General features: G+C 43.2%; 2 long non-coding RNA genes across 2 annotated transcripts in view; both read right to left on the bottom strand.

The window, feature by feature from the left end:
- Window positions 1-45,483, bottom strand: part of LOC306797982 — a 58,111-nt gene extending 12,628 nt beyond the window's left edge. The window contains exon 1 of the long non-coding RNA XR_013773253.1: window positions 45,408-45,483. This is a non-coding gene — a long non-coding RNA (uncharacterized lncRNA). The remainder of the gene's footprint in view (window positions 1-45,407) is intronic.
- A 28,179-nt stretch (window positions 45,484-73,662) lies between these two features.
- Window positions 73,663-143,887, bottom strand: LOC306797983. Its single transcript, XR_013773254.1, has 3 exons — window positions 143,802-143,887; window positions 106,612-106,772; window positions 73,663-73,843 (listed from the first exon to the last, which is right to left on the bottom strand). It is a non-coding gene; the product is annotated as an uncharacterized lncRNA (long non-coding RNA).
- Between the last annotated feature and the right edge of the window lie 292 nt (window positions 143,888-144,179).

The raw sequence follows: 144,179 nt of genomic DNA, 5'->3' as shown, positions 1-144,179 counted from the left end.
CAAGATCCTTCACTGAAGAAAGCAGATTTTGGGACACAGGTTTCCATGAGAGTGGCAGGAATCACTGTTTTAAGCACATTGTCCCAAACCCGCTGCCAGCAGCAGTCTCCAGCACTGAGGACACAGGTTCTGGGATGGCTGGTGGAGTCACCTGGCCCAGGCAGGTGTCTGCCTGGAGGCCAAGGTGCCTCCTGTGCCTTCCCTGAACCCTGAGGCCTGGGATGAGCAGGGTATGCCCAGCTCTGACTCGTCCTGAGCCCGCTGATGTTTGTGTGAGGAGCGGCCCCGCCGTGCTCACGGAAATGATGCAGCCAGAACCCACAAAGCCAAGCCTAGCCAGAATTAATATTCAGCTCAATCCCTGGGAGCTTCCCTTGGACATCAGCATTCCAGCACATCTAATAGGATGAAAACAAATTTCATGCCATGAAAGCAGAAAACTGGGTGAGGTCTGGGAGCATAGTTAGGATGTGGTTTTCATAAGCTCTCAGTGCTGGCTTAACTGCTCTGATTACAGTCCGGGGTAAGACAGTCCCACTGACTTCAACAGGAGAAGATTTAGGGCAGAACCAAGTGGTTTTGAAAAATCCCACCCTTAGATTTATATAATGTAGAAAATAGGAATCACATGCCAGCCTTCAGAGGGGAAACTGGTCCCTTTAAAATCTGTTAAAATGTGTATCATTATTTTAGCCACCATTTTTAATTAGAGGATTTGTGGCACTGATAGATGCAGCCTGATGGTGGCTGGGGAATGGCCTCTGGCTGGGGAGAGCCAAATTTCACTGGGGAGACTCACAAGGATCTAACAAGGCAGTGTTGATGATTTCCTTTATTAAAAAATAGTATTTTTAAAACTCCAAACATTTGTAGAGAGAAAAAACTTCCACTGAAAGGAAAACAAAATCTCCTATGCCCATCTAACAGCCCATTTCCATGTTTTTGTGTTCTTCCTGATTTATGATAAAAACATCTCTGGAAACCAAACATCTTCATTCCATGTTGCCTTTGGAATGAACTCCACAAAAACTGTAGTGAAAAATAAAGGCTAAAGCCTTTGTCACCAGTACCTTTGATAGGGAGGTGCCAGTGTCCCTGCTGGCCACTGTGGTCCTGCTGGGATAGAGACAGCAGGTAGGACATGGTGTTATGCACAGCTGAAGGGGCAGGACTCTCTGCTCCAATCTGGAATACGTTATTTACCCTCCCATATTGCAGGAGAAAAGGAAGAGTAAGACAAAAACGTTACTTAAAGGCTGAAAACCCCAAACTGGTCCCTGAAGCAGGGCTTTGGAGCACATCACCATTTCCTCAGGAAATGTTGGGAAGCAGTGGGAAGCAGGGGGAAGCAGGGGGAAGCAGAGAGTGAGGTGGTTTCCAAAGGGTCTGGCCAATGCTGAGAGTCACACAAACACAGTGGTTTTGTCCCCAGGTGTGTGGGGACCTGGTGTGCCCTTGATGTGACCATGAGTCAGGAATGACTCACAAAGAGGACAGGCTTGGGGAAGCTCAGAGAGAGGAAGAGGACAACCAGGATGGCATCTTAGCTCTGCAAGAGGAGATGCTCCTGAGCATATTCACCAGCACAGCAAAAAGCAGGGGCAGTGCATTATTTCAAGGATTTGCATACCAGGGATAGAGGGAAATGGCCACTGACCTGCTCCTTTCTCACCTCAAGTGCTCCAGCTGGATGTGGGACCTCCCCATGTGTCTTGACTGGAAAGTGCTGTCACCTTAATCCCAACGCTGTCAGCAGAGCACTTACCAAGCTGATGAATCAGGCTGGCTAAAACAGTGCTCTGGAGCACTGCAGTTAAGTCCTCCCATCCCTCCCAACTCCCTGCCAGTCCCTCTCTGCCCTGCCCTGCTCCCAGACACGCTGATTGTGCTTTGCTGGTGCCCTAGCATCTGCTGGGCTCACTGCTGCAGCCTCCTGTCTCCTAAACCCTCACCCACACTCTCCACACAGGGTCCTTGTCAGCAGAAACAATCCATGGGTCAGGCTCAGCTGGTGACAGCTCTGTCAAACCAGGTTTGGTCTCCGCTCCCACCACTGCACAGGCGTTGAGTGGGAAAGAGTCACTGTGATGGAGCCATTAACAGTGCTGGGTGCAGAGACTGGAACCCCAGGGCAGATGTTACCACCCTGCCCAGGTTTAGGCTCCTCACTCACCTCCAAGGGCACAGTGGAGGCTTCTCAGCTCTGTTCTGAGGCTCCTGGCACCCAGATCCAGCCAGGATCTTCATCTGCCACATGAGATGCCACCACAGAGGCTTTAGGGGAAAGGATGCTTTTATCAAACATTTTTGCCTTAGCAGACATAGGGAGCTCTTGGCTGGGTCCCTCCACTCTTTCCCCTGCTTTATTTGCACAGATGTTTTTGCCAAGGCTTGTCATCAGTCTGGGTTGGGGGCAGTTAAAAAAAAATAAAAATAATAAAAATGACCGAACAAGTTGAAGAAATTGCAAACAGTAAATCTGGTGCTCACTAGGCTGAGCCCAATAAGTTGCTGAGGTTGTACTTTTCAGATTTAGTTTTAGGCTCTTGTAAATTTTCAGTTATTTTTAACCCACCTTTCTGAGCGAGCCTAGGAATGAGAAAGTAATTGTTTCATCAACTCGGGCTATATAAATCTCCTTGGGGTTTATTATTTGCTGTTTCATTTTACTGGCACAAGAGCTCCTAGGAAAGTACAATAACCCACTCCTTGATTTACAGCTTGGAAGCAGGCACACGCTGAAAACCCGAGCACGCAGCACCTGAAGAAAAGTGCTCCAAGTTAATTGAAAAGCTTCAGGAAACTGGAATTCCTTGCAGTGATACTGTCACATGCGTCAGCCACCAGATGTAACTCCAATTTTCTGCTTTCATAATAAGAATCCAATTGATATCCCCAGAAATAAAAACCTGCAGCCAGAATAACAGCACATTTATCACGGGCAGGTTTGAACCCTAAACCCTACAGGAGAGCTGCCCTCAGCACAGGGGTTAGGAAGTGCTGGGGGTGCTTTTTCTTGTAAAACAGCTTTTTGTGCACATACCTGTGCATACAGATACAAAGGTACCTGGATCTCCAAGGGCAGCCTAGGATGAGAAAAAGGATGTTGCCTCTGGAGAGGAAAGACAGGGAATGGCATTTTTATGGGGCCAGATGTAGAAGTTTCCAGCTTAGGCAGGTTTCACACTACCTTTAGTGAGGTTTGTATTTTGTTGGGATGGGGTTTGTTGTGTGGTGTTTAAACTGCAAAACCACCCACCTGCCTGCCTGAGATTTCCCTGGCATGCCAAGATGTAGCATCCCTGAAAACAAAACCACTTTGCTCCCCATCCTTAAGAAGCAGGCTCTGCACCATGCTCTGATGAGAACTCACCTCAGCTGAGAGGCTCAGGGGTATCCAACATCCCCAAAGGGATTTAGGTGTCCACATGAAGCTGGCAGGCACTTGCCTAATGCAAGCATTCCAATGGAGATTTTGCATACATTAGGGTGAAAAAGCCCCCTTGGTTGTTTTCTGACCAGTTCTAGGCAATGCCTCACTGTACTCAGACCAGATGCAGTTGGTTTAAGGATCTTTGTTTCCAAAAGGACAGCTCTGCCTCTGGATGAAACACAAGTGTCCTTTTGCCCCATTCTGAAATGTATTTCAGACAGAAACCACAAAATGCAATGAAATTAGTGACCCTACTGGAATTTAAACTCTTTCATATACTTCCACAGTCAATAATCTTAATATATTGCACCCACATGTGTGCACAAAAGTATATATGTAATATACTATATATGTAATAAATAAGTGTTATAATAGTAGTCACCTAAGCAGTATGTTTGCAATGCCAGTCCCACATCAGAGCAGATTGTTCTGCTGCTTCACCCTCCTCCCTGCATCTTCTCCAAGACTGTTGTATGCTGAGATTTTTTTAAAAAACCCCTAAACGGCCAAAATTGTATCAGTTCAATTAAATCAGCTAACTTTTGTCCTGTCAACTTATTTAACAGTCTCATCTTCATTAGCAGCACACACATTGTGCTCAGGAGTAATTCAGCTCAGATATAAAAGGCCAAATCACTTCTCAAGTTGATTTCTCCTAGCAGACCTGCTCCAAAACCACTTATGGTAATCCTACTGGCACAAAACATTGCCTTGGAAATTGGCCCCCTCTCAGCCCTGCCAGAGGAAGGCCAGGACAGGCTGCAAGCCTCCCTCCTGGTCATGAGGGCTTGGTGAGAAGCATCACCCTCCTGCTGGCTGTAGGGAGTTGAGAATGTCACTTCTTACAGCTCCTGGGTAACTAAATCCAACTTTGCAATACCAGGGGATAAGGTGCTTTTCAGTACTTGATGCAAAGTGTCCTTCTGCCGTCTGAGACCCTCTCGGTTCATTTTTTGATCAATTGCCCAAATCTCACCAATGCCTGTCTTTCCATGAAATTTGGAAGGATGGATGTGGTAGCAACAACTCATCTCCAGAGCAGACTAATGAGGCAATTCCATGGAGGAGTGGAGAGCACCCACAATGCTTTGCCCTCTCCAAGAAGAGCCATTCCAAGGAGTCAGTCCAAAGTACTCTCATATTAACCTGCCTCTGAAGTTTAGGTAAACTTCCTGATCACTTAGACTTTCAATTTATTTTTAGGGAACTATTTCCAGTAAGTGGTTCAAGATGGATTACAGTTTAACTGGAATCTTGGGAATAAAAAGATAGTCACAGAAAAGCTGGGTTCAATTCTTGCCTCTGCCACAGACTTCCTGTATAAACCTGGACGTGCTGCTCTGGGGGGAACTAACCCACCTAACTCAAAACATGGAATTTCAATGGCTCCATTAAAGAGCTCAGGCTTCCATTAGAGCCACAGGAGTGAGATGGGCTGGGGGGATCCAGAGCACCTCCAGGAGAGCTGCACTCCCCATCTGGATAGAGGCTCCCAGTAAATCACCTCTGCCCTCCTGAAGTCCTTGGGCTCAGTTTCTCACCCGAGAAATATTTTCTGGATTAGTGACAGGAAGAAAGTTGTACCCAAATCCAGTTTGAGCTCAGGACATATGTGGGAGATGCACCAGGCAAGACCAAAGTTTGGATTTAAAATTTTGTATTGGTGTCTGCGATTTAGTAAATTTCAGATATTATAAAAAAATTTATAAAATGAAAATACTTTAAGTATCTTTTTAAAAATTGGCTTTCTCCCCCCACTTTTTCTTCCTCTCCTAATGGTTAGCCCAGGGATCTTAAGAAACACAGCATCACTGCAAAAGTACTTCTGATGACACTGGTGAAAATACTGTCACAAAACTTCAGAGCTTCATGAGTAGGCCCCCAAAACCAAACATCTTTCCTGTCAGAGTTTTTGAAATGAAAAAAAAAAAAAATAGACTGTGTATGCTACTGAAGTAAATTCAAATTCTTCCATGCTTGTTCTTCCCAGACATAAGTTGTAAGGATGTTTTTTGTTCACCTTTAGTTCAGAATGACTGAGATCACTGGTCCTTACATCTCTAGAATGAAATTGAGAACACTGAAATGCCCATGAAAAGAGAGCAACACCATGGACCAGCATCCAATATTGGGTAAGGAATTTTAAAATGAGGCTTCACATGTATCAGGTTCAGCTCTTAACAATAAACACCTTGAACATTCCTGGGGCATTTTTTTTCCTGGGGATTGGTTTTGGTTTAGTTTTTTTGGTTTTTTTTTTTAGGACTGTAAGTAAACTCTGCCTTCATAAAATGTCCCATTTGGGATTAATGCTATATCAGTATCTGAAAATTGTGCTACTGAGCAGCTACTCAGAGTCCTGCTGGTGATAAATTAAACCAGAGGAAACGGATCATTTCTACTATCAGGGTCACCGTTGTCAACTCCTAACAGGGCAATTGACTTGTCAAGTTGTCTCTGAAAGCCTGAGCTCAGATTTCATTGCCTTTCACATTTTTTTTTTCAGAATTGTATACAAGGGGTCTCTGAGCCTGCCTTTCACCCGGCACTTTGGGAAATTCCAGGCACCAATCCTGCTCATAAATTGCAGAGGAACAGTCTCAGCATGAGACTCTCCTACTGGAGCAGCTCTGTGGAATTAAGTACAAGAAAAGATCCAGTAGGGATGGGCATGGGAACAGATGGGGATTTGCTTGTGTGTCATTATCAGACACGAGCAAGAAGTTAAATGGTGAAAGGTCACTTGGAAAAGCCACAGGACACCTCCAGCAGCATGAAGAGAAGGAAAAGAAAGCAGTGGCATGGAAGCTCACTGTGTTATTATGAATAACAACCAAATCCACCTGCTAGAGACCCACCAATAACATTTCCTAGTTACATTTTTATAACTTATGTAACAAACTTATAAGTAACTATGGTAGTTAAAAACCAAAACCAGACCAGCTCTGTACCACATTCATTCAGGAGGAAAGAAATCCTGTTTTGACCAAATTCCAGCCTAAAGAAATAGGTACAGCACGAAAAGCATCCTGTTTCATCATCACAGAGAACAATGTGAGAAAGCAGAGGCAAAGCCATTTCAAGTGCTTTGCCATAATGTTTGGGTCATGCTGCTACCCAAATTAGAGTTTCAGTTTTCCAATAATGCTCTGGGGTAATGCAGAAACTCAAGTGATTACTTAAGGAAAATATCACTATTATAAAAAATGCTCATGTTCCAAACCCAAAATTGGTCAGTGGTCAACTAAAAAATTTCTTTTGTTGTTAGATTTCTTTTGGTGGTGGTAATGCTGCTACTGCAATTAAATTGAAAGGGTTCTATTATGATGATTAACATCCTTGGTCTTATTACTGATTAAATAAATGGTTCAACTCTTTTTTTTCTCCCCAGACCTAAGCCACATCAATTTTTCCATGGAAGACCTCAGTTTCAATGCAAACCATTCCTGGAGGAAAAATCTTCTGTTGAAAAATAGTGACCAACTCTCATAATTATGGTTGAAAATGCAAACACACCCAGAGGTACCATAAACCCTTGTTGTCTTTGGGATGCCCGAGTTTCTCTGGCATCTTCATACACAGCCATGGCACCTCAAACAGAGGAGGTGAAGCAAGAATATGTGTAGGGGGTTTCTCTGTGAGAATTCCTGTTCCCTGCAGCCCCAAAAAGCCTCTTTCCCTCCCAATTCTTTGCTCTTTACCACCTCACCCCCAGTTTACCCTCTTGTCATTTCCTCTTGCCCTCTTCCCGCTGTATCACATTTCCAGTTCAGAATCTGTAGATCCACAATTGTTTAAAAAGCAGCTCAAACTTCCAACTTATAAACATCACTTCCTCTGTCTCCTGAATTTATTTTAATAGCTGATATTTGAGCCCAGGGGATTGTTTTAACTAACACTGTATAGTCAGAAGGAATCACTTTCCTCCAGGCTACCTCTGGGTCAACAGCATAAGGCAAGACCCCCTCACATTTCATTACCCAGGGATCAGATCCCCTTTCCCAATCCATCACTCTGAAGCTCATTCCTCCTATTCCTCTCAGATTTGCCTGCATGATTCATGCGGTGCCAAATCAACAGTATATTTGCTTTTTTCTCAGTTCATTGTTTTTATTTGCTTACATGTTCCCTGTCATAGTTCAACTCATAAATCAAGGCTGGTTTATTTTTTACAAACCCGTTGAAAGTTTGAGCCAGTTTCCACTGTTATGAAAGACTCCCAATACTACACGTCCTCTAACAGGTGGAAAATGTCTGTGGAGGTTGTTTGGATGGGAATGATTTTCTAACTTAAAGACAAAGTGGTGTTTATTTATGGCTTAATCTCATTCCAAAACAAAGCAACAGTTCCCTGCACCAAATTATCTCCTCGTGATGTTATCCCACTCCCATATGGCTTTATTATTTAAATAAAAAGTGTAATATTGAAACAACTCCTAGCTATTGAACTCGTGTAACTGATGACAGCAAAACAGTGCTCTTGAGATACTTTACAGACCATTTTCCCTTAAGACAAGCACTAAGTGTCCTAACTAAATCTGGCATTAAAAAAGCAAGCAAATATCCCAAACACACACTTCCCTTCCAATGCTTTTATTTAACCTTTACTTTTTTAGGTTCAGATCAAGAGCTGTAGATTTACCAGGTTATCAGTGGAACACAAACACCCCTGTACTGCTGATCTAGACAGGGAGAAAAAGAGACTGCAAAGAACCCCCCAAAGCTGAGTTTTGTGCACCTTTAGGCAGCTCCCACCAGGTACAACAGAGAGGAATTGCCTCTGAAGGTCCATCCTGCCTCAATCCCACTCACCACTTTGGAAGGTAATTGGCTGCTGGGAGTGACAGTTCCACCCCCACCTTAGCAATTTAGTGTGATGTGGAAGTTTGAGAAATAATTCAGAATAATTGAAATGTTTCACTTCTGTAACATTTATCTCAGATTTGAACACACAACCATTTCCCAATATTTTTATTACATTAGAATGAATTTTTTATACACCATATTGTTTTAGACAGGAAAGCCACAATATTTATCTAAAAATACAAGAAAATTTTGTTTGACAACTATGAGCTTTGCTACCTTGCTTTTTCTTTGGATGAAAAATTGACTGAAATTGACCTTTTTCCTGTAAGATACTTCAGATTTGACACATCAGCATTTTCCAACCACAACACACTCTGAAAAAAACTCACCCAACTTGGACAATCCCTGTGAACTTGTACTCTCTGCTTTCTCCCTTCCAGCTCTGAGATCACTAGGGATGGATTCAATACTAGATTTCCATATGCCAAGTATCCCTTTGTCCCACACATGAGCTGCCATCTCACAGAAAAAACACTTCCAATTCTCCTACTTGGTGCAGTCAGCAGCCTGTCCTTCAGGTCTGCAAAAATCCTGAATTAATCTGCTGTAGACCCATTAGAGATAGTTCCTTCTTCCTAAGCACTGATACTGTTTTTAATCAAGATCAGCTCTAAGTTCAGGTCAGGTGTTTTTGAAGCCACGTTAAGTTTATGCCATTTGATAAAAATCACAAGAAACATATAGGAAAATTAAGAAAGCAGGTAAGATTTCAGAAACCTATTTCCTCCCCCCAAAAAAGCAGCACACACATTTTGTGGGAAGTTTTCATGGGTTCACTTCCCCAGCTGAAGATGGCATTGCACTAATCCTTGGCTGTGGGATGGGGGAGAGGCAATGTTTGGAGTGGAGCCCAGAGATGGGGATATTTAGTGATGAGAACAAACAGCCAATGGCCAAAGATTCCCTGCCACAGGCTGATAAATTCCCATCTGGAAGCAAGACCAGGGAGGTGATTTCTGGATGGGGCTCCACAGTCAAACAACACCTAACCAAATTCTGTAGGCCAGGAATATGGATGGTCCAACTAAGTATTTCCTAATGTTTTAAGAATGTATTATTTGCTCTTTCTTTCTGTTTGCCAGAGCAAGAAGGTAACTCTGCCCACAAACCTTAATTAGATGAACTATTATGGCTGGAAGAAATAATCCCATTTTCAGGCACACAAACCTTTTCTGTGTGGGTCTGTGTGCCCAAAACTGTTCCAGCTGTCCCTAACAAAGAAGATTACCTGTACCTGGGAGCCTTGTCTGCCTTATGTCCACAGACAGTCCAGGCTCCTGCAGCACCACTGCTTTAACTGTACTTTTCAACATTCCTGGCACAGCGAGACTTTAAGCTTGGGTTTTACCTCTGGAAGTAACAACATACTGGAGGCAATTAAAAATATTTTTAAAAAAGGGTGTTTGGCTTCTATTTGTCCCTTTCAAAACCTCCCCCACTGAAACTAAAATTATATAAATCCAATTAGGAAGGGAACTAAAAAGGTTTGGATTTTTTTACACTCCTCTAAAAGACTGGATTAGTTGCTGCAGCCCCAGTGACACACAGCAGGATGCCACTGGTGGACATGGACCCGGCTTGGAGAATTCCTGCTTGCTGCCATGAAAACAACAGGGTTGTTGCAATACACACACACTCATTATTAATAATCTCCTCCAGCTTCTGGGCAATTTCTGAATTGTTCCTCAATTTTTTAAAAGTGATTGGGTTCTAGGGAGAGAAAAAAACAGGGGTTTTGCAAATAGCCCCTCCTTTTCATTCCATTTGAAGGCATTAATTGCTCATTGTAATTAGAAACAAAGTGCATTCCTACTCGGATCACAGGCAGACAGCTGCCCTGATGTGACTCCATGTACAATGAACCTCCAGCATGGTTCTACAGACTTCCTTGCATTAAAGGCAGCATGCATAGATTTGAAATACATGGAATCATGTCTAAAGGGCACCTCTGGATGAAGACATCATTAACATTGTTGCTTTGAGAACATTCCTCTACTTTGGAAGTGTGCAGATTAAGGCAGTGACCTAAGATATCATAAGCATTCCCAACACCTTCTCCTTTTAGTCTAAATTCAGTCTTGGGTAGGATTTTGCCTTTTCTATATCAAGGCAGGCCCCATAAAATTCCCTTAGGAAAAGAGACATAAATGGTTGTTTCTAAAACACAGTTTTCCATTTCTCTGGATTTATCTCTGTTTCTAAGCCTGGTAAATGCAAAAAGGTGAAATGCAACCACATGATTTTATTGGCTTGACAGCCAATTTCCCAGGCTATAACTTGCCTTCAGGAAATGTGGCTGGGAAAGCCAGTCCATTAACTTCCTTGTTGCTGTGAGCAAGCAGGAGAGTGATGGTTTCCACAGGCAGAAGGGAATGGAATGATTCCCCACTCCACACCTCACTTCAGTTTTAAGGAGACTCCCATTGGACTGAACATCTTGTACAGTGGGAACTATTTATAAAGTCACAGCTAAACCAAACTTTTCCTGTAGTTTCTGAGGAAGTCAAATAAAAACAAGTTATTTTGAGTCAACCTTTCTGGTGAAAAGTAGGAAAAGAGGAGGCTCCACAACAAGGGTCGATGACAGGAACTGAATGCCTGGAAGGATCCTGGGATACTTGGAAAGCCTCTTCACACAGGGGGAGTCATTCACAAGTCTGCAAACCACCTTTGTTTGCCACCCAAGTTAAGCTTGAGGACTTTGCCTGAAGCAGCACAGGGAAAACACATCTCATGTATTCTGTGAGCAGCTCTGTGGCATTGCAAAGCTCTGGTGTCAGCCAGTCTGGAAAAGGAAGAGCTGCTGGGCACCCAAGGGCAGCAGGTGACAGAGAAAACTGAGACCCTGAAATCCTGACTCTGGGCCAGGCGTGGTGACCCACCAGATGTGCCACAGCCATGAGAATATGAAATAGTTAAAATTCCTAGGGACAGTTGTGTTTATTTAAAAGCTCACAGCAGCCCTTTAAATGAAGAAATAAAAACCTTCACCTCCAACTGCAGATAGACCTAAGCATGAAAGTGTTGTGGGGAAACTTGTTATTAAAATACAGACCACACAGTAAAGGCTGAAACAACTGAAAAGGTATTTTTGCTTCCAATGCTAAATTCACTAGAGATATTTGTTTCACTTATAGGAACATCACTCTTGCTAGGCACTGTTTAGAAACTCAGCACCAGGCAGCCCCTCCTGAGCCCCTCAACCATCCATACATGAAACATCTTCTAAAAACCAATCCTCCTTTAAAAAAAAAACCCAAATTAATTTATGCTTCATATCACATCCTGATTATTGCAGATTTAGACAGATTTTTTTTTTGTTTAAAAAGTAAACAAAAACTGGCATGCTGCAAGAAAAGCTATTGCCTCAATAGAGAAATGCCCATTTATGTCATCCCACAATTATTTTGAGCACTATAGTTGAGGTTAGTCCCTCCAAGGCATGTACAAATTGCAAATACACACAAATAATAATGCTCATACTTTTGGAAAATGTGAAACCCTTTGTTTTGGAAAGGTTGTTCCTATTATTTGTGGCTTGCAACTGTCATCATTATTCAAGCCTTGTCTTCTTTCATGATTGTTCTGCAGCTACTGGGTGCTTGAGAACTTCCCCAAAATTAATATACTTCAAAGAACCAGACATTTTGTATATAGCTTAATTACAGCCTATATAATTAAGTTTTAAAATGATAAAAAACTCTTCTGTGCCATAAGTGTACTCAGACTTCTGCTCACAGGCAAGCCACTACATATCATCCGACTGAGCAAAGGGCCAAGAAATTCCATTTCATTAATTGTTTCCTCCAAATCCAAAATGTAATTACATATTTTCCAGGGACCTTTGACATTTTCACACTGTGGCTTGGAATCTGATCATACCCTGAAGTAAACTGCCTGGCTGGTCACAGACTTCACAAAAATAATATGGTTAGAGAGGTAGACTTGGCCTTTTGCAGACTGTGAGAGGAGGGAGCTGCACAGCTTCGGGTCAGGTTTTGTTACCAGAACCTTGCAAGGAATGAGGAAGAGATAATGAGCTGAGCTGTTGCATCAAGTAATCACTTTCAGAGGATCAGAAAAGGCTCTGGGACAGAGGAGAGTTTTTCTTTGCCACAGCCACGGCTGGGTCACACAGAAGTCAGAAGGGATTTTTGAACTTTGCCTTTCCCTGAGTTTTGGCCCTGCTGTGTTTCTGGACTCTCTTTTTGAGCACCAAAGCCAGCCTGGGGTGAGCAGACCAATCTGATCCATGTGGATGCAATGCTCCAACACTTGATGCCTCCAAGACACAGTCCCCAGGTAAGTGCTGCCAGGAGCTGGCACCATGCAGCACTGCTGCCATCCTCATTCCCAGGGGCAGGCCCTGGGCTCTATCAGAGGTGCAGTGATTTTATTGATGAATAACTTCTTACTAATGAATAAACCATGAATGAACTCGCTGGCTGAGAACTCCCTGAGTCCCATCAGAGGTCCCAGCCCTCTGTTAGGGTCAGATCAGTGTCCTGTGTGTACACACATGTCCCAAATACTTGGTTCATCTACTTTCATTTAGAGCACATTAGACCTCAGTGCAATCAGCCCTAAACTTCTGCAAATGCTAAATTCACATTAAAATTCCACTTTTAACATAACACCACATGGGGTTTTTTAATCTCAAAATGCTTTTCTTGTGTTTCTTTGGATACCTCAGCTCCTAGACAAAACATATTTATTCAAAATGTCTCTCTGTTTCCCCTCAGTTTCATGTACCCGAGAACAGCACCTTATTAGAAACAAAATCAATGGGTCTCCATGAATCATTACGTGGAGCTTGGAAAGGAAAAAAGAAATTTGGCAAGCCTTTAGTCAGTAATATGTGCTTCTAAAACCTACTCTTTGAAAGGGCCAAGTTATTACATTGTGAAAAGTAGTTACTCAGCACGTGCTGTAACTTTTCATAGGGATTTTTAGGCCAAATTTAAAGAGTGCTAATGATTTTGAATGCCAGACTTGAGACCCTACAGCAGGATGAGGTTTGAGCAAAACTTGAACAACTGCCTTCCCTCCCCCAGGTCATGCCTCTTTAAAGAGCTGGATTTTTGGTGCCTTAAAATTAAAGCACCCCACTTCTCCAGGCATGGAAAGTCTTCATATCCCTTTCCATACATTGAGAGTAAACTCCCACTCAAGGCAATGGGAAAGCTCCCAGCATCCACCAAAATATGCTGGCACTCTGGGAATGTCATTTATGATTAGAAATGAGGAGAAACCACAACTGGAAGTGCCTTGTTCAGCAATGTGAGCAGTGACAGGGCCCATCAGTTCCTTTCAGACTGCTTGTTTCTGATACTGGGAGCAATCTTGCCATGGAAACTTGGAGCTAATTTATCCTGCTTCTCCATTGCTTCCCTGAGCTCACCTATCTCTCCAGGGAAGCCTGGCAAGGGTTCCCTGACAGAGGCTTGTACTGAATGTTTCAGAAGATGGCATAACCCGAGGGTGATGTGGGGTGAGGGCCAGCACCTGCTACTTACTTATTCCTTTTGTTCATTTGTTTTAACAAATAAATAAAAACACTTGCAAAGGCAGACTAGAGATAACACAAAATGAATTAGATCACAATTCTTGGAGCCTACTGAACATCACAGACAGGTGCTGTTGTGGGGAGAGCAAGGGAGTTGAACCTGACTCCTCTACTTCCAGAGCTCTGGCTCAGGGGAGGCCTGCAAAGCTGGAGCCCTGCAGTGAAGTGGGCAGGCAAGAAATCCAAATTTTATGAAGCCCAGTGCACTTCCAGCCAGGCACCAGCTTTGAGCACCTGAATTGCCTCCAGGTCCCCCATCCACCATCTGGTTCCCCGTGATGATGCAGCTCAACTGCAATCTGAACCCTTCTTTAACATTTCCCAAAGAAAGGAGAGACGAAAACAAAAGGATCATTTACTTCCTCTAATTGAGAAACAAGATAGGAAGACAGATAAGCCAAGGCAAATTGGCACAATTCCACAGACTTCAACTGATCCTAGAGAGCAGGGTGATGAGTGTGGCATAAAGAAGAGAGCTTGCTACTCTTACTGCCCTGTGATAGCAATACCAGGCTGTCATCTTACACATCTCATCAGGGCACAGAAAACCTCTTTATAAGGGAGGTCACTACTACCAAAATGAAGTCCCCTTCATTTACCCAGAATGGGCTGCCCCAACACTTTTTCCCTTGTCATTCACAATCTGATTCTTTCCTTGCTAGGACAAAAATAATACAGTGCTAGTTGTTGCCAAATATCCACTTTTGAAACTCAGGCCCAGTCATTTTTAGCAAAGCAAACTTGGCACAAGATGAGTGTTGCCTATGGACAGAGTTTATAACGTGGGAAGTTTGCCAGGATCCTATTGCAGCCTACTTTGAGGTCTGGTGCTTCACCTTCTCACCCTACAACAAAGATTAAATAGTCCTCTAACAAGGGAAAAAAAAAAAAAAGAACACCTGATACTATTTTTCTTTTCCCTCCCTAGGAATTACAGTCCACAGGAGATGAATTTCAACAATGCCATGAGCAAAAACATGACTTTGCCTGAAGCCAGCAGAACCTCTCCAGGCTGGGATTATTTATGTGTAACACACATGTAAACACACAGGCACACACAGCCAGCTTTAACAGGAGCCTGGGAGAAGAACTCTGCTCTCACTGGGCTAAGGACACAAAGAAAAAGATGCTGTTTAAAAGATAAATAACTGCTGTGAAATAAGTCAAAGCCACAGGAACCCTCCTTTAGAAAGATACTGGACAGCCTCAGGGTGCTGCACAGGAAGGTGTGTAACACAGCAGAGCTCACACATCACCTTACAGGGCAGAATGGATCCCCAAAACTGCTCCTGAGGAGCAGACCTGACAAAGACCTTGGGCATTGTTTAGATCTCTTTGCTGACAAGGAAGATGGAAGATGCAGCACCATCTTCCCCACCTCTTCTCGCTTGCAGCATCAGCAATTCTTCAACAAATTCCCTGCTTTCCTCTCTGCAGAGGGAAACTGGAAAGGACCAAAACCAGCTGTGACATCCCACCAGGAGGGAGAGTCTGCAGTCTGTTAGAGCCTGTGCACAGCTCTCACCTCAACAACCTCAGGGAAGCATTTGGCATTTTCTGGGTGTGACACAGGAGACAGAAAAAGAGCAGCATGGGGATGTTCCCTGGACCAACTCTGCTTCACCTCTCTGAAAGAACAGCTGAGACAAGAGGAGAGGGTGTGGGTGGGAGGGAGCCACGGAAAGATTGATGCAAATTCATTTTTGAAAGCCAAACAGATGAAAATAATTTTCACAGCCCCACAGCTGTTCTGTGGATTTCTTTCAGACCAAGCCTGCAGTGCAGATAACAGCAAAACTTGGGGCAGATCAGGGCTGTGGAATCAAGGGCCCTCTGCTCTTGCTGGCAGAGTGTGCTCTGGAAGAGATGAGCCTCTCTCCTCTTTCAGAGTCCTTTTCCCTCACCTGACACAGCCACTCTCAGCACACTGCCCTTTGCCCATCTCTCTCCCCTGCCCACCTGCTCCCCAGGTGTGCTGGAGAGCATGGGCAGCCCTTCCCAGGCCTCCTCAGCTCCCTGTCAGCACCTCTCAGCACAAGACAGGGGGAGAAAACCCAAGCCAGGGAACAGACTCCAGCCCTGACACTGCACTTCAGGGCAATGCTGCCAAGCCTCGGACCACAGGACTGACAGACAGACTCACAGCTGCACTTATCCTGGTTATTTTCCTATAAACCAGCCCTGCCAACAGCCAGCCAGAGCTTTCTGCAGCTTCCACTGCACTTTGTGGAGCAAGATCTTACACTGGTTTTTAAAGGCTACAAAAATCTCTCTGTTTTGGAGCCAGACAACACATGTTCAGGAACTTACTGTTGTGCTCCACGTCCTGGTGCCTGCTAGGAGGCAGAAGTGCCTTTTCCAACACAGGGAAAGCAGCAGGGCCCCTGGGCACATCAGCTCCCTGTGGGCTCCTTCTGGCCAAAGACAAGGCCCAGTACAAAGTGCTGGTGTTGCTCTGCAGTGGTCCCAAGGATTTTCCCCCTGAAGTCAGACTGAGCCCGTCCCTCATCCTCCCTGGGCTCTGGGAATGGCCTCAAAGAGATGATGGAGAATAGAAAAAACTGCAATGCTTCCAGGAGTCCAAGCTGGCACCTTTGTCTGCCTAGAGGTTCCTAAGTGGAATTGAAAACCTTGCTCTGAATGTTTTCTCTGGGACTGCTTCATTAAATGGAAGTGCTCAAAACTGTTTTTATAAAAATTGCTGAGCAGGGCCACTGGACAGCAAGCACTGAAGGTGACACCAAACAGGACTGAGCACAGCTGCTAAGCCTGGAGGCAAGCTCAGGGCACCTGGGCCCAGCAGCTCCCCTTGCTCAGCACATTTAACCCCAAAACACACCTGGAAGGGAATCTTGTCCTCGGGGTGCTCCCCCCTCAGCATGGCCCCCCCAGCCCAGGGCTATCACATTGCATGTTGTTTATACATAATGGCACAATATAAAATCCATTTGGAACCTGGGCTCACTCACTGCTATTAAAGAATCCATCAGTGAATTTCATTTTTTATTGGTTCACTTACAAAACTCACAGTGGTGTGTTGTGTTTATTTTTCCAAAGCACCAATAAAAATCTTTTTGATTAAAAAAAAAAAAAAAAAAAAAAAGAAAAAAGGAAAGGGAAAGAGAGAAAGAAAGAAAAAGAAAGAAATGAAAAGCTGACCTGGTATAACCCAGGCGAGTGCTGAACCTCACCAGTGCTGGATAAAATGAGCTGAGAGGCTGCAGAGCCAATTGCTGAGCAAATGCTTGACTGTGGCTGGAACCAGCAAGAATTGAAACCTGTTTATGGTAGGATTTTTGCTTTATAAAAACAAGCACAATCAAGCCCTGCTGTACTAAAGCAGGTTCTCTCATGGAATAATCACTGAAGGGAGGGCAGAGCACAGCCCCAGAATCAAATACTCAGGCACAATCCTGATGGACACGGTGTGGTAAATACTCCAGGTATTTGTGGTACTCCATTGCCATATTGCTCCAGAAACAGCAAATATTCTATGCTTGGTGCTTCTTTAAGCATTTTCCCTTTCTTTTCTCACTTACAGGCATGACTATATCTCAAACCCAGCATCCTTTAGCTTGTGTGAACTACTTGGCCTTTGTTCAATCCTGCTACTGCTGCCTGCAGCTGAACTGGAAACTGCATGTGAGGTGAAAACCACCATTAAATCCCCTAATGACAATGGTCCCAGTTATATTAAAGTCACCCAGGATCAGACTGTGCCTGTGTGGGTACAGATAATTGTGGGTATGGCCTAAGCCAGGGCCACCAAGTCCTGCACAGGGAGGTGACAGCCTGGCTGCACTGCAGGTGTGGCCCAGCCTTCCAAAATTATGTTCATGAAGAGCAAATGTAATATTAAGTTATTCAGTCATAGGATTTTAACTTCCAGGGATATGAACTGGAGGTTGCCACCCTACATAACTGCAAACATATTGTAACTATGTTATTATGAAAGAGTAAGAAATGAAATTCATATTTTTAAGGCAAAAATATATTTAAACATAATTTCCTAAACATATAATATCAATTCTATACCTAAGACAGTCCTTTAAAATCAGGTTAATTCTGCCCTTTTTCACATATTATTTCTCAAAATATAAACTTTTGAAAAGCAAGCCAATGAAGAAAACAACTTGCTTAAAACAGACATGGTTTCCCACCCATTTATTTAAGAGAATATTCAAAATATCAGCTAAAAGCTATATATGGTTCAAACATGTCACAAAAATGCAAGTAAAGAGAGGAGTGAAGTTGAGTATTTTAGGTGCTTCATTTATCTTCTTATTTTCTTAACTCATCTTAGAAAAAGTAAGAGAATAAGTTCTATTTTATTCACAAGTTTATCAGCCATTTCACCTATTACACTTTATGGGATGTTAGTGAACTGCTTACTTTGGCTATTCATTATTAGTTAGTAATTCTTGGCTGGCCAGCATAGGAATCAGCCTCACAGTACCACAGACATGGGATTTGGGTGGGAATTCCATGGACTGTCATGAACCAATGCACAGATGCACAACTAGAACAGCTGTCCAGGACTGGAAAGAATATTTGCACTCACTTTGTCATCTCTGGTTATCTTTGCAGGTGCTCTTTAGAGGACCACAAACCTTGCTGAAAATCAGCTCACATTGCTAAATCCCTCAGAGGCTTTCATAAGTCCTCTGAGGCTTGTGTACCTTGGAAAACAAATCAGGCCAGTTATCATGGGACAGGTACTTACCAAAACCTGCCCGGGTGGACACTGCTAGTGCCTTTATCCACTTGGGGAACAAGGCATTAAATAACCCACAGAAGGCAGCTGAGCAGGAGCATCCACTCTGGGCAGTGCTGGGAATTGCATTCACCTGCCAGCTCCTTCTCCTGCCACCCAAGTGCAGATAAGGGGCTGTCAGCTGAGCAGGAAGTTTGTCCCATCAAAATCTCCAAACTCTTGGGAAAAGCCAAACTCTGTAAGAGCTAGAGCCTGTGGTTTTTTTGCCTCCTTCTTCTGGGTGGGGAAAAATGCAGCCTACACAAATAAGACAGTGCAGGAAGCCTTTGGGGATTAAAACATGATACACCATATTTCAGCAGGGATTTGGACAGGCTGGCAGGAGGAGGAATTCCTCATGGAAGGAGGAATGCCTCCCTCACCATCTCTAAATTACCTCAGTGCTTCTTTTGCTTTCTTCTTTCACCAGCAACTTTCACCTGGAGAGAAATCATTTGCCACTGGGATGTGTGTGGAGAGAGCAGCAAAATCAAACCACTATTTTTGCAGAGGCCTTTTCCTTTCTGCCCCGTGGGCAGAACAAATCTTACACAGACACAAGAAAACTATTATGTTGCCAGGACAGGCAAAGTCCTCTCCCATCCTCATTAACATTGCACAAAGCATCTCAGGCTTGCAGTGCTACAGGAGAGGCTTGACAGACATGGCTGTTGACCCGAAATGTGAGCGAGCCCTGGAAAACACCCGGCTGAGGCTCTGAGCACGACCATCAGCGTGACTGCCAAAGAAAGCACCAGCACCCGTTACTTCATGAACCAACATGTGATCTGCAGGAACATTCACAGGGCTTAAAAAGGCTAAATCCTGCTTTCAAAGGAGCTTAGTCACTGCAAAGTGATTTTGGTATCTTGGTACATTCAGGGGCTGGCCCTTGGAAGTGCAGCTTTCCGTGGAAATGAGTGGGTGATGAATTCCACAGAGGGGAATTCCTGCTGCACAGATACTGCAGGAGCACTAAAGCTCCTGTGAAATCCATGTCCTCCAGCACAAATTCTATACCTCCACTCCTAGGCAGAGTGGGCTGAAACAGCAGCAGCTGAGCCTGATAACAATTACTAAGGTAGGAACGTGGAGATCTCAAATGAGATTGGGATAATGGGATGGAGTGTTCACATCAGGATCAGTAACTTACTGCACGTGCACAAAATAATCAACACACAATTCTCTGCCCATGAAGACACTAAAAAAATCACTGTTTGTGTGTTGAACTTGCACACAAAACTCAGAAAGAAGTTGGACATTCACATAATACAAAAAAATTTTTGATTTAATTCAACAACCAGTCCTAGACAGAGCGAGATACTTTAAAATTGGTTAAACAAGATCAGACTTTCCTTGCATTTTGTACAAGCCATTCAACAGCTTGAGACCTGCCCTGGGAGACTGCTGTTCTAATATGGCATCCACACAATGTTTTAAAGCAACTGTTTTCAGAAAGGCTTTTGTTACAGCTAAAACTCCAACCATGTACAAAGAGACTCTTTCCTGAGCCCCTATCATCTTCCAATTCCTTGCTATTGTAACTCAGAGCAATGAACTGCTGAAATCCCTCACCAGGAATACGAAGAGCTGCTATGCCAACATCCTAGGAAAAATCAGCATAGCTTACACCCTGGCAGAAAAGATAACAAACCCCAATCAGTGCCATAAGTAACAGAAATGAAGCAGAATTCGTCCTTTTCCTAAAGGACTTAACATATTACTCAGGAGCATGGGCAGGTAGAAAAATGGAAAAGGCAAACCCAAAAAATTTGAATTCTGAAGTTTGAAACAGCTCTGAAAGGGAAAGGGCCATGTAAAGTCACTAAAAACCACAAATCAAGCTCCATGCCAAACCCTTTGCCTTTTAAAAGCCTTAGATCAGTGCTGGAGTGGCATTATTTGAATTTAATGGGCACACAGTAAAGGGCTGTTTAATTAAGCATTGAAAACTTGACATGACTGTTTAAAATACCCTTCAATCTGCCATTAGCTTTAACGTATATTAATAGCTAGAGCTTGCTGGAAATACTCCACTGGGAGAAATTTTGGAGTGAGGAAAGCTCCAAAAATTTCTCCATGAAAATTTCCGCTTTGTTAACTCTAAAAATCATGGAAAAACACCTTAAAGCAAGATATTTCATTTTGAATCAGCTCGATAGTAATGGAAAAACCCCACATAAGCATGTTCACCTCTCATGACATGCTGCCTGATGCAAATCTAAGTTTTGATCACTAAAATCTTGAATTTATTTTTTTCTCTTTTTTTATGAGCTGGGCTCCTGGCTTGCACTACTCAGAACACCAAAATCCTACTGCCTTGAGCTGTTTGGAAGATAAATGAAGGATGTGCCTCTTGTCTGGTGGTTGCTTCTCTTTATCACTCATACCTGAACAAATCCCCACCAAAACAAGTGGAAAAAACCCCAGAGAACTCTAAGAGGTGGCAATGAACAACTTCAAATGCTAATGGAAATATACTATGAGACAACCAGAATAGCTGAAAGAATTTTTTTTCCATTTACAATAGAAACAGTGGGTCTGAAAATCAGCTTGATGGTCTACCTAGGGACACCCATGGCACAGGTTTGTCCAAATGAGCACTGTGGTTTCCTAGTCCAAGGAAAAGAGCTGTTTCCAGAATGTGAGAGCATTGTCCTCACCTATAACACCAGCTGAACAGGCTGGTGAACTCACTCCTGCTTACCAACACCTTCTTATTTGGTTTTCCACTGTGAGATTAGATCATACAGGAAAAGTTCACCAAACACTACTGTGAAAAGAGATGAACTCACACAAGATTTTGTTGGTCACTGAGAAAAAAAAAAAAAAAAGTGCCTTCTGTCAAACTACTGGAAATTAATTAACTTTGAATACTCAAATACATAAACATTTCTGCAAAAACACTTTGGGATGAAAAAATTATTTACTGTGCCCTCCAGGGAAATGTACCTTGTCAATCCCTTGTCACTAAATCACTTGCTAACAGTTATGGTGTGAGGTAAATCACTGTTTAACCCTGATGAGTTTAAAGGCCTTGAAGCCTAATGAATTCTCTCATTCATTCTGGAGGTTACATCTGCTCTCCAGCTCTCTTTTAACAACCTGGTGCTGAAAAGATGTGATGTAATTTTGCTGTTTACTAAACAGGTGTCAGTAATCCTATCCAGTGATGTCAGGCCACTTGCTTGGAATTCATTTAAGACAACTATTTGAGCTGGTGCTTTGAGATCATAAAAAGGCTCTTCCCTGGGGAGCTACAGTCTCCAAGTGAACCAGGCTGAGACAGTGAGGTGTGGTTAATGCCACCATGGGCAGCAGGAAGGAGCAGGGATATTTTATGGACTGATGGGGTTAGTTCTGCAAACCCTGATAATCAGGTCACCTCTTGGTTTGCTCCCTAGGAGGGCCCTGCTCATAGGACTGAGTGTCCCAGCAAGTGGCCCTGGGTGTTCCCTTTCCCCTGAACACTGGGCTCCCAGCCAGGGAGGTGGTGCAGCCCTGGGGCAGAGCACATGGGCTCAAGAGGGAACATAAGAGGTGCCAGAGGGGCAGTGCTGTCCCAGGGCTCCCTGGATCATTCCTGAGATAGCTCCCACATAACCCAGAGGCTGAGGGTGGCCCTGTGCCCCCTCTTCCAGCAAGGCTGACACAGAGCACAGGGCTGGGCTGCTGCTCCAATAGACTCCATGGGGAGCTGCAGAATATCCCACATGGATATGGATGGAGCTCCCCATCTCCCACAGCCCAAGGAACAGAGGGCACAGCACTGATGCCACTGTGCTACCCTCTGGAACACCTACCCCAGCCCACACTGCTGGAAGGGCACTGATCATGCCCCAGGCAACATCCAGCATGCAGAAAAGAATGTCTTGGGCAGTCAGGGTTGGACTCCAGGAATGTCTTAATTTCATTGAGAAATGGTATTTGGTGTTAACAACGTGGTATTTTAATTGTTTAATGCTCACTTACTCACACAGCATTGGGCTGTTGGGGCTTTCCAAGGATTTTGGCTATGTAATACTGCTCCCTTGGCAGGAGGGGAATTCAAGCAAAAAAAGAAAAAAAAAAATTAAAAAATTTTTAAAAGGCAAGAATGCTGGATTTGGGTGAGCAGTGATGCTTGGCCCCCATGTAACATGAGGTTCCTTAGCCCACCTAGCTTATTACCTCCATAAACTGAATAATCCTAATTAGGCTATCAAATATTTCTGGGTTTAGACAGAAAGTGTCTGGTTTAACTAAATGAAACCTTTCACAGAAAATGCAAAAAGGAAACATTTACAGCACAAAAACTGAAAACTTTCCCATTTTAGCCCCACACTGAAAGTATTCCAGGTTAGACTAAAAATGTTTAGTCTTTAATGACTGTGTTAAATATTCCATGAGAAAAAAAAAAAAAAAAAAGTGTTGCTTATTAACATATCTATGAAACAAGCTGTGTTCCTCACTGCTGGAAACATGTCCCTCTGACCATATAATTTTGGGCTCTAATTTAGCATTCATATACCTGGAGTTTTAATGGGAGATGGTTTAGTTTCATCAGACCAGTAAAACAGCATCAAAACTCAATACAGGAATTTGTTCAGCTGAACTTGTAAATTAAAGGCAACATGAAGGGACATTTGAACTCAAGTCCAAGAAAACTTGCTACTTGTTATCAGACCTCCATGTGGAATGTCTTACTTGGCCCTAGGAAATGCTGGCATTTGGTTTAAGAGCTTCTCTAGAGCTCATTACATTAAATCAAACACTTCAGACCCAAGGAGCTCATAAGCCTGGGAGTTTATGTCTATTTTTTTCCCCAGCTACACCGATGCATTTCACAAAACACATCACCAAAGAGCACATCTTGCTGCAGAAAGTGAGCACTGATTTAATTTTTTCTTTGGAGAACCAGGTTCCTGACCATTTTTTATCATGGCAATGGATGTAAAACAGTAAATTTCAGTGTTTTGTTTGCTTAAATAGAACATTTTCTGCTCTGCACAAACTAATTTTCCAGGCCTGAGCCTACGTGTTTTTTAGATTTTTTCCCCTTTCAGCTTCTTTACTGGGTATTTAGCTCTTCCTTCCTTAATGGGAATTTAATAAGACACAGCTGACAAGTGCTCAGAGAAGTGACCAAGCAGCACCTGAAGGAGATGGGATGTGAGATCCATATAAAATGCTTGAGTACAATCATTGTTATTAAAAGGACAACCAAATGAATTCATAATGATGGGACACTCATTTTGAAGTGTTTCCATAGCTGTTACACATCAGGAAAAATACAGAAGTTACCTCATTTTCTCCAATCCTAAATAACCTTATAAACTCACCAAAGAAATTAATTAGCCAATATTTCTTGAAAATTCATAACAAAGTTTCCATTTTTCCGTCAGATAATTCCTTAGTGCATTCTGGTTTTTAACTTCCTTCGAGTCTGGATCATTTTGATGTGTGAACAGACATTTTGTGTTTCCATGGGTTATTTCCACAGGTTCAAATATCTTCTGTAATTGACATTTTCCTGCTTACAAAAGTTGTCAAACTTGAAAGTAGCAGTTGATTGATAAAACATGGGTTTTGTCTGTAACTTAAATTCATTGTTGGGGCTTACTGCTCAAGCACTGAATAACTTCTCTTCAAAGTGACCTGCACTGAGAGTTTTTGGGTTTTTATAAACATCTATGTTTTAAGCTACTTTTATAAAATAGTAAGCAGCAGCTACTTTTCCCCTTTTCCTACAGGTAAATCTATTCAACAATTTGCTTCCACTTTAGAATTACTACTCTCTAAATAAAGGAGTGTAACTTGACTTTTTAAATAAAGTCTTCCAAAGTCAACTTCATAATCATTCAGTAGCATTTATCCTTTCCAAGCCTGACCATAAAAGAAAAGGAGAAAAAGCAGAAAGCACTGAGGAAAGCTCTGACATTTACAGCATCACAGAGGATGGCAGCTACACAGGCCATAAAGCAGCACCACAGATATTTAATACTAAAAAACTCCACAACAACCTTAATATTAAAAAACCCACACACAATAACTACAGGAGGAGCATTTCTTCTAGTGATGAGGAATGCACAAAAGCATGATGTGGAGCAGAGCAGGTTCTTTTTGCCAGCTTTAGTGGATTCTTGTTTGTAATAAGGACACAAATAAATCACAGTGCTGAAGTGTTGGTGCAGATGAGGATGCCTTTGCCTCTGCACAGGTCATCACCAATACAGCACTTAGTGTGTTCAGCTTCTCACTATTTCCACCTGGATGTCACTGAATTACAACACTCTCAGCATCACCATAAGGGCACCTCATCCTTCTTCTCTGTGCCAGGGTCACACCAACCTTCTGATCACCCCAAGTTCTTCCTGCATCTCACAGAATCATGTAATGGTTTGGACCTGGTTCCAACCCCTGCCATGGGCAGGGACACCTTCCACTGCTCAGGGCTCCATCCAGCCTGGCCTTGGACACTTCCAGGGATGGAGCAACCACAGTTTCTCTGGGCAACCTGTTCCAGGGCCTCACCACATCCACCATAAAGAATTCCTAATATCTAATCTAAACATACTCTCTTCCAGTTTGAAACTACTCCCCACCTTGGCCTGTCACTCCAGGCCCTTGTAAAAAGTCTCTCTCCATCTCTCTTGTTGGCAATCTCAGGTACTGCAAGACCATAAATAGGTCATGCAAAGCCTTTTCCTTTCCAGGATGAATAATCCCAATTCCCTCAGCCTTCCCTCAGAGCAGGGGGGTGTTCCATCCCATGATTAACCTGCTGTGCCTCCTTTGGGCTTAGCTCCAGCAGGTCTCTGTCCTTGCTCTGCTGGAGAGCCCAGAGCTGGGTCCAGCACTCAGGAGTGCCATGCCCTGGTTTAATTCCATCAGGGCAGGACCTGGGTGCAGGCAGTGAGCAACACAAGATTGCATAAAGCTCAGAGTGTGAGGGAGCTGAGAGGCTGAGCTCTGCCAGGCACAGCTGTCCCACAGAGATCAACCTCTCTGCTCCCCAAAAGAAGCCCCTCTGCTCAGACATGGCCCATTGGCACTGTGCCAGTCTGTGCTTTAACTTGGCCCCATTGTAAATAGTGCAGTCTCAGAATTAAATTCAACTGTCCTGGTTAGGGATGGATTAAAGCAAGAGGCAATGTTTTTTCCTTTTGGAGTCCCAGCCCAGACACAGTAGTTTCACATGCCTTTGGCACAAAACTGTTATTGCTTTCTGAAGCAGTTGTTGTTTCAGTGACATGACTTCCTGCAGGGGCATTTTAATTATGGTTGGTGTATCACCCAACTTTGTTATGTATTGCTTTGAAGTTGTCCTTTGTATCTGACAGCAAGAGGATGGAAAACAAACATGACTGTTTATTCCCTTCCCCTTGCCCTGCATTGGCTTGGTGCAGCCTTAGCTTTGGATTACACAAACATGGAGAGATGGAAAAGGAGATCCCAAAGAGGCCAGACAAAGTGCATGTACCTTTGGGCTGGCAGGTGTTTTCTCTTAATCTGCCCTTATGAAGAGTCAAGCAGACATATAAACCCACCAAATGGCAGGTCAGGCCCTGAAGACAGAAAATTGCTGAAAACTGCTTAATTATTATTTCCAGCTGAGAAAAAAAAAAAAAAAAAAACAAACTAAAACCAAAAACCAACAACATAAAAAACCCAAACCAAACCAAAACTCACAGTTCCTGAACTGAGCACATCAGTGCTGTATGGGAGATGTTTCACTATAGCAGAGAGGTGATATTTGCAAGCATTTTCACATAATTGCATGAAGTGATATCCCAGCCACTTGCAAAAGAGAGGCAAGGAATGCTTCCTGGTTGACTGCCAAGGGAGGAAGGATTCCACACTAGCCAGATGGCAGCAGAGTATGCACAGCCTCCAGTGGGCTGCCAGAGTACACCCCAGCCTCAGTGTCCTGCACTTTTCTAATGAATTTAGGTACCCAGAGCTGGGGGATGACACTCAACTCATCATCTTCAAACACAATCCACATCCATCCATATGTATATATAGGTGTGCATATTTAATAAATTAAATTAATTTTCAAAAACAGCAAAAGAAGAAAATAAGATGGTTCCTAAAAGCCACCGTGCCAGCAACCACAGAAAGCATTTCATACCATCTTCTGCAAAGCACATGCCCAATGAAACTGCCAACTGGGATATTCATTTTGGAAGAACCCCCTTTCCTTCTCTTGAATGAATTTCAGTAGCTTCAAATACAGACAGGAGAGATCTTGTAGCTCAGCAGAATCTTCCTTCTCCCTATCAAACACACCAGGAGAATGCACCACAAGAACAGCTTCTAGCAGGGTCAATTATTATTAATGGTTTCTTCATTAACAGAGAAACTTCATTCACATTCTGCCTCTCTTATGGAGGACAGAAGTTCTCATCTTTCAAAAGCAATCTGAGCAAGCCATGTGGAGATTTTGCCATTTGTGGCTTGGGAAAGTGGAGATGAAAGACTTCCAAGACCTTTAACTTGGGTTTGTTTTCTACTCTGGGATGATGATGACATTACTCACCACATGTATCATCTTCCAGCCCCAGGAGACCATCCTGGGGAGACCCAGTGGGCTACAGAAATCACTTCTTATTTTAGGGCTTTGGTTTCCCTGTGGTTTCTATCACCACCACAACCGAGATCCCACCCTGAAAGTTTAGAAGTTGCATACTTGAGATGACATTTACATTGAAATTTCAAAGAAGGGTCACAATGCTGCTTCAGGGCTACATGCAGTCAGAAATTCTCTGTTCCTATTAAACTGGTTTTAAAGGGTTTTTTTTTCTTTGCTTTTTGCCTTGAACGTTGCACTGCGCTGAGGAAATACCTTAAAACGAAGACGCACAACAGCTTGGTGACTGGAACTCTGCTCATGGGAAACAGAAGTCCAAACATACAGACAAATCCTCCAGCCAGCTCTCCACTCCCCTTTCCCAACCCTGCACACCTGGTGCTTAACATGCCCAGAGGAGCCTCTCACCTTCTCCCACAACCCAAAGTCTGGACCTGAGCACTAAAGCTGAGCAGGATGCAAACCTGGCACATCCTCTGCTTGCTGGTCCCTCTCCCTCCTTGTTTTTTGCTGAGGCTTCTTTCCAGGTTCAAAGCCTTTCCACAGTGCCCCAGTGAATAAACCTCATTAAAGAGGAGGAGAAGAGTCAACTCCTGATGCTGAAACCCCTCAGCTCACACACCACAGTCACACCAGCTGCCCACGCTCACAGCCACAACATGAAAAACCATCCTGAAATCCTATTGCTTCAGAATCTTTGAACCCTGACAGATGTTCAGGGATGAAAGGGGACATGAAGCTGCCGAGTTCCTTCCCTGCATGACAGAAGTGTACACACAAGTCGACTACTTCCTATGGCCAGCCCCACCCTCTGAAATTCTGAGAAAAAAGGGAAAAAAAAAGCTCAGCTAATGAGAATTGCAGCACTGTTCACACCACAGTAGTTAAGGTTGTATTCGTTATAAATCCCCTTTTCAAGGTTTCTGTCACTTTGCCATAAAAATCATTCTGGGTTGAAATTTAGCATCCAAGCTTTCTGCCCAAGGACAATATTTTTGACAGAATCTGGAAACAATTGGTTTGGCAAAGCGCAGCTGAAGTTTTAAAGAGTGTAAAAGAGAATAGTGGTTAGTGGTGTCAGATATTATTATTTTATGCTCTCATAACTTAAAAACAACTAATTTAGGTTCTGTGGTTGTTATTACTCCATAATTTCCCTTGAAATTTTTGGCTCACTCCTAATAACAAGCTCCTGCAAACTGCTAGCACTTCTGTAAATAGAGAAATAATAGTATTCCTGGGCCAAATCTAGGGCTGACATAAATTAGTTGAGAGTCACTGCTGCCCATTTATATCAGCTGAGGGCTTGGCCCCAGGTGCTCAGCAAAACTCATTTTTGGTGTGTGCATGGTCTGGTTGGTTCCATTAGCCCTGAGCTGGGCAGTTCCCAGGAATTCAGAAAGCAGATGGTTAGGTAATGTCCTCAGGATCTGACAGAAGGGATGGTGCTCTCATCAAAGGCTGTTGCTAAACCCAGCTTGACTTCATGCTCTGCAATCAGCACCTCCACCTAGAATACGTCAGGATTTCTTGGGAAGCAGGGGAAGCCACGCCAGCCATGTCCAAGCCCAAGCTGAACCAGGCTCCCTCCCTGCAGTGAAGCACTCATGTTCAATTTCTCTGCCTTTGCTCTGGAGAACCCAGTGCTGAGCTTCTCCTGAGTACATCCTACACAGGACCATTCTGGATGCTTTGCTTCCCCAGGCACAGGAACTCAGGGGTGTTACTGGTCAGAAGATGCTTCTGCAGTGCCTTGGCAACTCAGGTACTTGCTTTTGAGCTCAGGCAGCACTGGGGCTTTTTTTCAGTGGACTACAAGTAGAACTTGGGTATTTTCAGAGACCCATCACAATAACCACCTGTGCCCTCTTCCTTGAACCCATATAAATGATGTTTTCATATCGAAAAAAGATAAATTACTACTCCTACAAGATACTTTTGTGCTGTCAAAGTTGCTTATTCACACATCTCACCAGGGTATTTGGGAACTTGCAAATCTTTTGTGCATATACCAGAGAAAGTGTGATTTTCCTTCCTTTTCTTCTTGTTCATAACCTAATAGATTTTATCTAGCCCTGAACCCTTAAAATTCACCTATTCCTTCTGTATTTCCCTCAAGTTTAATATCCACATTTAAAATAAGCACTGCTCAGAGGAATGGAATCAAAGAGCAGCAATGGTAAAAATTAGCCAAGTACCAGGTACAAGACACTTGGGTCCTCATCCAAAATTCACACTACTTATGCAACTGAATCCTGATCTAAAATTCCCTGTCCTGCCAGGTCCCCTTTGACAATCCACAGCTGTGTACATAGTGATGGGATGCTGAAGTTGGCATATTCAGCATGAAAATCAACAGCCAGAGATGGGCTGAGTCCTCATGTCAGCATATGAGAATTTTCAGGTGATCTGACACCTCTCAATTCCTCTATGTCCATAACCTCCCAAACTCAAAATGCCATAAGTTTGCAAAACAACATTCCCCCTTAAAGGCTGCTCATTTAGACACAAAAGAGCTCAACAAGGAGGCTCCAACCAATTAGATTATTAAATAGAGTAATTTTTCTCCTTATCTTTGAAGCAGGAGGTCAAGGCCCTCAAGCAGAGGAGAGATGGCTCATGGGCAGCTGAAACTTCTGTCCAGAGAGGGAGGGAAGGAGCAGCAGTGGGTGCTGGGCAGGGGGGATTAGAACACCCATCACCAGTGCAGTAGAGACCAGCATTGGTCACCAGAGACAAACCTACTCACCTGACAAGAGTAGTAAATTGCACAGTGTCAGATGTCAAGAGACCTTCCCAAACACTGTTTGGAAAGTCCAGGGACTGTTTATTTTGGGGTGGGGGAAAAAGTATTCATTCCCCCTTGCAATGGGTTAAGCAGCTCTTACCCTTAAGATAAGCTACTTGTGCTAAAATGTCAACAACTGACCTAATTTATTTTAGATATGGAGCAAAAGTGGCCTTTGCTATTAAAGTTTCAGTGGACAGCTTAGAGGAGGATAAAAACCAGAAGAAAATGGATCCCTTTTCACAAAAAGGCACTACAGTATCCTGTCAGTCAATGAGGTTTTTCTGCTTGAGCAACTCCATCTTCCTAAATGATACCAAAGAAGTCCTCTTGGTTTTGAAAGTGACAATCTGAAAGCAGTGTAGAAAGCAAGCCCTTCCTGAGAACTGGTTAAAAATTCAGGGATAAAAATAGCAGCTTTCAGCTTTGACACAGCAGCTATAGCTTGTTCCTGTCAAGGTGGTTTTAAAATAGTATTTCGGGTCACAGCCAGAGAAAGCCCCTCTCAGCTACCATTTCAGAACTCTGCTTGGCTGCTTCCTAATCCCTGTAGCAACAAGAGCAGGCTCCTAAAAATACCCAGCAAAAAATACAGGAGCTCAATCAATCCATTACTTTCAGAATAATATTTGTAGATTCCTCATTTCCCTCTGCGATACCATCACATTTCATCATGAAAGTCAGGTTAAGGTTTTACTTGGCATCTGCACCTCTTGTGGTGAAGGGAATAGAAATTTTGGGCTTCTAACAGCTGTGGAGAAGGGCCTTGAATATTACATCATTTATCAGCAGTGTTTCCAGAAAAAAAGGAAACATTCCATGAAAAGATAATTTACTTGTCTTAATAATGTAAGCAGGAATTAAAGTGGAGAAATCCCTTCTGGCAGGATTTTTGACAGTTACCTTCATTTTCATCCTTGCTGACTGCACACATCCACTTTGAAAATGAATACAGTTTCCACTTCAAAAGGAAAAGAAAACAGGAAAAGAGTGAGAGAGGGAGCCTGTGATGTAAAACTCATCGACTACAATATTTTCTGAGAAGTTTACCTGCTCTAAAGTCCTCAGAGACACCTTGGAGAATATTAGGGAAATGTTTAAGCAGATTCAGTAGGAACACATGTCAGGGTTTGGCTTGAAATAAAATGTGCATTTAGGCAAAGAGAAGTGATGGATCCAAAACTGTAAGAATAGATACACATTAATGACTTTTTCCTAATCAGAAGAATTGGAAATAGTTCAGGAGAAGAGGAAATGGTGACTTGTCAGTTCCCATGTTATCATTACTGCTGCTGTCAGTGGCAGGACCAGTTTTCTCTGCTCCCATGGGATCCCTTCTGTGCCAGGTTCTGTGTGAGCACAGAAACCCAGAGGCAAATTACCAGCAAGTCAAAAGGCATTTTTGGATGGGAGGCCCCTTCTTGCACCAGGAGAACCAAAGGCCAGGGAGGCTAAACCTCATTCTCCAGCCTAACGAGGACCAGACTAAATCTTGCAGGGAAAATGTCCACAAGCAAGTGGGATAAAACAGGTTCCAGGCTGGATATAACTCAACACAGCACAAGTCAGCTGGTGATTCCTGAATAAGTAACAGTGAAGCAGGTCCCACTGGGGACTGACCCTGGCTACCTTCATTGATGCTCCTGCCCATCTGAGTCTTCAACTTTTTGGGTAGAGTGAGAACTTAGGGCATGATTTCTCAGCTGTTTTTCAATTTCCAGTAAATCCAAGGTGCTTATATGGTTTAAAATTTATAATTTGGTAATTTCCAATATTGGTTAGAATGAGAGATTTCCATCCATCATTTCCACCCACAAACTTGTTCATGAATGCATCTCAAAAAGAGAAAAAAATGTCCTCAAGTCATACTGAAACCAACTGCTACTGAGTAAAGGTGGCTGGGGTAGAAAGCCTGCCATGTAACACACTTAAATAAAACAATGATGTCTGCACAGTGTTTTTAATTATTTTTTAAAATCCAAATATTTTTTGCAGACCTGCATGTTAACTCAATCACTCAGGGTGAGCTGGTACAAACTTATCCCTGAAACTATTATAAGGTATGCCAGAACGACACATTCAAAAATCCTTGCTTGGCCGCTGAGGGATGAGATTGCCTTACCAATTGCAAATTTGAAATAAAATAGATTTATGCTTTGCTGGTCTCTCCAGTGCATGTTTTCAAACCTTTCTGTGCAACCACAAGGAACAGAACCCCAAATATAGAAGCACCATTAGACAGATCAATTTATCAGGATCCTGAACTGATTTTGTCAGACACAGAGCTTGGCTTCCTACCCAGGGCACTGCCAAGCTCTAAAACAAGTTTCTGACAGCTCCTCAGAGGTGGTGGAGAAGAGAGGGTGTTTCTGACCCCAGAAACACTGTGTTACCTCAAAGCCACAAGGGCCCAAATAGGGAGCAAGAGCCCTGGGAGAGAGAAGAGAGGGGCAGGGAGATGAAGGCACAGGGACCTCCCCAATCACAGTTTCCAGGCGAGCTAGGAAGCTGTACTGGACTATTTTAATCCCCTCTTAAAGTGGAGGCTGCAAAATATAAGATCCTTTAACAGAGACAGCTGATGTAACACAGGACTGGAGTCCCTGGGTTCACTTAGAGCACCAGATATTGAGCTCAGAACACAGCAGACATGTCACAGCCTGAGGAGCCACAGGCAGGAGGTGGACACCTCCACAGGCTGTCTGGAGTCCAGGCCCACAGGGCTAGAGGGATAAAGATCTTTTCCCCAGTCTGGATGGCTCTCCCTATTTGAGCAGCCTCATCCAGCTCCCCAGTGAGACCCCACAGCCCCAGCACAGTCAGCAGCAGCAGCATCACTCCCCTCCCCTGGGAGTGGGGCTGGAACGGAAACCCTACGGGCTCCTCCCAGGTTTGGGATGAGGAAGGGTGACCAGCTCTGTGTAGTTTAACCAATGCACAATCCCCTGCACAGAAGCCCTTTATGTGCAATCAATGAACCACTGGTTGTTTCAAATCTCAAACAAAATAGAGGAGAGTTTTGATTGTGGTTTCAAAAGAAAACTGGAAGAAACATTGGAAGGGGAGCAGATCTCACCCAAGGAGATCCGTGTGAGTGCTGGGATTAACACACTGCTGCCAGTTCCTCCCGAATACTGACAGCTTTGTCACATCCAGTTTCACTGCATGATTTTAAACATTCAGAGCTCCTTGAGGGTTTTAAAAAAAATAAAAGGCCAGTGTGAAGTGACCTATGTGACATGGTTTCTGTGTCCAATGCTAGAAGCAGAGGATAAGGATAGGTTTAAGGGATGCTCAGCAGCATTTCCAGCAGCAATGTGGATTTACAACCTACTTGAAAAACTCCTTCCAGCTCTCTTTACCCACTCCCATTTTCCCCTATATAAATGATTTCTAGCAAATCACAGCCTCCACTCTCCTCCCCTTTCTGAAGGGCTGGGATCCAGCTGGAAGCTGGTCCACTGGGAAATAAAATGAGGAAAGGAGTAAGCTGGCAGCACAATCCCTTGGCAGCTGGTGCTGGAGACAACACTCCCCTCTAATTCACAACATCACAGAGTTCAGATTTCAAGGGAATGGCTGTCTCATTTCCTGCCAAGGCACCTTGCAATGGCACAGCACTGCCCTACCAGGATGTTCCAGCAGCCAAATCCTCCACAGCACTTTGATGGACCTCAGCTGACAAAGGAATGGCTTTACACTGCTGTGCAAAGCCTCCTCAGATAACTGCTATCTGCAACATAAACCACCATCAGCTAACAAGGACTAGCTGTTCCCAGCACAGCTGAGATTTTACTTGAGGTATTTACACTGCTCTTTGCCATAGATAAGGAATTATGATAAGAATTCAAGAGATTGTGTTAAAAAAAACATACCAAAAAAAAAAAAAAAAAAGCACATAACGAGGCAGTTTACAAACTCAAGAGGTTTCTCAGGAAGAACTGGGTTAAAAGGTAGTTTGGGTGTCCTAAAAGCAAGGGCTGGGACTTCTGAGTCTGGGTTGTCTGCCTTCCAGTTCCTTGAGAGACTCTGGACAATCCATTTAACTCTGGACCATTGAATCTACAGTTCTGAGACTGGAAATTAGAGAGCAGTGATTTAAGAAATGGTTTCATAGTAACAAAGTCTCATTCTATTGACACAAGGCTGTTTCATAGATGGAATTTCAAACTGAAATCCTTCTTCTGATGTCCACAATAGGTTCTGAGATAATTCACTGCAGAAAACCCTGCAGGGCTGAGTGGAATTGCTGAGGGTTTTGGGTTCCTATCAGGGAATTGGGAGGACACCAGGTTTCCTCAATCTTGTACCTCTAAGAGCATCCTCAGTGAACCTCCCTGCTGTAAGACTCCCAGGGAATCCCAAAAAGACAGGATATTTAAGACCACCTTACTGTTTTGTAAAATTGAAGACAGAAAAGTGGTCACTACTATGGAGGCATTTAGAAGATCCTGAGGATCTATTCCTTCAAAACAAAACATAATCAAAACCAAAGTAAAACCCCCAAAAACCCCCAAACAACCTAAGCTCAATCAGTCCCTTCCCTGCAAGCAGTTGGCATGACTTGATTTTTGCAAAAGGTGCAGATGGTTTCTTGCCCACTACATTTAGAAAACACTATTTTAATCTTGAATCAGAATGAAAACTTAAGAACAATATTTAAACAAGGCAGCATTTCAAGTAGAACAGATACTCCAAACTCAACCAGCTGCAGCCAGGCCTGAACAGAACCCTGGGGCAGAGCTCTCCCCATCCCTCCTGGCTGAGGTCCACAACTACTGTGGGAGCCATCTGCTCCATGGAAAGGTGTGGAGCAAATTCTGCTCTTCTGCTTCCTCCTTACACAGCAAGGAAGTAATTTAGCTCCCAAGTGCTTGTCTGATCTTGGGAAGGTGCTAATTTTAATATGATTCCTCCTCTTTGCAGGCCTTTGCACCTCTGCTTTCATGGTGGAGACAGCATCAGCTGTCCCTGGTGACAGGTACAGGGATAACACGTGGTTCCTGTCCTTGTGTCCTTGGGAGAGACACCTGGACACTGCCTGGCACCAGGGGATCTTGCTTTTGGTTGGAGCACCTGTGAGCAGCTCTTGCAGTAACTGTGTGACATCTCTCAAACACAGATGATGTTGACTTTCCAGAGTGCTCCCACCCCAAAGCTGCACACTGATTTTAAGATTATGACATCACCCAGGGCCAAACCACCAGTGTGGTATCCAAAGGCTCACTTTGGCCTTGAAGGAGCCTGCAATTTCAAGCTCAGCCTCTCTGACCCAAGTGCTTTGCAGTGAGCAGTAGCAAAGCAAATACTCCTGTTTTTACTGTTAGTGCAAAGAAAACTCTGCTTTTCAGGGGTTTGTGCACTAAGCAGATCAGATCATATTTCTGTGACTCCACCCCACCTTTTCTTTTTCACAATGATATTGCCATTTCTTTGGAGAATATTTAATTGCAGAAGGGTTCAACAGACCCTCCCCACTCAGAGCCCTGTTTGCAAGTGTCAACCCCAACTTGGAGTTCAACCCTCAGTCAGCAGAGCAGTAAAGCTGGCAGGCTTAAGTACTACAGGAATGCTAACATGGCAGATCTGAGAGAGTTAATTTGGCCAGAATGCACTCTAGTAATGTTTATGTTTTAGATAAAGTGCCTACAATGTTGCAGCTTGCCCTTCTGACCCCATTTCCTCATTCGTGTGCAGCTCAGAGAAAGTGATACTTAATTCCAAATCTTTGCTTTTATTAGCTCCCAGAGAGGGATAGGATTTCATCCCAGCCTTATCTCTGTTATAAACATCCTGTTACCATTCATATCAGGGGGATATCTTTGGAAAAATGATTAAATACTTTTCTCCAGACACAAACAGCATCCCCCAATTGATTCTGCACAGTTGGGGCTGATTTTGCACGTGTGTGTGTTGTCAAACAACACGAGCCCCAGGGTTCCAGAAGGGGAGAAATTTTACAGGCAAGTGTGAAAACTCGTGGGGCTCTTCTGTGAAATCCTGATATCTGTGCATTTAAGAGCTCAGTGCTATATCTAGACCCAGCTTAGCCAGAGAGGTCAAATTCTTCATTTTACCTTTTACTAAGTGTGCTGCAAGCCACCTCTGATTGCATAAGTCATGAGCAAGCATGACATAAGTGCTGGTGCTTTTCCAGCTGGTTTCAGGATTGAATCAACTTGCACACATTCTTGCAGTAGCATTAACAATATTTACTGTGCATTTCTAAGGTAATTTTCAATTAAGCAAACAAAATGATGAAGCACTGTGTACTCAAGGCAGCTGACTCCTGAAAAGCCCCTTCTTCCCACCCCACAGGTGACCACCACACATCACTGCTCAAAAGCAGCAGCTCTTCAGCCAAGGCACATTCCCAAACTTGAAGCTCACAGAAGGGAATGAAAGAACAAGTCTCCCCAGGCTGTCCAGCAATACACATGGGTGGTACTTCTAGAACCCCTGCTCTGTGCATCTCAAAGGACTCAGATCAAGAAAGGCTTCACCACAGAATGGTCTGGGTGGGAAGGGACTTTAAAACTCATCTCATTCCAACCTCCCTGCCATGGGCAGAGACACCTTCCCCTAGACCAGGTTGCTCAGAGCTCTATCCAGCCTGGCCTTGAACACTTTCAGGGATGAGAGAACCACCACTTCTCCAGACAATCTGTTCCAGTGTCTCATCACCCTCATAAGCAAAGAATTTCTTCCTAATATCCAATCTAACCCCACTTTCTATCAGTTTTAAGCCGTTCCCATTTGTCCTGTCATCACATGCCCTCACAAATAGTGCTGGGGAGGCTAAGGCTTGGAGGAGACTCTGGATGTGCCTGAAGAGAGTTTGTGAAAGACAAAGAGCTGATAACATCCTGCACTTAGCACAGGGCAAGGCTGGATACTTTAGCAGTGCAAGGATGGGGTTTTCTTATGCCACAGTTGCATTTTCCTTGTGCAGTTCATGGAGATGGAGAGGAGAAGGTGTGATGGGACAAGCCCTCATGGCTCTCTCTGCTGTGGCTGTAGCCAGTGCTGACACACCAGCTCCTTGTGACATCTTGCCAGCTCAGTGTCTAGCTCTGCACCCACCCTCCAGTTCCTTGATACAAGCCATAAAACCCCATACATCCAGCACTCAACCCTTGGATTCCCTCATTCAGAAGCACACTGTCAGTGTCACAAAGGGCGGGTAGGAAGCCAGTTCTCCATGACTTTCCACCAGAGCTGAGTGCCAAATTATGCTCTTTTTGAGCTAGAAAACAGATATCCTGCCCAACTAAACCCCTGGATTTCCAAACATGCTCAGCAGGCAGCATGCTCCTCGATGAGGAGCCATGGTTCTGCTCCACATTCCCCAGCACATAACTGCAAACACTTCCATATGGCAGAGAGTGCCTGGAGCTGGGGCTCAACCCAGCTCCCCACCAAAATACACCCAAATTCTGAAAACAAACAAACTCAGGTCTATGTGACTTGTAAAGGGCAGGCTGAGTATTAACATATACATGGAATTTGGGGTAAAAAAGAAAAAAATGCTTCCATTTTGCATGGAAGTTCAAAAGGAATTTTTTTAATTTACTAGGATAAAAGGAGACATATCTCACATTGGAATTCTTTTTTAACAAGTTAGGGAAGATACACAGAAAACACCACCAACAAAATATTTTCTTCCACATTCTGTAATTAACTTCTAATTCCTTTTAACTTTGGAAGTTTGACTAAACACAGTAATTTGGTAATTTAGTAAAAACAAAATCTCAAAGTGAAAATTTTAAACAAAAACTGAATTTTACATGGAAAGTTAGTTCCTGCTTCTTTCTTTCTTTTCTGTCCAAGATTGAAAGATATGAACTAAAACCGAACATTTTTCAGGATTTCTTTCTCTTCTCTTGCTGGAGGCTGTAATAAATCAAGCAGACTTTCAATTTCATCTTTTGATTTTAACAGCCTTTGTACCTAATTAAATAACACACCCTCCAGGGGACAAAAAGAGGGAATAGTTCCTCTGTTCTCCATCCCTTTCAGCCTTTCCTTCTGGGAGAAGCAGAATGAGATGCCTTGTGCAACAGGGGATGATCGTGACCAGGGAAAAGTCTTTTTGCCTTGCAACATCACTCCATGGCCTTGCTCAGATGGCAGGAGAACTATGGGGCCACAGCAGCACCAGCTCATCCCACAGCCCCCAGCACTGCACATCCCAGTCTCCTGGATCACCTGGAAAGGGTCATGATCAAGCAACTAAAAAAAAAAAAACAACTTATTCATGGCTTGTACTCAAGGAACCTTTCCTAGGAAGAGCCTCCACATAGGCACAAATAACAATGGAAATGGAGCCTTTTGGGATCACCACCAACAGATCCAGTCTCCTCAGGAGGAGGACAGGTAAAGTGGCTTCAGAAGGTAGAGACAGGCTCAGAGGGGTGCACAGGGCACCCATTTATCTCCCCAGCAGCCACTCCTCCTGTCCCCAAGTGGGGCTAAGCTCCCCCAGCAAACACCACTCATTTCCCTACTTGGTCCTCAGCCAGACAATTTTGCCTCCCAGTCATGTGAACTTTTCAATTTGAGATTCTTACAAGCTGAGCTTACATGAAACTGTTTCCTGAAACTAAGTGTTCCCATTCCCTCTCCACCCCACCATTCCTGCTAGAGCAAAGCCAGGCTGTTTATTGATCAGCCAACAATAAAGAAAGGCCCAGAAAATCTGATGCATCCTTTAAAAGCTGGGGAGACAGTCTCCTATCAGGTTTGCTCAATTTAACTACATTCCCCTCAAACATTACATCCCTTAATGTGTATTTAAACAGGTCTTAACCTCTTGGGTACATTTTCTAATGACCTTTGTTTTAACCCAGAGCATTCACTGGTGCAAATGAGATGCTGTGAGCCATGTGTGAGTCATGAGTTTTACTGAAGTGAGAACTGGATCACTGATTCCAATAAAAACCAGATCAGTTCCTATATCTTTACTTCCAAAAGCCAGCCTGCCTGCTGCTTTTACCATGGCTGGATATAAGAAACATGACATTACATCGCAGCATGTTGGGCAGAAGAAAATCAGATATGAAATTATTTATTTCACTGGGGACCAGGACACTCCATTAAGTAGAAATCTCTTCTGAAGGAAGGTGAATGGCAGTGGAAGGGTGTTGATGGTTGCTGCTAGATACAGCACATCAGGGGGCCTGGCTTATGGGATGAAGATTCACCATTAAATCCAGACACTGTGTGCATCATCCCTGCCTGCAGCCCAAGGAGCAGCTCTGCCATGACAGCAGGGGAGAAAAGAGCCAGGAGAATGTGAGGTCAGAGAGTAAAGTAATACAGATCTGGTTATGTCACAGATGGTGGAACCTCACCTGGAATAACATGTGAACATCTGCTTGTTCTTTCCCTAAGATGAAGCATATTGGAAGGAATTAGAGACACAGAGGGTATAAACTAAGTGAAAACTAGAAGAATGCAGTCAAAAGACCAGAGAATGTTTAAAAAGAAAAGTTCTTAAACTCATCACATCTGCTAAAAGCAGTACTTTCCCAGGGATGGTTGTTTCTTATTTTAATATTACTCTTTGAGAAAATAAAACCTTTGTCCTAGAAAAGGACAAACAAACTTTGCTGAACTTTTCAATAATTTTTTAAACTGAAGAACTTTACAAACTGAAGCCTGACTGTTTAAGACCAAACCAGGTCTCCAAAGCAGTTTCTAGGTGCATTTTCTAGGCAGGTATTTAATTTTAATTTGTTTAACTGGGACTTAAACATCCACTTAAGCCTGGGCTTTTCCTGGACTTGGTGACTACATCTCCTCAGTCTCACCAAGAGACTCACCAGCTGCTGCTAAGTTTGACCAACTCAAATGACAAAAGGATTGCTGGAGGTCACCCCCACCTTCACAGAGAGCCTCAGCCCAGCTTTCTCCACAGTAACTGCCCTCCTTCCATGGTAATGCTGATTCCAGTCAAGAATACACAAAGGTTTCCAAACAGAGCTTACACCCACTTATTTAAAAAAACCAAACACCTTTTTCCAGTTTAATATTTGGTCTCTGATCCACCTCTTCCCTATATTTTCTCAATAAGAATGTTTTGGTATTCAAGGAGCTGTCAGCATGGGTTGGAAATGCTGAGACCTGACATTTCTAGATTAAATGTCAACCAGATGTTTGTACACTTCCCTCATGAGCCCTTCAAGAGGCTTCAATTTGGTATTGTGTTTCATTACTAGGGAAAACCCAAGTTCATGCCTTCAGTTGGAGTGAAAGGGATTCAGTGCCTCAGGGGAAGAGAGAGGGAAGAAGAAATGACAGGTACCTGAGCAATAGGAAATACTAATCCAAATTGCAATACACAATAACTGGTATCTATCTTTTCTTTTTCTCTAATGTATTTGAAGCCTGACTGAAATAAATTGGATTTGATTCTAGAAACTATTTTTATATAATACAAACATTTTCCCTCAACCACTGAAGCAAAGGAAATGTGGAATGGGACATTGCCCTTCCCTTAATCCTTTCACTCTCAGTGCCAGAGGTGGCACTGCTCCTGACAATGGAGAGTGGGATCCAGAGGAAAAACTGAAAGGAGATTTATTCATGAAAAGAGAAGAGACAAGGGCACAGTGTTGGAGCTAGAACTGTTCTAAAGCCCCTACCTGAGACACAGGAGAACTCTCATTTCTTTGTGCAACTTAGCCAGAGAGAAGCCTCTTCTTGACATAGCCCTCTTCTATGTAAAATGGGATTTATAGGAAGATTTTTTTCTGTTTGCTGTGCCTCGTATGGTCTTCACAGCCAGGGCCTCACCCTTACTATGCTTTTCCCATGTACTGCAACAGGGTCTCAGGCCGAGATGGGAGCTCTAGGTGCCAATGTAGTCAATAAATAAGGACATAAATAATACAGTTACAACATGTGGCTGAGAACTGGCTCCCATCCCAGAAATTCAGAGTGAACTTTCCTGGTTTTGTTGGTTTAGTTTGATTCTAGTTTCTTGGACAAATTAACAATTTTTTAAACTGCATTTTCAGTCTTATAAAATAAATCAACAGGGAGACCTGGACAATGAATGGGCCTCACAAACATCTCCAAGAGGCAAGGAAAGAGACAGTTAAGGGCTGTTCATAGAGCAGGCAGGATCAACACTCCCTCCCAAACCAGATCCCTCACTTACAGCTGCATCCAAATTCCAGAATCCACATTTTTTGGATCAAGCATATCTATAGAAAAAAAGGCATTAACACATGCACACGCCCTGCTAGAGTTAAGGCTTGTGGCAAAGGCCAAATTCTTCTTCTCCACATACAACAAGCTCCAAAAGATGCTGTTAGAAGTAAGACTCCCAAAACATCCCCATTGGAGCAAACATTCAGCAAGAAGTGAACACCTCCACAGCCTCCCAATTCCCCCTCCATGAGCACAGTGCAAGCCCCGTTGATCAGCTGAGAGCTGATTCCTAACCCACAAAGGCACAGGCAAGAATTCCCACTGAATTTCATTACTGAGAACAAGGAACAATTCCACAAGACAGCCTGGAAGCTGTGGCACAGTGGGACCATGATGAGAGCCTGGCCTTGCACACTCATGCTGCTGAAATAAATTGGGCGAAATCCTGGCTGAGATGAAGTTGGTGGCAGAATTCCCATTGATTTCAGGCAGGTCCAGGATTTCACCCATTATATTTTTGAATGTCAGGGCACCAACTGAGTACCAGATCTCATTCCAGCCTCCCAGGTCTGTGTGGAGCCACTTGTCAAGGTTCAGTGACTACTCCAGAGCACCAATGCATTCCCCAGCAGGCTCACAAGATGCTGGTGAGCTTGGGGGAGGTGAGCAGGTTGGAGGACTCTCCATAAATGTGTCATCCAAAATGGAACAGAAGGAGAAATCTGATAACTCAGAGCAACTCCTGTGTTACTCTGCTTGGTGGGGAGCAGCAGGGACACTGCTGAAGGCTTTTGAAAACAAAAATACTTCATCATTGCAAAGGCTGGGAGACTCATTGTCCTGTCTGAAGGCTCTTTTGACAGCACAATGGCATCTGAAGAGAACAGATAGAAGAGATGCTCAGCACAAGATATACTGAAGGGAATAACAAAGGGAAATGAAACCCAGGCAATCAATCCATCTGCACTGTTATAGAACAATCCCATGGTAGTCTTTGCAAGAATCCAAAGATTGGGAAAGTGCTAAAGTCAGTTTATTATCCTCTGGCAAAACCACACAGGTTTATCCATGTCCTGCTGAAGTCAGTGAGGGTGATTTAGGTGCCACAATCAGAGCATGTAGATTTAATGTATTGGTTTGCCATTCACTTAAAGCTAAAACACCTCCTAGGAAGATTCTCTAAGTCATACACATATTCACTGCTGAAGACATGTTGGGAAACATCTGCTTAGAACCAATTTTAGGTGACAGCTGTTCTCTGGGGAAAACTGCTACTGGACCTGCTTGAAAGCAGCAGATGGAAAACACAGAATTTGGGTTTGCTAACAAGATACAAGAGAAAAGTAAACCAAGAGTATAATTTTCTCCCAATTAAGCCAGTTTAGCAGCTGGCCATGTCACCTACAGAATAAATACTTTTGTCTTTATGATCCTATTCTAGGATTTGAAGCGAAAACTGAATGTTTGGTTCAAGTGTAACAGGAAAAGTATTGCCAGAGATGAAATCCAGCATCTAAACTGCAAACCATACACCTCATAGTTCACATCCCTGGAATGAAGAATATTAAACATATCCCCAAGTCTTCCTCATTCCTAAACATAAAAATTTAACACCTACCAACTTAGACAACAGCAAGCCTTGAATGAGCCATGACCTGGTCTCTCATAGAAGAATCCAGACTTTGCTTCAAAAAATAAATTCTTTCTAGTTACCAAAACTCACAGCTATTTAAATAGCACCAACTGCATAACCACAGATGAATCTTCACTATTTGGTGCATACTTGAACAGGTATATGCTGTCTGATTCTGTTTACAAATAATTAGAAGCCCCACCTGTAAAATCTGCCTTGGTGAATTTACATTGCTCAAATGGTTTTCTCCAAAACCAACTTCTTTTGTAGTGTTGAGGCCTGAAGTCAAAAAAGTTCTACATGTTTATAATCAACAACTCCCAAGACCTTATACAATATACAATCACCTTAGTCCAACACACACACAGGCAAGAACATGCAGAATCAGAAATCATCTTGCAAGGTGGGAGATGCTGGAATGCTAATAGATATAACCAGAAAAGACATTCCAGTGTGTTAAAATTATTCATAACACTGGAACGATTCTGTGCTCCCCAGAACTACAAATAGTTAACAGTGGAGGAAAGGATGGTTGTTCAAATGAACCAGTAACAACCTAGCACTCTTAGACCCAGGAAAACTAATGGTGAGAAACACTTCACAGTTCCCTCCACCCCTGAGGTGGATTCTTTGCAGTTGGTGCTTGTTAGAAGCACCCTGTGTGTGTCAATCTCTCTCCTGAGCTTCTGGCATAAAAACAACAAACAACCCACAAAACCCCAACACAAGTCTCAAACTACACACATCCATCCTGTCCTAACACAGGGATAAAGGCACCCAGCTAAGTGGGAACAGCACAGGAAATGCAGGTGTGTGGCTGGATGCAGATTCCTCTGCAGATTTTGGCTCAGACATGTCATGGAACAAGCTTTGTGTGACCACAAGTCCTCCTAAGTTACAGAGATGGTGCTCACAGTTGCAAAATAATTGTGCACACAGCAACAAAAATATGCATCTTTTGGAGTACCAGCTGAAAGAAAAAATATCCCTTATGAAACTTACTCCCCTTGGGTTAGCTGAGGTGAGTTTGTCAGGAAGAGAGAGAAAAAAACACTTCAGGAAGAAATAGTTGAGCTGTTTTCAAAACTGATTTTGTTTTTAAAGAGCAAAACACCCTCCACAGAAGTATCCCTACAAATTACATTTGTTCAGGTTTACAAATTAAATTAAGAAGAGAGTTGTAACTCCCAGCAGGTGGTGAGGACACCTGGTGTTACTGGTGCACAGACACCCCAATCCCTATTCAGCAGGGCCCTGGGTGATGGTGCAGAGCAAACCCTGGTAACACATGGCCTTAAGCCCTCACCACCTGTAATAGTCAGGGAAGCACCACTGTTTGCAGCTTATCAATAGAGAAATTAAACAGGAAAAATAATAACTTATTTGTGGTCAAAAACAGAGTTCATGGCAAAAACAAGAGCAACACCCAGCCCCACTATTGCTCATCAAATTGTCTCTACCACCAAAGACAAATGCTTTCTGCATAGGGAAATAACTCAGGTGCCAGACCTGTGTCCACACAAAATCCATCTCTTTGCACTATCTGTACAAATACAGCGAAGCATATTCCTCAGACATATATTTCCTGCATTTAAGACACAGTATTGAAACACAGGCCTCCCCCAAGTTCATTCCAGCTGCTGAGGTAAAGCTCTGTCTGGAGACATCAACTCAGCCAGGCAAACTCCTTTTCACACCAATATGCCACCAAAGCACCCCTTAGTCTAAGATTAGACTTGCCAAGAGTGTGTTGCCCCCTTTACCTTCACCTCAGAAGAAACCCCCAGCACAGCTGGCACAAGGGCTGGTGACCCCCCTCTACAGCACTGTACCTCGAGCCCCAGGGCTGCTGCACACTCTGGTGCCAGCTCAGGCCAGGTGCTCAGGCTCTCTCCAGGAGCCAAAAGGAGCAATGGCTGCAGGAGCTGCTGCAGATGGCTGTGAGGGCACAGCACTCCCTGCTGGGGTCAGTAATTGCCTTAACACAGATCACCTGGGGCAGTTAACAGGCGCCAGCCTCGCTGCTGGTTTCTCAACTGCTCTGAGAGCAGCTGCTGAATAACCCCAGGTTGGGCCTTGGGGACGTTTGTTCTGCTGGGCTGGACCCTGGGCATTTGTCCCAAAGGCACAGCAGCACAGCTGGTGGCAGAGCTGTTCCTTCAGCCTGCTCAGGTGCAGTGAGAGCCCCGGACCCCTGAGTGGGCTGGCTCTGCACAGAGTGCACAGGTGCTGCTCATGAGAGCAGAAAGGAGCCAGACACCACAGACCTGCCTCCCTCTCTGTGTGCTTTCCTAGGCACCCACCTGGATTTGGGCTTTGGAGGGGGCCTTGAGTGTCCCACAGAAACTCCCTTCTGAAACGCTGTTTTCATACAAACAAAAAAGTGAAAGCCTTCTAAAATGACCTTCCAATAAAACACCAAAATATTAAAATAACAGAATTGGCTAGAAAAAAATGCCATTATGTTGTGTGTTTGACCTGAGTTCATACGTTAACCACTTAACAAGTTTCAATTTTAGATCAGTGTGCTTGAAAACCACTGATAACTTTTTCCTTCACATTTTTAGAAACAAAGCTCCTCCCATGTTAGTTACAGATCAACCTAAACAACATGGCAAAATGTATGTGTTAAAACATACCTGCTGTAGCTCCACAACAAAACTCACCACCTCCTGCTGAGCTCCAGGAATCCTTTAAGATGTTATTGAGCACTCATGACCTGTCAAAATACAAAATGCCCTCAGAACCTCTAACACTGACTATTTGTGCAGTAGATCACTGTACATCAGTATTTCTGGATATGCTTTGTCTGTCCACTCTCTACTTGTTTGGAGCAGAGAGTAAGCAAAATGAGATGGTTTAGGCAGATGCTAACATGCCCTGAACTAGGCTTAAAGTCTTTGGACAGTAAAATACTCTTTATTTATAGTGTAGTGCTTCTTTCACAGTTCAGGCATAGTTCAGTCCCAGTCATATAAATAATACTCTGACTATTATAATAGAAAAAAACCAGTGTATAGACCTACTTATTACACCAACCAGATAAGCCCTTTAAGGTCAGGGTAATTTATGGACTACGCTGGAACGTTTATGGGCTAATTAGGCAGAGCTACAATGATAATGAATTTTATGGACACTGAAAAAGCCCTGCAGATGAGCAGCCTGGCAAAGCACAGAATGTCACACAGCTTTGAAGACCATTCATCCAGTGGTAGTAAAATATGGCTCTGTGGGAGCTGGGGCTGTGCCGGCAGCCAAAGCAGCGCTATAAACAACTCCTGCCCCCCAGACAGATGGGAGCTGGGAGCCCCTGCAGCTCATCCTCAGCCACTGCTCTTGACTGGTTAATATGAAAATATTACATTTGTTTGGATAACAAATAGTTGCCACCAAAGCACAAAGGCACTAGTCCAGCAAAGCAGGATTGATGCGTTCCTAATATTTGTGTCTTTCCAGAGCAAACCAGATCCTTCCTGAGATAAAAACCCACTACTTCAACCCTGATTTTATGGGGATTGAAATTAGTCAAGAAAGGTAGGAGAGGAGAGGAGAGGAGAGGAGAGGAGAGGAGAGGAGAGGAGAGGAGAGGAGAGGAGAGGAGAGGAGAGGAGAGGAGAGGAGAGGAGAGGGGAGGAGAGGAGAGGAGAGGGGAGGGGAGGGGAGGGGGGGGGGGGGGAGGGGGGGGGAGGGGAGAGGAGGGGGGGGGGGGGGAGGGGAGGGGAGGGGAGGGGAGGGGAGGGGAGGGGAGGGGAGGGGGAGGGGAGGGGAGGGGAGGGGAGGGGAGGGGAGGGGAGGGGAGGGGAGGGGAGGGGAGCTGGTAAATTTTCAGGGACAACCTTCTTCAAACTCAAGAATTGTCCATGCCAACAGTCTGAAAATAATGGCAGCAGGAGCCTGCATGGAGGAACACAGAACTCCTGACAAAACTGAGCCATAAAAAGGAAGCATACAAGAAGTCCAAGTAATTACAGGTGACCAGGAATACAGTGGGTGACCAGACACTGGAGCAGGATGCCCAGAGAGATTATGGAGTCTCCACCCATGCAGGAACAGGAACCCTGGGAGGCCCTGGGAAACTGCTCCAACTGTCCCTGCTCAGAGTGGGGGAGGGACAGGATGGTGTCCAGGATTGTGGCACTGATGCTCAGAGGGTGCTGAGCTGAGCTGTGTGTGAAATGCCACCTCACTGGTGTGCCCTACATCCCTGAGTCACAGCAGGTGGGGAGGTGCCTCCATCCCTTCATGCCCAGAGCCCTCTCAGAAGGGTCAGTGCTCATGGCTTGTTTTCTCCCAGCTGCAGACAGACACAGGTGGGAATGCCCTGCCCTTTGCACAACCATCCCATGGTCAGAGCTCTCAGCTGCATGTGGGAGTGTTCATGTATTTTACAATAAACAACCTTGGCATAAAACAAACCAAAACTAAACGAAACCCAAGCAAAATAATTTTGAAAACTGGGATGAGAGGCCAGGAACCCTACCTGCCAGCTGGATGCCCTGAGTGCTGTTAGAGAACCTTTCTTCCCAGGGTATTCTCCTCCTTGTAGCTCTCTGAATCCCCAGTCTGATCTGAACAGAAGCCCTTGACTGTGCCAGCCAAGCCTGTAACCCCAAAGCCATGCAATGCCATAAACAGAAACAACTGGACATCTCAAAGACTCATCTAAAAGACTCTGCAATACATATGTCAACTTTCCTGTAGTTGTTTTTTCTGATTCTGTTTCCCTGCTTTGCTTTACAGCTCATCTCAGCATGAAAGCAAACAGCTCAGAGACCCCTAATCCCCTCACTGCTGCTCCTACATTGTTATCTCAGGGCAGAAGATCTGGCTTTGCAGCCACACATTGCATGTCACACCTCAGAATATTGATTTAGCAACAGCTTCCTCTGATTTATGGCTGCAAGTGACATTAGAAGTGGTTCCTGTACAAAAAATACCTGATAAAATGTGGCATAGTCAGTAGAAATTAATTTAAAGCTACTAAACCTGCCGTGTGAATAGTCCTGTGCTTCTAAGCTAAGCACACTCTGGGGTTTAAAGGTATTTAAGCAGGACTCAGCTCTTTGCTGCCCAGTATCTCAGGAGGTGCTATTAAAGGTATTTGACCAACCAAAATTGTAAATTGAAGGTAAATATGATTTTCAAAAGCTCCTCAAATATTACTTTTGTTACTCTCAGTAGGAGTTAGTACCCAGATCAACACAGACCTGAGAGTGTTTCCTCCTACTGAGTGAGGAGACTTCAATCCTGAAAAGAACTGGCTTTGAAAGCTCAAAGACTTCATCCTGGGAAGGATCTTAGGTGCCTTCTGGAAATCTTCCTCTGCCCAGTGAGGAAAGGTGGTCTTCAGCCTTAGCAGCATTGAGCAGGGAATATCCAAATATGTGACTTAGGGGCTTGGAATAGGCTTTCTGAAGAGAAAACACTCACTTTGACCTAAAATCTGGACTCTTTGGGACAGGAACTTTGGGCCTGCTAATTCATTTCAGTGCCTGACACAGCTAATTAGAGAGAGGAAAATCAGATGGGAACTATCTCCCCCAGCACAGACCTTTGCATCTGAATTCACCTTCTAACCTGAGTTCATGGCCAAACAGAGATGCTTTTTTAGGGCTGATTCCTTTGTCCCATTTTAGGGTGAGCTCTGGGCACAGAGCCCATTTCTCTGCCCCAGGAGCACCAGAGGGACTGGTTCCCATGTGGCTCTGAGCATCAGCCTCTGCAGGTGGATAAATTTAGGTGAGAAAAACCCTCTCCCTCCTGAAGGGATATCCCATTGAAATCATGCAGGGTTAGCTACCTCCACGCTCTGGATATCCCTCCAGTTTGTGCTATTGATTTATATATTTATTAATATACACTAATTAATATACACATTAGTATATGACCTTTTGTCTTTGTAAGCATCTGCTTGGGGTTTGATTTATTTGGACACCAAACAACATCAGAATTTCTCATGGGAGAAATCAACAACTCCTAAATTCATATATATAAGTGAGTGTATTAGAACAGAATTCAACAAAAAACAGAAATCCAGTGAAACACATTGACAGTCAAAACACACTCCCGGAGATTCTCTATTTCCTTTAGGTTTCGAAAACACTGAACACAAAAATGGTTTTGACATTACTACTAGGACCTTTCAGGCTTTTCCCTCTTTTACTTTTTCCGTACTTGAAAATGGAGGGAGATTGGAAATTTTCAGATGTGTTTTGATCACCTTTCACATCTCATACAGTTTTCCAGTCAAAAAAAGTGGGAAACAGGAAAAAACTACATGAAAAATAGGAGGGAGGAATTGCAGCTGAACCACGGCAATGCCACAACTGAATAAGGAAGCAAAAATTTGGTTTAAGGAAACCAAAATATATAAATCTTTCAGTTTACTACTTCATTCTGATTTAGGAAAAAAAAAGTGTTTTCCCATATTTCCTCCTCAGTCTGACTGGAGATGAAAACTTGTGGCATATTAATCCCTTCCTAAATTAGATATGCTCTCTGAAAATTATGGAATCGAGGGCTATAAATGGCCTAGCATTAATTGCAGTCATTTCCCCATGGCTAAAATGGATGTTGCAGGGCCTTTTATTCCCTTAAATTCTCTTCATCCTTTCTTTAAATAGCTCAAGTGTGAATGTCGCCTGACATTTCTGCTCCTTTGGGGAGCAGTTGCACCCCCTGACCCTTGGCTGTGTCTCCCAGAAGCTGCAGTCATTTTCAGTTAAGGGTAATTGGCAGCAGAATACACTTTGTTCTGTATAGTGTTAAAAATGGGGGACTTTGTTTTGCCAACCTTCCTGAACTTCCTTTCAGTTCAACGAAGGAGTGCAACATTTGTATAAGAAAGAAATATTGTCTTCGATGGGAAATGTATTCCATGTGTGTAATAATTTATATTATGACAGATCTTTTTTAATGTACAATATTGTTATTCACCGGGTGGAAAGAAACTTTATCAACCTCTTTCTTTCTTTTGGAAAAAAATGAGTTCTTTGAGAGGACCATAATTTTTATTTGCGGAAATATGTGATAAATTTAACAATAAATTTATATTAAACCTCCCATTTGTATTTGATTTCTTTCATAAATCTGGGTAAGATGTCAGCTGAGCTGTTCATGTATAAAATATTAGAACAAACATTGCCTGTCTAATTGAAAAATCTGTCTTCATCAAGAACCCGGAGCTGAGCTTAAGAATGAAAGATGGAGGCTTTATTTAATGCAGCTCTGCCCTGACTGTCATGAATGCTGTCTTTCTCCTCCCCTCCACCACCTCAACAGGAACAGCAAAGCTCTATTCCCCAACTGGTCTTAAAGGCAGAAACACAAAGATATGCAGAGAAAGGAATGGTGGCTGGTGTCTGCTGAGTGCTTTAAGGGACTTATGTTCGTGAGCGTTAATCCTCCTGCACTTAGAGGATGGGAGCTGCAATCCCTGCTGGGTTGGCTGGCCAGGGCTCCAAATTTACAGCCAATGTAATAATGTTCCAGGGTCACCCCATGGGGTCATTCCTGTTATCACCAGAGGATGCAACAACAACAGTGGGGAGAGATAAAGGCGAGAGCAAAAAGGGAAATGAAAAAGGAGACTGGGAGGGTTCTGCAGAACAAGGATAGAAAAAAGGAGGAAAGAAAGGGGCAAAAAGAGAGCATATGTGTGTTTTCAGAACCACTGGGATTTCCTTGGCTGATTTAGATCTTGGAGAGTGACTGTGAAAACCTGCCAACCCCACCAACATGCCCTAATCCAGCCAGGTTTTCATGAGAGCCACAAAGTCAGTCCTGGTTTGAAATGGAAACAGGGGACTCTGTGTCCCTTGGAGCAGGTGAGAGTCAGAGCTGGAGGGACTGGGAGGGGACCCAGAGAGAGCAGCACCCCAGGGAGCCCAGCTGGAGGGCAGAGGGTGCCTGCTCTGCTCACAGGGTCATGGGGCTTGACCCTGCTGAGCTTCAGAGATGTGCAGCAGGACCCTCTCAGTTTGTTATTCCAGAAAAAAGTGCCCAAGTGCCTGATAAATAACAATTCCAGGGTCTTTGAAGCTCTTTCAAAGTTCACTTGTAAGGATGTGCATAAGACTTTGCTGCCCTCAGGAATCACTGAGGTGAGTGAATGAGGAACAATGCTGGTTTGCAGAGAGCAGTCACCAAAGGAGATAAATCTCTACTTTTGTCAAGCTGGATCCTTCCCAGGGCCTCACAAGCAGCTCAGGGAGGGTGGAGGCTGCAGTGCTATGGACAGGGATGAGCTGCATCCAGATGTGGACTTGGCTGGCAGCAGACAGATTTGTGCAATGCTTTGAGCTGGATCAGGTCAGAGATAGGGCCCTGGCATCTCCTGCAGATGGGAGCAGCTGCTGGAAACTGTGTTCAGTTTTATCCCATCAGACACTTTCCCTATCACCTTGTTCAAAGCACTCAGCTCCTCCAAACATTGGATTTCAGTTTTTTGCAAATTATATTTCCTTGTCTTTCAGCTGTGGCCCTGGTGCTCCCACCACAGAGCCAAGGGTCCTTGAAGTAGCCTCAGAGCTGCTTTGTGCCCAGCCCTAAGCAAAGGTGCAAAGGAGTAACAAGGAGGAATTTGAAGGTGAGAAAGAATAAAGAACTGCCAAGGAGGCCTAAGAACATGTAGCTTGCACAAGAAGCCAAATCTCAATGTAAGCCACAGTCATGGGTCTATTCTGATGGACACTAAAGGGGGCATAACATCAATAGCAATAAATAATCATGTGGCCACTGAAAACTTTATCTTCTATCTTTTGGAAGGATATCCTGGACCAAAGGATTGAAGTAATTTCTAAAAGTTCAATGTCTACTCGTGGCTCTTCAAGCACCTCACCAGTGCCTTTGTGAAAGCTGGAGGTGGGTGAAGGGCACCTATTTTAGCATGTCAAGCTCTCCTTTAACTCAGGGATCTTTCAACCCATACAACTCCTGGTAAAGAGAAGTGTGAGTACATCAGAATAGACAGGAAAAGGGAACTGATGACTTCAACCAATGAAAAAAAAACAGAGACGAACAAATTTGTCAAAAAACTATCAGTCTGTCAAAAGAAAATAAACTACATTTCTGCTGCACTCAGAAATGAAACCAGTATCAGCCTCAGCCTTCAAAGTACTGGAGATCATGTGTCTCTTCTTGGTAGCTGGAAATTCATCCAAGGCTTAAGACAATCTCATTTGTCTCCTGATGCAGGTTTTTGCCCCTAATAATTTTTCATGTAGGCAGTACTGCTGCACTGGAATTACAGCCCAGCAATGCCTTTCACCTTTCAGGGAGAAACTAGGGAGGGATAGGATGACTTGTGGTAGAAATATTTTTTGTTCAGCCAAAAAGATAAGGAAAAAAAATCCCACTAACCACAACACAAGTACTCAGTAAGAACCTAAGAAAACTGGAATGAATATTCTTCAACTCCTGAAAAAAAAAATCTGCAAATTAAAATGTCTCATTTTCTGGTTTTGATGAAACACAGAAACACCCCAAGGAAGACAGAAACTTTCTGTGATTTGCTTGCTTTGGCAGAAATTAAATAGTTTCTGATAATAATTTTTATGAACATTGCTTTTACCAGCCTTTATGAAAATCCAGGGAAGTCTCCTATTAAAAGACATGCAAAGATATAAGCTAAAAGCAAATAATTTCTCTGTTTGCATTAAGCGATAGTAGAGATGTAGAGGAGGTGGATTCCAACCAAAGTCAAAGGAAGACACTGCCATGTCACTGGGGTCAACATTCAGGTGGCAGCAGGGAGTTATCACAGAACTTCCTGCAATGCTACACATCAGGAGTATGAGCTTTTCATTAAGTTTCAAGAGTACCAAAACAGATGGGAGCAGATGCCAGAAATGGCTACCAACCATCCTGCCTCCCTGGTAAGATGATCCAAAATGAAAGGGTTCAGCATAGCACTGCTGCTCTTACACCTCCACAGGTGGGTTGGTTCCCAGGTCTCACAAATACCAACACACACTTCATGGATACACACTTCCAGAGGAAACAAGAGGAAGGCAAGAGGTTAATGCTGGCTCTGGAGGTTTCTGGCTCTGGGAGATCCAATGGCTGATGGGAGCAGCATTCACCCTTCACAGTTTCCATTTGATACTGTAATTTATGGAATGACCTGTCTATTAACCCTGCCCCACTCTCGCTGCACCAGCAGCAATTCAGGTGGAGCTCAATAACCTCTGTCATTGTCCTGGCCTGCCATGAGGTTTCTCAGCTCAATGCCACACTTGAATGACACTCTGTCATTATGCTATATTTAGGTAATGAAAGGTGTAATTAGCTTTGTTCTGCTGCAAGCTGATCTGACCCTGTATGCATTATAAAAGGTAATAAAATAGGTGCCCAGATATAAAACCCTGAATAAGCATATTATTCGGTGTAATTTCACGAGCCAAAAACTGATGAAAGAGCTGGGCTGAGGGAGCCTCAGCTGCTGCAGTGCCCAGGCAGGCTTGCCGTGAGAAGCCACGCAGCAAGCGCAGCCAGGGGATGTGGAGGCATCAACTGAGCCAATATTGAATCAGTCCCCTGCTGCTGCAGCTCCTGTATAATTGATGGCATTTTGTGATGATTGCTTTCCTATTACAGCACTGTATCTTATCTCCCCATTGTGAGGGGAGCAGCTTTATGTTATTGTCAGCAGCCCTCCAGAGCCAGCATTATCCTGGGCCCATGGCCTTTGTGGGGCTGTCGGCTCGTCATTAATTGTCCTGCCTGACCTTTGTCTGGGACTTTGGCCATCTGCTTTATCGGACCCCATCAGCCCACGGGAGGAATGAATGGAACTGATAATGTAAAAGCCCTGGCAGGAAACATACTGGGCTAGAAGCTCTGGATGCCAAATGAGTCACTCCTTGGGACATCACACATTTTCTTAGCATGAGTAATTCCAGTTGGGGAAAGGAGTTTCGTGGTATTTGCAAAAAAATGCTGGTGCGTTTGATAGGGGTGCTATCCACACCAGCAGGTCCTTGCTGATTTACCAGGTGAGTGTTACCTCAGATCTGGACTGTGCCTTAGCTTTTCAGGGAATATCCTGAATGCTTTGCTTGTTTCCAAGACACTGGAAAATCGTGCAATGGCTCATAGCCTCCCACATCCAGGCCATGATCCTGGAGATGAGATACTCCTCCATCCTCCCTTGATTCCAGCTGCAGCAGGACCATGGCTCCACAGTGAAATACACCAGTGGAAAAATCCCTCTTCTGCTATACCAGAGCCAGCAGCTCCTGGCAGGGAGGCTGGCACTGTCCATCTATGGAGCTCTGGCACTTTGCAGTGCCTCACACGCTTGGAAGGGAATACAGTATTTGGGTCTGTGGGTTCACCCTCTCATGCCAAGGTCACCCATTGTCCTCTCGGATGTGGCTGCTCCTGAGTGTCCCACAGACCATTCCCCATACATTGGGAGTGCCTGGCCCAGAGTACACACAAAACACACCTTGGAGGAGCTGACTCCAGGCTGCTGGACAACATTTTCACATAGTGGACGTGATCAAAAGGCTGCTGGAGTCACGGGAAAGGCACAGCCCTCCCATGGACTCCAGTGGGCTTTAAAGCAGGGCCTGTGATCAGTAGCCTATGAAGTCTTCTCAGGAAAGCCTCCCACAATAAAGATGTTTCACCTGATGCAGATGCTTGTAAAACATTTCTCAAGCAATTAAAAACAGGTAATGCTGAAATTGCGTGGGAATAGACAAAGGGAAACAGTTCTGTTTGCTCTTTGCTAATGACCAGGACTATGGGTGTTTGCTCCCTGCTGGGAAGAAGGAGTTTCTCAGACATATTCCCTAGGTAAGGCAGGAGCTGAAGGTGAATACAACCACATACCAAAGGCAAATATTCCAGTTACTGCCCTCTGGTCTGGCTGGGACCACTGAGTGACTTGTACACACCTATCCCTCCATCCCACTTTACCACCACTTGCTCTTCTTTCCCTCTGCTGGGTCTCTAACCCCTAATTTGTTTGTCCTGCATGAAGGAATAAAATTTTTTCAATAGCATGAATGTAGTTGTCTTCTAAAAAAAGGCACTGACTCTCAGGGAAACCTTTAGACCAGCACTCAAAATCTCCTACAGCAACATTGGTAAGAGAGACAATTAAAAGAGCCCTTAAAAATTCACAGTATTTGCTTCTTTTATTTTCCCCTTGTGTGTGGTATCTAATAAATTCTTCCAATTCTATTTTTCCTAATAGAACATTGTCTTTATCAGAATAAATCAAGTATCCCATATCCAGAACTCACATTCTATGATAAAAGAAAAATTCATGAAGCAGCTAGGAGTATGAATGCAGGTGTGGGGACACCAACTCAAATCCATTCTGGCCACCAGAGATTTCACCCAGGCATTACAAGGCAGAAAACCTTACATTTCTTTTGAGGTCAAAACAGATTTCCCAACAATCCTCTTGGATCTCACATCTTCCGAATTAGTTCACCTGAAGCTTGCCTATCAAGCCAAATCAACACACCAGCTACAAGCAGACATACAGCTGATTTTTCCCCTTTTTCACCCACAAAGAGCCAGACAAAGCCACAGCAAGATCCTCCATGTCTGCAAGCCCCAGCCTGCCATGGGCCCAGCTGGACACAGCAAACACCTCCCCAGATCTGCAGCAGGACATGGCAGCCGCCCACACTTTCACTCAGGAATGCCTCTGGTCTCAGGAGATGATAGGTATTTTCTCCTGATGCTCCCCATGGAAAAACAAACAAACACACACACACACCTTCTGACAGCCCCATAACCTGGCTACTACTGGGGGGAGGGAGCCACACCCTGCCAGTAGAAAATTACTCCTGTGTTCAGGCAGGCACAGAGAGCACCAGGTACCCTGCTCCACCACAAACTTCCTCCTCAGCCTTGGGAAAGACACTTAACTGCCACAATTTGGATATTAATGGGTGTGAGATGAATGAATATTTTTCCATTTGCTCTTGGTAAAGTCGGGGTAATGGCTGGGCTCTGCCTTGCTAGGAGGGTGGCGAGAAAAAACCAATAAAGGTGGTAAGACAGTCACAGCCTGCTGGGATGGGGGCCACACACATTCCTGAAATAGATTTCCTTGGGGTCAAGTTTCTCTCGAGGTGGTATTTCGAAAGCTAAACATGAAGGGGTAATGAATTACTGCTCAGGATAAAGCCAGTCCTCAGCTATTCATGGTTTGGATATGGCTCACAATGTTTTTTATCAAGACCAGCTCCTGTGCTTATTAAAAATCCCAGTAATGTCCTGTTCCACTGGCTTTCTCTGGCCTTAGGTGATACTGCTCTCTGAATACAATGAAAATGTGACACTTGAAAATAAATGTGTTCTTTCCAAGGAAATCTGGCTCGGATGCCTGATAAATTCCACCATTCACTCAGCTGCTGGAATTTGAAGAATCCCTCCCCATCCTTCAGCTGGTATTTTCTTAAAAGTAACTATCAGGAATTATCAAGCGTGGGGAATTCCCGAAGGCCCTAACATCCCAGCTGGATCAAAGTGCGGCGGCGATAAGATCAGTGACTGAGTACATCCCCATTCTGTGGAAGGTAGGTGGGCGGAAGGATAAATACAGTAGAGGCCGTGCCAGAAGCTAATGCAGAACAAACACTGAGCTAGCCCAGATGCATTTTCATCTGCCTTTGTCTGTGACAGACCATCTTCCCACCTGCGGAGAGAGCAGCGCTTGGGGCGGATTGCAGCTGGCACCAGCTCACTTTTAGCACCTCAACTCCTCTGCCCGGCCCAGATCCCTCTCCTGAGCAGAGCTGGGCTCTTCCCGAGCCAGGCAAGGAGAAGAGAGGCGAGAAGACAGCTTGTGTCTGAAGGAGATGCACTGAATGTGGTTTTCCACAGTTCCTGCACAGTTTACATTCCTTTAAACTTCCCACAAAGATGAAGTGCCTTTAAAGTCCTTTAAAAGATACCAGGTCTCTGATGGTTTTTTTGCCAAAAGGTAGCCAAGACTTCATGTTTCATCTTAAATCAAGAGAGCTTTAGTGATTGCATGTTCCTGCAGCAGATGTTGAAATCTGTCATGGAAAAGTGCTTTTGGAACACAAGACTCCTGCTTACCAATAAAGGCTGTTTGGGCAAACTTTGCAAACATAAACAGATGCATATTCATATTTATACATTCATCTCAATTACAGGTAGTACCTGGATGGAGGGGCTGGCACTGCCTGCTTAATTTTCTCTTTTACTTCGACTTTTCCATAATGTCAACCAGGGAAAATAAAAAATAATGAATTCTGCACCCTCTCTGGGTTTCCCTCTGTCTGACCCCCATCCCACCCACAAGGTGCAGTGCTACTGTCTGCACACAGCAAAGAACTGCAGAGCCTATTCCTCTCCATTAAGGTTGTACAAAAGACACATTTTTATCAACCTGAGTTATAAGAAAATCAAAGTAAAGGGGAAATCCTAACAGCATAGGAGCAGCACTAAGTGGAAATATTACAACATAAGAGCAGGTGCTGCTTTGGCAACAGATGCTGATATCACAAGGTATTTGGAGAGAAGATGCTGCACATTCCCAACAATTCAGTGGCATTTCTCTTTCTACCTTTGAAATATGGCCATTGGCTGGCAGTTGCCAGGTAGGAATTAAATCATGCTCAGTCACTGTTTTCATTTCACTTCCCTAACTTGCTGCAACAGTTGGGAGCTTGGTTGGTGTAGAATGGAAATGTCAGGGGAAGCATTTCTTTATTAGTGGCTTCTGCAGGAAATGTGCCAATAACTGTGCTACTATTATTTGCTTCACCACTCTGTATTCACATGAAGTGAGAATGCTGAGGTCAGGAGCAGGGATTGCTGACACCACCATCTGCTGGGAATGGAGATCTGTGTTAGGACTTTGCCTATTTTAGGTTTTATGGTTATTTTACTACTCATTTTAATGCCAGAGTTTCCATTTTTCACATCCTGATTACTTTCAGGTGCATCAGTTCATATAATACTAGCAGAGGATGCATTTTTAAAATGTTTTTCCAAGGACCTGGAAAAGAAATTCTTAGGATTTTCCTGCTCTGTGGGGTCACTAGGGTAGGAAAATCCTAGCACTAGTAGGCTCTGTTAGTGCTGCTGTTTGGTTGCTAATGTGACAAATTAATGTTTTGTTAAAATGGGTTCACAGTGCTTCACAGGCAGCATACATCATCTGATAAATGTGACATGCCAAGACAAAAATAGCAGCACATAACAATATTATCACATTGGAAGTCTGGGTGAAAATGCATTAAGAATCCTCTCTGATGGCAAAAGCATTCTGTTAGATCTTGACTTTCCAGTTTGTACAGAAAACAAGGCGGCACTCTCTGTGCTCAAAGACAAATGTCATTTTTCCAAGATCTTTTATCTTTTGCAAAAGGCTTTTTGAGGAGGAATGTGTGAGGAAGTGGTAATGACAGACAGGTAACTATTAAAGATGACAGAAGCAGGATGTGGTGCTAGGAAGTGTTTCAAAGACCCAAACAGCAAAACTGAGTCTCACAGCTTTCACAAGATTTGCAAGTGTGTAGTAAAGCTAAGCATATGCTCAAATAGTAGCAGGTTGAATAAGGATGGACTTATGCACATATTCAAGCTCTTTGATGAAGTTTCTTATTAGTGGGTTTCATTTTACACAACTGAAAGCGCCTGGGTGAGTTCCTGGGATGTTAATAGAGAGTGTCTTTGCTGACCAAGCTCAGACAGTGGGTGGAAAAAGTTGTGGAATGGTGTTAAAGAGCATTCCAGAGCAAAATTAGCTCTGCTTCACATTATATATATTTCAAAACATGGGCAAACTGTTAATAACAAGATGAGACATCAAGGCATGCATCAAGGATAACGAGTTAATCATTAAATTATTCCTGTCTGTTTACATTGTCAGACAAAGTAGCAGTCAAAACATTCAGAACGTTGCCTCAGCGCTAGAAAATCCACAGGGAAAATACCTTTTCGGCACTTAAAATAACAATTTTTGAGCTACTGAGTCATCAAAATTAGTTCTGCACTGTTAAACTTTAAAGGAATTCTGCAGATAAAGGAGTCCATGAAGTGACTCTGAGTCAATTGTGCGATGAAAACGATTTATGCTGGAAAACAAAAAGCCCCCCTCACTATTACTTTTGGTATTTTCTCATCTTCACCAACATCAAGCACTGTTGTTTCTGTGCTGGACTAAAGGTATTTAACAGACTAACAGGCTGAGTGATCTGCTTAACAACCACACTGATTTATGCAGAAGATTAGAGCTGCCTCCCCATCCCTAGTTCAATACCACTCCGGAGAGGACAGTGTTTTTCCTGCCCTCTCTGGGATCAGTGATATCTCATTCCATGCCACAGTCTCCTCTAAAATGCTCGGAAATGATGGGGAAGGTGTTGACTTAAGGTTCACCTGCTCATCTCAAAGAACAACACGGCTGACAAGGCACCAACCTTTCAGCTCTCTGTGGTTTAGCAGCTCTGCTTCAGAATTCCCGAAGATGTTTATGGGCACTGCAGGATTGTTCTGGACAGCTGTGATTCCTCCCAATGTGACTGTTAAGGAGTTATGGAAAATGGGAAGATGCATATGAAAAGGAAGATACAGATCTAGAGTAATTTTCCGTGTTTATTTACAGAATGTCTGTACATAACTCCTACAGAGTTCCTCCCTCTTTAGGTGAGCGCACTGTCCTCAGCCTGAAGATCTAAAACGTTTGGAGAAAACTATGAATTATTTTGATGCCAAACGTCCTCAGTCACTGCTACAGTGAGATATTCTTTTAATGAGTCCTTTAAGATATTCTCAGTTGTTTGCTGCTTCACTCTAATGATGTCTAGTGGCACTGCTGTCTGCCTCTCGCTCTGGTTCCATCACTGCAAGCCATGAGCTCATCTCCAACCCTCTCCTTGCCCCAGCATCCTGGAGAGCCAAGTGTCCCACTGCAACACCACGGGCTGCATGCAAACACACTCAAACACAGCCTCCTTTCTTGGGAAACCACTTGGGACAGCACTATCAATGTCTGTGACAGATCCCCAGCCATTCAGATTCCTCCAGGTGGGATCATTCTGAACCACGGCTGCTCAGTCGCAGCTGAGCTCCCCATCCCCTTGGCAGCCCCATGGGTGGTCAGCCCGGAGCCAGCATCACAAGCGTGTGGCGGCTTTGCCGAGCTCCCACGGCTCTTCCCCGGAGGCTTTTGGCCGCCCGGATGCCTGGATCTGTGCCCCGGGGCCGTGCTGCTGCACGCAGGGAGGTGCTTCCCCGGCCCCGCTGCAGAATGCGGAGATAACCGGGCCCGGCAGCCCCGGGCGGCCGCACAGCTTACGGAGCCCTCAGCCTGCAGTTTTTCAGACAGATTGTGTTTATCAGCAATTACCTAACTGGGTTGGGTATTTCCACTCCTGCCCCTCTCTCGTTTGGTCACAAGAGGGTTAATTAGAGAGATGAAGAGAGTTTCATTCTATCCTCATTGTTGCCTTTCAAGGGGGAAGAATTGCAGAAATGCAACCAGCCCAATTTCCTCACAGTCAAAGATTACTTTGAAAGCTGTCCAGTGAAAATACATTTTTTCTGAAGCTATAATACACTTGCAGCTACTGGGATAGTGGAGGCTGAAAAATATCTATCAGACATAAACTCATTCAATGTTTTAAAAACCATCCTCAGGAGGATAGAGTCCTTGTTGATACTTACCTTCCTTAGCTAATTTTTTGTGAATATTATTTCCTCATCAAAACCATTTTCTACATCGATCTATACGCTCAGTTCTTGGGTATTTCCACACATGAGCGGTGTTCGCTTTATTTGAGAAAAGTGAGATTTCTGCATTGGGATGAAAAGTGATCTTTAGCTCTCTCCAAGTCATTTGAGTCAACATATCCCTAGTGGGAAACAATTAGACCATTATTTTGGACCACAAACATAATGTATTATAGAAGGAATGGAAAACAACTAGAATTGTAGGAATGTTTAGCAAAGCTTGAAAATATTTTATAAGCACATTTTTCTTCATAGAAAGAGAAAACACACACTGAAAGGTGTGTTTTTAGACCTATTTTCTACTAAATGCTAATTTAAGCGGCTCTAAAACTGTCACAGAACAGGAGTTTAAACAAGATGGGGAAGATAATTCCTGACCTTTGAATATCACGAACATTTACTCAAGTAAAGAATGATTCATGATGACTGCATGAATCCATGGAGAGGACTTGGTTTGCATCAACTTCCACCGTGAGGATTTCAGTGAGCCCCACTGGTGAGCAAATTCCCATGACATTGTGCCACAGCTCACAACATTCCACAGACCACAGGGCACGCCATGGCCCAGGAGAAGAGCTCTGGGATATGGACTACATTTTGGTTTGAAATATTGTCTATGCCTAGAGTCCAGGAGCTGACTGCCATGGCAGCACATTGCTGAGGTCCAGACAGGAGGGTAAAGAATGGCATTTAATACACTGCTACAGCCCTTCAACATTAACAGAACAGTGTCAGCAACCGAGTGAGCTTTGCAATCCAAAGGCCCTAGAAATTTCAGTTTGATATTCACATCTTATTAAAATCTCTAATAAGGTAGTGGGAAGCAACTTCATGGCCATGAGAAGCACAAAGCAATAGGAGGCAGAAGCCAGATATGGTATTAAGCATACAAACCAGCAATTCCCAGCCCACTTTCTTTTTCAGAGCAATATATTCCTGTTTTTTCTTTCTTCAGTGCAGTATCACTCCCACCCTTTCTGTGAAGCTGCAGTTGACAGGGCAGTAGTGGCACCATTCACATAATTTCTGATTTAAGCAGAAATAATGTGAATGATGCCAGTACTGTACTGCCACCGGGCACAATTCCTGCAGCATATCCTCAGATTCACCTGTGCTGAGCCTAATTGCTGCTCATACAGCAATTAATACTCATATGTTTAAGACAAACAAACCTCCAAGTAATCTCGTGCATAACCCTAATTTCACATTTGTTTTGATGGTGTTTTGAGAGCTCAAGCCTCATTTTCGTTCTTATCTACTAGCACAGAAGAATGATACTATGCTTTCCACTGGCACATGTTTGTTACTGAGTTTGTGCAGCTTCATGGCAGTCAGGGCAGGACAACCCCATGCCAAATGGATCTGGGATCTGACTGGATCTCATGGCGAGATGACAGGGCTACTCCTGGTTATCCATCTCTGAGACAGAAATGATTTACTCTGTGCAGTGCCTCCAGGGACACCTTATCTCCATCTTGTGCACTGTTATGGGTAACTGATCCCAACTTCAATGTTTTGCTTCATAAGAGCACGTATCCTCTCGAGAGATGCTGTAAGATAGAGGTGGATTCCTAGGCTGGTACAAACAAGCAGATGTTCCTTTTGAACACGCACAGGGAAACCAACTGCTCTCATAATCCTATGGGACCTCCAAGAGAGATTGAAGTGTTCATTTCTTTTGCTCCTGAAGCACCGAGTACTGCTCACCACTGACTTCTCCAAATGTCATGGGTGATCATATCCAGCCTTTTGCAGTGCAAGGACCTGTTGCCTTTTTCACTCAATTGAGCTGATTTCGTGTTCCAAGGCACCTTTGGTGGGAATGAAGTCGCTGTTCCTGCAGCTCCTTGTTATTGATGAGATATAACGTGACAAGGCTGATCTCCCACTTCCGGCTCTGCCAGAGCTTCCCCAGCCCACCCTGGGGACAGGGATGGGGACAGTGCCCTGCTCTCCTCCCTCCACACCCTCTCCATATGACCCATGTCCACTGGCACGGCAATTACACGTTAGGAGTGGAAACACCACTCAAGCTGCCTCCCTCCAGAGGTTATTTACTTGCTTCAAATGTCACCTGGGCTATTTTTCTCCCCCTCTCTCCCTCCCTCTCTCACTCCCCTCCTCCTCCAAGATCCTCACCTAGCAAAGATGATGAAATGCCAAGAAGAAATGTCACTCCAGCAAGTAAGTTTGCTTTGGGGCATAAGTTGCACTTTGATAATGGTATTTGTTCTGTGGGTGGTCAAATTCCCCTCCGCCTCCCCTTTTTGGTCCTAACCATTATCTCACGCAAAGATAAGGTTCATTAGTAGCTCCTCTGAGCTGTGGACACTGCAGAGCTCATGAAGAAGCATGCTCATCAGTGATAGTGCTTATTAGTGATTGCTGCTTTCATGCACCTTTCAGATTTATTTTGCTGCTTTCTCTAGGTGGGAAGTCATTAAAAAACTTTCAAAACCAGGTTCATTTTGAGGCACACGTATCTGTGCAATGCATGCATGCACATAAGTGGACATGTGCTGTTCATGGGTACAATTAAGTCTAACTTTAGTTTGTGTTTGGACTCACAGTTCTACTAAAAATAATACACTTCTAAACCTGAAAACTAACCCAAATTAATTTATGCAATTTATCCCAGGCCTGGTCTGAGATTCAAGACTATCTCTCTTTTGCAGTCTAAGTGACAGCATTGTCCTGCTGTTTGGTAGCAGAAATAGATGTTCCTGTTGGTTAGAAGGAGGCTTCCTAATTCTATAGTTTATGAAGATGGCATGAAGAAAATGTAAAAATTTCTAGCATAATTTCTCTTAAAACTAATTCACTCTTTAAAGCTTAACTCCTAAAAGCATTTAGTTGCTTTATATTGGCATAATATGTCTCAGGAGGAAGAAAAAAACCAAAAACGATCCTGGCATGTGTTCTGCATCTACTGTAAGAGGGAGGACTGCACAGCTTTTTATGCACCAGTAGTGTCCAATGCCCGTAACTTTCTAGGTAGAGAAAATATGAATGAGAAGATGAGTGAGAGGAGATAATATAAGCATATAAAATAAGGAGCAGTGCTGGGAAAGTAGGCTGGAACTATTTACCTTTGTTTGTTTGTTTTGGTTTGGGGTTGTTTTTTTGGTTTTTTGTTTTTTTTATAGCATGAACAATGAGCTTACAACCTGAAAGGAATACTTTTCTATGGAACAGACAGTCTAGGTAGTGCCATTCCTCACCCTATGATTGCATTGCCATCATGAATAGTGCAAATAATAATAAAACCCCACATCTATCTACAGGAAAATAATAAACCCAACAGATACAAAGGATAATATTATAGAAATATAATGGCTACAAATGGTGAGTAAACAAAAGCTTTGAATGCATAAAAGCTTTGAATTTTCAGGGCACAGAATCTACACTTGATTGCTTTGGGGATAGGTTTTTATGTGCCTATTGCACAGTTACCTCCCCAAAAATGGTTTCTCTAGGCTGCTGTCAGAGGCAGCTCCTGACCAACTGCATCCCTAGCTGTGCCACACAGCCCCACATCCCCATGAGCACTGCAAAGAAAGGAATGCCATCTCAAACTGCTCTCAGGTTTCCTCCTTCAAACTGTACTAATAAGCTCATCAATAATAATGATAATGAGAAAAAGAATAATAATGGAAAAATATTCAAATTTGAAAAATATCCAAAGTTTAACTTTTGTTGTCGTGGGCTTTGCCACTAAGTAAAAGGACTCACTAATAGTGAGGTAAAATTTTATTCTCAGATTAATTTCATTTGTTCTGCAAGATGTAGCGGGTTGCAAGGGCAGGCATGAGGACTGAATTTGGATTTTGAGAGGCTTAAAATACTAACCAGACCCTGGAAACTACTGTTATCTCAACATCAATTTCCAACCTGATTAGGGAGAAAAGTTTCATTTGGTGTCTGTGCTGATTCCCAACCTATGAGGTCATGCAGCACTGGCAACTGAACTCCATCCCCTTATCCTTTTAGGCTTTTACACAAGGAATGGGTCTTTGGGGCTGGGAGCAGATTCAAGTTTGTATACCCATTTGTTCTTCCAAAAGCAAGATATGTTGTGCTAAACCTTCCATACTTTAGCAAAGCCTCTGAGGATCAGTATATGACTGTGCATATATGCCTTCAATATGCAAACACAGGCTTGTTTATGATAGGCTTATCTAGCCAGATTTTACACAGTGATGTTGAAAATAAGGGAATCAAGTGAAAATGACAGCTGGCAAAACTTTCACCTTGCCCTTTGCCTTTCTGCATGTAAAAAGCTCTTTTTGCTTTAGGTTCAGGGAAAAGGGTATGAGTAGAGTGAGCATAGGAAAGTCTGCTTGAGTTGTTTCCATCACTGGAAACAAACTTATCTCGTTCCTCAAAAGAGCAACAGTTCTCTTCCCTTCCTTCTTGTTTTAACAACCAGTAGTAATACTGCCCCATTTTATGCCATAATCCGTCCTGTAAAAAGAGAATCTGAGATAATCAGCAATAAAGGTGGCTTATTCTTGCTCTCTGAAAAATATCAGCTTCTCCACATGCCCACACGCAGAAAACTTCTGGAGCAAGCTCGCATGAGAGACGTGGTTCAAATGCTTCCAAAACAATGGTGCTCCCCTCCTTCCCTAAAATCCAAGTGAAATGAGTTTCTAAATACCCCAGGATACTCTGGAGAGCCAAATATCCTGGCCCTTGTCCTCAGATGTGAAGAAAACAGAGACCTGGTGAAATTCAGAGCTGATTCATGCCATACATGATATATGTATATATGTATATATAAAAAACCCTTTTCCACAGAGTATCACAAAAGGAGATAGGAGAGCACAATCCATCCAGAGCTGTCACTGCAATCCAAGCTGCAGATCCTGACACATACTCCTGTCTTGTTAAAGTGCTCTAATGCAAATGCTACAGATTTGGTGGGGGAAAGGAGCTATGGGGCAAGCTGTCATGGAAAAAAACCAAAAGATCAAATGAGAGAAGATAATGATGCTAAACATGAGTGCATGGAATTATAAGTTCATGGTGTCTTTGTCTTTCAAATCCAAGCAGATATGGTTACCTTTTTTATCCCCCACAGTTAAAGGAAGCATTTGTGTCATAGCAACTCTTGTAAAAATGAATGAGTTACTTGAGGGTTTTTTCAAGCTACTGAGGGGATTTGTTTGCCACAGTGATGATTCAACTGACCAGGATGTGTGGGACCTGGGGTGTCTCCCTGTGCTCCCAAAGCCCTGCTTTGGCCAGGGAGGGCAGCTGTGGCTGTGGCACATCAGTCAGTCTGCTGGGCTCTATGCTGGGTGACCAAGGGGGTTCAGAATGTGTGGATATAAAGCACAGCTTTCCCTGGGTAGCTGTGTTCAGGCAAGGAGGGCTTTGCCATCAGAGCACACACAGTAAAGTATTTCTACCCTAGGCATGACCTCGGTCATTGCTATTATTTTTACTACCTAGATTTGCAGTGGTGTGGCAAAAAGGGGTGGGAGAAAAGAGTGGTAATCCCAGTCCAGCAGAACATTGGAGTTCCTCCAGTCCCTCCACACATGATTCCCCATAAGCCACTCAGATCCCCTTCAAGAAATCACGTTTGTGCTGTTTTACCACCCAGAAGCTGAAGTAAGCTCTCACAGGTTTAGATGCTGTTAAATGCTGCCCAGAGAAACTTCCAGTCTAAGCTGGAAGGCCACAGATACCCTTTTATCCTCTGTAGCTATTGCACAGGCTGAGATTTTTGAAATAAAAGGCTGCAGTCACATTGTCAGATGCAAGGACAGAGCATTTTTCTCCAAGTTCCCAACATCACAGACTTTCACATTGCCCATTCCACCTCATTTTAGCCCACCTGGTATACAGGGACTATGAGCTCCTCAGGAGCACCCCTCCTACTGCATCCCTTTGGAGAACTGCTTGTGGGACAGTCCAGTCCTCCAATAACAAATATCCAAACATGAACAGACCTATGGAAGGCCCAGAATTGTTGTGCATGTGTCACAGCCGATGGTCTGTTGCTCTGAGCTAGAAATGTCACCTCAGGGTGACATGCAGCCCTTTTCAAGCAAACAGTTAAAAGTGTAATTGTGTCCTGGAATGAGGAGGAGGAAGGGAAAGGAAACTTTAGTCTCCTAACAGTGAAATGTGGTTGCAGTGCAAGGAAGGAGCTCATGGACCATGTTTTTGCACAGCATTTTACAGGCTTTGGGGCCAGTTACAAGCTCACCAGTTCATGAATTCCCTCTTGGCCAGGGCCCAGAGCTGACACCAGCTGGACACTTTTTAGCTTTTATAAAGTAAATTACACTCCAGGAGGCTGCCACTCTTTGCACAAATGAGGAAAACCCAAGGTGAAGCCATACCACAAAATAATGTGCCAGCACAGAGATAGTCACTGCGGTAACACTGCAGAGCTGCTACTGCCTCACCTCCAGCCACTGGGAGGAGGTGGCACACACTGATGGGACACCCTGGAAGTGCTGGGGCTGGGCCTGCTAAAGGTGTTGCTCTTCCATTTAGCAAGCAGTGCTTACTTTTCAGGCCTTGGCTTGAGGAGAGACTCTGGTCCCCACTGTAAAGCAATTTGGGATGAAAGCTGCTAGACATGTAACAGGTATGGTTATGAGTCAGCAGCTTCAACAGTTTCCCAAGGTTTTTGTTTGACTTTAATATCAAAAGAGCAGCATGAAATCCAGGTCCTACCCTCAGTTGTTCCCAGCAAGAGGAATAACTCTTGCTTCCAAGGAGCTGCTAGGTGACAATTTCACCTGGACATGTGAGATCAGCTTTCACCAGCTCCTGTCTTGAAAGGAAGAGTGCTCTTATGGGGAGAGCAGAGGTCAATACTTAGGATATCTGGTCTCAGCCCTGTGACAAGAAGGTATGTGACCTTCATCATAAGTCTCAGTATCCCAGGACTCAGCTCCTCCCTCTCAACTGAGAACTAAAACATGCCTTTACCATTTCACTCTAATACCCTGTGAAAATGCTGTTGCACCTTATTACTCTATAACTTTTTGGAGGAGGTGAGAATTGTGATTGTTGTTTTATGGAATGGGATATTCATTTACTCCTGAGTGGCCAATGCAAAAGGGAAAGTGAGTTCAGTGCAATAAATGTGGTGAGGGACTGAATTTGAGCAGTGCTCTTTCCGTGCTTTGTGGGCTGCCTGACCTTCAGCCGAAACCACGACATTTTTCATAGTCCAACCAATACCTCAGGAAAAAAAAGAGCAAGCAGCAGAAGGTCCCAGTTAGATTTGCCAGGTATGAGACAATATAAAAGCAATGAAACTTTGAGGACACAGGAGAGTTTGTTGCCATCTCTGCTGTAGCAGTAATAATGCCTTGCATTTAGCAGGCACTGTAACAGCTGTCAGGGTTAGGCAGCCACTGTAACTTGGTGCTGCAGTGCTGCCACACAGCTCCACATAGGCCATTTTTGTTCATTTAGGGCTCTTTCATGTAGACATACTGAAGAGTCTTTCTTTCAGTGCAAGAAAAGATGATGTGTCTGTGATGGTTAATGCTCAGGAGAACGCTGTGAGACAGAGAAGTGGGAATGGGCTGAGAAATCTGCAGGGCTTTGCCAGTCTTGCAGAGCTGAGCTGGACATCTCCTGTCTCCTGAGACTTCAGTTCCCTCAGACTTTGCTACCAAAACAGCTTTGCTCTGCTATCTGACCAGAGAGGAGGTCCCATTACAGAGCTCATTACACATCAGGAGAGCCTCAGGTTTAGCCTCAACACTAGAAAGGACAATCCTATAAAACGGTTTTGTCCAGAAATGGACTTTCAGCCAAAACTGGCAAATTTTCATCCAGACATACCTTCCTAGAAAATCGATCAGGAGCCAGATGGAAAATATGCCAACAGGAACAATGACTTAATATCATCAACAGAGGTGAAGATTACAGGGAAACTCAGAGCGAGCAGGTGAAACAAAAAATTCACTGATGACAAATGTAGGTAATGCCTCCTACAAAGCACAATGGAATATTTGCATTTGGCACACATATTCCCTGTCACTGCCTGTGGCCAGGGAGAACTCAGCTTAAAGAGCTCCATACCTGGTACAGCCAACCAAATAAATAAATAAAGTATTAAGAGGAGAAGGATGTGACAGAAAACCAGACTGAACATATTCTAGTAAAGGGGTCTCTTTAATGTGAGTTAATGGCTGCCTTCAACTGGGTCATTGGTCTGTAGCAAATAACAGCTCTGCACAAAGCCAGCGGGTATCAGATGTCTCTTTTTGTGTGTGTGAAAGGAGAAAGTCATTTATGTAGGGAGGTAGCTGGCAACAATAGGAGCCACCGTCCCTGCCAAGGTCTGATCCCAAGACAAATCTTTGGGCAGAGGTGGAATAACCCAGCTGCTACTGAATGGATGTGAGCATGGCTTGGCAAGGTCTAGGAGGGGGTGTGTGGCAGGAAAAGCAGCAAATGGTGAGCAGGGCAGCACAGATCCCTGTGGCTCAGAAAGGATTGGCAGGACAGATTCCTGCCAGCAACAGGACTTTCCACTGTTTGCTCCTGTTGTGTTTGGGGCTCAGCAGTCATGAGCATTCTTTGCAAATAAACAGGTTGTGTCAAGATGCATACCTGGCTTGTGTCATCCATAGATCCTCCTAAAACAAAACATCCTACAAGGCCTCAAATATTGATTTACCTCTCAGACCAAAGGGGAAGCTGTTCACTGTATTTGCCAACATACCCTTATTGCTGAGGAACAGCAGTAATGGGTTTAGAAGAGGGTGTGGAGAAGAAATGAAATGACAAACAGCAGAGAAGTTTCGGTAGAGAGTTTGAAAAGCGTAGGTGTGTTTCATCTGCTGTAGGGTGAGTAAATGGGGATGCAACAGGAGCATTCCTCTAAAGAGTGGAGGGGAAGGGGAGCATCTCATGCACAATTCACATCTCTTAACATAGAGGAAAAAACACACAGTGAAAGTGAGAGAAATAGAAAAAAGGAAATGAAAAAAAGAAGCAATGACTCCATATACAGCTGGAAGATGCATTGCTATAGAAAGCAACTGTGACCAAATACCCTGAGACCATCAAAACAGGACTCAAGAACTATAAGAATAAAGGCATGCAGAAGACCAGTTTGTTTCTAAGCAGACAGAAATCCCTATATATCCAGACATAAACAAAACAGTCTGACAGAAATAATACATAATTATCTGTAACTTTTTTTTGTACTATCCTGAAAACACCTGGAACTGATCCATAGGTTAAAGAAGACACTGGGTAGAACTACTGGACATTATAGATGATGATGAAGAAAGTATTATGTAGAATAAACTTCTGAACATGCAAACTAGTCTGTGACTTGCATTAGCATAGCAGAATGTCTCTGAAGCCAGGGAACTTAAGGTAAAGCATTTCAGATGTATCTGAGCAAATAGAGCCAGTCCTCTTGCACTTATGTACACTGTTATTACAACTTGGGGCTGATCCTGAATAATTCCTGACTTCCCATGGTGTTTTCATTAGTTCCAAATACAAATAGGATGGATCCCTGAGAGTGATACTTCTTAGCATGAGTGAAAGTGGCAGAACCAGATTCAACACACAGAGAAGAAAATTATTGAGCCATGTTTAACTACTCAGAACATCTCTTACAGATTGGGGTGTCTTTGATTTATTCTCCCACACCCACATGTCAGGCCTCTGGAATTGGAGAGCTGCTAACTGCATCCGAAAAACAGCAATTCCAGTAAAGGAAGAAACTAAACACACCTTGCTTTCATGTGCCAAGGAAGCATTAACAGGAAATCAACTGAATCAATCCTTTAAAAAACTTGCTGTTGCCATGATTAAAAGAAATACATCTGTGCACACATCTGTATGTGTAGGAATGGAGCCCCACAGACCACGGGAGGTCTGTGCTGCACCAGCTGCTCCAGCCAGGAGGCCTTTTGGGTGCCCTCTCCTTGTCCAGACAGCACAAGAAAGCAGAGAGCTCTTGGCACCAGCACAGGCAGCTGTGTAAGAGATGTGTAAGAGCTTTGCAGTGACAGACTCACAACAGCAGGACAGCATCCTTCCTTCTCCTTCTAGTCCAAGCAGCAGAGCCCATGACAAGGAGCAGATATGGGAAGGGCAGACTGCCTTTGGGTGACACTTCAGCATGGGGCAAAAGTGTGCTCACCCTCACTGCAACCCTCTTGTCTAGCTAGCTCAGAGAGAGCCAGTCACTACCCAAAACCTCCAAAACACATGTGAGGATGAAGTCCTGGCCTGGAGGGGGGTGTCTCCCTCAGTGCAGTGGGCTGGGAGAAGGTCTGTTCTTGGCAGGAGTGACTCCCCAGCAGGACCTGCTCTAAGGTAGGGCTGGCCCACAGAGCAAACTGCCAGCAAAGCCTCGTCCAGCAGGGAACTAATTTAGTCTCTTGTACAGTTGATGAATGAAGAATTTCCTCTTGGGACTAAATTACAGGCCTTGTCAGGGTTGCTCTTTCGTGATCTGTTATTTAGATGTAATTTTCCAACAGGGCTGGAACACATAGCCATGAGCTAGAATAGTATTTGCTGTGAACAGCTGCCACACACCGTCCTTCACTTCCCACACCCTTTCCACCCTCCCTGGTACCCCCCTCCTTCCCTCCCTCCTGACACACATGCAAGACCCACTAGGCACGACTCGCACTGCATCTGTTAGATCCTCATTGAGGTCCTTAATTAAACCACAAGAATGGCATTTGCCCACCTTCCCTGCGCCCCTGTTGTACAAAGAGCCACGTCTTGTTTGAACACGCTTAAAAACAGACAAGAAGGCTTTTTTCAGCCTCTGATGATTACAACCCTGTGTCAATCTTTTCCCCCTTTGGCTTGAAGATAGACTTGTGATCCTCCTTTGGCTTTTTGAACTGCTGGAAGCTGTGTAAACACACAGTGTGTCGGTAAAGCTCTGCTGACCTAATGGCTGTTAAGTGCAAAGCAATTCCCTTCAAACTCCCAGATCTCACCTGTTTTGAGGTCATTAACGATGAGGTCTGAAAGCGAAGGCAGGAACATTCCAGTTGGCCATTACTTAATGAAGAAATGGCTGGGTAGGATTATGTAAAGGAATTTTCTAACAGCCCAGTAATTGTTTTGGGCTTTAATACCAGGATGCTCTCTCCAGTTAGGAGGCTGACTATTTTAATGCGGGACAGTAAATCTGAATCCCGAGGGACCATGTTACAATAGACCCTTCTGGAAGTCCTTCTGTTAGACATGCAGCATAAATCCATAGAGCATAGAAGGACTCTGTTTTATCCACTTGCACACCCTCATGCCTTTCCTCCATGTGCTCAGAAGCAGCAAGAGATCCAGCCTGCAGAATTGGAAGTCCTGTAGCGAGGAGCTGGGATCCATTTTGTGTAAGTGACGATGACTGAATAGCCTGAAATAATTTTCCAACGTAATGCCGGTGTGGAGCCTAAACAAACTAAGGAGATGCTGACAGCAAATTATATAGTTTTAGAATAGCATAAAGGAGCTCGGAGGAGAGAAAGGTGAGGGATGGATTTGAATTCATTAACATCCACGGGTAGACCGAGTATCTTATTTTACAGCCTTCCTGATGATCCCTGGCACTTTGACACTACGCAAACACAAGTCCCATGTGATCACCTTGGCACCTGCAGGCCGGCTGTGCGTGGGCTCTGGCTCAGCTCGCATTCCCGAGCCTGCAGGCCGAGCGAAGAGCCGTGAGCACAAGCGCAAGGAGCTCCTGAGCAGAGACCCCGTAGGGGCGGTTCTCCCCGGGGGAAAGGAGTCTCCATGCACAGGGAGCGCTCCCGGCTCGCCGGTCCCTGGGGAAGCGCCCCGGCAGCGCAGCCCATACACACAGCGCCATCTACTGCCAGCGGGTCCCACAGCCGCGTATTCTGGGAGCAGAGAGCGGCAGCAGAAATGCTCTCCAGTGCGCTTACACCCACTGCCGAGCCTCAACAACACGCGGGGTTGTGGCAGCCTCCCTGCTGGAGAACGCCGGAATCCTGCTGCAAACCTACTCCTTTCCCTGCACATCAATCTCCCGCCAGCAGATTGATATTTTCTTAGATTTGTCTGTGATTTAAAAATACCTCCCCAGTCCACGTGTTTGGCCTTGTAGAACATTTACCAGACCGAGGTGCAGGGTAAGGTCCTGTTTTCCTAAGAAACTGGACAAACCTAAAGGGCAGACCTGGCTCTGAAAGGCCATCAGCCTGTGCAGGCTGCAGTTGGCTTGTGAGCAGGACCCTGAGTGGGCAATTTTTATGGACACACAGGTGGGTTTGCTCCATGCGTCTTGATGCATTAAATAATGAATGACTTCATCTAAGCAACAGTTTAGACTCCTGTGTCATGCCTGATGACAGTGACTTGGTTTGCAGGATGTTTTCTGTTTGGTACAGCATGATGGCAGATAATCCTCTGGGCCAGCTGCCCCAGCCACATCCATTTGTTCCCATCAGCAGGAAGCTGACCCAGTGTTCCATGGTCAGAGCTTTGGATGCTCAGTTAAGTGATACACAAGCTTTTAGCAGAGGAAAGTCTGCACACAGAGACTTTTTATTTTAAAAACAAAATTCATTTGAAAGGTTTCTCCAGTATGCACAGCTCCCCATAAGACAGCCCTGCCTTCTCTATAACCCCCAAAATACTCTCCACCATTGAAGACCCAGGCAGGAAATCTGCGTTTCTACCTCACAAGGTCCCGTGGTTTGTGTTTTGTGCATACTCTGTCCTATTTAAAACCAATAGAAGTTCCCAAGGTGGGCTCAGAGAAAAGCTTGGCAGGTTTGTGTTGAGCCCTGGCACTCACAAAGCTCCAGTCATGCAGCTTGTTTGGGAGCAACACCTGCCTTTGCACAGCCTCCTCCCCATGAAATTTGTATTTCCAGAATTTCCTTGTTCCCAGGTCCTCAGGAGCACACCTGCTCACTGTGAGGGATGCCTGGTTGCACTCCTTGAAATGAAATGATCCAAGAAGTGGATGATGTTGGGTTTTGTAGATGTTGGCTCCTGTGGTGATCTTTGTACACAGGTGCCAAAACAGATGGTGCAGGGCTGCTCACCCCGGGCAGGGGAAGGAGCAGCTAGAGACACTGATAATCCCATCCCTGCCTGCTGAGGAAAAGAGGAGCCATTCCATTTTTCACAGTTTCTTTACCACCACCTCCCTCTCTCACCTTACTTTCTCACAGCTCATCTCCAGCATGAGGCCACTGTGAGGAGATGAGGAATAAGCACTTTGGAAGAAGCTCAGCCAGTGCCGGTGGATTGCCATTGCTTCTCCATTTCATGCTTGCAGCCTGAAGTTTCCAGTATCAGCTTGTAGTGACCATGGCCAGGAGAGTCTGTGTGCCTCCTGAGTCTCAAGATAAAAAAAAGAAAAGAAAGCAACATAGAATCATGGAATGGATTGGAAGGATCTCGAAGACCATCTGGATCCAACTCTCCTGCCATGGGCAGGGACACCTTCCACTATCCCAGATTGCTCCAAGCCCCGTCCAACCTGGCCTTGAACACTTCCAGGGATCCAGGGGCAGCCACAGCTTCTCTGGGCTATCTGTGCCAGGGCCTTCCCACCCTCACAGGGAAGAATTGCTTCTTGATTTAAACCTGTCCTCTGTGGGTTTGAAGCCACTGGCCCTTGTAGAAAGTCCCTGTCCAGTTCTTTTGCGGCCCCTCTAGGCACTGGAAGACTGACCACTCATCACAATGTCACAAACAATGCCAGGACTGAAATGTGCAGCAGGTATAATCTCTAAGCCAACTGATATATCATTAGAGGTTACTTGGTCACTGTAGTGGGGAAATAAACCTCTGAGATGGTTTTTAAACCCTCCTGGCAGAAAACAGCCTGGTCTCTCCCCCTCCTCCCCCCAAAAAAAGTGTTTTTGACAAAGGTGAGAATGTTCTCTGAATCTCTGTGGCACCTCTCCCTGCTGCCACCTCTGGATGCCTGGGAGAGGAGGAGTGATTGTCCCTCTTGGACAGAGGCACTGAGGGATGCCTGAGCTCAGAGAATAACTGTGAGGAATTGCTTGAGCCTTTGCCTTCTCAGCCATGTCCCCACTTCTCAGGGCTTCAGGATGAATTTCACAGAGTGGCTGGTGCTTCCCTACATAAGCTGTAGGATGATCTCCTGCTTTTCCTTACACTCACTTTTTTTTTTCCTCTGGTCTTAGTCGGATTTGAAGGTACTTGAGCAACTTGGAAACCAAAAGTCAGTGAAAAATTTCCCAAAGCCAGGGCTATTTTTGTGCAATTCCACCACTTTTTGGGCAGCCTCTGAGTTGACACATGCCTGCTAACAGTCCTGGCAATCCTGCTCCAAGGGCTTGAGAGCAGCTTTGATTCTTTCCATTAATGGTCTGTTCAGAGCTACACCCTCCAGCTACCACATCTCTTGCAGGCATAAACCCTGACATTCAGCATTTAGCACTGCTTTATTTAAAGAGGGGGGATTGTTCTTCCTCTTCCCTCTCTCCCTCAGTTAATAAGTCTCTGGTGATTTTATCTCCATTTTTATCTGCTGCAAACCCCTGGGTCCTTGCTGTATTTCCCCAGCCAGCAGCACTGCTATCAGTGCCAAATATTTCAAGCTGTCAGGACATTACTGAACCAAAATTCCTTGAAGCCACTGACTGGTAGCCTAGAGGTGAAGCATTTAACTATATTGCATTGGGGTTAATGACTCTGATGGCCCCTGCATTAGCTTATTACTGGTGGCCAGTTGCTGCTGGTGGCAGTGTGGGGACATCACAGAGTCCATCCTGGAGAGACTCCACCTTCCATCTCCTGCCCCTCACCATGACTTGCCATTTCACTCCAGATTCCTTAGGATTTTCCTGAAAATGTGATCTGCCTTGCATTTTTTCATATTTCTCAGTTTGTCCCTAGTAGGAGAAGGGGTGGGGTCAGGTCTGTTTTTAGCGTATTTTTCCTTTGGTTTTTAAAGTTTATTTAAACTGACTCACATTTAATTGTCCTAAGGTAAACAGATGAATCACCCAGGGGGGGATACACCTCCAAAGGTGAGGGTTCAAAGCAAGTTTTTTTACTTTCTTTCTTTTCCTTGGGCTTAAATAAGGAAAACTGGGTTGGTTGGAAAATAAAACTATTTTATTTGGGAGTTCAGCAGACAGTGACTCAGATTTTTTAGTTTCCTGAACTTTTTTACTTTTATATAAGTAAGACCCTTGATAAACAGGTATTGAGCCCACACCTGTCATGGAAAGAGCAGCGGGAGTTCAGCACAGTGTGGTAACAGAAGCTCTCTTGTTCTGCCTCTGGAATTAACTGCTTGGCTACAGGGAGATCCTTGATAACTCCTAATTTGAGCCCTTCAGACCAAGTGTGCTGCAGGGCCTCTTTTTTCCCCTTTTGGAAAGATCATAATCAGCCAATGAGAAAACATTATTTAAACAAACAAACAAACAAACAAACAAACAAAAGAAAACAACCCAAAAAACTGAAGAAGAAAAGAGCCACAAGTTAAATTCTGCTTCTGGAAAATGTAGTCCCTTGAAATCCCTCGACAACTTGTTACTGAATTTTTCTCTCCTATTAAAACCCATTCCCGGTAAAGGGTTGCTATTTCCGACCCTGCTTGTCTGTGTGGGATGTGTCTCCTGCTCTGTGTTGATAGTGTTGGCTGCAGAGCTGCTGGCTGGTGTGGGGTGAGGTTGTCAGAAAACAGACTGTACATTTGTATTTCCCAGCATTTCCACTTTGATCTGGTTTTCAGGCCCAGAGCTATCTCAGGTTATGCTAACAGCACCTGTAGCCCTGCACGAAACACCTTGCTCAGCTGAGTTCTTGTGTTGATCCCTTCCCTCCTGTCAGTAATTGAGAGAAAAAAGACCAGAGAAGGGCTTTGGAAACACAAGGCTGTAGAAAGTCACATCACAGGAAGAGTGATGGAGAGAAGAGATTTGAAGCTTTCCTTCACCAAGCCAGACAGCTTGAGGACCATCACATGATCTGGTCAGAGATTGCTGAGCAGAAAGGACAAACTGAGTATTTCTGAGCCCCCATCCGGCTCTAGGATGAGTGACAAGGTTCTTTGGCTGTGCTCACTAGATCATGAATCCATCATTTTCTGGTAGAACATGAAGGACACCTGCTTCCCTCTTGTTTTCCAGCAAAAGAGAGGCCCCCAAAGTTCCTCTGATTCGGGGAACTGAGGTGCATCACTCTGCAGGCAGTTGAATACAGCAGGGTTTTCCCACAAGTTCCTGATTTGCAAGTGCTTTGAACTTCCCTGTCTGTAAAATATGGAGGATAACAATACTTCCACTAGATCCCTCTGAGATATTCAACTACCATGGTCGTGCTTCGATTGGACACATTTCTCTATGCAAAAATGTAAGGAAATAGTAATTTTTTTTTCACTGCATTTCTCTTGATAAATATGAGAGTTCTGAAATCAGAAACAAAAGGGAGAAAAACCACATTTCAAAATAATCCAAACTATTAATTTAAATGGAATGATGCTCATCAGTCATAACCAGTCATCAGTCATCAGCATAACCAACAATATATTTCACTATTTTCTTTCACATGTTTAATGACCAGCTTTTTTCTTTGGTTTGCTAGGAATATTTAAATGTGAACTGACAGAGGAGAGAACTGGTGAAAAAGAAGCAGAAGTAACCCAAAGAGCAACTCCTGCTTCATTTTGGTGACACTTGGTGAATGAGAGACTAAAAAAAATGATTGGAAGAACCCATTCCTGCTTTTCATTACCATTTGGGTTGCAGTGTAACAGTACTTTATAACCAAAAGTTTTCTCCAATTTGACCTAAAAATGATATAGTGAACTTGAGGGCTGATTTCATTTGTCAGGTCTCTGAGCATCTACAAACACTGTATGAGTCCAGGAGACTGGACCTTTGGTGTGGTAAGAGTCTGACCATTCCTGTGCTCTTTTGTCCCCCTTTGCTCACCCTGAATGCCTGCAGCACTTTCTGCAGCACAGTCTGATCTCAGAAAGATTACTTTCAAAATTAGTTTATAAATGTAGAGATTAGGAATCCAGTTTAGGGGAGCAAGGTTTGAAAATATGGTCCCCAAACCCCCAGGGGTTTATTTACCCACTGTGCCTGGCTTTCACAAAAGCCGGATTTGGGCAGCCCCAGGTGCCTACAGCCAGTGACAGGGGTGGAAACTCTCAGCAACAGTTGCTTTGAATGCTCTGCAAAGGCTACAGTGTTTAGTACTGAATCCATTAACCTCTCTTTGGCTGTGATGTGAAGCCCAGCTGCTGCCTCCCTGGAAAAAACTCCCAACAATTTCCATATTTCATCCTCATGCCCTTTTGGGTTGCTCAAAGCAACCCCCAAAGCCACCATGTTTTGCACCTGAAAGGAATCTCTTGGTTCCAGACCCACTAAATATCCCCCACAAAATCTGTTCCTGTTTGTTTTGCACTTGTTTGCTGTCTCAAACCATCTTAACCAGAGCCATGGGAGGCCTTGGCTATCCTCACACAGAAAGCCTTGGTCTCCACAGGAACACCTTCTCCTTGTCATGCTGCCATTCCAGCCTCCAGAGGAAGCACAAACCTACGGCCAAGTTCTCTCAACTTTTTGGAAATCAAAGGGAGCACTCAGCAGCATGGGCTCTGTTTGTATTTACACGGAAGTTCCCGCAGCCTCCGTGGGCTTTTCCCTCTTGTTCTCCCTCTTTTCTTTCCAGCAGTGGCTGTGTACTTGGGAGCTCTGAGCTGCTCTGTGTATTTCTTTAGTTCTGCCTCTATTAGCAGCTTCCGTCCGCCCTTGCAGCCCCGAGCACACGGAGCTGGCAGCGAGGAGATCAAACAAACACAGCTGCTCCCGTGTCCCTCCCGAGCCCGTGGCGGCCGCGCTGCAGGTGGAAGCAGATGGCTTTGAGGTCGAGGTGTAAATACCCATAATTAGCCATGAATTACATTTAATACCCGTGACAGGGTCTGGTGGGAAACAGGTGGGGCAGACAGCTCAAAGATGCATACTGGAAAAAAATGTTCCTTACTCAACTTGATCTCAAGCCCATGGAAGTGCGTGGAAAGAAACCCCCAGGGTTGTGATTAGGCTTTGGACAGGGCTCTGTGCAAAACCAATTGGAAAAGCTGCATATACAGGATGGACTGGCAATTTTAGCAGCCTCCCCCTTGGCAGGGAGAGTTAAAGAAGAAAGCATGGAGGGGATCAAAAAGGAGAGAAGAAGAAGAACAGCAAATCAAAACACAACTGGAGGGCGGGAGGAAAAGCAGAGGAATGGTAATTTATATCTTCATTTCAAAGATACTCATATGTTCTATTCTGACACACCTTGCAGAGAGCACCAAAACAGTGTGGGGCTGCCAGAAATAAATGTTATGTTGCCCTTACCTTCTGAGTTCTTCTTTTCTCGTTTTTCTGGAGAGTTATTTCAGATATTTCTTTCAACCTGACCTTTGAGCAGCTTGGAAGATTTACTGGGTGCCTCAAACGCAGTCATTTTTGCAAACCTGATGTGTAGCATTAGCTATAGGAGAGTGTTCCCAGTGATGTGCAAATAGGTCAAGGCCAAAAGTGAACCAATAAGGTAACCAAACAGGAATGCAAACTGAATGGAGCCCTTTATGCAAAGGTGAAGGGTTCATTTTTTTTCCAGAATTATGAAATATTGAAAAGCTTGTGTCAGAGCCCCCCTACTCAAAACCTTTGATAAGCAAAGATGTTTTTAAAGCTACTCAAACTTCACTGCATTTGTCCTTGCACCTCTAAAAATGTTGGTCTTGGAAACTCACCTGTAAGTACAAATACAGGGTGGAAAACAACTTCACTGTAACACACAAAATCCTAAGTAAAACTGGAATTCATGTTTGTGTGATATGGTTTCAGACTCACCAATGTTGTCATATCTAACTGATTTTGGTGGGGTTTTTGGTGTACTCTGTCCCTACTCTCCTGCCTTTCCACACTCCTATGGCATATGTGGGGAAAATCCTCACCTGATGAAGGTTTACTTTCTGCTTTTGACACCTACTGAAAATCTAACCAAATCTCCTTAATGGAAACTAAACAGCAGCCAGGGAGACCCACACTCACAGGTTTGCCTCAAGCAATATTCAGGATGAATTCACAATTTTTCTTTCCAACATGACTCATACCTGTGAATTTATTTCTCATTTTTTCATGACCAGAGTGCCATGTTTTTCACTTAACAGTCAGGCAAATCCTTCCTGGAAGTTTGTGTTGATATTTAAATCCCTTTGATTTCTTTCATTCTGACACTTAACAGCTACAGTGATTCAATCAAGAAATAGAAGCAACACCCAGTGACCCAAACAACTGAAAATATACCACCAGAGAGTCAAAAGAAACAAGAAGAGATACATGGAGTGAAACACTTTTTCCCCCCTCTCATTTAAAATGATCCAATAATTTCAAGGCAATGCCAAAAATGGGAAAATGAAAATCTAGTCAGAAGCAGCTCTGAAACTACAAGGCTGAATAACTTGATGAAGTATTTATAACCAGTCCTCTCTTGCCTGCCCCTATGGAAAAACACCAAAGTGAAAACAAGTTAAAGCCATATCACACCCTCCTGCAACTGTGCCACTACCACAGATACTGTCTCCAGTCATAAATGAAGATCCTTGTGTGCTCCAGCAAGTTCCCCACTCACTGAGAACATCTAATTCCCATTAAAAAGCTAATTTCAGACATGTGGTTAAATGGTGTTGCCTTAACTGTGGTCAACATACATCCATTTAATTCCATTTTAATATTGAGGGTTTTTTCTGCTAAATAGGTCAGTGACAGAGATGCCGAAGTCTTTCACTGGTTTGTAAAATATTCCCACCATTCCTGGTGGACCCTGCAGCATCTACATCTGGGCTGTGGCTTGCAGTGAATCAACACCTCAGCACAGCGAATGCAGAGCTACCTTGAGCAGTGAGACCCTGGCTGTAACCTGGCTGCCATTTACATCTTCCATGTGACAAAAGATCCTTGTTTTAGCATTGCTAAATGCTGACACTCCCAGCCTTCCTCACCCTGGAGCTGCTCTGCCTTGGTGACCATGGGTTGAATCCCCACTGGAGAGGCAGTGCTGGGTACCTGCCCCACTGAGAAGTTGCTCTTTAGGGGAAACTTGCCTGGCCAGTGGCAGGGATGTGAAAATAAGCAGTTGCTGAAAGGCACCAACACTGCATTAACACCAAACAAAGAACTGAAGATTTCCATGACCAACCTTCTCATGGCTTTTAGTCATACCCTGAGCCAGGGAACAGAGACACTTGTGATAATTAAAGCAAAAAGGTCTTTTTGAACCTTAAAAGATTTGAGTTTGGCTGAACTGGAATTTTAGAAAAAGGTTCACATGGGTTTTTATTTCCCCCAAGCCAGTTTATCCACCTTTCCTTTTTCAGACAGGCTTAGATTTTAATCCTCAATACCTGTGAAGCTATTTATGCTAGTTTGTGTTGTTGTTTGTTTCCAATTAACTTTTAATTCATTTTTGGGTCTCAGCAGGATATTTATTTTTCAAAATGCTGGGTGTAACCATTCATATAAACAAATCTGCCTCACTCATTTTTCTCCTTTTGATGTTGATTTCCATTATTTTTAGCCCATGTGGGATGGGAGACTTTCCTACATGTCCTGGAAACTCTGTATGAAAATAGATACCCAGTGGCTTCAATTCTCATTTGACAACTGATTAATTGATCAGCCTGAAAAGCTTAGCACAATTAGATTAAAATAATTTCTTTTAAACCAGATAAGAACATATGCAGAGCGTGACCACTTTCACCTATCTGTGCACATATTTTTCATTTCATTAGAAACTCTAAATCTTCAATGTTTCAGCCTAAATGGATCATCATTTGAGAATATGTGGGTTTTGTAGGTTTTCACTAATACTTACCTCATAATTTTTAAAGAAACACTGTCATTTTCTACAGGAGAATCACAACAACAGCATTAACAAAGAATATCTCATTTTTCAACCTGCTGTGTTTTGTACACAACTTTCTAGCCCATCAAACATAGGCTAGAAATAGAGGAAAAACCCACAAGGTGCCTGGGTTTTTTTTTAGTGTCTCCATTATCTTATGCTGGGAGTCTGGTCCATTGATTGACAGAACTGCAGTACAAGGCACTGACTGCACTGAGGAACAGATTAGTTGAGACAGAAAAATAAGAAAATTAGCCAGGCAGGTTGTTTTTTTTAAATACCCATAAATTCAGTATCCCTGGGTACAGATTCTCCTTAGTTTTTATGCAACCAAACTGTCAGAACAGAAAGGAATGAATGCCAGGAAAAAACACTGGTCTTTTTTTGCATGATTTCAGGTGTTCCCCATTTCAAACTGCTGAAGGTGAGACAAAAGGTGCAGGGGGTGGTGTAAAGGCTTGATCTGAACTCAGAGCAGGCAGCAGAGCTATGGGTGCACAGTGAAAAGGAAGCCTTAAAAACCTTCTGCCTCCTTACAGGGGTGTTTAAGAGCTCACATAACCCTCAGCCAGCCTTTAGGAAATCTAGGGACAGAAGAAAGTCCCATGAGGTCTGCAGTAAAAGTTGGAGGTGTGATCCTCTGCTGGGATGCAGAGCAGGAAGAAATCCCTCTGTAGCCTCACAGCAAACTGCTCCATGGCCCACCTCCGACCCTCTGAGGAGGCCCTGCCTCAATGGCACAATTGAGACCCATTTATTAGGGAGAAAAGTGTACATGACTTGTACAAAGTGATTGGAGATTTACACACACATAGAAGCCAGCAGAGATTAATTACTGCTCGGTCTGAACTTCATAAATGCAAGGCAGCACAGGAGCCCTGAGTTTCATTATTTCTATTTACTTACTAGCTGGCTTTTTAATACCAATTAAGAGCCAAATGGCAGTTGAATGAAAAAAAAAAAAGAATATAAAAATATTGGAAATAGAGACACATACACTTTCAGCTACCCAGAGACCTCTTTTCTACCATGAGCAGTCCCAGGCCATAGCAGACCTGACTCTAATTCACACTGAGAATTTTCTTCAGCTGAAGGATGACTTGCCCTGCCTGCAAGTAAATACTTGGTATCCAGAGGTGAAGGGTGGTTGGTAGATTTGCCCAACTCTGCTGTGATACAGATGATAAAGCCCTGACTCCAGGAAACAAAGTTTCAGTGCAGTCAAATCAGAAGGGATGCTGAGTCCCTAAAACTCTGCCTTTCTTTGAATGTTTAAGTGGTATGTGTGTATCACTTCCCCAAAAGCACTGACACAGTGCTCCTCTACCCACGGGAAGGGAGAAGGCTCCATGTCTGAGCCACAGGGAAGCAGATGGCTTCAGCTTTTACAAAGGCACTCACACCCAGGCCTAGTCCTCCCACAGAAAGAAAACCAAAAACCAAAACAGCAGGAGAGCTAAAACCAGCACATAAGATATTGTTCTCATCCAGATTTGTCCAGGTCCTTTATACCCAAGACCAAAACCAACAACTTTTCATCACTCACAGGTACAAGCCTCTGTTAGCCCCTCATTCCCTGCTGGCTGGGCTTGCAGGCACAGTGCTGTGCCCCAGGCATGGAGTGCTGGGCTGAAACACGTTTAGCACTCCATCATGGCCCAGTCATACACACTAATCCCCCTCCTTCCCTTCAGGAACACAAAAGGGACAGCACATTGATGAAAGTGCCATTCATGTCTACTCCACAGCCCTTCTGGAGTGCTGAAGCAGATGTCTTCTGGGAGAGAGAATGAGACCCACAGATTCCAAGTCCTCAAATCCCTAGGCTTTAAAAGGACAATGGTTCCGGCTTGTGGCACTCAGGGAATTCAACAGTTGTGGTGAAGAAGGGAGGAGTGCAGTGTGTCTGTTTATTTGCTTTCTGGCTACTTGAATGGCTCTGCCATTTTCCCAAGGGTTGAAAGGACGATGCTATCATAAAGCTGACTGTGAAGGCATACAAATTTCATATGCACTGGAGAATGAAAGATTTGCTTCCAAACATTGGGTGCATTTCCAAACTCCCCACTCCTCCTAAGTGTGGTCAGGAAACCTCCTAAGAGTCGACTCCACTTTAAATGGTCTGAATCCAGTTGGGCCACAAACACCATGAGAAGAAAGTTTCTCATGCCACAATGAAGAATTTTTCCCATGTAGACAAGGCCTTAATTAATCTTTAAAGTGTTCCAGTTTTAATTTTAGGTCACAGTTGGGGCTGGTTCTTACCATGGCTCCTGTCCAGCAAAGCTCTTAAGCACATGCCTAATTCTAAGCATTTAAAGTAGCCTCGTTAACTCCTATGGGATTGCTCACATGCTCAAAACTATGCAGATGTTTAAACTTCTGCTGGATGGGGGCCTGCCCCCAAACTTGACTGTCCTCCTGGAGTCACAACAACAACACGGCGTAAGAGAAATGCTCCCGAACCGACCTTCAAAGTCCTGTCTGAAGCCATACTGGAAGGGCCAGACAGCTGGCAGGCTTTGCAATATTTCTTCACCACAGTATAAATTACCTCTGATTTGCTTAATGACTGTTTGGAATCAGGATGTCTCAGCCCTGCTAATACAATGCCCCATGGGCAATAATCCTTTTTTTTTTGAGGAGAGTCATAGGCAAAGCACATTTTCAGCAGAATAAACCACTTCACACAGCTGTAGGTGAACTATGTGCTGTGTAAGTACCCTGGCCCCCATGAAGATCCCAAAGTATATTTAAGGAGTGTGGTTTATTTCTCAGCAAAACCCAACATTTCTTAATGAGGATGTATCAGCCAAACATTGATTAACTGGGCTTTTAACAGCTTATTCAAAGAGGTTGAATTTAATTAGCCCTTGTCAAAGTAAGAAGAATTAGAATTAAGCTGGTTTATAACTCAATTCTCCTGGCTGGAGGACAAAATGAAAATGAAAGAAATAATTTTTAAGGTAATTATTAGAAATGTGATTAAGTGCTACTGTCATGTTTGCTTGACAGGGATTCAAATATAAATTTTGTTTTAAAACTCAGAAATATGGAAAAAGCAACTGGAGAAATGCTGAAATCCCTGATTTGTCATGTTGGCATTGCTGTAACCCCATTGTCTGACTGGCTGCATTAAAGAGGATTATGACCAGTTAATGTGAAGTTCAGATAGAATCCTCTTTGCTTAGAGGTATGCCCAGTGATGTGCAAGAGATGCCATTTCAAAATTCGCTTTTTATCACCTACACAAACCTCCCTTTCCCATTTCTGTAGCCTAACAAAGTTGCCTATCCCAACATTCCTGCCCTGTGCAATATGAAATATCTACCCAAAATCTAAATAAGGCATATTTTTCAATTAGTGTTCTTTCCTAAAGTAGATTTGGAGATTTTAGCCACTGAACCTTTCTAAAGCAAAAAACTGATTTAAAAGGACGTCTGAGAAGCTGGAGAGCTCTGAGTAGGAGTCCTTTCCCATTCTGAAGTGCCATTTCTGAGGACCTGCTGAAGGGCTGACCAGTTCATGGAAGCTGATGGATATCACTGACTCTCATTTTAGAGAACAATTCCCTTCCACTTGCTCTCACTTTCAGCTAAGGCTCCAATACACAAGTTGCTGCCCCACTTCCTTCTCTTGGCTTCTCTGAATGCCCATCCAAAGGTATCTGCTGCTAAACTGTGAAGCCTCCTGATGTTCCTGGCACTATCTTGAGGCTGCACAGCGCCGGCAGAACTTTTCCTGATCAATCACAGCATGCCGAAGATGTGTACACAATAAAATACAAGTGTATTGCATAGTCCCCAAATGCATCTTGGGACTTGGAAACTTAATCTGGGATGGTTTTTCTGATGAGAATATTTTGTTCTTCTTCATGTCTATCCCTTCAGCCTTGGATCAATTTGGGAAAAAGTGTTTCAAAATGTAGTGTCGGAAATGCTGCTGAAGAGAGGTTCTAATAAAAAAAAAAATCTGTGCACTCAAACACAGTAGCATCAGGGAGCAACAAGTGAGAAAGAGAAATCCAGAGGAGTAGAGATGCTCCAAAACACCACAGTTAAAATAGGACAGGATCTGGAGTCTAGGACTGCAGGGAGAAGAGGAAATACCTAAAGTATTTCTGGGAAAACAGCCACTGGAACCAAAGTGTTTCCACTTGCAGGGGCCCCCAGGGCTGGTGGAACACGCTCACATGGTGCTGAGCGAAACCTGGACAACTGAGAGGCTGAACCCTGCAAAAAGGAACTGGAAGGTGTAACATTCCAGAGACAGGTCCTGTTTTCAAATGATTTATGGTTATTGCTATATATGCCTAATTGAGAGGGCCACATGATCCTAGATGAAGGAAAAGTCTCTGCAGATCTCCTTACCAGGGCTAGAAAACCACCACCACTATTTATTTAATCCTTCTCATCTCCAATGAAATACAAGTACAGTGACTTCCAAGAAACACATGTGATCTGTCTTGGAGGAACAATAAAGGAACCAGTCTGATGGTTTATCGGGATTCACCAGATGGTTCTGATGTGGAATTGGCCCCTTCCAGCTTCTCCAGCCTCAGGCAGAGGACAGGGAAGCTGTGACCAAAAAGCCAGAGAGTTACGTGCTCTCCTCCCAGGAACACCAAGTAATGCAAAACGGCTTCGGTGAGCAAATCCCCAGCTGTGCACAGAAGAGCCCACATTGCAAAACAGGACACTGCGGAGCATCAGTGCAAAAGCTGAGGTAATGAAGGGATGTGGTGAAGCTCTGACACAAGAAGCTGCACAGCTGCACCAGTGCTTGAGCTAATTATTCCTAATTAGGGTAGGCATGGAGCCACAGTGTAACATGTTTGGAATAAAGCAAATGGTCCTGCACAGGCCCACGAGGTGCCAGGTATGTCTGGCTGGTTTTGGGTCAGGTAAAAGAGAGGAGCTTTCTTTCAACTGGTGCTGTGCAGCTTGGAGTTAATTGTACAGTGGGAGTTTGTCTCTACTAAGTGGCCAACAAGCAAAAAAGAAGGGATGCATGCTAAAAACTCCAATCAGCAGCTGTGAATTACAGAACCACAATTCCAGCTCCATCCGGGACTCTTACTGTCAATTAGGTCATGTGGAAGCCCTGGTTGGAATTACAGCCCCTCATTCAACACTTGCCCAGCTTTACTCTGTTATTATCATATTACTGCTACTTTTATATTATCTGGAGATCAGCATTTGGGAGCTATGCCCTTATACCCCCCAGCAGCTGCTTCAAGCCATGACAAAATCTGCTGTTGCCTTCACAATGGCTGCCACCTCTTCCTCCTCCCGTTCTTCCAGGAGCAATGGAAATGCATCCCCTGCCTAACACCTACTCCAGTCTCCTTCCAGCACTCTCATGTGTTAGTTTTCTCACTCTTTAGTCCTCTACCAGGAACAGAGCTTGTCTTCTGGAGCTTTGTTTATCTCAGACCAAGGGAGATACCAGAGCAGTAAATGGGTGTCCTGGATACATTTGCACAGTTTATCTCTTTCCACATGTAAATATTCATGAGGCAATTCCTAACCTCATGGAAGCTACTGATAAATATCCCCTTGCTTCACTGTGAGATCCGAAGCTGTGGTGCTCTCCTGGCAGCTCCTGAGCCCAGGTATTTGAAGGCTAATCCATCCCCACAGGGCCATGACCACAAAGCAACACCCACAGCCAGAGGAATATTCTATAAGATCTTCAGCATTGGGTGTTATTGGCAGGGATGGTTGGAAGAGTGATTTATAACATGAAATACTGCATTTACCAGTTGCTTTTATGTATATGTATGCATATTTACATATATATATATTTACACACATATATATTTACATATATACACATATATGGCATACAAAGTGATATTAGTTGGTTGAATCCACTTGACACTTTAATATATTTATAAGGAGTCAACAATAATGTACCAAAACATGTAGCTAGTTAAGCAATTCCCATAATTACTTTTCATAGAATAGGAATTTGTAATGTCTGCTTAAGTTTCTCCCACAAGAGAAATATTTCTTGATTGTTGTTGGTTTCATTTGATTTTTTGACTTCTGAAAAGTGTCCCATTTCAGCTGATTTTTAAAATTTTAGTCTAGGATCCCAGAAGCATGAAGACATGTTTGGGTTTGTGACATAAAGAATCACTGAGGTCAAAAGGTTTTTCTTTTCCATTTTAAGTAAATAGTTTTCCTCTACTAAAAATGAAAATTTATGTGAATAAATAATGAGGCCAGTATCTTTCAGATATTGAATTAAAACAGTATGATTAAATCCTAGGGAAAATGCTTCACACCAACCCCAAAGGATGTGAAGCAGTAGCAGAAGCAAGAAAAGCTTTGTGGCTTCTTCCTTTGCATGGATGTGGTTCTCCAGTGCAGACTAATCCTGTAATTTTGGAGGAGGAATTTCCATGGCAATTTTCCATGGGAATCTTTATCTCCTCTGAGATTCTGCAGACACACTGGCTGGTGATTTAGGGTGCAAAGATGGGAGCAAGAAAGGATTGCTGCAGAACAACCACAGGACCATTGATGGCATTGTCCTAATGTCCCAAGGGTCCAGGCCCTGGCCTTTCAATCTGAAAGGGGTTTTCCTCTGCACAAGCCTTATTAACCATGTAGCACCAATCAGCCATAGCAAATTACTTCAGCAGTCAGCTCCTGGGAATCTGGGCTGGGCACAGGGGCAGTAGGGGCTCAGCTGCCAAAAATGCCTCATTCCCCAACTATGCTATGCACCTGGGATTGCTGACAATAAGGAATTACATTGGTCAGACACTAAGGATGAGTGTCTAAGACACTAAGGATAAGCTGGAGGACTTCTGCTGAGGAGGGCCTAAGGGGAAGCTGCAGAGGAAAGACCTACAGTGGCATAAGGAGACAGACGAGGCCCTGAAAGAATAAGAGATGCAGAGAATGACCCCCAACCCCTGAGGGACCATTTGAATTGGATAAACACCCAGTTCTGTTCTGAAGAACAAGAAACAATCTATACCAATTGCCATGCTTGTAATTCCTAAGCAAATGCACGCTCACAGCCAAAAAGGTTTATCCTTGTCCTGCTCACAGCTTGTGTCTGAAGGTAAATCTGTGTTCTAGCACCTGTACCATTGGTTTAGTCACCTCCTGTAACCAGATGATTACATCTACACTTCGCTTTTCCCAAAGTAACCATTTTTCCCAAGTGTTTCTTTTGGACAATCTATTTGAAGGGCTGATTGTCGTCCATAACCTTGCAGCACTTCCTAAAAGCTAAGACTATTTTCTCCTGGGAAAATGCTCACTTGAAGTTTCTCCCTTTCCTCTGTGCTTCTGTCCTTCAATCCTGAGAGCCAGAGAGATGCCCAAGCTTTGGCATTTCCATTCCTGGTGATCTCCTGGCCATGGTCACCAAGACCCTTCACAAGGGGTGTGCTTACATGGTCACTATTCTGTATGAGAGCAAAAATGAACTTGGAGGAGGATCAGGGCTGGACCAGCAGCCAGACATGCACCCCTCAGTGGGATTTTCATGACACTAAACACCAAGTAGTAGAAAATTGATAAAACTCAAGCACTAGAATTATGAATTCTAAAACTGACAACTTTTACAACCAATCCCTGCTTCCCTGCCTCCATCTGCTTAATTTATTTTAATCAAGGACTTCATAACACATGAAAACCTCAAAAATATAATTGCAGTTAAATAATATGCCAGTAAAAACATATTTCAGCAGGGTATAAGCAATCAGATTCCTGATCCAGGAGCCTTGTCCAGTCTGCTACAGAGGCAGTTTATTGCAGGAGGGACAATATCACCTATTTGCTTTTGTGTAGCTCACATTTGCAAGCCAGCCAAGAACTTTCTGGGTAAATGAATAAGAAATCTTTAAGTCAGATATTTATCTTCAAAAACTTACCCTTAATAAATCTCAATAATAATTATTGTAGTCATTTCACTATGAATTTTCTGGGCAGCAGATTAACATCAAACTGAAGTGGTGTGTTTCTATCTGGTTTAGTACCTATCTCATTAGTACCCTGTATTAATGTAGTAGCCCACGCACTACTGCTTCCTTATAAGCACGTTTGTCAGGTCACAAACGTGCTGGCAAAGGCTTTATTAAACCCTTCTATATATTCAGTGAGGATCTCTAAAAATGAATTAAAAATCTCTTTTTCCTACCCTTAGGAAGACTCTTGCTCCCTATCATTTGCCATCAAGGTTATAATTAAGACACTGGCTGCTGTGGCCTGTATACATAATTGCAATATATGATCAAGGATTGTAAGCACCAGGATAAATGCATTATCACACTGTCTAATTATCGTGTTATCTGACTGACAGGAGGCTGTTTTATCTCTTTCTAGGGATGAAGGACGTATCTGACAGACACCAGGACTTTGCTTTGATGTCAGGTTTGTATACCAAAGAATCAAAGAGTCAAACCCTTTCCAAAATGGTTCCAGTGTGGTTTAATCCCTCCAGACAATCCCCTCCTCGCTGCCAGAGCCTGCTTTGAAGTGGCACAGCGCAGCGCAGGCTGCTGGAGCTCATTCCTCAGAGCTGCAGTGCCCCACGTGCCGAGCAGAAGGCCCGTGCCCCCCGTGTCCCACAGCCACCCCCTCGTTCCCCAGATCACAGGGGGAGAGGGGATGTGGTGGGGCTGAAGTGCCACCCCCAGCTCGTCCTGGGGCTGGCTCTTCCTGCTTTGGGTCCTGCTCACGCTCAGCATTTCCTACGGGGCACAGCCACCCCTGGTCATGGTGCCAAGCACCCAAGCAAGGGCATGGCCAGGATCTCCTCCGCCACTGGGACCTCCCTGGCCCAGCTGAGAACTAACAAACAAGTAACCCCAGCCCTTGGCTGTGCAGGAATATAGAGTTCCCATCCCTCCCCCCTTTCCATCCCTGCATGACCCAGCCATGCACCACCAAAGCATTTCTCCATCGCGTTAGTGATAACAGCCAGAGCTGTGAAATGTCAGAGTAATTCGGGAAGGCTGGGAATGGAGGAGGCTGCAAAGGGAGCCAATTGTGGGACAGGGAAGGCTGAAACAGGCTAAAAGGGAGGGAGGAGCACAGAAGTGTCAGCCTTGAAAGAACAGGTAAAAGTGTCCCCTTCCTGCACATTCCCAGTGGAGCGAGACCTGGTACCCCACCATTCCTGCCCCTCCCCTGCAGAGCACATTGCTGCTCAGGGCTGCTTATCTCCCCAGTGACTGACTCCTGCTATACTTCAGGCACTCGAGTGCCTCAAGTCCAAGGCACAAAGGTTAATTTTGTCCCCCTGTTCATTGTGACATAACCCCTAATTGCATTATCCATTTTTCTATAAGTGGGTTATTCCTGGGCCAACTGATTGCCATTTCAGCCTGCTGTGCCCAAACCAACCCAACATCCCTGTTGGGTCTCAAAGACTGCTGCATCAACAAATATTTCAGAAATGGTTTCCATCATTTGAGGAACTGTATAATTAAGATAAGATAATGAACCAGATTTGTACTATATCTAGCTTTTTCTTTTAAAAAGCCAGGACTCTGGAAATAGCTTCTAATAATTTCTGTGGTATAGGAATGAGTAGATAGTTCAGTTGTCAGGTTTTTGGGGGGTTTTATTTGGTTGATTTCATTCTCCTTAGCACATTCTTCACACACCCTTTGGCCATTTATCAATCATGGTAGAGAAGGATGAATCTTGTGGAGTTCCAAAATGTCTAAGTCGGAAGCTCTTAACTTCACAAACAAAATATTTGTCCAGTATGGGGTTTATTTATATATATACATATTGCAAATTTCCAGGCTTTGAAAAATAAAATGAATTGACTTTCCTTGTGGCATGTCTAAGAGCCCACACTGCCACACTGGTCAAGCCTTCACCTCCCTGCCTCTCCCAGGCAGAGAAATCCTTTTCTAGAAGTAGGAACAAGGAACTGTTTCAGCAGTGGGGGCACCTTCTCAGATGAAGAAGATAAATCCCCTCACACCCTCCTGGCAACCCTTCAGGATAGATATGATCTTTTTTTCTGAGTTTCAGATCAGATTTCAGAAGTGCTTCTACTCCCCTGCTATTTTTAATTTTTTTTTTTGTTTTGTTTTGTTTTTTGGGGGGGGGGTTTGGTTTTTTTTTAGCAATCTAACTTCTAACCCCTTCCTATGTTTTTTTGGGTTTTTTTACATGGAGAGCTATCAGTATCCTTCACTTTGTACTGCCATGCTTAATGTCCCTCTAAGGATTGCCTTTCTCCTGGAATGTAGGCAAAAGATTTCCATTCTTTATACTACCACAGCTGATTTCTGATTGTTCCATGACAAAGACCCGGAGGTCTGGGTGCCTAATTCAGACCACTGGGAGCAAAGCAATCAAGCATCTTTATGGACCTGACTCAGTGTTTGTGATACAGCAGCAGCAGCAAAAACAGGCATGGAAAAGGTGAAGTCACAGAAAAAAAACCCTCATGGATCTGCCTACTGTGAGTGCTCTTAACCCAATACAATAATTTCCCTGCCTTATAGATAAAACCTAAATAACTCTGAAATTTCAATGCCATAAAAGTACACTTTCCATTACTTTTAAAGTGCATTTGTGAAACCTGGGCTTGAGAAACTCTATTAAGGTTGCAAATACTTTACTGTCCCTTGTAGTTTTAGTAATAAAATACATTTTGACAAAATTTATGCTGTTTGAGTTTTCATGTAGGATCTTGTCTTTCAAAGTCGCTGGATGTAAAAGGGGCAATAATCAACACACATAAATACATAACATAAATGCATGTATGTCCACATACTGATGAAGAGGTTATTATTTGATAAACTTGAACTGTCTTTATTGTGGTATGACCTGCAAATGTGGCTGCTTTTACAAGATTTTTGGTTACTTTGTGATAGGAATCTTTTGTCCATTCTTCCTGCCTGCCTTCTGGAAGTCCTGGCTGCAATGCAGCATCAGAGATACATTTTAATTTCAATTAAAGTGAGTATTGTGATGTGATAACATGAAGAACAAGTCCTTTAAGTAGCTCGGACTGATGAACTCCCAAAAGCTTCAATGAAGGTTTTATGGGAAATCATATCACTCAATGAATTGTGACACTGGAACAATGCAAGGCCAACTTTATCCAACATGAGAGAAACCTAGAACACTTATCAGCCACAGCTCATGTGAGAATTCATACACTCTTATACACACACTGTGTATTTTACTCCATTGGGAGACCCTTTGGCTTCAGCTCAACTATTTGCAGAACTAATTTCTATACTAAGGTCAAAACCTCCAAAGTCTCCTTATGCTAGAGATGCCCCAAATTTTCTTACTGACATTTTCCTTCTTCTCTCTAGAAATAGCTTTTCCATAGGAATGCTTTCCCTCTGTTTAACGTCAGGCATAATAATGTGTTTGGATTTTTTAGTTAATAAAAAGCAAGCACAAAATTAAATAAATCAGGTTTTAAGGAAAGAAAAAGAAGAAAATCCACTGAAAACATCTAACAGAAAATAATTAGTTTTTGGAGGGGAACTGCTCTATTCAGTCTATTCAGCCTTAGTAAGTGTGGAAATAGCCACTTAAATCGTTTTAGTCATGGGCTCGAGAATGTTATACCAAGCATCTGGACCCATTGCTAAGCAAGTACTAACAAGACACAGTTACCTAAATAAATCAACAGATGATCAGCTTCATCTAGAGCTCTCCCAGCTTGTTGGGAGATTGTTCAGTTGGCATCAAAGACTACAGGAGTCTTTATTTATTTTCACTAAGGCTGAGTTTTTCTTTTTTTATTTTCTGCATGAGGTAAGGCATCTCTGCACTGCTGAAAAAGCACCTCCTGTGCCTTCAGGCCTTTATCTGACTCCAGCAGTGTGGACAAAAGAGGGCAGAAAACAAACATTTCAGTTACCAAGGCAGAGGTGATTGAAGGGTTTTCTGTGTCAGAGGTATCCTACTTATTTAAATCCACTTGAATAAGAGGGATTCAATGAGTGACATCTAGAGGTAATTCCTTAAGATGACTGGGCAACTGGTGGCTGAGGCACAGGTACCTACCCCGAGTCACTGAGGTCTCACTTGCCAGCACAGGCAGTGCTTGGACACACCGTGGGGAGTTCAACTCAATGCATAAGCACAGACTTGAACAAGGAGGCCAGCACAAAAAAATTTTAGAGGGAAATTATTTTCTGTAGAACTTCCCACCCAATGTTTCAAAAGCTTAAATGAAAACTTTCCATCCAAATCAAAAATGAAACCACTTTTCCCTGCAGAGCACTTAAGTATCTCTTTCCTCATTCTGCTCTGCTGGTATAAAACCTCTGGCTAGATCTCATCTCCCAAACTACCACGTTTCTTCTCTTTCCCACACAATATATGGGAAAAACCTCGTAAATAAAGGGTAGGAAGGAGGGTTGAAACACCTGGTTTCAACCCACAAAGGATGGCAAGATAGCATACAAGAGATTATGGTATCATATAAATATAATATAAACAGGACTTCAATCGAGTCACAAATTCCATCTTCTCATTTTGTTTCATGGAAAATGGGGGTCAAAAATATTACGCCACCTCTAATTTGAAATTTCCAGGACCTTCTACTTTAGGAGACCTCCAAGAGAGCTGCAGAGGGACATTTTACAATGACATGTAGTCATCAGACAAGAGGGAAAGGCTTTAAACTGATAGAGGGCAGGTGCAGATCAGATAACAAGAAGAAATTCTTTACTGTGACTGTGGTAAGGCCCTGGAGCAGTTTGGCCAGAGAACGTGGATGGCCCATTCCTGTCAGTGTTCAAGGCCAGGGTGGATGGGGCTTGGACCAACATGGTCTGTGGAAGGTGTCCCTGCCCATGGCAGGGGTGGAACTGGATGGTCTTTAAGGTCCCTTCCAACACAAACCATTCTGTAATTTCCATCCTTATGATTTTTGGGATCCAAGTAGTGCAGGCAGAAGCAACTTCCATGTCTGACTGCCTGCCCATGGAGAATCTGACCTCCTGGCATGAGAGCAACTGTGTCAAGCTGAGCTCCTCCAGGTGACACTGCTGGGCTGTTCCTCAGAGAACTCAGACCAGGCTGTTACAGAGCAGAGCAGCAACCTGTGCCCACCTGTCTGGAGACCCTTTCCCTTGGCTACCCTATGTATATATACATTCATTGTCTTACAGCTTCTGTCCAGGAAGAGGTTTTGGTAGTATTAGGAAGGCTGACACGTCCTGATTCCTTCTCATCATTTAAGATGAGAAGAAATATGGATGTAGCAGAACTTCATTCAGAAGTTTTGTCCTATTTGCAGGAAAAGCAGGCTCTGAGCACACATCCAGCCAAGGATAACGAGATAATGCAATATGGGAAATGGTACCGGTCACTCTGCTTGAGCTCTGGCCACTTGGGACATCGCTAACTAGAAGGAGTTTAGAGAGGGAAAGGCTCAAGCTAAAAGAAACTACTACAAAGTGAGGGATACAAATGAACCATGACTGTGTTGCACAATGCTGGAGACACGAGCTGCTCTGCGCAGGAACAGAAAAGAGCCAAACAGATAATGGAGTCCCTGCCTCCAGACCTATGGATACATTGCGAGCATTACGGAATCGGCTGGGGTGTGCCTGATAGCTGGAATGCTCTGGAGAGCAGGTAGCTCTTCAGCAGTTAATCTTTCTTTTTCATCATCTGCATTCACCTGGCATGTTTGGACACATGTACCTGGTTTCTGTGCCATCAGGGAGCTCAGCCGTAGTTCACCTCTATCACATACCTGAAAAATGGTAGGTCTCTTCTTGTTTGCTCACTTTGGAAGGATTCAAGGTACCTAAAGAAAGCCTTTAATCTGTCATTTAAAATCTTACTCTGGTTTAATTCGTAAGGAATAATGTTATTTTCATAGTGTGCCAAAAGCACTGTTGGCAACAGTGAGGCAATTATTTATGTGGGTTATCAGTTCACAGAGCTGATTAAGTAACTTGAAATATGATGATAATGGCTTCCAGTAATGGCTCCATATCAAAAGGATAATAAATATTATTTGCTGCTCTTTCTTAAAAGAAATGGGATATATTTCAGTCCTGTTGAAACAAAAGCAAAACTCCTATTGTTCTTTGGAAGAGTCTCCCAATAGCTCTAATTTCACATCATGTCTACTTCAATATGTTCGGTTTTTGTTGCATAAAGTCATGAATGATAAATTGAATATTATAGATACATCTGGATAACTGATGTTAAATCCTAATCGGCTTTCAGAGCCCTGGAGTGACCTCTCCATGGTAGTGACTCAGTTTTTATTCCACGGGAAGGTACAGAGAGCCAGCTCTGTATCCCTTTGTTTAGCATTATCCACATAACATCACACCCTAACTTGTAGACATATTTTAGAAAATATTCAAAAATTCCTTCCCACTGTATTTTACCAAAGGAAACTAGATCCAGATTTTCTTATGATGGGGTTTGGTGAACTGGGGTTGATAAATGAACCAGCTTTGCCACTAGTAACATTTCTTATGATGATTCATAGTTTTGTCCATCTCAAATTACTCTGACCTGCCTTAAACCCACCAAGTGCCCAGTTATGAAATCTCTGCTCTCAGTGAGGGATACTCATCAGCTCATTTCTTTAATTATAGCATGAATAACACAGATCCCATTCAGAACTGACACTGATGTGAAGATTTGGATCACTTGTCAATGGCTCAGTTGTTGCATTATTAGATCATGGTGAGTAATTAGAAACAAATACAAATCTGGTTTAATTTAGAGCTATAGGTATAAAGAAATATATTAATTTTAGAACTTTCAAGAATGATTTGCAAAGACACTTTGGATGTGAAACCTTTCTCAAAAGTATCTAATCAATGAAAAAAGGAAGTACAGGATCTTCTTCAGGATAGAGGGGAGACTGTTACAAAAGCAAGAGCTCTTGTACTTCAAGGAGAGCTCTGAGCTGCTGTCAGCTGCTTTGAATGAGAGCCTGGAGGCTTTATGAACATTTCAGCTCATAACATGATGCCTACAGATCAAAACAGAGTTAAGTAAAAAAAAAAAAAAAGAGAAGACTGTAAGTCCTGCATGAGGTGTTTGATCTTCAATTATGTTAAAGAGTAAGATCTGAATGAAGTCACAGTATTGCAAAGCAGGTTGTTTATTTATAATAAAAATATATTTTCCAAAGAGGCAAATATGTTGCCAGTACCTGTAGAGAACAGACTTTTTAGTTTTAGCCTAAAGATCTATTTTGTACTTTTTAATGAAGAAGAATCCTGTTCCCATTACTTTTGAAGATGCCCCATCTATTAATAGTTTTCCATACATCTTCCCATTGATCAGTTTGGATTCTAGTTCTTGCCTCTTTGTGCTTAATTTCAGTGAGTGTCTGCTGAATTGGAGCTGATGATGTTTAAAGGAGAATACAGGGCTGAGATGTAAAACTGATTCACAGAACACAAAGCTGAAGGCAGTTACCTCTGAAACCACTGTACCAAATAGTAACTCATATCAAAGAGAAAAACCTTGGCAATGATGATCTGTTTGACAATGTTTTAAATAAATGTCACTCTACTTTACAGGTTTAGTGCAAGGATATTAAGATTACTTCATCATTTTCTTTCAAATACTTCTTTCTATAAAAGAAAGAAATTTATTTTTATTGAAAGCCTGCAATTTTTATTCAGCTTTCAAGAAGTGTTGAATGCTTTGCATGAAGGTTCTTGGTGCGTATTTTGGTATCTAATTCAACATTCAAATCAATGGGAAGCTGATTCAGAATTTGAATCTAAATGCAGTGCTGAACATGGGCTCAAGAGTCTAAATGTTGTATATTTAACTACTAAAAATATTGATAATTCTTGCCTTATAAAGATTTCTCATTTCATCATTGGAAGTAGTCTAAGAAAGGGTTTAATGATGGACAAATATGCAAGTGCTACTAAACAAGAGGAAATCTAGTTTTTCCTACCAGAAACTAGTAAGAATTAAGGATGCAGTTCATCCAAGTAAGAAGTACACTAGGCATAAAAAAGCACACCAGTATGTTTCTGCAATGATTTACACTCCAAAGACTGTACCTTCATTCACTACAAATATGGATGGGCTAGAAGATCTCCAGGTTTCATGTAGCCAGACCTTACCAACCAAGCAAGGACAGGAGGGTTAGAGAAACAGCCACATAACTGCATGGCATGCTGTCAGGAGGAGACAGAGAGTCCAGCAGACACTGTCCACCCTGGCACATCAAACCAAATGCCTGGGTAAAACACTTACAGCTCCACCCTCTGGGTTTGTACTCTAGCCATAAACACATAGATCAAATCCCCTGCTTCTGCTGGGAAGGCACATTGGTGCCATGCTGGAAAAAATAAAGTTGATGACTATTTTTCAGAGAAAAGCCCACTCTAGGCAATCACTCCATGTTTCATTCTTTTGTTCAGTGCTTCTATTGCCATTGGTGGCTGCAATTTAATTGAAAGCGAAACAGTTCCCACATGCTTTGGCCAAAGAGGGAATACAGACACTTCACACTCTGAAGCCTTAACTGAACAAAGGAGTGCAAAATGTGCTTGGAGGAGTAACTTGAGGCATCCTGAAAAATCAGGCCAATGTCCAGCTCCAATCTCCATCCTCCTGCTTCAGAGGCTGGGGCTGTATTGGCTGGTTTATCACATCAAGGATTGCTGTCAGCATATCACTGGGGCTGCATTTATGCACTGTCACACAACCAGTCAACGCAATATGACTGCCAAAGAGATTTGAAGTATGCCATCATGTGAACCTTCTGCTGGGAAGCCACATAAGAGGTCATTTTGCACTTGAAAACCTCTGCATAATCCACCAGGAAAATCCAGACCATAGTCCAACATGTGGAGGAAAATACAGTGGATGCTGTCAGTGTTATCTATCTGTGTTTTAGAGCAGGTTGCAATAAACCCTTGTGAGTACCACCACTGCTTGTGGTGACAGAACTGAATTTCATTTGGGTGACCTAATCTATGAGCACTGGAAAGCTACACGTGACTGACAGAAGAGACTCCATTTAGAGACCAGGTAACCAGGAGGGGAACAGAGCTGGGGCCTCCTCCCAGCTGCATTACATCAGTGCAGCTCCACGGATATCCATCCACTCAGCTACTCCCAGGTGATACCTGCCCAAACAGTTTCTGACAGGGGATTCTGACCCTTTATCCTCCAGTTACCACTAGTTACGCTTTGCCTAAACAAAAACATGGAGACACATCCTCTGGGCTCCATGATGACTGTCCACCCAGCTTCTCCCATCTCCTTTCTTCACCAGTGTGTACCCACTCTACTCCCAATCTTCTTTCCCTCCCTGTAATTCTGTGATTCATCTGTAGCCTCGGGGAAGGGCACCTGATTTCATTGCTTAACTGCTGTTAACAAGTTGCTGCACAAATCATCTGCCATTGCAGGATGAGGCTGCCAACAACTTTCTACTAGAGCTACAGGGAGCAGGTTTGCAATGCCAGCATTCTTATGAAAATCTTATTTCATTTATGATGGGGTTATTTCACGTGTATTGCAGCGCTAGAAGATGGCAAATCAAGCCAGCTTTATGAAGAGTACCCTCAAAAAGATAGGACCCATTCAGTTGTTGGTTTCCTTGCTAAGTCTGTTAGCTGATGCGATTTCAATGTGTACATGATTTTCTGTGGCAGATTTTACCCCCCTGCCTGTAACACTTGGGAGCTCTTTCTCCCTCCCAGTCACTCCTGGCTTTACCAGCTCTCATCCACATGTTCTCACATCTCTGTAACCCTCAGAGAAGGGGTAGAGAGGTCAGGTGGCCAATGACTATGAAATACAGTGTCTGCCTTCCTCCTCTCCTTCTTCAGGGGTCTCTGAGTGACTGGATAGGGGAAGAGGGTCTGGCTCTTCTGTAGACCATTCTACCTCACTCACAGTAAACTTGTCTGAACTTAAATTAAATTTCTAAATCCTACCTGTCTCAGTTCTACAAGATACAGAAATTGCAGTGTCTCAAAGGAAATAAGAATCATGTTTGCAAAGTTACTTAGCTGAGGAGGAATACCAGCATGGCACACCTGGAGCAGCACTGGAATGAAGTATACCAAAGTACAAACCACCGCTCCAGTTCAGCCCCAAAGTGGAAATGAGCAGCTCTGCCAGCTTACATGTAATTTACTGCTAGGAAAATAAGGGATAGACACAGATATTCCCTTTCATGATGAACAGATCTGTACTGGATTTTGGCATCCTATGTTTTATGTGAGCAGGAGACTTGTCCTGATATAAATCATGGGGCACCAAAGCCAGCCAGCTGCAACTGCCCAGAAATAGCTGCACGCTGAAGGACAACTGCTTCAAAGACAGTCCTTATCAACCCGAGACACATTTACTTTGGGATCCTGCTTAGTTTTAATCACTCTGACAGGTTTGGCTTGTAAAATCATTCTGCCTGTTTATCTGTACATAAGTAAAATCCATGTGGACATCCACCCCCAAGGACCTAAAGCTGCAAATGCCCATAAATAACTTCAGCTGCACGACTGCTTTCGTTGGGTAAACAACAGGGAGGAAGAAGAGGTACTTACAATATTGACATAAGAGTGAAATTGTCCATGACTAACCTGAGGATGAAAATGAGGGAAGACTATTTAACTACCAGCTGAAGAAGGCAATGGAATAACTTTCCAGCAGGAGGGATGGCAGGTGAAAAGTCAGAAAGCTTTACATTAATGCTTGGCCATTTTACAAGAGGAGTTTTGAGCCTTGCCTGTTGCAGGGCTGGAATCAGTGATCCATGAGGACTCTTTTGGCCCAGGCTTTGTACGTGACTGGAGTTACTCCGAAGCGTAAATGTTTATAGGATAAGCTGGGAGCTTGCGTCAGCACAGCTGGCAAAGTTCCATGGGTGCTTCATCCATCCCACTGAAGGCCATAAACATGGAAGGATAACTTCCTAGCAAAAATGCACATACACACACACACTACAGGTATATAAAAATTGATATTTTTGTGTGAGAGTTTAAAAGTGAACATGTATATGTATTTTCATGTATATTGTAAATGAGCTGTATTTCTGCTGCAAAATAGATATGTATTTATGCACACTTGCTGAAGAGAAAGCCAAGTAGCTTTTATTGTACTCTGCCATCAGTTAGATTAATATTCTTGTTAAAGGAAACTGAAGGAATGTGTTGAACACAGATGAGTTCTTCAGATGTTCACATGGTACTCAGGAACTTTTTAATGTATTAACTGAGTATGATGTGCGCACTGTGCCCCACAACTTCCAACAGGGATTATGTCCCAAATCAGGAAGGATCTGGACTGTCACAGCATAAATCACCAGAAGAGGAATAGGACCAGCTTAAGGTCTGAAGGTCCCTACAGGGCTTGGGTCCCTTGATAGTGTTACCTGCAGCATTTATTGAATTAACAACATTAAAGAAACAACATTAAAAGAAGACCTGAATGGACAAACGTGAGCTGCCAAAAATCAGAATATTCCCAGCCTTAGCCTGAACTGGCAATCTGAACAATAGTATTTATTATGGATATAAAGAACTTCACCCCCAGTTCTGACAATCTTCAGGGCACTTGGACCTGCCAGCACTTTAGAGCCTGAGGAAAGGCTTCCTTTCCCCATAGACTATTTCACACAGAACACTTTCTTAGTCACATGAGAAAGCACCTTTTGGTGAGATAATAATGGAAAAAATACTTCAGATCTCACTGAAGCCTTGCTGAGTACAGAGTTGGTTTCTATCAGGACATTAGAGCTTTGAAACAATGTAAAATGCAACATTTAGATATTATGCAATGTATTTATAGCTAATTTTGCCATAACATAAAGGCTTCAGTTATAGCGAAAGGAACTGAGTAACAGAATAAAATTTTTTATGCTAATAATTGATTTCTAAGAGAACAAGATCTGTATTTCCATAGAATAGAGTAAGACACCCTGGCTCTGTAGTTACTCATCATCAGTCATAACAGCTCAAAATGGATATAAAATACTCTCACAAAACAACTTTCCATTCCTCTGTCTTTGCGTCAAGATAATTCTGACTCACTGTCAAGGAGAATCAGACAAAAAGTCTTTTAGGGTTGATGATTAAACATAGAGGGGGATTTCCCCAACTTTGTTATTTCTTAATGCGAAGATCAATTCACTTGTTTATTTGCATTTGCATCTGATCTTTTGATCAGTGGCAATATTAATGGTACAACTACAAGAGCCTGCAAGTGAGAGATCCATTTACCAGACTTCTTTCTTACTTAGCTTAGAGATTTCCTTAAAAAAAATACTAAGTTTGTTACTGCAAAAGAACTAGATTGGAGAGAGGCCTCTTGGCCAGGGTGTTTCCTGTAGAACAATTCTGACTCCTGCCGTGGGTGAAACTCCTACTTGTCCTGCCCCAAGAGTGAAAGATACTGCCAGGGAATTACAGCAATTAACTTCCAAGTCTCTGTCAAGCTCCAAGCATCCCAATGAGTTATTAGTCCCTTAGGACTCAAGAGACCTCAGGGAGACTGAAAAGCTCTGCTCCTTCTGCAGATGACCCAATCCATAACCACAAGGAACAGGCAGAGGAGCAGCCATTGCCAAAGCTGGGCTTGGAAACTGTGGGGGGACCAGTGAGGCCACGGGATGGCTGGCTCAGGAGGCTCCCCTGCCCTGCCTGGAGGTTGGTGGTCTCTGCCCAAGAGCTCAGAGAGCCGTGTGTGTGATGCCAGCCTGCTTCTCGCCGGCTGCCGAGGCTCCGGAGCACTCCCGGCCACTGGGGCTGCCCACCGCTGGCAGCCTGCGGGACACGGCGCCGCCAGTGCAGCTGCAGCACAGCGCCCTGTGCCAGGGAGCCCAGGCTGCTCCGAGCCAGGCTGCTCCTGCACGCACGTGTGGCTGCTTGGAGGAGAACAGCTTGGGCTCTCCCACACTGCAGGCAGGGCAGGCTGGACTCCACAGACTCTGGGCAGTCCCCATGAAGGTCCAGCTGACCAGGGCTTTGTGCATTCTTGTGTTCCACAAGAACTGTCCAGGTAGCACAGGGGACTGGCAGAGCACATGGAACTGCTGGGAGCACCTAGGAAGGTAGGCTGGGCCTCAGCTGCTGCTGCATGTGCACAGAACAGAAATGGAACAAGTTTCATGATCAGATTACTCATCTGGGCTGGAATCTGCCCATTGGAGAACAGGCTGAGCTCTCAGGTCAGAAGACGGCAAATCAATTAAAAATTAAAAAAAAAAAAAAAAAAAAAAAGAGAGAGAGAGAGAAAATACCTGACCTGTTCTCATTGTGGGGGAGCAAGTGAGTCCAACTACTGTGTCACATTCGTGGCAATACATTTGGGTTTGAGCACAAAAACACCATTCCCATCCTCGGAACTGGCACCTGCTATCCTCTGACCTGTGGCCAGGCAGTGATTTACCCCTTGCCAGCCACCCCAGGGCACTTCTGTACCATGCCTTTCATGGTGCTCTGATGAAAACAATGCATTACATTTTCTACAAGTAAAGGTTGTTTTACATTTTTCATTTTCTCTACTCTTCATAAAGTAACCATTCAGGTGTTTCATACTATTGCTGAAGACAAAAACTATATTGATTTGAAGTTGACCCTTTACCCAAGCAGATCTCTGCCATGCCCATGTCATACATGGTGGCAGCAAGGTCAGAATTAATATCAGGAAAATAAAGGCAACATTACATTGAACACAGCAAATTGAATCCCTCTGCACACATTTACGCAGACACACACACAAGAAAGGCTGCCAGACAGGTAGCACCTCAGCGAGGACCTGTGTCCCTGCTGCCATTCAGCCTCAGTGTAAGCAGGACATTTTTCCATTTTCCCAAGAATTTGTAAACTTTCCCAACCAGTTCTAAATGAAGGAGAAGTAGCACATATAACAACTGAAGGAAAGTCTGAGCAAAACTGTCTGTAACCACTTAAGATTCAAATACGCCAGAAGTTCCTAAGTCATCTGATCCTAATTTCTGAAGAATTTAAATAGGACTTGTGCTATGCTATATGCCAGAAACTATAAATACAATGCTTTCTCTTATCAATCTCTTCTCCTGCTTTAGGCAGCTTGATAGCATTAACTCAATATCTGCACTATTCCTCCTTCCTTCCCCGAACAGGACGCAAGGAACCTGCGAGAGCTCCCTGCTGATTTATGTCCAAAGCCGGAGGTGAAACTGCTGGATTAGAAGATCGCACTGCATGGGAACTAGAAGCCAGCCCACACAGGCTTTACAGGAAGAAATTATAGAAAAAGGCAAACACAAGAGAAAACTTAGAGCAGGGATAAATTAGCAAATGGCAAAGTTCACCGGGAGGGAAGGCTTGCGTGCTAGGCTGTGTGTTTACAGCGCTCGCTCCGGTGCGTGCACAGCTCCATTGATGTGCTCCTGCCGAGAGAGCAGCTGGGACTCCCCGCTCACACTGCCAGCACTAGGCTGAAGACAGGAATTTCAGATAATGTAGCAAGGACAGAGCATCTAGAGCTATAAAAACACTCAAAACAGTCTTCTGGGCAAAATGGGTGAGCACTGGAGCTGAAGATTTGTCTTCAGCCAAAGCCGCAGAGTTGGGAATTGTAATTTGGAAATGTGCTACAGATTAAGTTGAAATCTAAAAGTCCATTGATTTATTAAATTTAAATATTGCTCTTCCTACCAGTCTGGACTCCAGAGTGCTTTGTCTCCTGTGGTAGGTATCACATGAATCAGCTGGGCTCAGATGAGCCAGTGAACCACACAAAGTGGAAAGAATAAGTTGATCAGACTTTCAAGCTGCCTTAAGACAAAGCGTGTCCCCAAATATCTATTGCTAAATACAGTTAAATGTTCACAGGATTAAAAATTAGTTGCTTTTTAGTCACACCAACAGCAAAACATATTTGTATTTTAGGAATGTGGTTATTTCATCCCTGTTCCAAGGAGAGAATTTCAGTTAAAAGAAAGTCACAGAATTCCAGTTCCACTCAAATTTTGTCTGTGGCAGGGATATTAAATAGAAAGACTTAATTTTTATCTTCTCAAATAGAATTTTCAAAATTCAAGGTAAGCAAGTGATTGTGTTATCCAACAATTAGACAGATGAAATAAAATTAGATGCAATGAAGTATTTTACAATGACATTATATGAAAATCCAAAGCAAATGTTTATAGCTATAGGAAGCTATAGCTATGCTATCTTTGGACTAGAACAGATTTGGGGGATTTGGTTGTTGAACCAAAACACAGTATTTTTTTTCAATTGGACAAAATGTAAAAATAAATTAATATTCATAGTCTCAACTGTTTTTTAGTTTCCTTTGTGATTACTTAACCCTTCTGAAAACCTCTTAAAGTTTAAGTGATTTTTAATATAAAGGTAATTTCAAAAAATCACACTTCATATCATCATATGATTATATTGTAGCAAAGCTTTGTGTTTTTACCTGCAGGAAACACTGGCATCTGAAAAAAATTCACTTTGTCACCCTTGTCAATTTAAAAAAAACCCACAACTACTGTCACAAATGTTTTGGCACTGTTTCAGTAACTGCTGTGGCAGGAGGAACAGCTAACACAAGAATCTAGTTCATAGGACTTCCAGTCCAAGCACTACTGATCAGATATTTTTAAATCCATCCAGTTAAACATCTAAATCAAGTAGGCCAAGATTTACCAGATCCACTAATCTACTTTCTCTTGAAACATATCCCTTTGTAATTTATCTATTTAAGACTAGTGGCATTTTCTCTAGACTCCATTATGTTTAAGATGTTGATATTCATGAGAACACCTCAGAGATACTGTTTCTTTAATGAGTCTTGTCTCTCAATTTACTGAATATTCTCATCAATTCCTTTCTTTTTTGCTTACTTAAAGGTAAAACTTAAAAATCAACCTTTCTGTTCCACCTCATTTGACATTTCTTTATCATCAAACACTCCCACCAAAATCCTGTTTGCCATAATGTGTAATTCAGAAATTATGTGACCTGGAAAACTCAGATTAGCAAATTCTGACACGTTTCACTCCGCTAAAAAAAAAAAAGACAGCTGGTTCATAGAGAAGTAATTCCAACCCAGAAGTGTTTGTGTCACCACAAAGCAGGAAAGCAGCGTGGTGAGAAGCATTCTGAAATATTTCCTAAATCCAATATGGTAGCAAGCAGCCCTGTTGCTGTCAATTCTGCATCCCCATCTGGTGTCCTGTAATGGTTTTAATGAAAGCTCTTACACATGGTGCTTAAAATAAGCCATGTGTCTGCTGGGGTGAATTAAAAGATGTAAATGCAGTGTAATATGCCAAAGGATATAACAGTGTCGGTATAAGAGCTGGCTGTGTCAGCCAGCAACAGGTTCCAGCTGGGGCAGCCTCACAGAACAAAGACAGCCTTGGCTTCATTCTGCTCTGCTTCTGAAGTCCCATATTGGGTGAAAGAGAAGGAAAGCTGGAGAAGTGTGATAGCCAGCTGAGTGCACAGAGACACTCCCACAGCAACCTCGCTGTCCACATGGCCAGTTCTGACTGGAGCCATCCACCTCAGATGGCTCATCCAGGGCTGGAGCACACAGGCACAGAGAAGCCTGGAGCAGGACTGATCCCTGGAACAGCCTTTCCCCTCTCTGCTGTTGCTGGGCACAGCCTGAATTAGCTGGTTTGGACAACCAGCACAGCAGCTCAGCTCTGAACTCTGCAGCTGAGGAAGGACTGGATTTCCTAAAGTGCTCCAGTAAAACGTTACTGGTTTGAGAAACTCATGGAAATTCAAGAGTATTCCTCTTCCGAATACCCTTCCAACCTCTTCCCACTAAATCAGATACCTGGGTGAGAAGGAATTAAATCTAGAGATTGCTTATTGCACAATGAATATTTGTCCTGCAACAGCACTGGCTGTAAGGAAAGGAGGGTAAAGACCAACATTCCTAATGACCATTTCCCTCTTAATCAGACCACCTAGATACATGCTGACAAGTACATTCTTCCAGACTTCTGTTCCACAGGAAAACCTAGGAAAACCTATCCCAGTTTTCAGAGCCCTCTGAGTTTGACTCTGCACATCATAAGACTTACAGTAATCAAAAATCCATGAGAAACAGCCTAGAAAACACTCCACCGTTTTGGATTGGTTGGTTAGCTTTTTTTTGAGGAAAAAAACCCCAATTTTATTTTAGTTCTTTAAGAGTATTTACCACAGAAAATTCCATGACTAGAGCTTGTGGGTGTTAATACAAATTACATAACATTCCCCAAATGTGAATTAATTCATAGACTTACCAGAGGCTCTCTTGCAATGATTTTCTCTTGAAGCTTGATTGAGATGACAGATGATAACTCTTATCTTTTGATTACAGCCTTGATGGTGTGATAAAGACTATAAAACTGCAACCATTAAATTCTCGTCCCTGAATTCCCCCTGAGCAGTCTCCTGAGATCACCTGAGACAGATAAACAGAGATGTGAAGAGCATGCAATGGAACTGTTCCAGAACTGATACTGATAATATTACTTGGCTTTACATTTATGCTAATATCAATTAAGCAAGTTTTATAAATACTTACTGTCATTTATTGGAGCTGCCTTACAATGCAATCTAGAAGCTTACAGTTTGCACTCATGAAGAAAACCAAGGACTTTCCACACATGTGCTCTGTATGGTGTGGCAGAAGAGGCAGCTTTCATAGAGAGGGTCAACAGGCAAACTAGCCAAGAGCAGCAACAGGGGAAATGTTGCACAGGCACATTCACAGGAAGGGCCATATTCCACAGACTCTCCTCATTATACTCATTATTCCTGCTTAGGAATTTCACTTGTGTATTTTCTACCAGCCCTCCCAAACCTTTATGGAATAGCTATAGGAGGGGTGTTCCCTTATTTGTAACCAAGTTGCACATCAGCAAAGTTCAGGAGCCATTATAACCTTTTCACTTTTCTTTTGCTTGTCTGCAGAAAGCTGCCAAATCCCAATTTTTCATCATTCCTTCAAGTGTTTCTCTGCCCAACCTGCAGGACCAGCAACCTTACAACATTATTCTGTGGAATACAATGTCTTTCTTTCTGCTGCTGTCATGAAAGCCTCCTATCAGATAGCTTCCCCTTTTCTTCAGACATCCTAGTTTCGCTTCCCCTTAGTTTTCCAAAGAACTGCTTCAATGTAATTGGGTTATAAGGAATGATATAGCATCAGGATAGAGCAGTAGAGTTAATGAATAAGAATCACAGAACAGTTTGGATTGGAGAGGACATTAAAGACCATTCAGTTCCAAGCCCACTGCCATGGTCAGGGACACTCTCCACTAAACCAGGTTGTTCCAAGCCCTGTCCAGATCAGCCTTGAGAGCCAAGTTGAGAACCCACCACTAGTTGGTCCTACAGGAGGTTTTCTTCTGAAGATCAATTATCATTTACTAGCTACTTAAATTGAGTACTAATATAACTGCTGATTATATTCACAGCAAAAGAAAAATTAGACAACAAAAAGTACATAGCATTTCTATAGCTCCCATAACTTTAGTGTAAGCACCTTTGAATTTTTCACCTAGTGTGGTGCTGTCATCTTCTCTAATGTAAAATACTGAGACTTGAAGAAGATTTGTGACTTTCCCAGGAGATGCCATAGATTCTGAAGAAGTACAGGGATCTCAAAATGTATATTACAGCCTTACTTGCTGAATGTGGAGAAATGAAAATAAGTCAAAGACTGTGAATTCAAGCTTTGCTGAATATTCACACTCCTCTGCTTTACCCAAAAGCACAACAAGCACACACAAACCTTGTGCAGTTCAGGTGTAGGTACTCCAAGCTTTTACTACTCTACCTCTAAGAGGTGCTTCCTAACAGAAATTCAACCTCAAGTTAAATGTTTTCACACATCACTTCTCCAGTATGGCTGTAACTTATCACCTATTTTGTGCACAGTATGTGCAGCATGCACCAAGACCACTTGTACTCCTGAATGTTCTGGTTTCACCTGAAATCAGCCTTCCTGAGCTCATCCTAACTGTGTCCTCGTGACTCTGCACGAACTTCAAAGAGCCCTTCGAAGACCACACAGCTCTTCCTGCAAACAAGCCAGCAGGACAAGAACAACCCCTACCAATAATGTCGTAGAGGCGAGACCACACAGAAGGTTCCTGCAGTGCCCTTTGGGCTTAAAGATGTAGGGGGTCTGAACTCCCAGCGCTGAGGCCGACCCGTGGCAGCTCCAAGAATCCCCCGTGCGCGGCATGCGGTGAGCTCCGTGCCCACATGGAGGGTGGAGCGCTTCAGATGAGCTCTGTCGATCAGATACCTCTGCTGGGTCTGCCCCAGCTTGCAGCGTGCCCTCCTCAAAGCTAAACGAGCCCAGAGAGAGTTCACACCCCACTACCTCACAGGTTGCCAGCTACTGCAGTCTGGTAGCCACTGGGAAAGCTTTGGGACCAGGTGCTGCTTCACAGCAAGCTAGACAATCCCCATGGCAAGAAACAGCATCACCCCTTAAATGAGTGAAAATTATAGGACACACAAACCGCCATAGCATCCATCTTCAGAAGATGCTGAAGATGCCCACAGGTGAGGGTTGGAGGGAAAAGGTCTGGTTTAAAAGCCCTACAGTTGTCAGGTCACTGAGCAGTGTAGTGACTCAATATTTAGGGAATTGTGAACAGCTGAACTACAAAGCCTCACTAGCAAGAACTTGTGGAATCATGGAAAAAACTGATGGGAAGGGAGAGGATCCAGACTCTGGATTGTGACAGTGGTACATGCATGACAATTTTTTACACATTGTCCTTGGCAGGTCCTGCCTCTGGGCCTTCAGGTCAACAAACACACTGCTGTGGCAGCAGAGGCTCCAGGCTTGGTGCTTGAAGGCAGCAGACTGGGAAGTGAGAGGAGACTGGGCTGAATAAAGGAATAGGACAATTCACCATTTCAGTTTCTCTTTGCAAACTACCACCTGGTGACTTGCAGTTGTCTTAAAATGAGCAGTCACTAATTACATTTCTGTGATTGGTAATAGCTAAAAGCAGTTATTTTCTGAAAGTTCACCACAGCCACCATGTCTGGACTGTGGTCAGTGAAATTCAGCCAGGAGCTGGGATGGTTAGTTTTGGCCCATCACACAAGCTATAGGCACAGTTTTTCCCAGTATGGTCTGATTTTTGTCAAGGAAGATTATGGTTTGAGCTAATCTTCATTTCCTCATTGCCATAGGTTCAAAGAAAATTTTTGTTGTTTGACACTGGAATTTTACCCAGAGTGAAAGGAGGAAGGTGGGAAGGGAGAGGGACAGTTGACATACCTGAAAGGACAGACTGGACATGGTGGGACAGCTCTGCTGGGGAGGTCAGGAAGAAGTACTGATTGCTTCACTTCAGGAATCAGAGGTGCATCCTCAGACACAAAGATGCCTTGCAGAAAATGCAGTTCTGGATTAGTTGTATACTTTTTTCCCTGTAATTCCCACAATCTTTTCTTGCTGTTGACTTATTTCCCCTTCACCTTTCCCAGAGCACAGGAGATTTTTACAATTTGTCCTCATTTGGTATATACTTGTTACATAAAACACTGAATTTGGTGATGTTGAAATTACATTTTTTTCCAATTATTTTCAAGGTTGGCTAGGACTTTGCATAACTCTCAAATGAAACATAAGGGTTACTGATCTAACTGCAGCCTTCCAGTACCTGAAGGGAGTTTACAAGAAAGATAAAGAGAAACAAGGGCCTGGAGTGACAGGACAAGGAGCAAGGGTTTCACACTGAAAGAGGGCAGATTTAAATAGGATATTATGGAGAAATTCTTTAATGTGAAGGTGGTGAGGCTCTGGCACAGGTTGCCAAGAAAAGCTGTGGCTGCCCCATTCCTGTAAAATCCAGCAAGTGTCCAAGGCCAAGTTGGACAGGACTTGGAGCAACCTGGGACAGTGGAAGGTGTCTCTGTTCATGGCAAGGGGATTAGCACTGGATGATCTTTAATGTCCCTTCCAATTCAAACCATTCTGTGATTCTATGATTCACCTGTTCAAATACTTCCTGGTAAGGAGTCTAAAATAAATCATAACTCTTGCTAAAGCAAATTTCTCTGAAAATGTGTTTTTTCAAGTTGCAGTATTTATGGAGAATGCTGACATGAACATTCATCTCTAAATCAGAGCCAGCTATCCCCAGGACATGGAGTAGTGCTCATTTATTCCTGCTAAAAGGAACAGAAATAAATTCAGTTTTCCAAGAGGACAGTGCTTTGAAAAGAAAAGGAAAAGAAGAAAAGAAAATAGGAACCTCCCTGAATCTTCTGTGGTGCACAAGCATGAGCAGCAGTTTGCATGTGAGTCCTTTGCCACTGAGTTTCCTCCTTTGCACAGAAGCCAAACGGGCAGTCCTTGAACCAGATCCCTGCCAAGACTCTGATCAAAAACTCACTCTCTGCACCTGTCTATTTATTTTACCACTGCACCTGCAGACTGGTTTCAAGAGCCTCATTATTGCTCACTTGTCTCTGGCCTCATTCTGACAAACTTCACAGACAAAATGCCACATTTCCCTTCTAATGACCATCACAACAGCCCCAGCTCTGAGCAGCCTCTAGTAATTTCTCCTTTTTGTTTCCTGATCACCAAATATGTAACAATGAACAGTCATACAGCATGCTGAAAGTAGAGTGAATGCAATTTCCAGAAATGGAAATCTGCTTTTAAAAAATTAAAGCAGGCAAAAGATACAAAAGGAGGGAAAAAAAGTGATAGAAAACCCCGACAAGAGTGTAACTGAAGACAGTGAGCGACCTTTTCAGGTTCTCAGAGCTTCTATCTAGAAATTAATGAATTCTGCACCTGGAGAAGCGGGCACAGCCCTTGCATTGTGTCTCAGTCCCTAATTTCTGTTCTGTATAAAAGGTAGAGGGACCCAGCACTGACTCATCTCATTGCTGCTGTTGCTGCCACTGGCCAGACTGAAGCCCTTGCTCAAGCTACTCTGGGGACAAACTGCTGGAACTCCAGGCTTTTCTTTGAGCCCCTTTTCTACCAGTCCTCCTCGTAGATTCTCCCTCTCTGCCTTATCTATTTCCCCACAAGATGTACTTGGAGATTGATTGTTTTGGCTAACTAGAAAAAAGAGTAAAATGCTTCCTTCCCCTAGACCTTTGGTATTCTGGGCAGAGGACAGCCCATGCACGCACAGCTCTTCCAGGCTGCTCTATTCCCAAGGCAATACATGGGAATAGCTCTTGTAGGAGGTGCCATAAATCTGTTTTATGGTACAATTGACAAGCAACCAGTGACCACAGAAATAAACACACTGCCTAGACCTGGTGAGCCTGAAGTGTTTCTTCACACAGAAATTCTATATTTTGTTTCCTACGGTATCAGTTATGCTTGTAAAACACACACTACCTGTGTCCATACATGTGTTAGGATGTGAAGTTCCAACCTTCCCTGTAAGATACCATCCTGATGCTTCCCAAGGAACCTTTTAATAGGTTGCTGCAGCATGGGAATGTAGGTTGACAAACAAACAGGTGTTTTAAAGAGATTCCAGTATGACATTTTAATGGAGAAATCAAATACTGATGGTTTTGTTTTGTCAAGACAGGTTTATCTTTAACCTAGAAGACATTCAGAGAGGACATTGTACCACATGCACTTCCAAAGGCACAGCAAGGACACAATACTACCAAATTTTCGCTGGTTATTCAGCCTAAGGGTAGCAAACCATCTCCAGGACTGAGCCAGCTGTGCCATACAAATAGAGGATTTATTTAGACCTGTTGGTCCAGGCAGATGTGAAGTCAAAAGCTCCAATCTCATTAGTGCAAGCTCCTATGTTATAAACCAGGACCAAAATGGGAGAGGAAAACTCAGATCTTGGATCTGTACCATCAAAGAGAGAACAAAGTTTACCCAGTGAGTCACAAGTCACAAACCAAGTGTGTATTAATCTTCCTCCTGACACATTTCTTCCATCCATCAGATCTAGCATTGTGCTGCTCTAACAGTGAGGATACATCATGTCATTCATGACACATGATGATTCCCAGATGTTCAGAGAGCTCTGCTACCCAGTGGAGCAAATGGGTGTTTATAGTAAAACAAGCACCAAATTTAGCAAAACTGAAGATGAAGTTACAAGTTAATTAGTGCAAAAGGGCCTAAACCCCATGATATACGGCACTCATATTTCTTCAGTAGATCCAGAAGAACAAATTGAGAAAAGAGTCCAACAATTGAATAGCAGAAAATCAAAACCAAAAAACCCACCCAGAAAGTCACCCTGAGAGAAGCCAGAATAAATAACACCACTGCCGAGCTCTGATGTAGCTCTTCTGGTGGAGTTCCTGGTGATGAATAAAAGCAGCTCTGAGTCAGGTGCTTGTAAATACAGTCATGTAACACCAAATCAATGAGAAAGAGAGTTGGGAGAGGAAAAAGTGTCTAAAAGCATCTCAGAGGGTCTGTGAGCCTCTCAGCTGACTATAGGAACTCCTGATTCAAGCAAGAACATCACAAGTGTCTTTGAAAGTTATTTACTCTTAAATTTCTCTAGTGGCAATATTGATGAGCAGCTGGAGAAGGTGGACACCTACCTGAGGCTGTAAGAGGAGATCTGAACTTGGGCCTTGCTGACTTAAATAAACTGAGGCAAAACAGCTTTCACTGGACTGCCTCGGTGCTGATGTTTCCAATCTGACATAAGGAGCGAAGAATGGCAAACTCTCAAACCAGACACTGCTAAACTCCAGTGAGATCAAAAATAACTCCCTGTTAAAGGCTGTTCTCCTAAAAACTGTAATGTTCTCAAAAGTGATTACAGCTCTCCAGGTCTTCTGCTAAATCTTCCTTCCTCTTCCAGACATTTCAGTCAGTACTGAATGGAGCCATGCAAAAAGAATCCTACCCACTCATTCTCTGGCACTTCATGTCAAACCCAGGAGACAGGAGCCCATGGCACTGCCAGCAGTGGGGATCCTGGTGACTCCAAGAACAGCTCTCTGGACACAGAGTTCATACAATGACAGAGGGCCAAACACCAGCACTGTGCCTGGATACCTTCCTTATTCTGTGCTAGAGAACAAATTCATTTTCCATAAAGCACTAAATAGGCCAATTTTTAATCTGGCTTGCAGCGCTGAAAACAACCTGCAAAAAACAGGTGGGAGCCTCCTTTCATGCAAGCCAAAAGACAGATAAAAATAGACTTGAATTGCCATTGAAAATATGGTAAAGCAATCCTTTTCCATCTGCTAAAGCAAACCTTGAGAGTAAGTGAATTCACAGGTCCCCACGAGCAGACATTGCGAGCAAGGCATTGCTGCTCTTTAATTAAGATGAACGTGACAGCAATTGATTGCCTCTACCTCTTGAAGGCATCAATCAGAGCCCAGAGCTGAGTGTGCACCTTGTCTGTCCCTCACAAACCCTGCTGGAACTCTGCCCATTCCTTCCTAAATGTTTAGAGCAGCATTTCCTCACAAGCAAAGGCCTTTCCTCTCCTGCCATCTCTGTATTCCCTATCCAGCCCAGTGTTAAACCCTGGTGCCACCTCCTCACTTTGAAGCAATGGGTTCAAGATGTAAAACCCAGGGCATTTGCAGGAAGGGTTTTTACAAAGCCAAAATGTCCTTCCAGAGAGATTAGACCCAAAGGCCATAATTAACACGTCCCTGCTGCTGTTATGAGAGCATAGCCCTGATCACCCACACTGACATACAGCTTGCCAGAGTGATCCCAAAGGAAGGATCCTTTGCACCATCTAATTATCCCAAACATCAGCATGTTGCTCAAGAGGGTTGCTCCTGTGGATAGGATGCTTAAAATACCCCACGTACCCAGGCATGGAAACACAGACTTCCCCTCAGTCCAAACACAACCAGTTTAATCAAGTCAGACTGTGACCTGTCCCAAGCAGAAGGGAGATAGAATAGCTTTTGTTTAAACAAGGGGGGGGAAAAAAAGCAGCCAAATCCTTGTCTCATTTATGGTAATGTAAATCTAGAATAACTGGATAAATATAACCAAAGTTAAAGCTTTTATAAACAGGTATAAATCAGATCAGCTTAAACACATGCAAGTTTTTAAGACTCTTTGGCATCTTTTAAACCTCATTTTCTGGTTAGATGCTTAGTCAGACTGAGTCCAGCCTTTCAGCTGCCTGTTATTTATGGGACTGTTCACAAAGCTGAGTGGTCACCCCACAGGACATGTTTAACCTCCATTTGCACGACACTTAGCAGATGTGTAAACTGAAAGGCTGGCAGAAATTTGAGTGTGCACAACTGGGGGACGGTTCTGTCCCTCAAAAAAACAAAGTATCGAATACAGCTGTTAAAAAGCCAAAATTAAAAATCAAGATGTTCAGCCCAGGAAATCATGATTTTTCATTTCAGATTGAGATCAAATATTCCACATTTTTTCCCCATAGAATCAAAGTTCAGAGCTTCTTTTTTTTTTCTTTTTTTTTTTTTGAACTGTTGAAACATTTTGACTGAAAATAAACATTTTGACATTTCCAAGTCAGAATGTATACATGTGGTTTGTCAACAAAATTAGGTTAGAAATCGCAAAGGAAGAGGTTTTCATGTGAGGTTTATATTGTACTTCCTGCTTTTTGAAGAAACAGTGCAATCATGTCCAGGTCAAAAAGTTAAGAGGTACTCAAATATGCTAACAATGAATTGCCCACTCTCCTTTAATCTCAGATCAGTTTGAAACACAGTTTGGATTATCCCTGATTTTATTCATGATAATTCATCTACTTTTCCAGCTGCATGGGCAGATGCAGAGACCTGGGCTACCAATTACCTTCATGCATGGTCTAGGATTAGAGGTGTAGAGAAGCACAAAAATATTATTATCATCTCTGTATGTGTTTTCTTGAACCAGAAGTTTTGTTTTGCACCTTTTAAGGCTGAATGCTGGATCCTATTTTAGATTTCTCTCCTGCATTTAGCCTGCTTGGACACAGCTGAAAGATTTCAAACACCAAATCAGTTTGGGGCTGTGTGAATTCCTTCTAGATATGACTTTTCTTGGATGTGTAAAGACTCAGCACTCAGAGAGCACCTGAATGACAATTCTGCTGCCACAGGGACTGGCACAGCAAAGGATCTGAATTACCAAACTACTGGCCATGCAGTTATTTTCGCTATTTATTTATTTTAACTGCAACCCAGAGAATAAGAGTTCACACAATAAAATATTTTAAATCTGTGTCCTTAATGTGGAACAGAACTTCATGGCCAGAAGAATTACATTTGTCTTGCTTTAATTTTAAACTCCTATATCTTGATTCTGGCAAGAAATTGAAATGCCCATGATAATTCTCTTTTCTCAATATCTCTGGATTGCCTTCAAGCAAGATAGCTGGAAATACTGAAATCAAAATAATTTCCATCTATCCCTATATCTTACTAGTCAAAGCTTATGTGAGTCACAGAAATTGTTGATGCTTGTGCAACAAGTGTTGATATGAAAAATATAAATGTATTTTATGACTTTGGAAAACTTAGAGTTTTTTTTTTTTTTTAGAGAGAGATGTTTGTGTGTGTGTGTGTGTGTATATATAGATATAACAAAGACTATTTTTCTCTTCCATACACCTACCTCTAATTACTATGTGTTCTATGGTAATAAATCCCATTTATATAATTGTTCTTTGGAAATGGAGTCTTATCTTAGAGATACTCAAGCACAGAGGAAAAAAGAGAAGAGAAGAGAAGAGAAGAGAAGAGAAGAGAAGAGAAGAGAAGAGAAGAGAAGAGAAGAGAAGAGAAGAGAAGAGAAGAGAAGAGAAGAGAAGAGAAGAGAAGAGAAGAGAAGAGAAGAGAAGAGAAGAGAAGAGAAGAGAAGAGAAGAGAAGAGAAGAGAAGAGAAGAGAAGAGAAGAGAAGAGAAGTTGATACCAGGTCTAAATTATCAGAGGGAATATCTGAAAAATATTGCAAAAAGTACTGAAGATAGAGTATCTTGTTGCGGCACCCTGTGTATCCAAACTGAAAGGTTCTGAGTCTCAGGGAGCAGCTGCTGCTGAGCATCACATCCTAACATCCAGCAGAATGACCAAGCAACAGGGAAAACATGCAAAATCAGGAAGCAAGTTTGAAAATGTTAGCAGCTGTTTTTCTTGTTAGGCATACATTTCATGCCATTGGATTCTCAATTCATTTTCTATCAAGAGAACAATCGAGATCCAAACATTTGATGTAACATTCAAGTATTTTGCAACACAAGCAGTCCAGACTTCTCTAATTTTTGCCTTTTACAAAGCCCTCATAATATTTTACTTCTGTCAAGGGCTTAAATTTTCTTGTTGGAAAGAGATGATGTGGGAGGACAAATGGCTGAGATGCAGTGCTTAATCTACTTGAAAAAAAAGTCTCTCTTACATCAAGGATTCTTTGCTAAAATAAGAATGAATCAACTCCATGGATACAACATTAAGCTTCCCCTTGCACCAGCATTATGACTTTCAGACAATGGTGGACTTAAAATCCTTTCTAGCCAATCACTATGGGAATTTAAATAGTTGCACAAAACCAAAAAGAAGGATAAATCATTTTAGAGGAGAGGATAGTCCATCCCATATCTTTGAAGCTTTTGGTACAGAAATAGCCACAGGAAGTGGAAATGAATGCAACAGATGAATATAATGTACACAACACCTTTTAATTTGGCCCAGTAAACCCAAAGGGGTGTAACTTTAAAAGTTTAGGAGTACAGGGAATATATATCTTGGATAAATAACTGAAAAGTCTTCAAGTAAAGCAGAGAATTTCACTAATCCCAACAGCCTCTGAATTTCAATTTGCTTAAACTCACTTAAATTCGCTTCTGGGTTAGGTTCTGGGAATGGGACCTACTACACAGTGATTTATTTTCCTGGGGAAACAAAATGAATGAGTGGCATCAGGATCACCTGAGAGGTTTAGGTGCAGGTTGCCAACAACACTAAACATGTGGATGAGTGGAACAGCCTAACAGACTCCAGAAAAGGAGAAAACTCTGCTGTGGAAATATGCATTGCCTTTCAATTGTCACAATGAACACCAAGCCCAAAAAGCTGAAGCTCCCCATCATCAGGGAACAGGAGTGTTATTTTCAAGGGTGCAGCAGCCATTAAGCAGGAGACAAGAGTCTTCAGGAGCTTGGGCTTGTCCAGGAGTGGGACTGTTGATGCATTTCCTGCAGCACTGCACTCTCCAGAGCCAGGAATACAACAAAGATCTAAGCTCTGGGCTCCTAGACAAAGGTCAAACTATCCAGCCACATTGGAAAGGAAGGAAAGAAAGTACCTGCTTAGAAGGGGAGAGGTGGAGTGGAGCAAGAAGATCCAGGAGCTGGATATTTATGATTCAGCTATTCAGTCTCCAGGAGAAGCATGCAGTAGCAGCCAGGGCCCTGAGTCTAAAAAACAGATAAATGTAATTTTTCTAAGATTATTCCAGCATCCCACATCCCCATCCGAGTTGGAAGTGCCCTGACTTCATTTTCCCACAGATAGGAGAAATAAAGGTTTATGTCACATAAAGCTCAGAGCCTTTTGCTGAGCAGATGGATGGCCAGCTTCCTGCTCTCTTAGGTAAGCAATAGAGGAAATTATACTGTAATTCAGAAAGCTTCAAAATAAAATGGCTTTTGGCAATGCTTAGACTTGTGCTAATATCACAACAGTTATTTCTGTCAGCTTCAGAGTACTGTGCTGTGGCAAATTAATGGAAAAAAAGATGAGAGTCAGTTAATTGCTCTGGGATTTTCTCTCTGAATGCTCAGGCTAGATTAAGGAAAAGGCCATGCCCTTGCCTGTATAGCCTCTTATTTCCAATTGGTGTTACAGCAGTGCTGGCCTCGCTGCTCCTATTAAAGGTCAGTCAGTATTTCCACTATAAACCTCCTTTACTGCGGATTTCACACAAGTGTGTGAGTTTAATTTACTCTGGACTGAATCACAGTTCTTCTTGACCTGGAAATGGAGGTGTTTTGATCTGTTCTTTAAATCTGTATGCTCATTTCAGTATTAACCTGGGACATCTTCAAAAAGGTCATCCCTAACACACATTCTTATTTTAAAAGGTTCCAAGCGCAGATGATCCTCTTTGGATAACCGATTCCTTCAAAACACCAGCCAGTGGTTTCCTGATTTAGTCCCAAGGCAATATTGGCAGCTCATTGCATGTTATCTGAGAAACTATGGTTATCAAGCTTTATTATTCAATAGAGGGTGGGTCACTTCTGAAAAATGAAAATCTGAAAGGAAGGTATTACTACTTGGAACAATTTCAGTTTCCAAACAAAAAGTTGTATTTCAAAATGGGCTGTGCACACAACCAGCAATTGGACACAGCACAACCCCCAGGACAGATTATGAAAATTATTTTTGCCATTGGGCAGGAAACAAAAAAGACGCTGGAATCAAAATCCTGTATTCTCCAAACTTCTCTAGAAATTAAGTACTCCATGGGATATCTCTAGGGCAACTGATGGTCCCTTTGTAAAATGAATTAATCACCAAGGAATTATTTGTAAAGTCCCCTCATTATACACCCACACACACCTCCTTTCCCACTGAAGCAATAGCTCCTGCTGTCTATCTTCTGCCTCCCTCTATTGGGAAGAGGCCTCCTCCACAGGTAGGAGAGGCCAAGTGCCAGCTCTGGTTGGTTATTCCCTGTTCTGCCTTAGCTGTGTGCTCACACAGGATATGTGCAGCCCCATCTCCTCCCCAGGGCTGCTCCCTTGTTCCATTTTCCCCTTGTGGGCAGAAGAGCCAAGGGAGCCTTTTCTCCCTCTAGGAAGGAGTTGCAATCAAAGAGGAGGAGGCTTACCAGAAAATTCAAGTTTGGTATTATCACATACCTGTCCTTGAGGTGTGTAAGAAAGGATGGATGGTGGGGATACCTAAGAATTTGGAAACAGTTTTTTATTCCATGTCACAGTATAAAAAACTGTCACAACTTTCAACAAGAAAAATCAAGGCCCCTCCCAATCACGTTTTTATTCTCAGGGACATACTTGGTGGAAATTCTCCAGTGTGTGAGGTTTCACTCTGAACAAAGCAAAAGCAAAATTCTTTTTCCACGGTTATTTGCATTCTCTGCCCATCCCTACTTTCAGCTTTAAGTCTCTCCACACGCACCTAGGTTTGCTCATCCACACCCGCACACCTGGCTCTCCGTTAGGACTGCCTTGGCACGGCCCCAAGAGCAGTGCATTTTGGAGCCAACACCCATTTCTCATGCAGAGGACAATCCCACACCTATGGCTATGCTTTCAAACTATCTAAGTGCACACAGAGCATCTGCAGAACTCAGTTGCAGAGGTGGAAATTTAGATTGTTACAACAGTCTTGATGGAAATCTGATTAAATTCTTACTGCATCAGGAGAAGGGTTTGGTTTAGCTCAGGCCATTTGGAGGAGGTCAAGCTAAAGGCAGAACTCCCTGTGAGGATTTTAGAGTAGGAAGGGCCACATGGGGAGTTCTGCCATCAGGCTGCACAGTTTACCAAGTCAGGTGAGAATGGCCTGTGTATCTCTGTAGCAGTTACAGGTAAATTGCATTTTCACACTCCTCAGACTTAAGGATTAGAAATCCGATACTACAAAACAAAGCCAGATGAGTTGATGCCTCACAGGCTTCCATGAGCTGCCACCAGATCTGCAGCTCAAGGAATCCTAAACTTTAACATGGAAAAAATGCTTTACTCTAAGGATAGTGAGACCTGGTCACAGATTGTCCAGAGAAGCTGTGGATGCCCCATCCCTGGAGTGTTTAAGGCCAGGCTGGATGGGGCTCTGAGCAATCTGATCTAGAGGAAGGTGTCCTTATCCATAGCAAAAAGGTGGAACAAGATGATCTTTAAGGTCCCTTCCAGCCCAAGCCTTTCTATGATTCTGTTATGAATGTGGACACAAGCACATGGATCTGCTTGGATTGCAGAGAGTACTCACATGGTGATACCACATACCAATAAGACTGGAACATGTTCAAATGATGGGCTGGGCTCATTCACCTCTGCCAGCATCAATTCATGCAGCCATGCCTTCCTATTAACCAGTATTTTACAGGTCTGACACCAAAGGCAGCTTTTCCAGTCTAGCCACCATGGAATACACTGGGAGGACACAAGCGCGTCTGAAGAAATGGGACTTTCACAAAGCAGTGCAGCTTTGTGTGTCTCCACCTTCATCACTGCTCTGCTGGGACAGCAGGGAGGCAGCTCATGGAGAGTGGGAAGGATGAGTAAAGAAAACCATGCTGGAAGAGATTCACTAGAGAAAATCTCTCAACCCAAAAGGCCCATTCAGGGAATCCCTGAGGAGAATGAGGTCCTTTGGCTGGCACAATAAACCATGATCTCTATTCAGAGGAAAGAAGAATTCATACTTTTAGGCTTGTCAGTAGAGTGGAGTCAGTCCAAAACAGAGGGACAGCTCAGTAGTAAGTGGGATCTACAACTATCTACTTTTAAATGAGGTTTGGCTCCCAGTTCCCTGACTGAAGTCAAGACATTCTACCCTTTCCATGTTGACTGACCCTCTTACCACTTACCTCACCTAAAAGCACATGACTTACAGGTCGTTTTAAGGTGTGGGAGTATTTCATCTTGCACTTGTCAAAGGCTTCTCCAGTCTGTATTTCTGCATCTCTGGATTTACAGTATTGGAAGCCCTCTCCCTCTGAGCCCATGTTGCACACACGATGAGAAAACCTCCTATAACATCCTAACAAAACATGCTTGAACAGAGCCAGCAAGATTTCACTATAAGCTATTTCTGTAAGTTAATTCTATTGCATAACTTAAACGATTGACAATCAGCCATAGAAGAGCAAAAGATGTGTTGAACAAAAGAGGGGGATCTCCTTAAGTCACATGACACTATTACTGTTTCCAGCTCAAATTTTCAGTGTCAGAGCACCACAGAAACATGGGAGAAGACAGAGGTGGTCCATTACTGTCTCAGCTGAGCAGAATCTTTATGTTCAACTGCTGAGTGACTGATGTCACTGCCCCTTTTACTTTCCTGAAGGGCCTGAAATGTGTTCAAGGTCCACTTATTTACCAAATGTACTTACTTTCAAATTGCAATAGGCTGCGCTTTTTATTCACTCAAATTGCCTTGATTTTCCTTTTTCCTCTTTTTTTTTTTTTTTTTTCCAGATGGAAACTATATGGAAAGAAATCCTTCAGTAATAGAGAAACCAGCAGCTTGTGGGACGAGTTCAGGGAACTCTTCTGCTTGGGAAGAAGAGACCCAGGGAGCACACGTTATTTATCCTGCATTACTCCACTTTTTTCCAAATGTGTTTTTATATAACATGACAGGTTATCACTTCTTGCCTTTGGCTACAGATGGGTAGGACTGCAAACAATCAAATGTAAATCAAGAACAGTCTACAGCAGACACACACCATTGTATTGTCATGGCATCACTCCTACTCACTCCATTAGTCAAAGCACTCCCTCAGTTTGGTTATTTGGATGGAGTGGCTGGGTGGAGCTGGAGTGTGTGGGTGGATGGCCCTTCTCCAGCAGAGCAAACACTCTCCTCAGGGGACGTCTCTTACGACAAGGAATTCCTCGTGACATCATGGGCTGCTTGACGCGGGAGTGATGTGCTCGAGCTGGAATGGCTCCCACTGAGTTTTATAACACAGCCAAAATAGGATGAGCAAATCCTACAAGGATAATCAATTCAGGGGCGTGGCTGCACTTATACCAGGATTTTTCCTTCCTTCCTTTCCCAATAGCAAGATGTATTTCAGAAATGCAGCTTCTAACCCCAAGAAAGCTGGATGCACACACCAACTGTGATTAGCAGAGCTTCCCTTTTGTAGCATTTATGCACAAAATACCAACTCAAAAGTTTTCCCTTTCAGGATCAATTAAAAGAAATCTCCTTCACACAAGATCATAAAATAACCCAAGAGTCTTCAAGAAAGGATCAAGTAGTTTTAAAAATTTAAGTCAACTGTGCTTTGATTTAGATCTATCTTAGCTATTTAGAAAAGGGCTGACATTTTCTTACAAGAAAAAAAACAAAAGAGCCGCAAATTTGGGCTAGATGAACTAAGGAATTGTTTGTTCTGTCTAATTCACCAAAAACCCAAGAGACGTTTACTGAAGTGCTTCACATCTCAAAAATGCTCACACAGTGTACAGACCGAGCTGGCATAACTGACAGAGGACATCTCATCGAAACGTAGCACATTCTATAAATCACAGTGGGCTGCACCCATGGGGATGAGAAAAATCCTTTTTGTGCTGTTTTTGGTTAACAGAGCAAGCCCTGGTCAGGACTACAAAACACAACAGGACAAGGCAGACAGGGATATTTGATTGTCTCCAAGTCCTGGGTAGAGCTTTAGAGCAGGAGCTTTGAACTCCAGTTTTCTGTGCTTTACTTGGCTTAGAACAACTGGCAAGGGCAATTCCTACACACTTTCATTGTTTCAATTAAAACAATTGGGAAAGGACAGGTGAGTATAGCTACACACATCTAAGTGGGGAAAAATATATCCTGGCATGATATTACAAGAACAATGTGATGAGATCCAACAACCTGTAGTACACAGGACCTGATATTAAAAAACCAATTAGCTTGCCTCAAAAGTGAAACTTTTGTCTTCTAGAAAAGATGCAAGTAAGAAAGAGCACACAGCTTTAGTGATAAAATTCCCAAATAAACCTGAGCTATTAGCCCAAGGGAAATATTGTACAGTAATTACAATTTAGTGAGAAACTAAATTGAAACTGTAATTGAGAAAATTAGAGGAATATGTACTGTGGCCACATGTCTGCCTTGGATCTGCTAACAAGGAGCTTGGTGAGATGGAAGAAGGAAAGATTTGGCTACTAGTAAAAAGAATTCCTCCTCCTGCACTACGAAACAGTCTGTAAGCCCAAACATAAACTCATAGTAAGAGAGTTTCCAATAATAGGCAAAAGTACAACACACAATTATCCGTGTTACACAACAGCTGAAAATCTCATTTGTAAAGAATCCAGGTTCCCCAGGAGGTGAATCTCTGCCGTGGCTCCTGCAATAGTTCAGGATCTCTCCCTAAGCACGAATAGGGCAGGTCTGACCCCGGCTGTCCCCACATCCCAGGACACCATCCTCCCAGGTTGTATCCTACTTCTCCTTGACACCACACTACACAAACACGCCCTCCCGGGCCCCAGCACACCTTTCCCATTATTTGAAATGTTTTTCACTGCGGAGCACATGTGCATTCTTCCAAACATGTGTAAGAGCTCCAGGGGCCCGGGGGAGCTGCAGCCCCCGTGGTGTGCAGCAGGAACACAGCCAGCCCGCCTGAAAAGAGAATCGCCCTGAGCAATGCTTACTCTTAGATTAGCTGCACACAACAGGGAGATCTTCCTATCTGGAAAGTGCATATTTGGAAAGGTACACCTCCTGTCAAGGCTTTCCCAAGTGGCTCCCAGGTGCACCAAGGCTAGCAGGGGTATTAGAGAGAAGGTGAAAACAAACTCTGGCATGGGAGAGAGGGAACACGCTAAATTCTCCTCTTAATCCCTGATATTTAAGGGATCGCTTTAAACCCTGCAGCACAAGATGTGTGATTCGTGACAGCATATGTTCTTTATTTGGGTTATTCCTATTTTTCCTATCAGTGTTAGCTATTGTCTTTTCTGCAACAGGAGCTCAACAGCTGATGAAAGCAGCACAGGTGACTGGCAATTTTCCACAATCCTCTCCCCTCACAGTCCCATTCCTCACTCTAACTTAATCAGGTGGTTTTAGCCAGGTATAAATATCATGCTTTACTCTCCAAGGCACGCTACACCTAAGGCTCACCTACACACTGTGTCACTGGCATCTTAAATCACCCTTCTGGCTCCAGGGTAGCTCTAGGAGTATCAGCATGTACTGACTATCCCTCATTAAAATTCAGCAGCGCTAGAGCAGATGAATTGTGCAACCCCATTGTTCCTGCTGTGTGGTTGCAGGCATTCATATAATCTTATTATGACTTTTGGGTGGTTCGCATGCATATTTACACTTTAATTTTCTGTGCTGTAGGTTCAAAGAGGAGCGTGTGAAATGGTAATATATGGCTCTTGGAACTGGGATAAGATTAAGAGTCTCCTAAAATAAACACAAAGTGATCTAACATCATCATGGTGTAGAATTAACACTGGAGCAAGGAAGAAGTTCTGTAAACTGTTCTGGGAAAATTAGCATTTTTGTTTTGGAAAAAAGCATTGTCTTTGAAAATCTTCGTGTTAAGCAAAGGTTCTAATATTGTAAACTTCAGTAATGCCCTGGAGCCCTTTCCACAGAGCAGATACTCACTGTGTTTGCCACCAGATAAATCCAAAATGGAATTGCAGTGCCCTTCTTGGGGATCTTCCCTGTGTTTCATTAGGGACCTACACTCCTCAAACATTATCAATTGGCAAAATGAACAAATTTAGAAGGAAATACTTAGGCCTGTTTTCCCATAAGGAATTTTGCCCTAAGGGACTCGTCAGAAAGAGGTGAAGGGAAAACACTTCCCCATTTGTTGTGAAATTCTTTTCCAAAAGGATTTACATCAACAACTCAGGGATACCTCAAAATATTTGAGAGTTTGCATAATGCTTACAAAACAATACAGATGAGCAAGCCTTGGAAGATTACAAGGAAGTGTGGTTGCTGATGATTCCCAGAAAAATGCTTTCATCACGCAAATACAGTTGAGGTAGAGATAAAGGAAAAGGAAAGACAAGGAACCTTGACCTGACAGGGTAAGAAATCCTTCTATACATAACTGTGCTGAGTTAACACACTGGCAGCATCAGCCCTAGCAGCTGGCAAAGACATTAACAACCCCCGTAAGGAAGAGTGCTTGGATTTGCACCCTCAGTTACTTGTCACCTTTTCCCTTCAGAAAGTGTGGCCATGGCATCCTCAAGGTTTCATAACAGGGATTGGTTTGTGCCTTCCTCCAGTTTCCTCTGATAAGCACCAAATGAAACGTGTGCACCTCAGTGTTAGCTCAGGAGCAAGATGCTCTGAGCTCTCTGCGTTCTTCTTTTCATAGCACACCTACACTATTTCCATGTGCTTTTATTGACACAACTGTATTTACATTTCTATTTGATGTGTACAATGCACATCAGGATTTAATGGCACAGACAGGACAAGATCCAAAAATTCAAACCTATTTCTCAATTACAAGATTTTACTCACCCCAGCCCTTGGCTTCTCTACAAGGACCACCAACAGAGGCAACAGCTAAACACAACTGCAGTAGTTTTCTTTGGAATATGAACATGAGGAATTCAGCTGACACTGGAGGGATTCTGGACAGTGGGTTATACACCTGCCAGGAAGAAGCAGCTATTTAGAAGGTTGTCTCTGGGGTTTTTCTCTTCATTCCCTCACTGATAAAAGTAGCCCATCACATAAGGTGGTGCACACCCCACAGGGCTTCTTTCCTCTCCCCCCTTCCACTTCCCCCCTTTGGGTAAGGTGGGAGAAATAAAGAGCAGCAGGAGGAGCCATGAAATTTCTCCTTTTTGTGGTTTAATGCTGCAGTGTGTGATCTCTGCTTTCTTTAGTCCCAAGCTGGCAGGTACAGATTCAGTGAGGCTGCTGCAGTGGAAGTTCAATAGACAGCCTAAAAGGGGTGGCTGGCACCAATGACTTAAACAGAAAACCTTGTGTTTACTGGTCCAGGATCAAGCAAACTGTGCTAGCCTAAACCTTTCCTACATACATATATTAACATACTTCATTATATAAAGTCATTAACCATAGTGAGTGAAACATTACCAATGGGAAATCCATAAAACTCAGAATCCACAGAATGGAATGTTTTATTTTTACCTACCCTCTCCCAGGAGACAATCAAAGAGTAAGCAATATTTTAGCTTTCCTCAAATTAATTATTTGTAAGGTTTTCCCCATCAGACTTCCTTCTTGGTGCAGAACAACATACCTCTCCTCAGGAAAAAAAAACAAAAAAAACTTTAAATTCCAGAGGAAACATCTTAGCACTTTTTATGTGACCCAAAATAAATAATCCATAACCAAATAAAATCTTCTTTAAGAATAATGGGCAAGGAAATGGCTAGAAAAATAATTTCTGAAAATCCAACAGCAGAACAAAATGGGAAAATGTCTGGGTTTTGCATCTGTATTTTACCAACATCCACTTTCTAGTCCACTGTTTTCTCACCATATGAATATTGAGCTGTAGTTCATCACACTAATTAAACCTTTCAGGTGTTAGAGGGTACTTTCAGAAATAAATTTCTGTAGGCTGTTTATAGATAGAGAAGTATGACAAGGATGCTTTAAGTACAGAACTGCTAAATAAAGTCACTGCTGAGGGAAACAAAAACTTGTTCATCAGTTCTCATGTTTTTAAAATTTTTGAGCCTTTTCTACATCATTTAAAGCTGTGCAAATCACCCATGTTCATAATGCACAAAGAAATTCTCTCCTATCTTTTCATACAAAGTATACATATAAGCATTAGCTTTATAAGGGAATCCTTTTGTACCAGGACTTTGAAACTTAAAGCTGTGACAGATAAGCAGGCAATTTAAATGTGTTTAATACTGGAATGATTTCAGCACATCTAAAAATATTGGATCCTTTTTGGATCAGAATTTTTATTTTCTCAGTATAGTTTTCTCATATAAAAGTCTATCTTTGATATCTATATTTGACATTTCATGATGGTCTTTTTATCACATGGTTAAAAAAATCCGTATTTTGAAAGACAAATTGGGAAAAAACCCAAATCCAGTATCAACAGTGATTTTTTCTGAAACATTTAGAGTTCACTTTGTTTTCTCTGAGACAAATGCCAATAATTTTCTTTCACATTCTATAAAATCCAGATCAGAGTGGGATCCTAGTGTTCCTAGCAGGATGTGCAACACAGCACACAGGACATGCAGAACTCCTGACTGGAAGCTGAAACTCATCTTGCTCAAGTAGGAAACAGTTTTTTTTAATAAATGAGAGTAACTTCTCCTGGGTGTTGTAATTCTATCATCACTTGGAATCTGAAATCAAGATTGGATGCCTTTCTAAAAGATGCGCTCATGGCTCAGTCCCAGATTAATGTCTTTGATAGTTCCTGTACTTGGTAGGAAATAATATAAAAATAGCAAGGTCAAATTCTTTGGCTTGTTTTACACCACAGGTCAAAGTGGACAACCGCGATTCCCCGAGGAACCTTGAATTCACTGCCATCATCAACAACAGTAATAATTACTGTGTGCCTGGAATATTTGATTTCAATCCTGATGGAAGCAGTAGAGAAGGGCATGAATTATCATCAGAGCACAAGCTGTTTGAATCCTAACACACTTCACAAGTGAGATTTTAGGAATTCTCCTGGCTCTGATCCTTTACTGTGGTGCAACACAATCAGCTCCAATGTTTGTATGGCAGATAAGAGTTTCTCCTTAAATAGACATCAGGGATCTACCATCCATTTTACACAGAGAGGGAAGACATATTTTTTTCAGCTGAAACTAGCAGGTTAGGCTCAGCTATTCAGAAGTCTTTGGAAGAACAAAGATCATCATAACAGGTCAAACAGATAGAGTTATTGGAGACAGAGCTGGTGCTTTCACAGGTGGATGTTTCTAACAATGTACAATTCTGGCCAATTCTCCACTGCAAACTAAAGCAGAGGACAGAGGTCTGTGATCCAAGGGCTACCAGCAGTGATCAGCTCTGATATTCAATCATTCAACACTCCTGAAAGCTGGCTTGTTACTCCTGCTGGAAGAGAGAGCTCCAAACTCAGCACAAACTCAGCTGCCAGTGCTGCTCAAGGTGGATGAATCACCCCGAGCTCAGAATAACTGCACTGACAGGTTGGCTTTAATCACCGCAGGAGCTCCTTGTTTAGTACTAAGATGAGTAAGGCTTTGTCTCTGATTTATTGCTATCCTCTAGGGAGGATGAAGATTTTTAAATAGTGTGTAAAGTAGTGGATAAGGGTTGAATCCTCTCTTTTCCACAGATTAGTTTTGGTTTTCTCATATGGGAAAGGTGGGACAGTGAAAAGATGCTTCAGAGCCAGTGTTTGAAGATAAGCCATGGAAGGCAGTGTCAATAACTGGGATCATGCTAAAATTGCAGACAAAATCATGCTATCTTCCAGATTTCTTCAAAAGCTTACTGAGGAGACAGCTGAGGGCTTTGCAATATCATCTCTCTCATGCCAACACCTCTTGCACCAGGCAGAAGGCAAGAGTGCTCCCTGTGGATATCAAAGAAGATGCACATGTGCAACTTGCTTTGCATATTTCCTGTCTTGGGTTTACAGAAAGAATAAAAACCCAGCCAAGCCATTGCCCCATGAAATTTTTTGGCCACAGGAGCTGCTGTACATAGCAGGAGATGCTGTGAGTCAGCTGTGGGTGCAGGAAAGCCTCCCCTGCTTCCAGCTTTTGCATAAACAGGGATGGACACATCGTGGTGACACTCTGTCCCTGCAGGACAATCTGCACTCCATCTCTGGCAGGCTGCTCTAGGCTTTGCAGGAGTCCTTTGAGATGTGAGGAGTTTGAGAATATCTAAGATTGACAGCCCTTCTTTGCCCTAGAATAAAAATGTGGAGTCTGGAATTTTGGAAGTTTTGATTTCTTTCAGAGTGTCTGTTTTCCTCAAACTGTACACAGTACACAGGACCAGAAAATAATAAACTGAGTGGCAAAGCAAATAGGAGAGAGGAGGGGACTCAAATCAGCCAAGAAAGCCTTTCAAACTTCTCCAGTCCTGCTTGATGTGACAGACAAGGGCTTTCCAGAGCAAGTGCACGTTTCCAAGGGGGATCCCACAGCTCCATCCCAACTGTGTCCCCTCCAATCCTTGCCAGCCCTTGGCTTCCCTCCCTGACCCAGCTGGCCAGTTCTTCCCTGTCCATGTTTCTCCTTTTAAGAAATGACTTTAATCTATTTATTGAATTAAACCTCATAATTTAAAATCTAATTTTTCATATTAAGAACAGTTTGCATAAGCACACAAATGGTTTCTCCCTCACATACAAGCTCTAAACCCTGTGGAATTGCCCAGAGTCCTCTGATATTCCTTTTCTAACCGAATAAACGGAGACGTGTCTCCTATGTTCACAACAGCTTTTGAACCTCTTAATCTCAGGACTAAGAGTTTCATAAGGGTAAATCCTCTTGGCTCTGGAAAAACATCTCAGGGCTACACACATTTTTGGCAACACAGAAGTAGCTCTAATAGCCAGCTGCAGTTCTGAACCTGCCATCTGAGGGGAGGATAAAGACTCGGGTGTTGTTTAGTCTGGAGGAGAGGAAACTGAGGAATGCATGTGACAAAATGTCTTCCAATGTGTAGGGACTTCTAAGAAGAGAGGAATGATTAATTGTTCCTCATAGCCAGCGGAAAGAGGAGGAATCAGAGTAAGCTCTAGCAAAGACAACTTAGGTTAGATATTAGAAAAACATTTCAGCTATGGTGGTGAAATACTGGAACAAGCAACTTAAGAGTATGGAATCTCCTTCATTGAAATTATGCAGACAAAATTTAGATAAATACCACTTTACAGGCAACACAGAAATGTGGAATTTCCTTTGCTGGAGTTTTAAAGAAAACTTTAAGACAAATGTCTGGTAGGCATGGCTTAGCTACACTTGATCTGTTTCATCCAGCTCAACAACCTCCAAGGTTCCTTCCAGTCACTCCATGATTTACAGGGCAGTGGTAAATTCTCATAGGATGGGTCCCCCCACACCTCAACTGCACGAGACATTGAACACACACACACTTTGTGGAGGAGCTCCAAGGAGCTAAATGTTAAAAAAGGAAGTGGAAAGCTAAATTGCTCAAGTCTTGGTGCATTTAACAAATTAGCAGCAGACAGACAGGTATCATCTCTGGAATCTTAGAGCCCCCAGTGCAGTCACCCAGTCATTGGGTCATTTCCATCAGCTGGATGCAAAAGACCATCCCTCATCAAAACCTGTATTAGTCCTGATATCTTCTTCCTCTCATTTTCCCTTTTCTTAATGAAAGGAAGCACAGACACTTGATGGCTGGAGTGCAATTAGCTGCATCCTGCTCAGCGTGGCTGAAGTTGTATATTTGCATTTTAATATTTTTCCTATTACAGACCTCCCTGTGCTCCCATAAAAAATACAGCCTCTAATCCCCTATTAACTGTATTTAGCAAACCTCAAGTGTTTCCTCCATTTGCAATCTGGCTGGGCTTCAGCCCTGAAGCAAATTTCAGGTGGCTGTGGTCTAAACATTAACTCTGGTCTGGAGCGATTTGAATTACAAACCAAACAGACTGTAAATGGAATCCTAAAGTGCAGTCAGAGCTCAGTCTGGGAACCTGGCTTTGTTCTCCTGAGCCTGCAAACCTCTTGCACTGCTCCTAGGGCAGGCCAAAAATGGCTCGTTACTCACAGAGAGGAAGCGCAGGTGTTACATTAAAGGACTGCAAAGGGAGCCATTTGGTACCAACAATATAGATTTATTACTCATAAATTTTTAAAATTTCCTTGTGTTTTGTGATTAAAAACACATCATACTTTGATTTCCTAACCACCTCCTGTGTTTTGCTTCCAAATTTTTGACAGCCAGTTAATTATGAAGTTTTCAACTTATTTGCCAAAGTCTACCACACGCGCATTTGCTGTGTCGCAGCTAAAAGGATTCAGCCACAAATATATCCCTTTTCTACAGCTGCAGCAGCTATGACATGATGCATTCTTTAATTATTCACATCCTCCAACAACACAGAAGCATCATCTGTTATGCAGGAGGCTTCAGCTTCTATCCTCATAAAAAAACCCTAGAAACCCAAAGACCAAATTAAGCCTTAGTGCCTTGCTCAGACTGAAGACTAAAAGGAAAAAACTACAGGAAGTGGAAAAGTGTGTGATTTTATCCACACAGCTGGCATTTTGTAGACTGCTTTTAACAGGATGCAAGAAGTGATCAGGTAGACCTTTAAATGACTAGACCCAAGGAAAGGTTTGAATAACAAACTGGAGTTATAATTATTGACAAGTCATCTGTTGTACTTTTTTGCATTAAGGAAGCTGCTGATGTGATAGAGTTGGGCTAATTGAGTGAGTGGATGTCCAGGACACATCCCAATAATTATGGTAGGCACAGGGTTTATATTGCAGGCCAAAATCAATGGGACTTTCCACGTACTGGAGATCAGTCACATGCTTCAACAGCTTCCTGAAGCAGAGGCTGATGGCACAAAAGAACAAACGTGCTGATACAAACTGCTGAGCAACATTCTACATCACAGACAGAGATAGCACGATTTACCAGCAGACCCAAGGTGTCGTTGAGGTATTTTTTCTGTAATAGGTTTATGTTATGCAATAGTCTGTCTTTTTACAGAACAGGAAATACTCTTCTTCAGAAAATAGGGAAGGTTTTAATAATCCTTTTTGAAAGATCCTTCTCTCTACAATCACTCTTTTTTAAAAGGTAGCCTACAGCATTTAAGTATGAAAATTGCTAGCCCTGAAGGACTTTCCATGGCTGTACCAGGAATGCCTTAGATTGTTCCACAGACTTTGCCTGTGGTCAAAGTCAACAGAAAGGAGTTTGATTTCTTTCAATACAGACACAGATAAAATAAAGCCTGTGTTCTCAAGCAGTTCACACTGTAAGAATGTCTAGTAAATAAACAAATAAATAAATAAATAAATAAACAAATCCTATTTGAATTACTTTGTTCCATTAGCTTCCTCCTGTATAACACAGGTGGTGGTTGACCTGCTCTTGTGGATCTGGGAGCAGAGCTTTCATCCAAAGCTTTGCTCCTTTGTGCCCTCAGAACAGTGCCAATCAACAGCTACAACATTAGAAGACTACTTCAAAATTCTTGTCTGATAAATTTGACTAAAGATGGTTTTTATTTCCCTACTTGAGATAAGACTTGGATTATCTCAATTTTAAATTTACACAAACTAACATCCTAATGTAGGGAAGGACAACATATGGGAATATGGCTGGTCATCAGTGTTTATGAACATCCATTTATGTTCCAAGCACTTCTTTCCCTCAGTAGTCTTAATGGCCTTGTTTTGTTTGCTGGCATTGCTCCTTGGGATGTTTTATTTGTGAGAATACACATGAAGCACCTGTTTCCATGCCCAATGTGAATGAGCTAAGGTCTGTGTCTATAAAAAAGCTACTGGTTATTTGCCATTCCTTGCTCATTATTCCCTCTGTGTCAGATGCTCAAATTTGACCTTGCACAGCTGCTATTAAAGGGGAGCACATGTCACGTGCATTTTCTATCCCAAAACACTACCCAGCAGTAAAGTACTGCTATGCAGCATGTCAGAGTTGTGTGCTGCCCTGTGTCTTCAAGGCTTTTCCACGTCTCCAGGCAGGTGAATGCCAGGGTGGAGAACAGCCTCTGGGACACGGCTGTCACCTCTCCAGCCTGTCTTGTGAAGTGCCCACACACACAGACCCAACTTACTCCTGGGAAATCAGTGGCAAAGCTCGGGGCAGTGAGCTGAACACACCTGAAAATCTTCCCATTCAACACACAGGAAATGGTCAGTGCTGGTGAAATATACAAATGTGGCTTCTCCTCTGCTTGAGAAGATATTCTACAACAGAGAAATTTGTCTATTCAGTCTCATGAACTACCTCTGGTAAGAACTGCCTGGAGGCTGTGGCCCAGAAGGAGAGTTTAGATTTTCCATAAAACAGACAGAAGAAAAAAAGCTGACTGTTCTATGGCCTTGTTTCTGTGCCCCAGTGGTGAAGGTTTGCTGAGGCAGCCAGGCTGAATGCCCTGGCTCTGTTGGACAACTGAGACTCAGGGTTTTTGGAAAGGCCACATGGAAGAGGTCAGATCTTCTGGAAAATGCCAGTGTCCAGCAGAGCTGGGCAACATGGCATCACAGAAAACAAAGGTACAAGGACATTTCCACAGCTGTGCCCCCAGCAAGGGCCTGGCACAACAAAGCTCTGCACTTCCACAAAGACCTTGGCCTGGTTATGTTTTTGACCTTCTCTAAGAGGCTGAAACCTTTCTGGCTTCTGCTCTAAGCAAAAATTGTTTCAGAAGAAGGATACAGAATTCAAAGTGGTGCTGTCAGACCCTTGGTAAGTCAACACATAAGTCTACATAAGTCAGTCATTCCCCTTTTCACCATCCTGCCCCCATGGTCCCTGTGGTTACTGGAACCAGCACATTCATCACTCCATAGTGAATCCCAGCACCAAGGAGCTGTGGATGCAGTGGAAACACTCCTGTGCAGCTTGCCTGGCGAGTCTGCCTCTGCCTGACTCTGCTGTTGTACAACCAAGGTGTCCAGTGATATTGAGAGGCACAGCACTGCTTTTTTTCTCCCTCCCTGTGGTTTCTGTGCTACAATTAATCTAATTTCTAGTGACCTGGCAAGAGAATGCTTTCCATGTAATTTGGCAACGCCAGGTCGATGCAAAGCATTACTTCTACATGCCAAGAACTGGATTTTCCCAGCACGGCTCCAGGTGCTAACAACAGGATGCAACACGACCACCAACACCAGAGACTCAGCAGTGAGAAGGTATATTTTTAAACCATGGAAATAACAAGTTAAAGTAGGGCTTTGTTCTAGATCATTCCAGCTGGTTTAGGTCTTGGCATTGCAGCTAATCTCTAGACCCATGCTGATTTTGCTATAATTTAAAATGTTTTATAATTATTTCATAATTCATTATCCAAGTACAATTATTTTTAGCTTTGTCCTGGTTATGGAAGAGGACAAGTTTCAGTCAGAGGCCGCAGCTGCAACAAAGAACCCGGGGTACCAGGCACAGGGCAAGATACAGCCCTTTCCTCCAGCACCATGCAGGGAAATTGCCTCTGTGTCCTCCACTTATAAAACACCATAAACTTATTACCTGAGTGCAAACGGAAAAAATATCTCAGCCCAGACTTTTAATTTAGTTCTTTTGCTTGATGAATTAAGGTATACATAATATTTGAACACATTCCCTGAATGTTCAATTCTTTATTCCTGGGACATGCAATTGAAAGGTTGTGGTTTATAGTCATGTCTGAATATAATGGAATCCAAAATGGATTTCTTTCTACAGCTGTGCAAAGCTTAGGGATTTCAGGTCACAGCAGACTGTACAAGTGTTTCCTTTAGGTTCAGTCCTCTGTACTTTTGAATCCCCAATTTCTCTTCACATTTCAGGTTCAATCAAGCACTGAAACTAATAACAAGCCCTTGATCACACAGAAATAAAACTGGTAAAGCTGAATTTTTGCATTGTTTACCTGCACAACCACTAAAGGAAAGCTACAGGTTCACCTGAGTATGTCTGGGCAACTTAACAAAGCAGTTTAGTGGTCAGGACCAACACGAGCATTAGGACATGTTTTACACAGTGTAATTGAATTCCACTGTGATAATTATACAAAACTCTTGGTTGTTTTTCCCCTCAGACTTGAAGAGAAGAACTCAACTTTTTCACTTCCCAGCTACCCAAAAGAGCTGAGTTGATGCAGGCTGTCAGTTATGGCAATGCCTTATAATGGGGATGCCCACTGAGGCAAAGGAATAATCAAATCCCAGGGGCTTTTCCCAAAATCTTCCCCTGTCATAGTGACAGCACCAGTTTCAGCACAACATCAGCACATCTTATGGTCCAGCATAAATTCCATTGTCATTGAAAAATTCTAATTTATTGTCAATATTACTTACATTTGACCATTTTTGCTAAACAAAACTTACTTTTAGGGAGGAAAAGGAAAAATGAAAACCAGCTATGGACATAGTAGACTCCTTAGGTTCTTCTCCTACCCCTCCATTTTCCTTGAACCCTAACACTCCTTTCCAGCCACATAATATATCCAAAGTATTATACAGGTGTCTATTTAGATCTACTCAGAATTTCCAGCTGACAGGTCTTATATTCCAGCTGGAAAATCCTTCGAGTCTCAGTCATTTTTTCAAGAAAAACAAAAACCCTATTGGGAAATTAAAATAAAATCCTGTAGGTTATGATCAGCTGGCTGTTCCATGGAAAGACATAAAAGCCTGAACAGGCATGGAGCACTGGAAAGAGATAACACTAGAGCCATTCAGATGCTAACAGGCTTCAGGGGAGCTCTGCAGGCTGTCCCAATCCTCTCCAGAGCTACAGCTCAAGTTGCCTCTTATTAAAGGCTTTGACAGGCTGTCCCTGAGATTTGGCCATTGATTTTATTGGCCTGCTCCTGCCATCCATGAAACTGATGGAAACTCTGCTTTTAAAGTGCTCTGCAACAGCACACAAAGCTCTGCAAAGATATGCATGGAAGCACTTCCAAAGTGAGCACCAGGGCTGGAGGAAGGTACAGCTTCAGCCTCTTCATGGCCACAGAGCTTTGTGAAGGATCCTGACAGCTGCAGGACAATCCCTCAATCCCTGACTGCAGGAGAGGCTGAAAATGAGGCACAGGAAGTTTCCATGGGCAAAGGAAAAGGGCTCAGCTTGGCAAGGAAGAGCAGCCACACAGAGCTGGTATGACTGCCCTGAAATACCCCATGTCAGCTTCACCATCACAGAATAGGTTAAGTTTGAAAGTAGCTGTGGAGACCACCCAGCCCAGCACCTTTTCCAAGGCAGAGGCACCTGGAGCAAGTGACAAAGGAATGTTTCCAGGTGGCTTTGGGATGTCTTCAGAGAGAGAGATTCCATGGCCTTCCTGGGCAGCTGTTCCAGTGCTCTGCCACCTTCAGTGTAAAGAAGCTCTTCCTTATGTTAAAGTGGAACCTCTTGTGTTTCAGTTCATGGTCATTGCTCCTCATCCTGTCACTGGGCACCCCTGAAAAGAGTCTGGCACCTTCCTTGGCACCTCTTTGAGATATTTACATGGATTCATGTGATCCCCTCAGTCTTCTCTAGACTAAACAGACCCAGTCTCTCCTCATAAAAGAGATGCTCCTGACCCCTCATCATCTTTTTGACCCTAAGGTGGATCCTCTCCAGAAGTCCCTTGTCTTTCTTGAATGTGCCCTATCCAAATGCTCTATTTGCACTCTTACTTTGATTACATGGGTATTTCCTGATCAATTATTTTCCACAAGGGCCCTCCACAGAACATACACTTTCCATAATACTACAACTCAGTTATTTATGGTTATGGCCTCCTAATTTTAAGCAGCACCACTATGTTGGTACTCTGCAGTGTGGACAATTCTCTTGGCAAAAGGATATTCCCTCCTCACAGGAAACAGCTATTTCTGAAAAAAAATATTTTCAGGTGGAATAAATGAGCCTGGATCAATATGGTATCTTTTATCTGTAGCAAAAGAAGAGTACAGTATTTTTGTATGGATGAGACTCACAACTTTATACTCTTCTTGTTTAAAAAAGAAAATGATTTGCTTGTTGTGTTGTTTTCTGGGAGGGTTTTTTATGTATACTCAATTAATTTCAGTCCTTCAATTTAAGACTACAAATTGTTTTAAAGAACTGAACTGGGTAGGTTTTAGAGGATATTGTCATCTGGGCAACAGATCTAGGGCTTTGGATATTTACCAGATTATGAAGAATTGAATTCTGCCTGAGTGTTAGAGCCATCCTGCCACAAACACCAAAAATATGACCAGGGTGGCAAGAGAGGTGTGTGGAACAAAAATGGATGTGGTGTGTGGATTTAAAAGGTTTTGGCACCACTTTCAAGGTCTGTGACAAATTTATAAAATTTATTTTATTACCCCCATTAATGGTGCTGCTGAGTGAACTGCTGATTTATTTCAGTCCTCTCCAAGCAATTTTCAAAAGTAAGTTCAGCTATGAAATACAATAATACCTCAATAAATTAATTACTTGTGTCAGAAATGGGAGAGGGAGCAAGAAGCTGTCATGGGACAGGTGCTGATGTTTAAAAATTAAAATTAATAGCTACAAAACACTACCAAGTGGAAAAGAAACCTTTAGTTCATCTGGGAACTGGGCACACAAAACTTTGTGGAATGAGCATCATAGCATGAAAATTAAGAAACTCAAAACAAAGACAATTATAATTCTTCTTTGATTCCAGATGAACATTTGTAGAATAGGATGCAAGAACTGCAGCTCAGAGACTCTCAGAAGTCATGATTCAAGAAACCACCCTGATACCCAAGCAGAAGTTCCACCCTGGGCCACAGACCCCATTTCATAAGCATTATGGACCTGGTTTGGGGTTTTGGGTAGAGAAGTTATACAGACATCAGCTGTTCATGGACCACTTGCCTTCTCTTCAGATAAGAGTTCTTGGCCAGCTTTATTTTCTAGTATGGACCTGGCAAGTGTGAGATGAGAGATACAAAGATTGTATCCTGCTCAGAGGTGTGGAATGAAAGGATAAGAAGGCAGGTCTGTAGATAAATTAAGCATATAAAGTCATTTAAGTGCTGTAAGAAGGAGGTAAGACTTCTTCATGGGTTCTCATGAGTGTTTAGGTTTCTAAATCCTTCAGATTTTCATGAGAGCTAGGACTCAAAATCCCTTCTGAGATGTCCACAGAGTCACACATGCTTTACAAAAGCTCTGGTCTGCAGTGATTGCCCTAAGTCACACCAAGAACGAATGCAGCTCTCCCAAAGCCCAGCATAATACTTAAAACCAGTTTACTTATTGCAAAGACTGCACCCCTCCTTCCTTCCTTGTATTTAGCATGGAAACATTTCAAAGCTCTGAAGCCCTTGGCAACTTCCTGCTGGAAACTTCCACACTCCTGATGCTTCCTGGTTCTACATCAGTAAAGGCAATGTCAAGTGTTAGCCCACATCAGGACAGGGACATGGACTTTAGTCCCATTAAACTTCTCTGATAAAATTCTTATTATCCTGCTTCAACCCACTGAAGCTTTGCCTTGACTTGTGCTGGTGCCAGGATTTCACAATTCCCATTTTACCCCCAAACCAAAAGCTATATCTAAAAGATTTACTGTTTTGTTTTTTTTTTAACAGGCAATAGAACAGCAATAGGCACCACAAAGTTGGACATTTCACAGCCACGGAAGGGGTCTGGCAGTAGCAGCTGGTGTTAACTGCAGAATTGCAGAGGGGCTACTTAACAGGAGCTACTTAGCCTGGCACTTCATGCACAGAGCTATTTTTGCCACAGACGCTGGAAAAATGTATTTGCCAACTAAAATAATCCAGGCAGGTCCCTTATGCCCAAGCGGAGCTAAGGAAAACAGCATCTAACGTCTTCCACAGAGAATCACAAAACCAGAAAATATTCCTGACATCTGGGATACTCAGGGTGAAATTCCTGCCCTGTGGAAGTCAACACCAAAATGCCCATTGAGTCAAAAATGGCCAGGATTTCATTTTCAGATTCCACAAATAGTCTTAGACTCCTTTGGCTCAGGATGAAGGCCAAGTAAGCAGCACAATCCGTTCCTGAGTAAGAAGAATAGGCCAAATTCAACAATACTGAAAGCCCTGCAAGCCTCACTTACATCAGGCCTGGACCAAACCCAATGCCTTGTCTTGTTCTGCAGCGTTAAGCAACAGCTGCTCTTGGATTTGTGATCCTCATTCACAGTGCTGCTACCAGAAATCTGGAGCAGGAAGCACAATCTTCCTAGATGGCTCTAATTCCAGGGGCAAAGAGTCACTGGGATGCCACTCAAGAGGGCATTTTAGGCTTGACAGAAAAGAAAACTGCCCAGAAAACTTGTACTATGGAAAAATCTTGGTCAAGATATTACTTTTCCATAAATGAGCACCAGGAGGTTTCATGTGGAAGCTGAGTTTCCTCCTGGGAATTGGAAACACTCCCTCTGCTGTCATCATTCTCTGGTGGTCTGCTTAATGAGGTGCTTCTGCTGATGGCATCCCAGAGCATGCTGCTCCCATGGTGCTGAAACAGGGTCTGGATCATGGATCCCAGGGTGCTGTCCCACCTGCTGTGCCACTGCCACCCTGCATGGCACTGCCCTGGGTCACACAAACACCTGAGTGCCTCCCTTTCTGAGCAATCTCCTCTGGCACGTGTCTGACTGGGCTCCACACAACCAAGAATGTGCAACAGTCCCCAGCTGTTTTATCTTCCCAGCATCCTGCCAACACATCCAACATTACAGGGGAATCTCCAGGAAACCCACAGCTAAAGTTCTGCAGTTGGAGAATCCCAGAATCTGCTCAGTTCAACATGCACCTGGCCTAAAACAACAGAGTCTATGGGGTTACTTCAGATTTTGTTGGTATGGCTGGGTATAGACTCTCACTTGACCTCCCTGACACAACAACAAGTGAAGCAGAAATGGCCATACCAGAGATCAAATGTCATCTGAATATCATAGAACTACATTAGACTGTCAGATACAGCTAAAATTACAGCAGATTAAGAAAAAGTTGGGAAGAATTAGATATAAAAGTGAATGAAATGACTAGGAAAGTTTTCTGAAGGCTTCCTCTTGGAAAAGAACTATTATTTAAACTCTTGGGTAGTATTTACTCTGCAGAGCAGTGCACAGAAACAACGGGCTCAGATAAAAATAATCAGGCACATTTCAATTCTATTTAGATAACATAATATTCCTGAAATAACTGTCACATTAACAGAAAACCTCCTGGCTCTGGTGGTGTTATTTTAACCTACATCACACAAAAGATGCTGAAGAGTTTTTCTAATATGAGATAAAAGCAAACAAGATAAAAATATTTGGTTTTGGCCTTTTCTGCCTTTTCCTTAGGGCTCAGCCAAGATTATTTGTGTGCTGGACAAAGGGATGCCAGCACTGATGCTTACTACATTAATATTTTTCCATAATACTTGGAATGTCAACAAGAAAGATAGTCTTGTGAAATTTAACTTTCTTTCCCAGTTTGGCAGCAGCATCCATGTGTCAGGCATGGATTGACCTCCCTGTTCTGCTTCCATCTCAAGGCTCTGATTAATGGTCCTGTTCTGTTTCTAAGATCCATTTTAACTGCACATTTGGGAAGTGGGGCTGGATGTCACTGGGTTCACTATGAAAGTCTCATTTTCAGACAAAGCTTCTGACCCCGGGCTGGAAAATGAGTCACAATGATCACAAACAACAAACATCAAAGGAAAACCTTAGAGGCATCCCAAATTTGGTTACACAAGCCCAGCTTTGTTTCTAAAACCCAGGAATGTGTGTTCTCCTTTGGAAGCTGCTACAAGTTGCAGTGTGCTCAGGTTGGTGCCACAAAGAGCCCCCACAGAATTAGGTCTCTTTCCAAGTGGTCTGCTGATGCTAAGGGGGACAAACACATTGGGCTGCTCAGCAGAACAGCTCTGCAGAGAGCAGCCATGCCTGACCCCCAGCACCTTTACTACCCACACTGACCATAACACAAACTGGGGCATTTCTCCACGTGGCTGAAGCCAGAGGCTCAGGCAGACTGAACTGAGCCATCAGTGTTATGACAGCACAACATTAGGACAAAACAGCCCGGCAAAGCCCAAACCCAGGGCATTGCTAGGGGTGGGAAAGTCCAGGAAGGTCTTTCCTTTCCTTAAGAACTACCCTTATCTATGACAGTGCCTGTAACTGTTACAGAGATCCCTTTCTGTCCCTTTGGACCCATCACCTGCCCCAGCTCACACCACAGATGCTCCTTGAACAGCCTCTGTCAACCAACCACACCATGAACATCCCCTTCAAAGACAAAAGACATCCTGCTCTTTCACAGAGCCTTATCAAAGATATCCCAATGCTCCCAGGAGGTCTGGAGAGCACCACACATTGGTATAAGCATTCAACCATTCAGGTGCTTATAATAATGAGAACTGAACTTCCAAAACCTGTTGAGGTTCACCCATCTCTACACATGACCATCTATACACAGAGCACAGAAACCTGCCAGTGTCAGCAGTGGGCACACAGGACCTGCAAACATTGCTTAACATTTCTTTTCTTAGCCACTGAGGAAACCAACTTTTCAGGAAAAATCTCCTCTTTGGAATAATTCATTTATAATTCATTCAATAATTCAGTACTGCAATATTCTTGTTCAGGTTCTAATTACATCCTTTTATTTTATCTTAACTAACAGAGCTAAACTATAAACTCCAGCTACCTGTACCCTCAAGAAGTGTTCAGAAAGTCAACAGTTAAAGAAAATTAGTACATGTGCTTATTGCTAATTTTAAGGGGGAAAAAAAGAAAAACAACAAAAAAACCCAAAAAAACCCCCCAAAAAACCAAGCAGAGTTTTTAAAAATACATTAAGCTTAATTTCAAAATGCATTGTTTGCTAAACACATATATTTCTGTTTCTGCCAACTGTTCTCATAAGGATAAATCACACAAGCCTTTCTGGTTACCCTGCATAAAAAACCCAACACAAGACACTTCTGGATCTGTGGGTGGTTTCTCACCAGTGAGGGAGAGACACCAGTGCTCACAGACCAGGAATAGTTGCCCTCTTGCAAGCGTGGTGGGTTCTGTTTTTCCAGCCTTGGCCCTTGGGTCTGAGAGTTACCAAGGATTTTCCATCCCCACTTTTGATTCAAATCAAGTCCAGATGGCACCAGTCATAGTCAGCATTATCTGGAGACTTTTCAGTGGCTGGTAGAGCTAAAAAGGTTTTGAGGTTAGGAGGGGTCAATCTGATACCCTGAACAAGGGGAGCTCACTCCACCATTCCTGCACCAAACCCATGCCAGACAGCAGAGCCACAGAAGAGCTTTGAAAAACACATCCAGTCCTGGCTGAAAGACCATCAGGGCAGCTGGACTAGACAGATGCAGATTACCAGAGCCAGTAAACTACATTTACACTGTCTGGTATCAATATCACAAAATAGCTCTGCTATGCAGGTCAGGGTCAGTCTCTTTCTTCTTAAATTCCTAAGATTCAAGTGCACATAAGGGAGACCAAAAAAAAAAAAAAATTAAAATAAAATGTTGGAGCTGTTACTAAAAACTAGAAATAAATCCCAGTTTCTTAAAGTTTGCATGCTTCAATTTTATTTTCTTATATTTTTATTTATTTCCCTATTTTTTTCCTTTTCTCAGCTAAAGCAAATTCCGTTCTTAAAGCTTCCCACTTTTTCAGCTCTATTCTTCTGGGACTTTATACTTTACTTCAGACAGCTCTGAGGTTTTGGACAGTGTGACAGTGCTGAAAGATACAAAATTTTCTTTTGTGCTTTTTGTTTGCCTCTTTTGCTTTTGCAAAATTTGGTAAGCTTTGGAAAATACAAAATGATAAAAGCAAAAATGGGCTGTGATACCACCTTCCATATGGAAGCAGGAATATCACAGTCACCTAAAAAGCCACAGACATTTACAATACCAAGGTATCTTTCCCTCAGCATAACCAAAATTCACCAGGAAAAGGGAAGGAAAGATTATTTCCTTTCCTTTTTGTAAGCACCCTACTTAGCTCAAGCTTTTGCAAAACATGGAATATTGTACTGATTTAATCACAAATGGTTTCAGAAGTCATAGAGATTTCCAGGAAAACCAGACAGATTGCTTCCCTGGATGCTGTGTTCCACCAGCCTGGCTAAATAAAGGAATTTTGATCTAGTTATTACAGTAATGGCTGTAGGCAGGGAATCAAAAAGCTCTGGTACACCAGTGGTTGACCCAAGGCGTCCCCAGAAGCACCAGCACCTGTGGCTCTGTGCCACCAATCCTGGAATGAGAAGCTGCAGATTCTGCAGTTTGAGCTCCCAAACTGCCCAGCTCACAATGTGCTCGCTACTAACTCAAACAGTCACCTCTAAAATGTGCCTTCAGGCACATCCTACCAAAACAGCACTCATCCAAGGCCTCATTCTTCCTGTTCCTATGGGACACTATTTTCAACATAAGAGCCACCTCCAAACTTTTTAAACTGGGCTCTATCCCATCTCTGGGGTCTATGCCCTCAAACCAGCCTGGTGCTCAAGCAGGTGCTGAAATTTCTAGGCACAGATCGTCTTTCTAAAGGCATCCATCCAATATCCAACATTTTTGTGAAGAAATTTAAGCCCATTCCCAGTACCAGGTGAAATCATAGCCTGAGAGGTAGGACACACCCCCAGCCACAGTTCCCTTGAGCTGCAGCCACCAGAGCACCAGATCGTCCTCCTCAGTTATTTCACTCTTGGTAGCACTATTCCATTGTGCACAAAGATTTAATGCCATCACAGCCTATATTCTCAGAAAAACAAATCCCTCCCACATGAAATTAAGGAAATTCCGGATATTTACTTATCAAAAACCAATAAAAATTTTTTGGCGTGAAGCATTTCTCTCCTTATCAGAGCAGAAGATTTAAGAACATGCTTGATTTTCAGCACATGCACAGTCCTCATGACACAACTGCTTAAATCAATATATTTGCTTAAATGTATATGTTTATAAATTAATATCAGGATAAAAATTCATTCTGAGTGAAAATTTGGCAGACTATTTTTTGGAAGTTAGGATTTTTCCTTTTCTTTCTCTCATGGAATTTTGTCCCATTTGTTGCTAAGACACAATAATGATCAATACTTAAGTGATACACAAAAAATGGCCGGTGTGGAAAGGGTGCAGCTGGTCCTCTCTTACCTGGAGGGTTTCCTCTTTAGAACAGCAGAGATACCCGAGATTTTGTCTGGGTGTTGCTCAGGGCTGGGCTGGGCTCCTCTCGCTCTCAGGATCGAAGGACAGACAGGCTGTGGCTGCTGTGGGATGAATTTGCCCCCACTGCAGGTTCTGTCTCTGACTTTATTCCCTACTGCCAGTGAGCTCTGCTCGTAAGAGCAGCTCTTGCACTGGGACCTCATTAACACCCGACCTCACAGGAAAGGACCCTCACCATCTGCTGGGTGCCTCAGGGGAAACCCGGGCCCGAGTCCCTTGTGTCCTGAGGGAGCCTCTCTGAGGGAGCCATGACGGAGCGGGGCTGAGCCTGCCGGCCGAGCTCCTCTGCCACTGCCCCGGGAG

Source organism: Erithacus rubecula, assembly GCF_903797595.1.
Source record: "Erithacus rubecula genome assembly, chromosome: 2".
Lineage (NCBI taxonomy): Eukaryota > Metazoa > Chordata > Aves > Passeriformes > Muscicapidae > Erithacus > Erithacus rubecula.
The sequence above is the reverse complement of the archived record's forward strand: the minus strand, read 5'-3'. Positions and strand labels throughout refer to the sequence as shown.